The sequence below is a fragment of the Colius striatus genome, chromosome 16, assembly GCF_028858725.1.
Source record: "Colius striatus isolate bColStr4 chromosome 16, bColStr4.1.hap1, whole genome shotgun sequence".
Taxonomy (NCBI): domain Eukaryota; kingdom Metazoa; phylum Chordata; class Aves; order Coliiformes; family Coliidae; genus Colius; species Colius striatus.
Genome location: NC_084774.1, coordinates 15,582,803 through 15,704,698, shown reverse-complemented (window position 1 = coordinate 15,704,698; position 121,896 = coordinate 15,582,803). Strand labels below are relative to the sequence as shown.

General features: G+C 41.1%; 5 protein-coding genes and 1 long non-coding RNA gene across 27 annotated transcripts; 3 read left to right on the top strand and 3 right to left on the bottom strand.

Moving 5' to 3' along the window:
• Nucleotides 1-1,194: 1,194 nt before the first annotated feature.
• On the top strand, nt 1,195-38,280 carry BCAS4 (breast carcinoma amplified sequence 4). The gene is made up of 6 exons (XM_062008886.1): nt 1,195-1,296; nt 1,398-1,469; nt 7,849-7,950; nt 9,927-10,061; nt 33,481-33,558; nt 38,095-38,280. Exons 1-6 carry the CDS (start codon nt 1,195-1,197, stop codon nt 38,143-38,145), a joined length of 540 nt encoding a protein of 179 aa, XP_061864870.1. The 3' UTR covers nt 38,146-38,280.
• ADNP (activity dependent neuroprotector homeobox) lies at nt 38,058-70,309 on the bottom strand. Of its 15 annotated transcripts, none has more exons than XM_062009318.1 (9): nt 69,784-70,309; nt 64,521-64,660; nt 62,260-62,358; nt 59,464-59,622; nt 58,075-59,194; nt 56,584-56,890; nt 45,577-45,689; nt 44,099-44,191; nt 38,058-42,453 (listed from the first exon to the last, which is right to left on the bottom strand). In XM_062009318.1, the coding sequence occupies exons 5-9, from the start codon at nt 58,111-58,113 to the stop codon at nt 39,322-39,324; spliced, it is 3,684 nt and encodes a 1,227-aa protein (XP_061865302.1). In that variant the 5' UTR covers nt 58,114-59,194; nt 59,464-59,622; nt 62,260-62,358; nt 64,521-64,660; nt 69,784-70,309; the 3' UTR covers nt 38,058-39,321. The 15 variants fall into 15 exon arrangements, with proteins under 15 accessions (XP_061865302.1, XP_061865299.1, XP_061865300.1 ...); XM_062009315.1 differs by lacking the exons at nt 62,260-62,358; nt 64,521-64,660; nt 69,784-70,309 and adding exons at nt 66,167-66,278; nt 66,813-66,862; nt 67,860-68,408; XM_062009316.1 differs by lacking the exons at nt 62,260-62,358; nt 64,521-64,660; nt 69,784-70,309 and adding exons at nt 66,167-66,278; nt 66,813-66,862; nt 67,860-68,408 and having other exon boundaries at nt 59,464-59,619.
• Nucleotides 70,310-70,768: 459 nt separating this feature from the next.
• MOCS3 (molybdenum cofactor synthesis 3) lies at nt 70,769-90,722 on the top strand. 6 transcript variants are annotated; one of them, XM_062009347.1, is made up of 4 exons: nt 70,769-70,983; nt 71,071-71,295; nt 72,743-72,863; nt 87,702-90,722. In XM_062009347.1, the coding sequence occupies exon 4, from the start codon at nt 88,187-88,189 to the stop codon at nt 89,591-89,593; it is 1,407 nt and encodes a 468-aa protein (XP_061865331.1). In that variant the 5' UTR covers nt 70,769-70,983; nt 71,071-71,295; nt 72,743-72,863; nt 87,702-88,186; the 3' UTR covers nt 89,594-90,722. The 6 variants fall into 6 exon arrangements, with proteins under 6 accessions (XP_061865331.1, XP_061865330.1, XP_061865326.1 ...); XM_062009346.1 differs by having other exon boundaries at nt 71,066-71,295; XM_062009342.1 differs by adding an exon at nt 74,526-74,636 and having other exon boundaries at nt 70,769-71,295.
• On the bottom strand, nt 77,485-88,130 carry DPM1 (dolichyl-phosphate mannosyltransferase subunit 1, catalytic). 2 transcript variants are annotated; one of them, XM_062009349.1, is made up of 9 exons: nt 87,981-88,128; nt 87,115-87,214; nt 85,160-85,193; nt 84,474-84,550; nt 84,337-84,362; nt 83,367-83,462; nt 81,835-81,903; nt 81,445-81,559; nt 77,485-78,434 (listed from the first exon to the last, which is right to left on the bottom strand). In XM_062009349.1, the coding sequence occupies exons 1-9, from the start codon at nt 88,085-88,087 to the stop codon at nt 78,330-78,332; spliced, it is 729 nt and encodes a 242-aa protein (XP_061865333.1). In that variant the 5' UTR covers nt 88,088-88,128; the 3' UTR covers nt 77,485-78,329. The 2 variants fall into 2 exon arrangements, with proteins under 2 accessions (XP_061865333.1, XP_061865334.1); XM_062009350.1 differs by lacking the exon at nt 77,485-78,434 and adding an exon at nt 78,442-79,308 and having other exon boundaries at nt 87,981-88,130.
• A 4,941-nt stretch (nt 90,723-95,663) lies between the features above and the next one.
• Nucleotides 95,664-101,296, top strand: LOC133626958 (uncharacterized). Its single transcript, XR_009819857.1, has 3 exons — nt 95,664-96,053; nt 99,661-99,775; nt 100,368-101,296. It is a non-coding gene; the product is annotated as an uncharacterized LOC133626958 (long non-coding RNA).
• A 4,280-nt stretch (nt 101,297-105,576) lies between these two features.
• Nucleotides 105,577-114,863, bottom strand: KCNG1 (potassium voltage-gated channel modifier subfamily G member 1). 2 transcript variants are annotated; one of them, XM_062009341.1, is made up of 3 exons: nt 114,694-114,863; nt 108,587-109,391; nt 105,577-108,087 (listed from the first exon to the last, which is right to left on the bottom strand). In XM_062009341.1, exons 2-3 carry the CDS (start codon nt 109,343-109,345, stop codon nt 107,317-107,319), a joined length of 1,530 nt encoding a protein of 509 aa, XP_061865325.1. In that variant the 5' UTR covers nt 109,346-109,391; nt 114,694-114,863; the 3' UTR covers nt 105,577-107,316. The 2 variants fall into 2 exon arrangements, with proteins under 2 accessions (XP_061865325.1, XP_010198562.1); XM_010200260.2 differs by lacking the exon at nt 114,694-114,863 and having other exon boundaries at nt 108,587-109,525.
• Between the last annotated feature and the right edge of the window lie 7,033 nt (nt 114,864-121,896).

Genomic DNA, 121,896 nt, shown 5'->3' with positions numbered 1-121,896 from the left:
ATTAATTCTGTTTCAAACAGGAGGATTAACAGTGGATATATGGGAACATTAAAATGCCATATGCAAGTGGTGCTGTTGTGCCTTTGGCTAAGTTTTTACGATGTTAATACTGCTACTGAAGGATCCAACCTGTCTCTCCCCCTTGCTGTCTGTTCTCTTTGTCAGTCCTAGCCTTAATATGGCAGTGTAATGAATTGAGTTGAAGAACTGGTTTGAGATAAAAATGATATGGCAAAGAAATTCATGGTTAGTTTTCAACTCTGAACAATTTCCTGATTCATTCCCCTTTGAATGAATCCCTCACATGCAAAGGGTTGGCTTTAGGGGCATAAGTGAGTGATGGAAAAGGGTAGACTACTTCTATTGCCAATGCCAGCCTATGTGATTTTTAAATGATTTTAAATTACAGTCTTAACTAAGAAACACTTGTCACCCCATGTTTTTATCATAACTTTGGAACGTGTTCAGTGAGTTTTATTTCAGATCTTAGAGATGAATATACACTGAGTTCTGTAATCACCTGGAAGGAGGCTATGTGGTCTGTTTAGAATGTAAATGTAAATGTTGATACTGCAATTTGCAACATTAACCATTCCTGAAGGTTTTGTAAATCCATTGAGCCCTGAGAATATTGTTTTTCTCTTTTGTAATTCTTTGGAACTGCTAAGTATTTACTATTTGTGGTTGAGTCCGTTTGAAAAGTAGTATTTTGAGGGGTTTTTTATGCCTAGTGTGCTTGTATAGTAGCATGCCTTGAAGAAATAGTGTTAAGTGGTTTGTTTGCAGCCTTTTTCTAGCATTTCTTACTATTTTCCATTACCTTTTGGGCTATGTATCATGCTTTAAAATTTAACTGTGAATTTGTTTTGAATGAACTCTCAGTTAATTCAGCTTCTGTCCTCTGACACATGATACTCCAATGTTTGAATCTTTCAGCACTGTGAATCCCAGACGCTCATGGTAGATTTCAGAAGGGCTCGTAATTTCCAAAGGCTACCTGCCTGAAGCACGTCTGCAAGTTTACTCAGAGCACCCAATGTATCTTCAAATGGACGTTTCTCTAATGCATCATCTGTCAAGTTAGTGGCGCTTACGCCTGCTTTGCAGTCACGCATTTAATGATTGCTAGCATTCAACTGCCTTTTCAAAGCCATAAGTTTGATGCCAATTTTGGACTATATCTTTAAGCCGACTATGCTTATCCTGAACATGTTGCTACCTGAGTGGCTTCAGGCCTGTGAAGATGACTGTGTGCAGACTTGCCAAGAGATGTCAGGAGATGGACAGTATTGTTCTGTAGGCAATCCGATACCAGCACCATCCGCTGAGATTGCGGGGTGCACTCTGTCCCGCCGAGGCCCCGGCCTGCCCTCTGTGACTGTTTTTCATCCCCCCAGGTGAAAGAAATGGAAGAAACGACTGAAGAGCTGTCGGCGAGGCCGGACGAGTTCCGCGGGGTAACGGACGCGGTACGTGTCCGAGGCCGCGCCTGAGGCCGGGAAGGCGGCGCGCGCGGGGCGGCCATCTTGGCGGCGCGGGCAGGGCCGGGGCTCCGCGCCCGCCAGGTGGCGCTCGGCCGCGTGCCGCCCCCCGGGCGCCGCCCCGCCGCCGGCTGCAGGTGGGAGCGCGCGGCGCGGCCCGCGCGGCTGCTGACGTGTGTGCGGGGCCCCGCGCGGGGCCGCGCCGTCCCGAGGCACGGACGCGTGGCCATCAGCTAGAAGCTAAAACAGCCCGTGCTAGGCGGTGTCCTGCTGCTAGGCGCTGCAGCCGCTAAGGTCCTGCCTCAGAATGTAGGAGTGATGCGGCTGGAGTAACTTCGAGGCAGCACTAATTGACTGATACACTATGCAACATTTCTAGCACACCGCTTTGCCCTTGTCACTAACCATATCGAGCAAGAGTTATCTCTTCAGCTTACTCCTAGCTTTCTGCATAAAGCAGTGCAGTCTGCAGGCTACATGTGTTATGGTGTTCTCATAAAAATAACAAATGTGACTTCTGCAATCAACTTTTCTTTCCTTCCATGGGCTAAATCCCATAAAATTAGGTAGAGGAGCTGGTACTGCATTTTAACTCTTTCCGAGTGTTCTGTAGAATAAAATAGCATGGACCAAGTTTATCTGTCCTCTTATAATCACTAATGTGCTGACCATCTTGACTTCTAATAGTACTTATCACAACGTTTTTCTTCCATCTTCCAGCATTGTGCATAATGCATGTGGCATTGGCAATTACGATGGCTGCTTAATTGCACTGGGTGCACTTCTAATGGCAAGAAGTGACCAGTGAACATCTCCTTGGGGACTTGTTTGTGATCTGTTTTGTTGGATGATACTGAGGAGTGACTTAGATAAATGAAGAGGGACAATATAAAGTGAAGCAGGAGAGAAATTTATGTGGCCAGTGTTCTTCAGGCAGCTGAAAAAAACCAATTTCCAGGCTTTATTCTTACCTCCTTTAGTGCAAACAAAAGATGTTGGCGGGCTGACCTTCTTTGACATTGTCTTCTGTTGACAGGAAAACTGACAGTGTTGCCTCCTAAGCATCTTTCCACTTTTCTGTTCACATATCCCAATGTTTGGAGAAATGTTGTGCTTACTTTTAAGCACAGAACTCCTGAGACATAGGTGATCCCAAAGCAATCTGGTGTGGGCTGCAAGAATCCCGTGAAAACTCAACATGCTTTGACACATTTTGTACAAAATACAATCAGTGAACTAATGATTATTATTAGTTGGTTATGAAACAGATCTTTCTTGCACCTTGGATATGAATTCTGCTCAAGAGAAGTGAGACCATAATTCTTGCTCTAGGCAAATCAACAATGTAGCTTGTTATTAATCCCTTTTCAGTTTCTGGCAGTGGTTTCTGGTTTTGTCATTGGCATGTCTTGCTTATGGAAAGGGGGCATCATTGCTTCCAGAAGGAAGCGACATAGAGTGGAAAGAAACAAAAGCGTGGCTCATGGAAGCCTCACATGGTTAGAAAATGACTTAAAAGGAGAAATAGTTGCCTTGTAAGAATGGTTCAGTATTACTGTTTAAGCAGTTTTTCCATTCAGCTCTTGACAAAAATAGCTGTAAAGGAGCATGTGAACCTCAGAGTATGCAGTCTATTTTTTGTACACCTTGGCTTACATTTATCAGCTTTAGATTCCATAGTATGGCACACTTAGTCCGTGCAAATACAGAATACAGAAGATTGGTTTCTTGGGCCAAAAGATCCTTTGAGTTCATTCCTGAAAGGTGATGATTGCTTCAGTGACCTGTGCAAAGCAAGTGGTTTGAGTCAATAGCTGCTCAATAGCTGCTCACTCTGATTGTGTTCTGTCTGATTTGCTATTAAGTTCATTCACTCAATTCTTTTGTTGAGGAGCTTATGCTAAGATTTTGTATGTACCTTATGCTTTTTCCTATCAGTCAGGCATGCACCTTACAATTTTGGCTCCATTAGAGGGAAGATGGTTAGCTTGTTCAGATGGATACAGTGAGCTTTTAAATCTCCTGTGAGACTTTGTCTCTTGCCAACCTTTTCCTGAAACAAACAGTAACCTAGTTTCAATGCACCACCTTTGCCATGCCCTTGAAAACATTTTTTTCCATAACCTGCAGGCCGTGAATAATTCCTTGGTATGCAGATTATTGACCTTATCTGGGAACATCAAAGCACTGCAGTCAGTGTGCTGATTCTGTGGCTTTCTATCCAGTACCTACAATGTAAGGTTCCTTTCAGCAGCTCATCAAGTGGTATCTGATAAGTATAATATAGTATTTGAACTGATTCCAGCTTCTGTGCCTAGCCGTAACTTGGTCTTTTGTTTATACCAACAAAAAGCAAGGAGAATCTTGGGTTTTGCAACTGGGCATTCAGTGAAGTATTCACATAGAGAGGGATTTGGCTTTTCTCCTTTGAGTGTACTGCTGCTTTTCACTTGCAAGTACTTTTGGTGCATACATTTGAATATGGTGATGAGCGAAAACCTGGACCATGAGTATTAGGAAGACAAAATGCTGTTTCCGTATCACACTGATGTACATGGCTAGGCACAGCATGGCACAGAACTTAAAATAGACCTTTGTACAGTAGGTAAGTTGCAGTGACATGCCTCCCACTTGCCATGGAAGGAGCATCTTGTAATGAAAATATTGCACTAGAAGAATTTTAGTAGCAGTTATGTAACTTTTTGTGATGCCTTCCTGACTTTGGGTAAATTCTTGTCTTTTTAATGACTTCAGAGCCTCTCAAGCGTAATTATCAGATTGTAATTTTTAACAGCTTTGATTTGAACCAGCGACACAAAAGCAAAAAAATTTCTTTGTCATAACCAGACTCTTGTACATGCTGTTCTCATTGTTTCCATAGATCATTGTTGGTTACCTTTTTAAATGTGATTCTTTTCCTTCTTGTGTATCTTAAAGTGTAGTTGAGAATTATATCTATTCAGACATACACAGCTCATTTAGTTACATGTGGAAATTCACTGCCTCCCTTTCTTTGGCTCCTAATCCTTGAAGAGGATGTGTGGGTAGACACAAAATTTCTTCTTATATTTGTATTTTTAAATACATATGTTGATCCTCCAGCATACCTGCGAGGTTATAAAACCACAAGCCAGTGGTTCTCAAGCCATTGAACCTTCTTGCTGAACTTGCTCCTGGGAAGTGAGGTGTCTGTACATCTTGCTTTATTGTGATTCCACAGACCAGCTGCTAACTGGTTATCCTTGTCTCATGGACTTACAGTTTGGGAGCTTCCTCCCTGAGGCACTAAATGAAACCTGGTTTCATCTCTAGGGACAAGAGAGGAAGAGGTGGTTTGGTTTGGTTTGCTGTGGCTAAAGTTTGCTAACTTCTCAGGAACCTACCAGCCTCAACTTTCTCTTTCCTCACCGCTGAGCTGTTCAGTTTACAGTGGTTACTTTCAGTTGAGATCCTTTTGTGTCGCTCCATGTTAACAAACGTGATCGCAGACTGAAAAAGAATATAGAGACATCCTTTCAAAAAAGTCCCTGTGACATCTAAAACTTGCACAGTATCTTTGACTCTGGCTCAAGCTACGCTTTTCCTGAAAAAGTGTTTATAAAATGCAAAAGAAGAATCTGTGCTGGCGCAGATTGCACTGCACTGCATGCAAGGGTCAGGTCTCACTGCCCTTGCTGTACCTGGTTTGTGTTCACATTCATTCTCTGGTTGTACTGTCTCTGAGCTGACTTTGCTGCTTTTGATTTCAGCCTCCATGAGCTTAGTCTTGCTGGCTGGAATTAGAAGACAAAGCTTAATCAAACATTTTCCCCTCTTCCAATTTGTTTAGCAAAAACTAGTAAGAGGAATGCAGGTTTATTCCCGTGGACTACCGTGCTCTGGTGCTTGTGCTGAGCACTCGGCTGAATCTTCAGGAGGATAAAGTAAAATACATTGCACAAAGAGAAATGAATCTTATTTTATAATGTGGGGTCTCAGACCAATGCTGCTTTCTCTGGCTCGTGAGAGGTTACTATACCAAGAGAATCATTTCCCTTTGTCATGTGCTGACTCCTCTTGAACTCCTCTGTCGCTGTGGTTCTGCAGACTGCTGCAGAATGACTCTTCTTGAATCATATTTGCATATCATTTCCTTTCATCAAAGGCAGCTTGCTGGAAGATCAGCTCTCCTGTGTCTTGTATTGGTTTTTTTTTACTTTAGCCTCAAATAAAGATGGTTTAGATTTTTTTCCATTTCTATTCTGACCTGATGATGTTGATAGTTTTTGTACTGGGCCTGTATAATGTCTCCTTCTTTCCGGCTATGTCCCAAAACTTGTTTATAATTACAGTAGTTATCTAGCATTTAGCTGTTAGAGTGGCTTTTCCTTAGTCCTTTCTGAGACCAATATTAGCAAACAAGTTTGTTCCTTTATCTTTGGAAATTCCAGGCTCAAATTTTAATCTACTGTAGTTTACCTGAGTGTGAACCTCACCTCAGGCAGATCACCAAGCTGTTTTTCACAGATGATTTATGATAGAGGAGAGAGGGGGTTTTTTTGCCTACCATTGACCCAAAATAATTCAACAGAACAAACCTGGAGTTCATCTGCTTCATCTCATTCATTATGTATTAATTCTATACTTCTATTTAACATTAGAAAATATGTCTGATGCCCTTCACAGGGATCCCAGATGAGTGTCTGTGCTCACCTTCTGTTGAATGTAAAGTGTATACTGTAAAGATAAAAGTGTGCCTGTATATACAATTATGTCACTGCTGGGGAGAGGCATCCAAATATATATATTTGGTGGATGTAGTGCTGAGACCAGCAATACAGGAGATACTATTGGTTTGTTTACAATAGAAAGCTGCTACTATTTTGATATGTCTGTTTGATCTCCTGTTACAGAACACTTACAGCACTATAAAAGCACTTGATCTGCATGTACTCATTCTGGTAATAAAAATACCATAAAATCTTGCTATGAGTCATTCTAGTTATATATCTTTGCTTATCCTCTGTTTTTTTAAAAAAACAACTTTATATAAGAAACCCCAGCAAACACACAAATGAGTCATATGGTCACCAATAGACTATCGAAATACCTGTTGGAGCTTATAAAGCGTGGTCCATGAATTAAATGACTTAGAGCTGATATTTGTGCTTTATTTGAGATTCTGGATTAAATCTAGAAGTGCCCAGAAGCTTGCCCTGCAGTATTAGCTCAGCTCCAGGTTATCACTTTTCTACCTGAAATATTCTTACTGAGGTTGAAGGAAGAACATCTTCTGTCTCAGTCTTTGAGACAAAAATCTCTTTTGAAGGGATCCTTGTTCCTCTGTATTCTTTAAATCTATTAAAATCGAAGGCAGGACAGCTTTAATCCAGAAGGGACCAAAGACCTCCTGTGCTCCATTTTGAGTAGAGATTCTCAACCCCAGTTGAGAATGCAAACTTCTATAAAAGTGGGCTTAAATGCCTCGCCAATTGTCAACGTGTTGCTGCTCTGTTGTACAAATGAGAATACCTATTTGGGTATTTTAGTGGAGATTTTCTTGGGTTTGCTTTTATCTTTCCCTTCAGAGGCTTCTTCCCAGTTCTTGTCTTAACCATGATTTTTGGCTTGTACATTCCATTAGCTCCAGTGCTCTGTTTGAGGTGTATCTTACTGCCACCTAACAAAGCACTGGCAGGTGTTTATAAAGGAAATTCTTGCCAACTCAGCAGGATTTCAGATAAGGTTTAATCTTCCATATACCTATCAAAAGTGAGCTGGATTATCGTAGGTAAAGATTAGAACCTTTCCTGTATTATGACACTTAAACTGGAAACTGACAGGGACTGGGGAGCTGCAGCTTTGTTTGAGGTGCCTACACTATTACGTTGTGTGACAAGTCTTGCTCTCCCGAGAATGCTAGTCCTGAGCCTCTGCTGAAGTCAAGATGTTAAAGTGGTGTACTCAAAGACCTGACTTTTTCTAAAAACGGATTCCTCAGTAGTATGATTAGCTTTTCTGCAATAAAATCAAAGCATGGTGGATGGTATAGAGGCAGTTTTCATTTTAAATCTATCATTACCTGTCCCATCTACGGTACGTGGAGTAGTGTGGAAATTTAGGGAGAAGAGGGAAGGATCTGGCTACAGCTTTGATGTGGAGTCCTGACATCTACTATTGGGGTGGGGTTTTTTGTTTTCTCGTGGATTACTGGAGAAACTAGTTTATTTTCCCATGTACTTTATAACACACGGCTAAAGGTCCCTTGTGATGTCTTTTCTGGATAGGTATTTTTTGAAATACTCATGTAAAAAATAGTGAAGTGAAAAAATAGTTTAGTATTTATCTTTGAGATTCATCCTCATGTGAGATACTTTTTTTCATGCAGATTAGAAGTGATACATCAGGGATTCTGGATGAGACCATTCCACTCATTAAAGACAAGGTGACGGAAATGAACCACATCTATGCGAAAGTTGATAAATTAGAGGTTTGTTCGTTGCTTTAGAAAATTCACATCCTTCTTTTTATATGTTTTATAGGTTAACTCTCCAGGTATTTATATGGAGCATTCAGATGCTTATAGCTCTCTATTGCCTTATGTTTGGTTTTAAATCAGTTTGTTTGCTAAGGGTTCAGCACACATAAGCGTGTGTGATTTTGGAACATCGTGGAGTAATTTATTGCTGTGGGTTTTACCATTCCTAATGGTAGATTAAGAGCATTAGTTGTGGTTTTGGTGTTAATGCTAATAATGTTAATTTGCTTTGTGACTTGAAGGAGTATCTGTTAAAACCATTTGTAACTTCAAAAATCCAAGTCCCACATCCAGTGCAGGACATACCCATTTTAAATTGTTGATGATCATCTTTTGTAGTAGTGAAGAGATCTCTGAGCTCCCTTCTTCTGTTGTGTTTGTGGTGGTGTTTACTGTATCCTGAGTGAGGGAAGCCAGCATGACTCACTAAGATAATGCCCTCACCATATTTAGTAAGCAGTATGTTAAAATTTGTGTCAACTGAGGGCAAGTTTGCCTCTGGGAGGAATATAATGAAAACATGAGGAGATCAATTGTATAATGTTTAAAATCGGTTTTAAATGACTCAATATGAAGGAAACCAAGTGTTTAACACACTTTTTACAGCACTGCCTATCTTTATATAATAACATCCATGTCTCACCTGTTTAGGTCTTTTTGCAAATCCCATGCTTATAGGTAGTTGGGATTTTTGGAGGAGTGTGTGGAGATGATGTTTCTGTCTTTGAACAGGAAAATAAAATTAAAACTCAAAAAGTATGGTAAGTAACAGGGCTCCTTATTACTTTTTTCCTCTATAATGCAGGGAAGGGAAAAAAGCCCCAAAACATCCTGGCCTCATTGTCTCAATACAGCTGTTAGAGATACAGTAATTTGGAATATGAAGGAAACACCAGCCTTTGCTAGACTGCATGTTGTCCTTGAATAATGCAGCAGGATTTTGTTGAGAGGGTTTTTTTGGTTATCAAGGGATGATAATACCTTTCTTTGGCTGGGAATCAGTTTTTCTCCCTGACATTACCAGCTCTAATGACAGTACTACGAGAGCATAAGATGAAATTGGTAATTTGAGCAGTAGTTAATGTTTTAATTAGAACTTTTAAATTTAAAGCTTAGCATCTGTGAGGACTTTCAAGGGAGAAATTAACTTGCACTCCCAAAAGTAGAAAAGGGAAGGACTGTTGTGTAATGGTTATATAGGATGAGAATCTACTGGGTTTTAATTTTCATGTTGCCACTGGTACATTTTGGGCAATTGATTTACCTGCTCAGCCTCACCTTCCCTATCCCTAGAAGGAGCAGTGCTCAACTTCTCAAAAAAACCCCAAAACTCCTAAACAAAAAGGCACTTAATTGTCACTAGTGAGTATCAAAACTCTTTACAAACTGTTCTGTATTTTAATAAATAAATACAGTGTTCTTCCTGGTGGGCTTTTCCTTATGGCTCATATTTCAACTGAAACTGAACATACATATGTTTTAGGTCAATAATTCCTGACCTTTTTTTAGCTAAGATCACTTGTCATAGTCTTTTTCTCTCCTACCTACTCCCTCCTACCTTTTGGCCACTTTCTCACTCCCAGCAGCAGTCTCTTTGTGGGTGCTGAAGAGTTTTTCACCTCTCTACTGAAAGGTTGCCAGACTTTTAGACACTGTGCAAGTGCTTCCACAGCCTGCATGCTGAGAAAGGAGCAAAAGTCTGCCCTTAGGAGAGAAGAAAAATTAGCCTTAGGTCATGACCAATGGTTCTTCTCCTGGCTGTAAACATCTGTAGTCTGTTTCTGGGTATGTGCCCTTTGGCTATTTATATTAGCACTCTGAAATCTTATTAAAGCTTTTTCTCTGACTTCTGCTCTCTAGCTGGGATAATGTTGAAACACAGCACTGGTGCTCTTAATTTTCATTTGGTGTTTGTCCTCTCTCCATAGGCATTTGTTAAAATGGTTGCACAATACGTTTCCTTCCTAGAAGAGCAAGTGCTTGAAGCAGAGAAGAGCCATGGCACCTTTCTTAATACTGTTTGCAAATTGTTTCAGTGTGCAACTATCTCATCATTTAAAAACGTGAGTATTTTTAAAGTTGCTTCCAGCAGATGGGGAAGTGATGTTAAATACCTTTTCTGTATCAAATGTGGCCTTAAAGCATATTTAATTATTCATTTTAAGTGATGTAAAGGAACTAGCTACAGTTTGCTTTTGTAAAGAGGGGGTTTTTACACTTCTAGAAGTTTTCAATAATGTAAGGTGTTTTTTAGGAGATGCTGCTTAGGCATTGAATGGTTCTAGCAGTAATTTTGAAGATCCCTACATTTTGCTCCTGAATGAAAGGATTTTCTCTATATGTATATTCAAATAAGAAGCTTGTTATACTTCATCTTGCAGTAGAGACATACATATAGATTGCTCTTTCTATTTAGCCTTTGGTTTTATGTTGATGATGTTGAAATTATAGGGTCATCCATGAGCACTAGAGGAGGGTGAGAACTCTTTCAGTGACTTTTAGTGATAGTTGCTGATAGAGGAATGTTGAGTCAGGGATAATGAGATCTGATGTGGACTTGAGCAAGCTTTACATACTCTTCATCTTTTCTGTCCCTGTTCTTTTCTAAGGATGTCTTCGTACCACTTACTTTCACACTCTGTTTTCCTTCTTTAAGCTCCCAGATTCTCTAAATCTGTTATTTCCCTGGCAATTTGTCACCATCTGCAGTTAGCCTTTTCTGAACTCACCCCTTCCATTCCTCACTCTCCATCTTGATGTGGCATCTACCATGTTTTCAGTCTTAGCATATCTCTATTGGGATCCTTGTTCTAGTTTCAACTACTTCCTTGCTGTCTCTTGTCCCTTCTGTATTTTGGCTGTTATGTTGCTCTCCTAATTTTCTTCCAAGGAATTTCTGTACCAGCATGCCTAATACTGGGTAGGCAATAACACACAGTTAGGGGTGATCATATAGGTACAACAGAACCACTTCATATTTTTGTCAAATGTCATAGCAAGCTCTGGAAGCTTCAGTCACAGGAAAAGTCCAGTTCAGATTTTGCAGATCCAAGAAAAACCTTGACTGCTTGAAAAGAATGATACATACTCAGTCTGGTTAACAGAGCCTTGGACAGGAGGTGGTGCACACTGATTTCATCTTTATCAGTCACACTCTAGTGAATCTTTCAAAAACCACAGTTTATATAGACTCAGTAAAGAATTGTGACTTGGCCAAATTTGGTAATATTTTCATAGGAATGGGAAAATATGTTCCTGATACAAGGGTAGTTTACTGCCAATTTTAAATTTCTGCTGTAGCTTATGAAGGCATTGGAGCCTTTCAAAAGAGCTAAACAACACATACTTTTCCTTAATCTCATTATCTGAGTTGGCTTGGGTTGGTTCCCAAAAACTTTCCAAACATGTTAAACCTGCAGCAGATACCCAGTCAGGAAAATAGATCACATCTGGAAGTCCTGCAAGGTTGGTCTGCCTATACAAATAATGTTGGATAACTGGGATGTCAATAAGAATGTAGAGAAGGCCAGACCTTTTGCTCAGCAGCTGGTTTGAGTTGGGCTTGAAGACAATAGTGTTTTCAAATATTTTTCTTCTCCTTGTAATTACAAAGCAAGATTTTGAAGTACTGCATTATTGTGTATTCATGCTTGCAGGCATGATGATATTGGTGAACAAATAAGGAAAATAAATAGGGAATGGAGTAGCTTCCTACTGTACTGACCTTATTCCTCCCATCCAAGCTTTCCCCCACAACAGTACAGGTGGAAAGCATGGTGAGAAAGTTAACAAGGATGAGCACAGATAAGGAAGAGTTCTTTCACAAAAGTTTCTAAGCAGATGAAGACTCAGCCTGAAGGAGGATAGGATGGAGATTTGTGAAGTCATTCTATATGTGGTGCAGGTGAATAGAGAATGATTATTCACTGTTCTCTCATAATGCAAGAACTGGGGTCATCCAATGAAAGTATTGGCCGGCAGGTTCAGAATACAGAAAGGGAGATTCTTTCTTACTTTACATGGTGTATTAATAGGTTATAGAACTTATGTCCACAGGACATTATGTGTTATCAAAGCAATTAGACAAATTCTTGGGAGGGGGGAATCAACAATAGATATTAAACACAACACCTGTTCTTCAGCCATGAAATCTTGAATACTGGGAAATAAGCTTTTGTATTTACCCTGTAAACCTTTCCCTAGACAATCCTTTCAACTCTTCACCAGTTCAGTTATTACTTGTCTGGGTGGACCTTTGAGTGATGCAGTGCAGCTGCTTGTTAGTAACTTTGACACTGTGGTTCTCACTCTAAATTCTCTCTCTGATTGACAATGTGGGTAAGGAATTACTTCTACTAGAAGTATGCAGGAAAGGATTGAGTTGTTTAAGGATGTCAATGGAGTTTCTCCAGCAACTTTCCTTTTAGTGTGACTGTTGCCTGAAACCTGAGACCCCACAAGTGTCGAAGTTTCTGTACTCTTTATAAATCTATTTGTTTCTAGTTGTCCATCTATTCTCCCCTGTTATATAGGATATCATTGCAGAGATGCCTTTTTGATATCTTTTGCCAAATTAGCACTGTTCTGACAATTTTTGTAGATGAATTTAAACCTGTTTTGAAATGGTAGTATCCAACTCGTGTATCTTTTCTCCACAGCCTTGATCAGACTGGGTAAGAGTAGACTCTTGACTGCAGTGTGTGTATCTATTTCAGCTAAGGTTTTTTCCTCTTCCAGTTAAACATAGATGCTATTTTAAATGCAAGAGAAACCTCATTCTCAGTGTTTTGCAATTATATTTCAAGATGCAGTAAAACCTTGTAATGTTTGTCGTCTTTTTTCTTTGTGGTTTTGGGGTATTCAGAAAGCTGTTTCACAGTCCAGTTTCACTTGCAGTGCACAGTAACACTGGGAAAGATGTCTCATCTGTGGGAGAAAAGTGAGTAATCAGAATTCACTCTTTGTGTTAGAAATATCCAGAGGTGATCTGAAAAGAAACAACCTTATACTAAATATAAACTACAAATATGACTGGGTAGGTCTGACAGATTATAAGAATGTAACACCTCCTGAGGGAACAGAACAGAGGAAATAACCCTTGTGAAGTTTGCGTCTCTGTGGAAGGAAAGCTTTTCTTCTGTAAAGCTTGAACTTTGTATGGGAGAAACTGTGATTTCAAATCTTTTATCCAAAGATGTTATCTGTGCCCTGACTGAATGGGGTTCAGCGTTAGAGAAAGGACAGGAAATCTGTTTTAGAAAACTTGGCCATGTGGTGTTTAAGAAAACCACTGGTATCTTTTCCAATGGAAGAAAACAATGTCAACAGCTCTTGCTCATGATATCTAGCTTTTTCTTAAAGCCAGACATTTTCTTTCAGAGTCATTGGCCGAGAATCTTGTGAAATATATATATTTTTAGTAACCCTTGTGTAAGTGCAGGGAAAGCCTTATAAAATCAAAACCTCCAAAAACGTGCTGATGGTATGAAGAAAGTACACATTTGATAATTCTTTTCCTGAGGCTTTTCATTTTATTTCTACTAATGTTGTAATCTCTAGAACAGCAACTGCTTATCTGAGGTGGGGTTTGCTGTCTTCTCTTGACTAAGGTGCTGGCTAATGGTTTTCCAGACACTTGGGGTAGATTCTGTCAAATTGAACTAGGAAATCGTTACTTTATTAGTTCATCTGAGCTCAGTAATGAACAAAAGTTATTGATGAGTTATACTGATTATCTAGGAGTACTTCACACTTCTTTCTGGTGGTTACAAGCCTAAAGTGTGGACATAGACCTAGGCTTCTGGCTGCAGTCTCTGTATATCCATAGTATGTTCCTTCTCCGAGAGAAGAAAGCTCAGGACAAAGGAGCTATGTAAAGGGAAGGTTTAGCTCAATTCATAGGATAGCTAGCTGAGTTTGAATTTTCATAAATAAATCATAGGAAGAAGAAATCTTTCCTGTATTGAGACTTTGCATTTTTTCACTTTTGCAGGTCATCCTTTAGCAGGTTTCAGCTTCACCATTTGTTATATTACCAATTTAATTTCTTGAAGACTCCAAACCAGCACATATTGGGATTTCTGTTACTGTCTTTTCCATTGACAACGTGTGATCACATATATGTCATGCTACTTCTTTGTGTCCTAATTTACCTCACAGGATAATGTTTAGTGTTTCCAAAATGCTATGAGATTTTTCTGACAGCCTTGAAGAAAAATATTTGTGAAGTTATTACTAAAACATACCAGATGGGAAAGAGAGAGAAGAGAGAAAATAGAGCAGGGTGTTTAAAAACTGGAGGTGTACTATGTTCGTATTTAAAACTCATTAATTTTCAAGTGCTGGATACTACCAGCCATTTTTTAAGTGAAATTAAGAAAAAATAAATCTGACCTGTCCTTAAATATTTATTAAGAACTCTGGAGCTATGTTCAGCTTGTTTTACTTGCAGCTGTGCTTGAAGTTCATCCAGTTCCATTTTGATTTGGGCTGATTTGCTAACTGATTTGGGAGCCCCAGAGAGGTCACAGTGGTTCTATATTGAGAAAAATAACATTTTAAAGTGGGAAGATTCAAGTGAGAGGATGCAGTAGGCCCAGAAGTGAAGATTTTGAGCTACTTGTGCCTTTAGCTCTCATTCACCTGCTTCTTTGAGGGAGCCTACACAATTCTTGAAGTGAAGCCAGAGTTTCTTGCCAGTTTGCTGAGCTTGATGTATATCAGAAGAGCTTGAGAGAGGCCACAACACTGAGCTTGGACATCAAGCAGTGCCACCAGTTTGAAGGAGCAGATGAGAGTGCTTTGGGCTTGAATACTGCACACAGGAGTAGAACATACACACACAGAGCCCTGTGTGGTGAGAACATTAGGAAGGTTGGTGGAGAAGTGGAAGTTGGGGCTGGTGATATCCAGTAGGCACATATACAACACTGGCAGTAATTGTATGCAGTTCTCAAGTGTGCATGAAGAGACGTCAAAATACTGGCTGTTCCCACTTGAATCAATTTTGTTTGTATGCACTTACAGCAGATGTAAGGAGTTTTTGCACTAGAAGTGTTATTATTAGACTGTCCAAAGCAGGACAGCACAAATGCGCATAAATAAGGAGCTACATAACACAGTGATGGTGAGAAGCTGTAGTATAATTGCTGTTGGTGCAAAGTACCAAACAAGTGCCCCTTAGGGAGAGCAGCTTTTAATCAAGCCATCATGCTGAAATGGTAGTGGAAAAAAATGTCTGTAGCTCATGTGCAACAAAGAAGTTAAAATAACAACCCAGATTCTTTATTTTCCCCCTTTTTTTAATCAGTGCTAAGATTGGCTTCTGACTTCCTGCTCTCTAATGGGAAGGGATTAGGCTCTTTATGTTTTTAGACAGACTGAGCCAATTCCATTCCAGTACTGGTACGAAATGTATGAATAAAAACAGGAGAAATTTGACTTGTCAGAAAGCCACCTTCATTAGTGCTCTCATCTCTTTTCTGTCACAGAAATTGTTTTTAATAATTGCATCTCACTAACAAAAGCGTCTGGCTATATATGTAAAAAGATTTGTAAAATGATGCCTTTCTGTAAGCTGGTATAATCTATGCCAGAAAATAGAAACCCAGCCTTTGCATGCAGAGAGCCCCTCCTCTAGAGTTCAGTTTCAGTGACTCTGTTGGTTAATATCGTTGAGCTTTAAACATATTCTGCAGTCCATGGTTTACTAGGCTTTAATGCTTGCTTTTGAGAGGCAGGAAAAAAATCTTCCTTCAGAAATGTTTTACATAACATTGCCTGGTGCAGAGGGAAAGTGAATTAGTTACAGAAAAGATACTTGCCAGTGAAATAAGCAGTAAATGTCTCTTCACCCTCCTCTTTTTTCCTGTGAGGAATGCAGCAAGCAGCAGCTACTGCTCGTACTATTGATTTAACCATTTGCATGTTACACATTGCAGCTCTGCAATAGAAGATGTCTTCAGGTGTATCAGATTTTCGGTTTGCACTTGCCTTTCTGCCTGCCGTACAAGGCTCGGTGCCATCAAATACATCCTTAAACAGGATTGTGTGCACTCATTGTTATAAAACAATGCATGTAAAACACAGTTCACAGTCCTAGTGGTTCAGGGTTCCTGTTCATAAACCTGTGCTGTGCTGCTGTCGATTCTTAAACAAAAGCAATCAAATAATAAAAGCTACAACTTGGCTGCTGTGCCACTGGCAGGAATGCCCTGGGGCCAGCAGAGCAGCGTGGTGAGAGGCTGGGTCCCTTTCTTAGCAGAATTACCTATGGATTTTTCTGATGACATCTCAGTTTCTTTGTTACAGATGTGCCATTTTTACATCTCACATTAAGAGAAATTAACCATATTTTCATTTTTACATCTCACATTAAGAGAAATTAACCATATTTTCCAAAATACTGGAATTCTCTCACTAAAAAAAGATGTTTCAGGGTTTCTTTGGTTATACTGTTTTTCTCAGTTGAGGCTCTAACCAGCTACATTTTAAATTCTAGCCGAGATGCAGAAACATACTGCAGATTACCTAATGCTGGGGTTAAACATTTCAAATGGATTGTAATAAATTGAGAAATGATGTTCTTGCCAGCCATAGCTGTGGTGAGCTTGTTGGGAACTTTGTTTTACCATATTTCTGTGGATTATTGTCCCCCCGGCACGGTATGCACGATGTGCTCCTCCACTTACTCTGTAACCATTTGATGTATACTCTGTAATGGTGTCTCATCAGAGGAATGTCTGTAGAAATTGTGGTGTCAGTGTGACAAAGGCAAACATTTCTTTGTTTATTTTATTCCTATTTTTAATTCTTACAAAAAAACCCTTGACCTTTTCTGTTTACAAACATTTTACTTTATTTATACTGAGGTGAGATGGCTTCACCAAGATTGGGGTGCTAAATCTTGAACCACATGATTAAGAGTAGTTCCAGGTCCAAACTGCTTTCTGGGTAAACACACCAGACAAATAGGCAAAATGAAACACATGTAGTATCTTGCTGATGGGAATTGGAGTCATACAGTAATAACATTACTTTGTTATGATTCTACCATAAACCTACATTATGGCCTGGCACTGCGTTGAAGATTCACAGAATCCTGAGCAGAAGAATTTCTCTGCATGAAACTTGTTTGCTGAACTATTGTAATGCTTCAGATTTCCACTTAAAGTCCTTTCTTGAAGGGTTAAAAAGGGATAGGTGAACAAAAAATCCATTGTATAACTGGATAAACTGGTACAAGACCCAAGAAGACACTATGAGCTAGAAAAATCCTCATTCCAGATATTCTACACAAAGTAAATTCTATGTTAAAACTTGGGTGAATTTGAAGGAACTTTTGAAAGAAACTTTTTTGTAGCTTGGCTTTTATAATATGGAACGTGTCATAGACTGTGGATTTTCACCATATCCTCGAGTGATACACAAACAGGAGCAATGCTCATGTAAATCACTCAAACTGTTAACCAGGTTGGCTTTTTCTGGAATTACATGTATAGATTAAGATGAATTAAATATGAAGGCTGGGAAAGAAAGGTCTTGATCCTGTATAAATACTTTATTTTCAAGTGAACTATAAGTGCCTGTATAGCTATCAGCTCCTACACAAAGTGATCCACAAAAGAGTGGTGTTTGTGAAATCAGTCTGATTTCATTAAGGTACTTGAGCTATTTGTGTACCAGGGGAAAGGTAAAGTGAAGCTTCAGGTACTGGTGATGTTTTTTTCTTCTCTCCCTTATAACAAATGACCACAGTGCTGCTAAAGGCCATACAATGCTGTTACTAAATGGCGTGTTCTCTTCCAAAATGCCCTGGGTAAGCAATGTTTGTTAGAAGGTATTCCAATTTTTACCCAAGCATACTCTGACAAATGTGGATTTGATGTAAAGCTGGAGTCTTATTCTAGCCCTGTGGCACTGTCTGCTTATGGAGTTTATTATTGCCTTCCAATCTGCCCTCCCCCAGCTTCACACAGATGTCTAATTAACTTCCCTCTTCCCGTACTGTTTCCTCCATCTCCTTTTGCTGCCACATATAGATACTCCTACTTGGACACCCACTACCTTTTAAAAGTATTTTAGCAACTAATTTTCAGAGCCTCTGCCTTTTTTTGTGTGAGGCTGATGCACATGAAAGTCCTTTGGGGGATGATGGCCTTCCCTGTTGCTCATTTTTGTGATGACTCCACATGTCTTGGTGGTTCTTTATACTTCCTCTACTTGGATTTTGTTTGGGATCCTTTTTTTGAAGAGTTGCATGTCATCCAGGAACATGTTAAATGCATTGAGAATAAATACCTGTATTACAGGGCAATGAGAAGGAATAACTAGAAGTCAAATAGGTGAAGTGGCCAAGCCCTTGTGAGGAAGATAACAGTGACTGGATCTTTGATTTCCCTTTACTTCAACATAGCAGCAGATGTTTCATTTTCTTTAGTATGCTGGGCAGCTAATGGGCAGTTTAGGCGTTGCAGCGGGGAGGGATGTAAGAGGCAGAGAATCCAACGAGGGATGAAAATCACAGCAGTTGTCTTAATGCAAGTTGTTATCTCTGAGCTTTCAGTTTAATATATGCAGTCTGCCACGTTCATTCTTGAAGTGGCTTTTAAATGGGCAGCTGTGAAATGGATGCTCTTGGTCCAATATGCTTTTGAAAATAGGGACTTGAATGTTCTAACAGCAGAGATGCACATCTTTGTTTCCTAGCATCAAAACCGACCCTAGTAAATTAGCAAATTTACAGTAGGCTTAAAAATTATGAATGATGTTAATAAAAATCTGGGCAACTTTTTAGTACAGGGAAAGCTACTCACAAAATAGATTCAAACTCAGTAAAAAGGCAGTAGGGAAGGAACTGAGGACAGTAATACTTAAACCATATGAGTTTCATTAATGTGAGAATGAGTGAAATGTTGGAAATACTAAGTGGATTCAAGACACACCTGGGCTGCTTCATGGAGAGGAAAGATCTGGTGAAATATCTGGGGTGGAGGTAAAAAGGCATGAGTTTTAAGTGTGAAAGACCTGGGACCAGATGAGGGGTTTTTTCCCTATAAAGATTGCTTTGTGTTCAAATAATTGTGACATATCCTGCTAGTGTCCTTTTTTTCAGTTGTGTGACGTAGGCTGACATTTGTTTACTTATGACTATAGGTGTTGTGGTTTGGGTTGGGGTTTTTTTCACTGTCATCAGGAACCAGGACCCCAGCAGCTAACAGAGTTTTACCAAAGTCAAATAATGGTAGGTAATGTTGGGAATACATCCAAAGAAGGGCAACATCCAGAGAAATTACACTATGTTGTAGTTTTATGAAGGTAAAATAATTCCATGGACTAGCAATAGGAAATAGACAAGAGAGATCTTTAGCCAGAAATCACACGTTCAAGTTTCATGCGCTGACTTTGCCAGTACAACAGGGCATCTATTAGAGCCAGTGTCTGTGCAGTAAGCTTTGTGAAAAGGTTTTCTCCAACTTCCAGTGGATAGATTCCCAACTCATGCACCATCATCACGTGGCCTTCTCTCCCCAATAGCATCTGTAAAGAAGCTTACTTTTGAATTTGCCCGTCTAGACATGGACAGTGTGTCTGGCACACTGATGGTATATGTCAGGCAGCAAAGGAGTCCATCAGATGTTTTCTTTGCAAATGTCCATTTAAAATGAGAAAAATGTGAGGGGTTGGTTGGTTGATTATTTTTTTTATTGGCAACAGGTAAGCAGAACTTCATGGCACCTAATTTCAGAAATATTGATCCCTTGTTAAACTGGTGCCATAGCAAATTCCTTTTCACTTGCATTACTGAAATTCTTAACTGCTCTTTAGAATTACTACTAGAAGCATCTTGAATGTCAGATGAAATACCATTTTGGTCAAAATTAAAGCAAAGCTTATACTATCATGTCTTGGTCTCGGGTCCAACTTTTGGGGCAAAATGTTGATCTCCTTTAGTTTTCAAAGGGGTAAGAAGTTAGGGCTAGATTTGGGGTTTTTTAAAGATATTTTGGGAAAGAATTAGTTTAAAAATCGAATGTTTCACAAAACAAAGAACCATTGTCTGTGCTGGTATCCATCCCTTTCTGACAGGGCCATTTTCTGTGGCCAGCAGGCAGGTTTGTGGGTGATGTAATGGTTGTGTAGCAGGAAAGGTGCTTTGCTGTGAAGGAGCCGTAGGGACTGGCATATTTTTTTCAGAGCCTCCAACACAAATATGCACACGCTCCTGCTCTGGTTCCTTTACACACTGTGTCTGCTGGCATATTACCCTTCCCCCACCTCTTTCACAAAGTGTTTCTCCCCGAGGCAAATTTCTTGCTGTCTGGAGTACCAAACATGCACAGGCACTTTCTTTTCTCTTTAAGATTTCCAAGTGTAGCTGTAACAACACAGCAATAGCTAAAAAGACTATTTTACACAAGTTCTACTGTTTTCAGTAGAGACAGAATATGTCTATTAAAAAAGAAAGGGAAAAAACCAACCCCCAACCCTAAACCTCCCCCCCATAGTTCATGGCTAAGTGAGGCCAGGTTTCTCCTATTTCTTTTTTTGAAGTGTCTTTACTCAGCAGTCACTTTTTTTTTTCATGTGGTAAAAAATGCAACATGAGCAGATGGCAAGTATTAACACATGAAATGCAGTGTCTGCCTGAAGTTGATTTAACAGTGCTCTGGGTTTCTGTCACTGGCTTTCAGTTAGTGAAGTAGTGTTTACAAGGTAATGAATTTGTTCCACTTGAAATATTTGATGGTATGGGCTGAGTTTCAGCAGTAAAGGGATCCTTTAGGAGTAATCGAGGAAAGCATGAGGTTTCTAGACACTGAGCTTGTGAGGTTTTTTTCCTTTGACTGATTTTACCATTTTTGCCATTAATATGAAACTGAAAAGACAAGCAGAGGAAAAATAGTAGACAGCAATACCCAGCCTTTTCAGTGCTGCTCTGATCACTGCAGTGATACCCAACTGTATAGCAGCTTTGTATTTGAACCCTGCAGTTTGCCATTTAATTTCTATTGACTCTCCCTAAACCTTAAACAAGCATTTAAACCCAAAAGTTTTCTGTAGCAAATCAGGCAAGGTTTTCATATTTTTATGTGGTCTGTTTCCATGCTTGCTTTGGAAGTATGAGTGCAAACTATTAAATAGGCTGTTCTATGTAAATTAGCTCACATTTGGCAGCAAAACTACCTAGAATAGGGTGATCGGTGTATTTTCAGTTCATGCATAAGACTCCCTAGTAACACCACCACATGCTATCTACCTAGTAACATTTGAAACTAAGCCAGCTCCAATAATTGTATTGATAGTAAGAAACAAGTATTGATTTCTGGCAACTGAGCATCATAGGCTTCATATTTTGCACAGCAAATTTATTTCTGCATAGAAGGTTCCATTTGTCAAAGCTGCCTCAAGCTGCAAACCTTGTCAGGCAGCCTGTAAGCACGAGTGCACAGAAAGAGTTAACATATCTTACTGGTTGGTGCCAAGATAGTATGTTTTAAAAGCTTAGTTGGTATTTCTGGCAGGAGTTGTTGAGTTTTGTAAAACCATAGGTTTCAGTTTTGTAGGGCTTTTGTAAAACATTGCTCACTGCAGTAAGTTTATTCAAACAGGACTGAAGGTCAAGTTCCTGTTTGGAAAGGTTACCATGCCTTGTTCACCTTTGACTTAAAGTGTAATCAACACCGATAGATAAGACCAAACTAATTCCTCTGAATATGCATAAGTGTGTCTTAAATATCTAAAATCTGTGAGTGATTTCCTGAATCCTTTGGGAAGGCTTCTCTCCCAAGGAAACAGTCAGGACTTCACCTGGGAAAGGGTGTGCTTTAACCCCTGCCTGTCCTGGAGCAGTCTGTGCTCTCTATGCCTGGAGTTCCTACCAGAGATGAGACTGGTTAGCCAGGGTGTTTATTGGGCTGTCAGAGTATGACATCACTGGCAGCCAATCAGTGCTTTAGGGCAGAGTTTAAAAGCTATTTCATAATATATTTTTATTGGGTGCAGATATTTTTGGGCTTTGGTGGCATTCATTTTGTCGCAGATCCCATTGTCAATATGGCTTGGGGAGAAAAAAGATATGAAAATAGCATGTTTGCCACCTTTTTGTGTGTGTGTGTAATTCAGCTGGGTGGTGAAATGCTACAGAAAGTGTAGCTGGCACACTGCAAAACAGTTATTATGGAAATGATTTTCTTTCTCCAGCAGCAGTAATGCTGTGAGCCAGTCTTGGGCGATTGGTGTGTGCTCCCTGCTAGGCTGCTCCTGCTTAAACAGCCAGACCTGCAAATATTTCCCAAGCTGCTCTGGTTTGCCAAGAACAAAAATGCAAGACAGTCTGCAGAAAGTGTGTGTGTGTGTGTGTGTGTGTGTGTGTGTGTCTGTGTGTGTGTGTCAGCCTCAGTTACCCAGACAGCAGCTCTGCTGAGCTGCAGTCACCCCACAGTTGTGCTCACAGTCCCAGCCAGGCTGATTCCCTTGGGTTCCATTGCATTTGGCTGCTTTGGGCTCCCCTGGCCACTTTGCCAGCTTAGTCTCTGTTAGTTGACACAAACTTACCATATTGAAGAACAGTTCACTGATAGAGTCTCTTCCAGAAAAGTCTGGTTAATCCATAGAAATCTCCCAGCATTCCTGCTTAACTCCTTCATTTCCAGTAGCATGACCATATGGGATTGTAAAACCAGACTAGTACGATTATTTCCAAATCATAACAACAATTTTGGGTATCAGCTGTTACTAAAGCAAAACTATCTTTCTTTTTTATAAAAAAATAGAAGTGAAAACTTGCATCAGTAATGGGACTGTTGTGACTTTCATTCTGGTCTGTTTCTCCTCTCACTTAAGCACCATGGCTGTGCTCATGTCAGGTTGCTAGAAGTTGCTATTCACATGTGTTCTGTGATAGGCCAGCAAAGCATACAAGTGTAGTCTGACTCCATCACCTTGGGATCCCCAAAATTTTATCTGCTCCTGACTAAAAGGCTTGGAAAGAAATCTTTCAGATGCTAGCTGTATCTCTAGCATCAGTGTTGACAAATGATTTAGAAAATGAGACATACAATGTGATGAGAAAGCTTGTTGATGTGGTTATTTTGAGATCACAGAAGTGAATGCTGACAGCAGAGCACTGTAGACAGACCTTGCAGCATTGAGAAACCGAGTGGAAAAACTTGTAGCCAACGTGAAATGTCAGTAAATATAAGGTGATGCAAATGGCAGTGATACAAGTGAGCCTTATGTGTGTGGTATTGGTCTCTGAACTAGCATTTTTCACTAAAGAAAGAGAACATAAAGTAATGAAGATGGTCTCACAGGTTGGAAGCGGGCAAGAAAGAAAATTGAATGCTAGAAAAATTACTAGAAAAAGTACAAAGAAAGAAAATAACCCCCTTCTTGTGCCACTGTAAATCTGTGGCTTCATCTTTAATACTGGCTGAAGTTCTGATTCTATTGCAGCAGAATTAAAAAAGGCAACTGGAACAGGAGTTTGGAATCACATCCCTTTGGAAAATAGCTAAGCAGGCTATGATTTTAGTCTTTTCCACACTGAAGAAGGCGGCACTGGAGTTCTTAGAAGTCTAAAATTGTGTGAGACAGTAACTAGAAATTATTAACAAGAAAAAGTCTCAAAATGAACTGAAGGAGGGGTTTTTTTCATGCAATATAACACAAAAGTTTGGGACTCACTGTTGCAGTGAGTAAATGAAAGAGGATTTATGTGTGTTAAATTCAGTCAGACAAAGTAATTTAGCAAAGTTGCCTTTCTATTTCTAGGAACCTCCATGTTGCAAATTCCTGTAGGTTAAGAGAGTATTCAAGGCAGGAATGCTGCATACTTGGCCTGTTTTAATACTCTAGACATCAGCTGTTGGTCTCAGCTGGAGACAAGTTACTCAGCTTTGATTTGACAGTGCAGGCACGCTGGCTATTCTTGTGTTTGTGGGCAGATTTCTTGTACCTACTGTAGAACAGCATCACAGCCACTGACTAGAGGCTGACATACAAGCCAAACCTCATTGATCTTTGTTTCCTGCTGTATTGTGTAATTTTCCAGCTCCTGTGACTTGTGAGTAGGTCAGTCTGTTTGCCTGAATGCCTTCCCAAGGAGCATTAGAATATTGTATATTTTGCCAAGCTGAAGCTAACGCTTCTGATATTGCAACATTTCTGGTATCTGTTGGATTGCCCAAGGTGCTGTTTGCTTTCAGTTCCCATTGTCTTACGTGGAATTATAGTAAGACTGGGATCCATCTGTTTTAATATTTTTCCTTTATGAATACTTTCTCTAGCAGTGTTTTTCTATAAGGAACATTGAGTTTATTCTGTGAAGTCATCAGGAATTATAAGACTGATGTAACTGTGGATAAAGGGAGAGCAGTTAATATCCTGTACCTTCTATTTAGGAAGTCTTTTGGTAAAGACACCCACAGCATCCTTGTATCCAAATTATGATGATATTGAAACAGTAAACCAGCTGGGAAGCAGGCTCTTTCCCTGACATGGCTACTACTCTTGACAGAGTCAATAGTTTACTAAGTTAAGGACTGTGAACTCCTTGTGCTTTGTTGTGTCTGTTTGGCCAATCTGTTTTTTAATTAGCCTTGTCTGATTCCCATTATAATTACAGACTCCTGTATATAATACTGCCTCGTGCTTTAGATGGATGCTACTTACTGCTGTCTGTGGTATTATTCCAGAAAGGGAAAGCAGTTGGAGTCATTCCTTGGGGACCTCAGCTGCTGTTCCCTGTGCAAGAGGCTCTAAATGTTTAAATGTCTTAGATGAGAAAATGTGTTGGTATGAATTGATTTGCAAAGGGACCTATCATTTGAAGCTATTACTATTCTAGTATTGTATGTGCCTGCCTCAGACACTGCATTAATAAAGAAAAAGACTGCTCACCAAAGTCTAGGACTAACAGCACTGGAGTCTGCTGTTTGTGCCTTAACTTGTTTCTGAAAGCCAGGATAAGATGTGAGACTTCCTAGCCATTCACTTCAGCACCTTTGTGGGAAAAGCTATCTAAGGGCTGCTTTGAAAGTCTGTGGATCTAACTCTTGGTCCCCTAGGAACTGGACTGAGGCTGTCAGCAAGCAATACATCAGTGAGTAATGAATAAATTCATTTTAAGTATTGGACATGAGTAACAAACATAGCAGCAGACTTGGACTTTGCACATTTTGCTTGGAGTGCCATCACTGCATAATGTGAGTGCAGCACTGCATTTTTTTAATCTATAATTTAACTTGTGCAAGAATGCAGAAAACCTACTTAACCAAAACCTACCTAACCTTAACAGCACGTGGGGATTCCCCAGCAGTTAGGGAATGAAATAAATAGCCCAGAAATGCTGAGTTTAAAGCTCAGAGTTAACATGATTAAGACCACAGGCAGAGTTTAAGTAATTTATTGCCTCTATGCCTCAGTTACAATCATGGAATAATATTCTTGGAACTTTTGGAGGTCATCAGGTCCAACACACTACTGAAAGCAGACTAACTGAATTTAAACCAGGCTACCCAGGGTCATGTCCAGTCAAGTTCTGAACATCTCTGAGAAGGGAAATTTTACAGCTTTTCTGGGCACCTATGCCCATCTATGACCATGGTTTTTTTTCCTTATGACTGCTTGCTGTTCCTCTTTCCACAGCTTATATCCATTGCCTGGAAGTTTTCTTTTTGCTATGCAGTTCTGAGATGAGTCCAGTTCTGTTTTCTGTATAAGCAGCTCTGTCTGCGCTTACTAGATTGTTGAAAATTGCACTTATCTTCAGGCTGAAGAAACTGTCTGTCTCAACCTCTCCTCATAATGTATGTGCTCCAACCCCTGATTGTTCTCTGCTGGACATTCTCCAATATATCAGTCCAGTAAATCTATCATGAACCGGGGAGCCCAAAACCAGACATGGCACTCCAGATTGAGTCTCCTGCCAAGACAGAGGGAAGTGATCACATCCCTGAGTCTGTTGGTTGTGCTTATACTGATACCAGTATGCTGTTAGCTTTCATCACTGCCAGAGCACTCTGCTGATTCTGATTCAGCTTCTTGTCTCCGAAGACCACCAGTACTTTCTCTGCAAAGCTCCCTTCCAGCCAGCTGTTCATATGGTTAACAAACCATTGTTTGCCCTTGTTAAATCTCTGCTGACTTCTCTCAATCACCTCCTTTTCTCCGAAGTGCTGGAAGTAGATTCCAAAAGCATTTGCTCCATATTTTCTTTGGGACTGAGATTAGGTTGAACGTCCTGTAGGTCCTGTATCACCTTCCTTGGCTTTCTTGAAGGTAAGAACAACAGTTGGCTTTTTGCAGTCAAGAACCTCCTTTGATTGCCCTGACGTTTAAGATGACTGACAGCAGCCTCACAATGATGGGAACCCATAGGTTTAGCATCCTCAAATGCATCTCTCTGGTCCCTTTGGTTTTGTTGGGTTTTTTCTGCCTTTTTTCCCCCCCAGTTTGGTGGAATAGTCCTTTGGATCAGCCCCTGGCTTCTGTACTTCCTGAGATTGTGCCACTAGACAGGGACCTGGGAATTTTGGGAGCAGACCTCACAGTAAAAATCATGGCAAAGAATGCACAGAGTTATCCTCCTAGTAAAATGAGAACACAATGTTAGGATATTGTGAAGGTCAAATAGCCAATTTCTGCCCTTTGTGCTCCTGCAGATGGTAGGTGGCATTGGTATTATTTATCTTAGTTTGTCTTATTGTTTTTCTCACACCCACTCCATTTTGGCTTTCCTGAAGATTAGCACATGAGAAGCAGCCCTAGATATATTGCTGCTGAGAGTGCTCAAGCCAGGGCAGTCTGCCTTGGGAAAGCTCACACAGACTGTCAGACCAATCACAAATGTCAATGACAAGACCAATCCAGACTTTCCTCCTTAAAGGGCATGCTCCTTCTGGCAACAGTGAGAAACTAGATCCATCACTGAAAAGAAGAAAGCCTGGTGCATAGCATGCCTAAGCACAAAGTCTTAGATTATACACTTAGAACACATTTTGCAGTGAGAATCTTCAAAGCTCTCACATGGCTTCTGCATCCCACACTCTTTTGGCAGGAGAAGAGCTGCTGCACTTTGTGCTACAGTCTCCTTACTGAACAGCTAATAAACTGTACTTTCCTGTGTCTCCAGCAAGGTTATTGATTTTGTGCACTGATCATTATTGCAGCTCTTGAGTAGATCTTTGCTGAAGAGCTTGAGGGGAGAAAAAATAGGGGATCATAGTGGGGTTTTTTTTCTTCTGTGGCTTTTTCTAAACTGTTTGACCATTTTGACATGTGACCACGGTGCTGTACTTCACGAGGGAAGCCTGATTTCTCCCTCTCTTGAAGAGATTCTCGTCATAAATGGGAGGCTGTCATTAATAACTAATTTCAGCCAAAAGGAGATATATATGCACATAGATATATATATATAGATATATATGCTGCTTTCTTTGCATGGGATTGGTCTTGCTCTGAAGTACTTACACAATGTTTAGAACAACAGGAAGAAAAAGGCTGTGATTCATGTTGGAGATGACAATATGTTCATCCTAAGAAGGACAAAATGTGTGTCTTTAGAGTTAGAAAGCAAACAGGTGAGGGAATGAACACTCTAGTTGAAGAATTTTCTATCTGTTGAGTATTATTTACTTCATAAGCTGTTTTGAGAATGAAACCTGGACAGTCAATGAATGATTTACTGTGCTTTTGAGATCCATAAATAATACTAGAAAGTGATACAATTGCCTTATGGTTGGAAACAGCGTGCCTCAAAGTTTTTTTTATCCTCTAAATTAAGAGACTAGTAACAGACCCTGATAGGAAGAACTCTCCCTCCTCCCCTGGTCAATCAGAGATAGGTAAATTTATGGAAGATTCAATAATTATGTGAAAAGTCTTCCCAGCAATGCCACGGACCTGGAGGAAAAGGGGAGGGACATTGGTCTTCAGAAAGAGGTCTATGAATAGTGACTTTACAGAGGTTGTTATTGGAAACTTTTGTGAGTGCTGTGGGTGAGGTCAGATGTCCAGCTCAGCTGACTCCAGTTCATGATGGGCACAGGTGCCAGAGCCTGAAAAGAATTTTCTCAGGAAGAAAATCCTGCAGCTTTTGCTCCTCACCCAGTCACATTCTGAGCTTACAGAATGATAGTTTTCTTTGCCTTGCTGAGATAGTAAAGATGCTGTGCATGTGAAGTCAAGAGGGAATCCAAATCTTTTAAGTCATGCTGTGTAAAATAGGTGTACTGTGGGAGATAAGCAAAAATTGAGCTCTGAAGCTTGTGTTCAGAAAATTGGAGTGGTTTGACATTACTGTTTGCCTTAGGACAGAAACTGCTGCTGTCCTGGAGAGAACTTACTCCCATCCTCTGGCTTTTCCAATTAATATTTTGGGCACCTTGGTAGAAACTTACGATCCTCAGTGATTTACGGTAGTGTGTCAGACTGAACTAGGATGGCTCTGATGTGGCAACACACTTCCTTCTGCTGACTGAGAGAAAAAGAACCTCTGGGGAAGGAATGGGGAGTGTGGCTGTAGGCAGTAAAGTTTTAAACCAGTGCTGCAGGCTCTGCTAGAATTCCCATCAGTCCTGATTTAAATCTGGGCTCTGCCATGACTTACTCTCCGTTGGGATACATCACACAACCTTTCTGCCTTGGTTTCCCAAGGTGCAGTGGTGTTGGACTAGTTTGTAAGGCTATTGTTAGGATTAATCTTCAATCTGTGATTGATAAAGCAGTTCCTTGATGCCAGTTAAACACTTTTGAGAAGCTTTAAGAAACATCTGAGAAGTTGTATTAGTTAGCCAGGGGGAAGCCTTATCACTGCTCTTGCAATGCTTATTTCTTCCCATATTTGTAGATGACATACTGTGTACATCTTCAGTGGCATGTTTACTCAGCACATGCTTATAGAAGCGCTGGGTTTCATTTGTTTTGGTAGAGCAGGATTGGCAGCCCCACAAATGGGAGATAAGAATTGCCATGGAAGCCAGTCTAAGCAAAAGAGATCTCTGACATCATACCCCTTGCTCTCTTTTAAAAACATCCTTATTAAATTACTTTATTGATACACAGCATGTGTTTAACAGAGAAGAACATGTGGGTGAGGATTTGTTGTGCTCAGCATCAGAGCTGATATGTGAAGAATATTTTGGTTCTTTAATTCATACTTTTCCCAAAGATGTCTCCCGAGAGCCTGCTGGCTCAGGGCTGGGCGGCGGCAGCAGTCAAAAGAGGACTGGTTGGAAAACTCAAAGTTGATGGGTTTTTCAGAAGTGAGCTTTTAATGTTGAGCTTTAAATCTATTTTAGTAGAAATGAAAATGATTTTGTCATTGTTACGTAAAATCATATGAAAAACGCAGCTGGAGAGGAATCCAGATCACCAGTTTGGAAACTTTACTGCGAAAAAAATAAGCATATCTACTTGGTTTGCTTGGAATTTTTGCCCTGTTTTGATTTCTCCAGTCCAGGTATTGATTTTAATACCTGCAAGAATGACCAAATCAGAAAAAGAATGATTGCCAAATAGCCCAGAATCCCTTTTTATCTTTCAGAGCACAGTTAAAATTACAGGTGCAGGTTTCTGTAGAAAAGTGCTTCTCGAGCTGCGTTGTTTTCTTTGGATATCTGCAGCAGTGCTGAGCCACTCCAGAAAGCCTGGCAGTCTTTCACAGTAAACTAACAGGAGTAAATATGTTTATTGGTGTCAGGGGAAAGGTATATTAGTGATGCTTCAGGTACTAGGCAGCAGATGTGAAAGAAATGGATCTGGGAGCTGTGGAAACATGAATAGTACTTCTGGCAAAGTTCTTACAACAGTCCAGCAGTGTGAGCAGAGTGTTTTATTATTGCTCCTTTCTCTGCTGTGAAGCAGCAGAATTTGATCAGGAGCTCAGTTCAGAGGGATAACTATTCCAGCACAGCTACTGTTAATATATCAAAGTTGAACTACCAAGGCTTTGCATCTGGTAGCCTTACAGGAGACTTTTTTAGGGGATAGTTTCTACTCTGGAATGATTGCTGTCAGAGTGGAGGTTCAAGGTAGCAGCTAAGTTTCCAGAGACACAACATATGGAATGCAAACTTTTTTTTTTTTTTCCTGTGGGAAATGACAACCCTCTTCCTTTTCTCAGGTAATCTTCAGTTTTCTCTGTGAAAACAGCTCAGTGTTTTAGCTGTAACAGTCAGGCACGCCGCAAATAGCCTGGATAAACATTCTGTGTGGAAAAGCGTCAGAAATCCTTATAATGATGCCAAAGCTTTCTGCTGGGGCCCTTGGTGGCTGTACCAGCACCCTGCCCCACAGAGACCATACTACTGCACTTGCCTAGCCGCTTCCCAGACTGTTTTGATTATACTGTAAGCAGGTGATGTGCTGCCTATTCCTCATCTATTTGGGAGACTATTGGGAAAGAGAATAGCCAGGGATGGAGGATGAATTGCCTTGCTGGACTGGGCTTATGTTGTGGTCTCTGAGGGGTAGATGCCCTACATCTGTGTGTTAAAAGGAGTACCAAAGTGGATTTCTGGACAGTCTTGGGTAGATGGGAAACAGTTTTCCACGTTCATGTGAGGAATTCCTCTAGCACTCACTTTAAATGTAATGTTGCTGTGCAGGCTAATTAAGCCTGGCTATGAAAATGCAACTGAGCAAGCAGACACATTCAGCCCAGCTTTTCTTTATCTTCAATTGAAAGTAGAACTTAAATATCTGTGAACCATTTCCTGGATGTGGTAGGACCTGTAAGGGATCACCTCTTGACCCAACTTTGCTGTCCTGATGCTGGGTTGCAGTTGTCAGAGTAACCACTGTGCTCTTAAATGGGTCATTTTGTTACTGTTCTGCTTTATTTAGCTTCCTCAGATGGGGGCCTGGCTTTTAGGGGCTTCAAACTCAAGGGGTGCTTTTAGTGCTTTAGATATTATGGCACACAACTTGTCTCCCTGGATAACCTGGCTGCCTGTTAACATGCAACTGACTGAAGTCTCTAAAGCTGCATTCAGAAGTTTTAATCTTTCAGGCATGATTCTACATGCCATTTATTTGCCTGCAAGTGCAGAATTGTAAGTACTTTATTTTTCAAAAGCTCTCTCAAGCATTTTAATCCTTTCACTTCTTCTGTTGGATCTAGCTTCATCTAAACCTGTTACACTGCCTTCCAAAAGCTCAATTCCTCTGTAATTCCTTTAATCTTTATTTCCTCAGTTTATTCACTCATGGTTGGACCTTTAAATTAATAGTTTCCAAGTTTGGGACAAAGAATACAGGAGTATGGGGCATCTCAACAGAGATCTGTTTCCAGTGCATGTGTTTTAGGTACAACGTAACTTTGCTACACTATGCTCCACTATCTCAACCCTGACTAAGAGATGAGTTAAGAAATAAGGATTTATGTATCTGCACTGAATTAAGTGCCATAGGTGTATACAGACACTAGTAGAAGGACAGAGCCTTGCCCCAGGCCTTTACAGACTGGATTAGACATAAGCACAGTTTAGTTTTACAGCACTTGCCCTTCAGCACTTGGTTGCAAGTTATGGTATGGATGCCATCCCAATGAGAGCACCTACTTTCTAACAGCCATAATCTGGACTTTATTAGATTGTGACACATGAATCAAGTAATCGAGAGGTGAAAAGCTATCTGCCACTACTTAAACCTTTCTCTTTTGATGACTTCAATAGGCTTTGGAATTTCAAGACATTTTCTCCCTCTTCTCCCCCTGCTCCAAGGAGGCCACTGTATCACTTTTCCTTTAAGTTACGCAGCAGCCCAACCACAAAGGGATTATTTCATCTTCAGTCTGTGTGATGTGCACAGCACAGAGATTCCTCATGCTCTTGCCTTTTAACCCTGTGTGGCATTAGCACCACTGTGAAAGAAAGCTTTTCTTGAACCCCTTCCCCGTAAAATACTGTCAAGGACAACAGATTGGTGTCTTTGCCTCCTGCTATTGATGCAGCAGCTGTACCTGGAGATAATGAAGACTCAAGTTGTTCTTTTAACATAAGCTGGTAACAAGGCTGTTCCTTGGTGCAAGTTTGTGGGTTAATGTAAAACAGGAGGAGTCACTTTTCTAAGTACTTATGGCACAGTTACAGAAAATCACCCAGAACAATCACCTGTGTCAATAGGGTATACAGAAAACACGTGTATCTGCAGGTCAGAAGGGACCATGTGTATCTATGAATACCTGTAGGACTCTACAAGTAATAAGGTTTTACTCATCAAGGCATCAGAGTACTATTGCAGGGATCTATTAAATAACAGGAAAAAAAAAGAGTAACTTACTGCAATCGTGGCATCGTCTGTTTGGAGCAATTCTGGGTGGGAAGCAGTTCTAAAACAACCAGTTACAAATGTGAGTAGGACTGGTTTCATGAGCTATGGCAAATCCCGAGTCTACTTTTAAAGTTAGAGAGGCTCATGCCCTCGGTTAAGTTTGGTTGCTCTGATCAGGGCTCTCTGCAAACAGATTGTCACCCAGCTTGTTAAGTTTAATTACTGTTAATTCATAACACATTTCCTAGGCAGGAATAGTTTTCTCCTGGTACAACTGCTGGCAATAGTGCCCCAGAAATGAAGGGCAGATTATTTTACTTTGAAAACTGAGCAGCTTTAACTTCTCCTCAAAATAAAAGTAGAAGGAAAATACAGAAAACGTTTGTATCCTGCTGTGAATTGTGTCAGCTGGGTATTTTCACAGCTCCTTTGGTTGGGATTTTTTCTCCTTCCCTTCCTGTCTGGCAGCAGTGAACGTGGTCACTTGTAGTTCCTACATGGTCACTTCAGGTTCTTCATGTTGTCTAACTCAGTATTTAAGTACTTACTACTTAAGTTGTGCTTAGATGCATGTGGAGAGCCAGTGTCTATTCCAAAGAATTAGCAGTGGATGCTCACAAGAAATGTTTGTAATCAGATGCACAGCTCGAAACACTTCAATGAGAATGAAATACAAATAAATGTGAGGATTACATCTAAATAGCAAACTATTCTCTGGAAGCATGTTAAGTTTAGAGCCTGAAGACTGTTGGCTTTATGGGAAAGACAGGCTCTTCATTTTCCATTGATTTTAGCTAGAGCTCTGAATTGTTGCACTAAACATTTTTATCTCCTCAATTCAGGATCCATCAATTACTCGAGTTCTTAAAACCATGAGAAACAAAACCAAATCCCTTTCCATATTTTTTCTGTAGATGATATTTTCCAGTGTTACTAATTCATTGGCTTTTTTTTGTGTTTTAAAACAAATCTCATTTATATTCTACTCTATTTTTATCTGTTCAGTATTAGTCCAGCTGAGATGATTGCAAAGTCTCTAGAATCAGAAGCGAAAGTAAACAACATTATGTTTTCAGCATTGTTTACACAGTCAGACAGTACAGTTCCAAGATGCTGATTTGCCCCATGTCTCTTTTACGTGGTCAGCTCCTTAAAGTATTATTTCCCGGTCTTTAACAATTCCTTTCTGTCTTGTTCTTGTTTCAGAGACAACCTCTATCAGCAGCACGTCCCTACAACCTGCCAAAACTCTACCGGACAGAAGACTTTTTTCCCATGAGCTATGTAGGTACCAAGTATCAAAATAATTGATTTTTGACTACCAAAAGGTTTTTAGGAAAGGCTGCCTGAGCTCATTCTTATGGTTTATACTTCATGACAGTAGGAAGAAGCAACTTTCACATTTCAGATCTTTGGCTCTCATCTCCAAGGGAAGCCAAAAAATGTCTGATCATACTGTAGTTATATGAAGGTTGGAAAGCTTATTCCAAGATCTGATCCCAGTTGCTTGCACTGACTTGATAAACTTCCTAAATCGATGAAGAAAATGTACAAAGCCCCACTTTGTTCACATTCATGTTTTTATACTGACAATGATGAGAAGGTTGAAGAGTGCTCTAGTGTACCATGTTAAATCTGTCAAGTGATGTGCTAATACTGCTGCCCTCCCCAATGCACAAATGTTCAGATTTTACAAGAGGATGTCAAGTCAATGCCAACATGTTTGAAAATTCAGTAAACTGTGCGTGGCTGAAGCTTCCAGCACTCTACTTCAGACTAGGAACAGGGTTTTACAGGCTGTTGTGTAATAGAACTTGAATGGTCTAAATAAAGCTTTCTGCAAAGCTGTTATGGACCTTTGGCTGTGCGGTTTTGTAATGCAGATGCTATTTAGCCAGGACCAGGAGTAGCACACTTCATCTCTGCACCTGTAGCTTCTTCTTGTTGTTGCTTCTAATAGGTCTAAGGAAACAAAACCCACATAGTTCTCTGAATAAACAACATTAGGAAAAGGAGATGATACACTTCTCAGATAACTGGATTTGCATACAGTACAATGTGGACAAACAGAAATACATGCTCTTGTTTAAAATATCCGTGGAAAAAATCAAGATGGAGGAGCCAAGGCAAATGCTGTAAAGGGGGAAAAAAGGCTTATGGTGAAAGTAAAGCTACTTGGCTTTGGGTAACCATGGAAACCAATGCTTTTCTGATGCAGAAATAAATGAACTCAACCTTTTCATATTTATTAGTGTGACTGATGATGAACGATAAAGTCGAATTAAAATCTAAAGCAATAGAAGACAGACCCAGTCGTGGCTCTGCCCCTGCAATGCAGTTCCTGTACAGGGATGTTACAAAGGAGCCAGCATTACAGGGATGCAAAGTGGTTGTGAAAGGAACAAAATACTCTTAGTTTATATGAACCTGTTTATTCAAATTTCAGCTTCTTTATTAATAGAAATGAAGAGCCAGTACACACAACATATTCCTGAAATCTCCTGGTTCTGATACCAATGGCAATAAACTTGTTTTAGTACCATGGCAGTGTATGAAATGTATGTACTACACAATGGGAAGCTGTTCAATTACATTACTGGGTATTTGAAACCTACTAACTTCTTGGTGGTAAGAATGATAGAATTTTCCTATAAAAGTACTGGATGAATAATCAGGTTTCTGTCTGGAGAATGCATATCAAAGGGTTAAACATTAATTGGCCAGTTCTTGCTACAGAATCGTTACTGCTGAACAGAGGATGGCAGCATTAAATGTTACTTGAATGTGCAGTAAGATTAAGAGCTTGTGAAATAAAACTTCAATGCAGATACATCTGCAACATCATGTACAAGGTTTTGATTGCGTAGAAATTGCTGTGCAGATAAAGGGTTCAGTCACAGTACAGAAAGGAAAATGCTGAGATCAAACATGACTTTAGTGTCTGAGGCACTGGATACAAAACAGGGAGTGCATCAAAAGCTCTGTCCATCTGTTGGTCCCTCCTGGAAAAGAACTGATTAGTTTGCAGGAAAACTTGCTGGCAGTAACTGTGCTTGAGGAGGGAGCAGGAGGGGATGGGAGAAGAGGGTATACTAAAGGGGGAGGAAAAGTGTCGTCGAACCCCTACAGCTCAGCTGCAGGTCAGTGAAATGAGCAGTGCTTCAGAATAACTTATGGCAAGCCTGTATGAACACCCACAGAATTAAAGGTCATATATAAATGCAGGTACAATCTCAGATCCTCTTGCCACTCTCAGGTATTCAAAAGTCCAATTACAGGTCACACCTGACCTGAAAGTTTTTGTTATACAAAGCTGTCCTGTGTCTAGAAACAAGAGTCTCTGCTAGTAACCACCTCTTTCATTCTCAACTAAATTAACCATTCTTAACCTAAAGCTTGTGAGAAGGAAAACACACTTGGCTTTGCCTCCATTCAGGTAAACTGGCTGAAACAAATTCTTCAGAGGAGTCTGAGATTCTTTCTGGTCTGTTGTGCCAGGCCTACACTGCTGTCAAGATTCCCACTTGAATTTACATGTCAGCTTGAGCTGCAAGCACAGCTGTCATGTTTCTAGAGTTCTACTATAGAACTCTAATCATCTATGGGAAAGTTGGTTCACTTCCATCTCATATAGTGCTGCAACGTGTTAAGGTTACACAAACTGGGCTTAAGGCTCCTCCCGTTTTATTGGACCATTTACCTCTTCTGCTTTTTGACTTCCTCAAAAATGTGTGGTTAGCCTCAAATCTAGAAAGAAATTCTTGCCTAGGCCAAGATCCAGATTTGAAGAGTAACTTGTCTGAAAGAGTAGAAAGTTTACGCCAAAACTTGAACCAACCCCCCAGTCCTTTTTAATATTCCTGGTAAGACCCACTATTTCTGTGCAAGACCTTTCATTTAATCACTATATAAAATGGTATTTCCTGTCATGGAATTTTCTGGCAAATGAAGCACTTCTAGAAGGTTCATATTTCATAGTCCTACTCACTAACTACAGCCAGAAGCTCAGAATTTGGAAGCTTGACTTTTAACTTCAGACTTCACTAATATTGAATTAACCTTGCCAGACAGGAACCTGCATTATATTGGTCTCTGTAAGATGATACCTACTTTTTAACTTAATTGCTTAACAGAGAAATGTGGTTGCACTACCACTAATCTGTTGGGAGCTCTTTGGTCGGTCTGGGCTTTTGTTTGGGTTTTTTAGAAGTTTTTAAAAATGTAGTTGTCAAATCTCTTGAAGCCTGGAGGAAAGGACACAGAACAAATTCTGACATGTACGTTTTCAGTGTCCTCCTGTGAAACAGCAGCCTACAGAGGGAGAAAGGAACATAAAGCAAGTTTTCTTAGAAAGGAATCACCTTTTCTAGGACTTCAAGTGCCTGGTTTGGTTGGGCAAAGATTACCAGCCCACTGACCTCTGCAAGTCATGGTTAACACAACTCTCACCTCTTTACTGAAAAGGAGTTGAGGCTCAAGTTCTCTTTTAAAGCAAAGACACAGAAAGGGCTCTTCTGCTGATGTAAATGTCCTAAGTATTTTTTCTGTATTCTTCTTAGGATGTATTTTCTACCACTTGAGTGTGTAAGTGGGAGCCAGGCCAAGCTGCACACTCTCAGTTAAAAACGCAGGATTAAAGTATGTGTTGCTTCTGTGAAGGGAGAAAGGAAACCTCATAGCAACCTTCCAGTACCCAAAGGGGCCTACAAGAGAGCTGGGGAGGGACTTTTTTTACAAGGACTTGGAGTGACAGGACAAGGAGTAATGGCTTAAACCTAAAGGGGGGAGGTTGAGACCAGGTATTAAAAAGAAGTTCTTCCCTGTGCTGAGGGTGAGGAAATGGCACAAGCTGCCCAAAGAGGCTGTGGATGCCCCACCCCTGGAAGTGCTCAAGGGCAGGTTTGATGGGACTGTGAGCACCTTGTTCTAGTGGAAGGTGTCCCTGCCCATGGAAAGGGATTGGAACTCTAGATAAGGTCACTTCCAACCCAAACCATTCTGATTCAAATCTAAATGAACTTCCCTTAAAAGTAACTGGTTTCAGTCATCACTTCACACACAGTTCAACAAACCCCAGAAATGCTCATTCCAAGAGTCTGCTGCAGAACACCAAACCATGCTCTTGTCTTTGGCTTGTTCGTTTCTCTCCCAGAAAGTACAGTTCATACCTTCCAAAGCCTGCTGGAGCTGAATGTTTTCTCAAGACCTCTGTGAAAGGTTTTTCTATTTAAAATGCTGAAGAACACAGAACTATTTCCTCTTTTACAATATGAATGAGAATTTCTTCAGTCAACTCAGTTATTGTAAGGTAGTTACTCTGGTATTTATGAGACATTTGCCTAAGTTGGACTCATTGCTCTAATTAAGAATAGTTTTGTTCTCATTACAATTCAATTCCCTTCAGTAAATTATCATCTTGATGAGGTTTTGGTTACGCAGCTGTCTGGCACAGTGCACACCTGCCCAAACGCAGGCCTGGTCTGACCAAACCCATCACAAATTGTAGCAAACACATTGTTTTGGTTTACTATTCAAATTACTTTTTAACTCTCACCCACATCTGAAGGTTGCGGGGCACGCTCCTTTATGTGGAAATGCTATCACTCACTTACCCGCGGCAGGCAGCGCTCGACAGAGACGTGGTTCTACGTAACGTGTGACAGGATCTTCACTCACACAAGTAAAACACTGCAAGCAATTCACACACGCTGTTTTTCTCCCCAGGACACAGAACAAGCAGATCACTGCAATCCTATCTGTAAATTAGTGTTCTAAAGCACTAAATAGTAAAGAAAAACTCAACCCAAGTTTGTTTTGCAGGATTTTCAATATCCTCCAAAGAGATCAGTCTATCCAGTGAGAAAGCAGTGAACACAGATGGCCTGGCAGAGCTCTGGAGGACTTGGTAATAAAAGAAAAGAAAGGTATGAAGGTAGCAAGCTGGGATTTACCAAACAGGAATGTGGCATTTGCATGTAATAAAGCAAATATTTACATTAAGCACAATACAGCAATTTATTTAGATGCTTAAATGAAGAATACAAAGGGAAATAAAGATCACAAAATTATACATACTACAACAGTGTGTCATATATTAGATGGTATAAATGAATACAACACCTTGTTGGTGTTAACTAAAGAGAAAACTAAATATTCAAAACACAGCACTTCTGTTTGTGTGCTGCTTTAACACAATACACTTTTGTACAGATCTAAAAGGTGTCAAAATTAGTAGCTGCAAACTTGTTTCTTGCATGTGACCTTTTTTTTTTAGCTTAAAAGATTTCAGAAAATGGCTCTGAAATACATTTGTCATCAGTTGTAATGTCAAGGATATTCGGAACAAGAAAATTCTATAATACAATAGAGTCCAGATATATTTTTTATGTCGCTGGCCTCCGTTTTGAGATTGTACAAGGTTATGTGCAAAAACTAAGTCTGTCAAAATCCATACTATAGCAGTTTCAAGCTTTTGCTAGGTAAACTAGATACAGCATTTATTACACAGCAGGGCAACACTAAAAAAGAGAAACAAATCTATGATGGGTACACAAGAACAGTTTCATAAGCTTCACTTGAATAGGTCTAAAAGACTGTACAAATATACATTTCAACTATTCAGAATGATACATGAAAAAATCAATTTCCCCGTAGTCTACTATACACGTTGAACTGGTAGCTTGTATGGTTGGCCCTACACTACCATGTGAAAAAGGGTAATGTTTAAAAAGACATACAACTGAACATGTACAAGAGTGAAACAGATGTTGAAAATGCAGATCAAATGAACCTCTGCTTTTCTCTGTGTGCATTCTGGAGCCACCAGCTTTCTGTGTTCACATTAAGTCCCTGCGCTCGGCCCAGTGGGTGTTCTTACGCACGACCTGCCAGGAGCACGGGAAGAACCGTGGCCACGACCACCCCACGCCATCACTTAGCACTCCAAGGGCAGTACCAGTTAGAATTGAAGTGTAGCAGTCACACCGAAATGAAAGTGTGGAGACAGTTGTAGGTTGGGTCACGCCACTGACACGTGAGCCACGCAGCTTACGCTTGCTGGCTGCTCAGCTCCACGCCAGGCAGGCTGCTGTGCATCGGTTCTGCCACACCATCAGTCACACTGTCAAACTGATCTCCGTCCTCGCTGTCAATTGTGCTATTCTGCCACTCCATCTGCTGATTGGACAAGCTCTCCTCCATCTCTGAGGTGTTCTTCCATTGTGACTGGTCCTTAGACCAAAACTCTTCTACTTTTCCATAGGAACCATTCTTCCACTTTGACTGTTCTTCATCACTTTCAGATCCAGCCCCTTTTGTCTCAACAGTCGGTTTACTGCTACCAGCGTCTTCACTTTGGGAGGATTCATCTGTCCACACTTCTGGTTTTACTTCAGATGTATTGTCTTCAAAGTCAGACACCTGCTGAGAGCCAGGCCCACTTTCAGACTGCGAAGCTCCATCTTTCCATTCAACAGCATCATCTTGATCACCTTCACTATCTGAAACATCACCTCCCAGCTTTGTTGGTTCTTCAGCAGAAACAATCTCTTCATATTTAGAGCTTTCCTCTTGTTTTTGATCAGACTTCTCCGGAGACTGTAACGTGTTTTCTTCAATGATCTCCTTGGCTATGCTGTCCTCGGGCTTCTCTGCTACGCTCTCAGAAGAGGTTTTCGCACCGGTGTCAGAAACACGCTGACCAAAGGGACTACCACTTTCATTGTATTCCTCTTCTACGTTTTCATAGCTGTCTGAAGAACTTTCATTGTCTTTTTCCAAGTTTATTTTTTTATCAACAGTCTTACTAACATTGATTCTGGAGTTCTTTTCATCGTGGTTTTCAAACAACCACTCAGCATCAAAATCCATTTCATGTTTGACTTTGTTTAGCTCTTTCATGTTGAAACCGAGCAGCACGCCAGGCTTGTATTTTTCACAATCTCGGACGCATTTCTTCCTTTTGTTGCTAAAATGAGACGCGATGTCAGATTTCCACAGCCACAGGCTGGCAGCCAGCTTTTCAATCTCTCTCCTAGTGGGATAGGGTTGCTTATTGAAATATTTTGTAAGAAAGGTTTTCCTAGCTTCATAGGAATCATCTTCATGACCCTTGGGGTCCAATGCTAGAACTACAGGTTCTTCAGGCTTCTCCTCAAAGGCAGAGGGCGAGTCATCCTCATCCATTTTCCTTTTCTTCATCAGAGAGAATTCCATGTGTTCGTAAGTACGTTTTACAGGTGCTACAGATGGGGACTGACTCAGCCGAGACGATGAAGTGCCTTTGTCCTGACCATTCTGAGTCTTGCCGACGCCTCTGCAGTGAACAAGGTGCAGCGTTATGGTGGAGGCAGTCATGTTACTCGTATAGACACCAAGGCAATGGATGCATTTGTAGGTTAGCTTCTTCTCAACTGGATGAACTGTCTGAATTACTTGATGCCTCTCCCGTAGGTGATGTGCAAGTGCATCAGAGATAGGTCCTTTCAGGATTGAAAAGCACAGAGGACAGAGAGTTTTCCCCACGTCTTTTTTGTAGGGAACCGCCGCTTGCGGGGAGCTTTTTACAGGTACGTCGGACTTCTCCTGGATTTTGGGCTGTGGCTTCGCAGGAACTGGGGGAGCGTTCTGAGCATGGTAGGCTACAGATTCAGCAGGAGCATCTCTAAGGTTGTAGGTGGTTACAAGAAGATGTATATTTGTGTGACTACCCTGCTGCAAGGTCAAATCAAAGGTTAGAGTGGAGTCAGTTTTCGGTCCCATTTCTTCATCGACATGAACCATCCTCATGTGAGCAGCCATCTTCTCCACGTCGTTGAAGGTCGAGCGGCAGTATGGACACGACAGACCATGGATTAACATGTGGTTGAGCAACGTGTCGGTGGGTAAATAGCGGTTACAGTATAGACATTTGCTAGTGAAATTGTGTATTTTCATGATGTAGTTAGCTACTGCAGGCACCTTTTCGGCCTTGTGCTCCTTTTCAAAGTGGACACTATACACATTTTCAGGAAACAGCTCGTTACAGATTGTACAGATTTTCCACTTCTGTGTGGACGATGTATTGACAGAGGAAGGGCCTGTGGCAGCCACGGGAGATTTCGAGCCAGACTGACCCAATGCTCTTGAGGCTGCCTGGGACTGAGATAATGATGTCTGTTTCAACTGGGCTGATGAAAGAGAAGACGAATTGGCGGACTGAAGGGAGTATCTTGCCGAGGCCTGTGATCTCTGTTCCCCTCCAAGAGTATAAGGCCTTCCATTTCCACTTGCCGAGAACTGTTTCATGGTTTGCGATTGCTGTGCGATAGAAACTGCTGAATTGCCACTTAAGTTTAGCCTTCCCCCTGGCTGACCAACGTAACTGGGTGGTACTGATTTGACTCCGTAATTGTTTTGTTGTAGGTGGACGTTGGACATCATATTCACTCCCGCAGAATTTAGCGTAGGCTTTGGTATAGTGAGTCTGTTCATCATCTGTTGTGACGAAAGAGATCGAACACTTCCAGAGGAAAGGGGCCCCATCCTCTGAGGGAGTCCCATAGGCTTTTTATCCTGTGGTTTGGGAGCTATAAGCATCAGAGGTTTAGATCTCGGAACCACTACGTTAGTGTGACCTATCATTGCTGTCACCTGGTAGCCTATGCGCTCGTGGTCTTCGATGACGTGCTGTACTAAAGCTTCGTAGGATTTGGGCATGAAAAGGCATCGTTTGCAGTGAATACTGCCCTCCTCACGGGAGCTGGAGCTTAACGGAACCGCACCGTTGAGGGACTTCTCACCTCCCTTCGCTACGTAAGGAGCAGCAACGTGCTGAAAATGTTCCCTGTAAATGTGCTTCCTAACTATTTCATACAGAGGATCTCGGTAAGTGCACTTCTTACAGTAATAAACAGCTTGTTCTACACTGTCAGCCTGCTTAGGTTTAAGGCTATCATGTTTGTTTTTATCTTTAAAAGTGCTGATGCCTCCACTCGGTGTATTGGCATTTGGAGCATGAAATATTTTAATGTGCGTTTCCAAAGTCTTTTTGTCCGCGTTGAAAGTACAGTAAGGACAGTTCAGGAGGATCCTATTTTCAAAGTCTTCACTATGAACATTCCGGAAGTGGCTTTTGTATGCTGAAAAGAACTTCGAGGAAAATGGACACGCGCTGCAGCAAAAGGGCTTTGTCCGATAGTCCTTAAAACAAAGAACAAAGCAGAAACGAAATATGGAAAAGCAGTTTGAAGAAAAACCACATCCCTGATCTTCTCTACACAACGTCTCTACGTAAGCTGGCTTCTGGGGTGAAAGGGAAGCACGACTGGTTGAGCAGTGTGAGACTGGCCAGAAGACACGACTGACTTCCCATCAAAATCTGCCAACCATTTATAGACATAAGGTGGATTTGGAACTTGAGCTACTTCAGTGTCTTAATCCATTACAAACTGCTATATAAAAGATAATCTTCAACACTTATTTTAGGTGAACAAATGGATTTCAGCTTACCAAGTCATATCGTAAGGGCACACAAGCCCTTAAAGCCACCAAGTCTCTTCCTTCTGATCAAAGCACAAACCTGATTTTTAAAACAATCTTGGATCAGAAAAAAAAAAAAAGAGTATTTGAAAATTGCAGACTTGCAGTTGCCCTGCACCCTCTGGTACAGTTAATGTGTTGCCAATGTAGTTCTTGTCAACTGTTGCAACAGAAACTAAAGTTACATTGGCCTTTGAGATAGCCAGAAACAAGCTGGCATTTCAGATGAGATAAGGCAGGAAATTCAAATGGTTAGAAACATTCATCACAATTGTCAAAACACGTGTTGCACATCGAACTACACAGAGGTCATGTGAAGTAGCTGGAGAGTTGTGCTCTCCCTCTGTCTGAAGTAGGAATATATACTTCTGTCCACCTTCTGAAGCCTCAGATATCTGGTAGGCTTGACATAAGATGTAAGAAAACAAGCTAAGCAAAAGCTGTCTCCTTTTATATTACAATGACATCAGGGTATTTTATGGGACACAGTAATGGAGTTGTTTTGATTAACACTACACTAGGAATCCATCATAACTCAGGTTCCTATTTCCTGTAAGAACAGTACCTGATCTTTCAGATGCTCAAAGAGAGTTTATCTTGCAGAGAAATTTCTCCCTACTGTGGTGTTACTCCATCAGTAGAGGTACTGTCAGTAGAGGCTACTGCAGCATATGTGACTTGCCTTAGATGTGTTTAATCAGAATCAAGTAGTATTTCCTCTCTCCACTTCTAGCTCAATTAAAATTTCCTTTATTAGTGTCTGAGAAACGTCTAAAAAGGTAAGAATTCCCATGTCCCTTAATTCTGCTGTATGGAACTACAGATGCCTAAACTAACCCTAGGACAGGGTCAGGCTGTGAGAGCCTTCCCACGGGGCAGGCAGACAGCTCACAGGGCCACATCTGAACTCCTTCTGAAATGATGAAAACAGATGATGAAACATTTAAGTAAAAGTGAAAAGCTTGTCACAGGCTGTATACAACTGTTGATCTTTTTGACTGGAAGGATGGTGAAACTGTGCTAAGCTTGAACACAGATGGGCTCCTAATATGCAGTTGCCAAAGGGGGAGGAAGATCTCTTGACCAACGAGTTCTCCAGTGTTTGGCTATCCATGTTACTCAGATGAAGACCAGGATTATTACTTCTTTTTTTTTTTGAAGTCCAGTTTTTGCTGTCCCTTCAGCTGATGACAAATGAAGATCAATGGATGAAAGTGCAGGAATAGCTCTTGGCATGTTTGTGAAACGCCCTGTACTGTGAATCACCTTCAGAGAATCAGATGTGTCAACATAAACCATTACCAACCTGATTTTTTGTAAGCGATGGGTCCCACAATCCTACATCTTCCCATGTAGTGTTTTTCAAATAAAAGTCATTAGGTTCAAACTGCTTAAAATCCTGGAGAAGGGGAAGACGGGAAGAGAGTACAGAGAATCAAAACCAAAGCCCAACTGCTCCCTTGAGCATCTTGTAAGCATCCATGCAGTCCTCCCAAGTGCTGCTGGCAAACAGTAGATGTCATTAATTCAAGGAAGTGTGGCTATTTAAGATGCACCTCTCTGAATAGTCTCAGTACCATAAAATACTAAAGATCTGTTTTCAATACTCATCCTCCTGATTAACCCACGACTGTAATTACACACCTCTTGCATTTTCAAAAGCATAGAGAAAAGCATTCCCAGGCTAGTGCTAAACACTGAACACAGATGCTTTACCATGACTCTGATGGGTTTCTTATTTTTACGTTGGGGTATTTTTGGGGGCTGGGGTGGGTGAGTGTTGTTTGATCGGGTGTTTTTTTAATTTGACACAGGAACTCAGGTATCAGTTTGAGAAGTTTGACTACACTGTGTTGAAAAAGCCCAATTCCTATTCAAAAAAAATCACCTTACGAGGTACTTTGGCAATTTATCTTTGATGTGTAAGTCAGCAGCACGTAAGGACTCAAAAATAGTATTTCCACTGAAATGAATACTGAAAGGAACATTGAGCCAGGTCAGAATTTTACCTTTAAAAATTGTACTTGCTCAATAAATTTTCCAAGCTGTAAGGACTGGCATTTCTTTCTCTCTTACATCTCGCTGAAGTGCTCTTTACAGAGACACCAACAGAAAAGCCAAAGCATATGGGCCATAATTTGCGGAGTACCGTAAAGAGTTAAAGCATGTGAACTGACAGTACGGAAGGTAGAGTTCAGCAGAGAAGGTTGCAGGTTTGAGATGACAGTTACGGAGGTTGTCCAGGACAGTAACACAAACACCCTTCTCCTCTAGGAACTAACATAGGTACAGAAGTGATTCTTTTAACTTGGTGAGCTACTGTCAGCACTGACCTCAGAACCGTCTTCTGTTCCCCAGGAACATCCTGTACCACACCACGTTCTGCCTGGTTGCTGAACGTTCAGTGAATCCAACATAAATGAGAGACAACTGGCCTTCAATAAGTCAGTCCCCTACAGCCTCAAGTGTATCTTGTCTCCACTAAACTTTCCAAAAAGTGACCACAGGTGTATTGTGTCTCAGGTTATTAATGAAGTCCCACTTGATGCAGTGGTAGCAATGCCTGAACAACGAGACTCAAATGGAATCCCAGAAGATGATGAGAACAGAGGAGGATGGTGTGGGAACAGGATATGGGGAATTCCTTCAGAATTCACAGCAAAAATGGAACATTTTGTGAAACAGGTCTAAAATCTGCAATGTCATACACCAAAGACCTCACAGTCCCACTAACACTGAGGCATTTGAACTCTAACTACAACACCTGGGAGGGATCATACTTACTTCTATATGTTCTTTACAGTATTCCAAACCAATGTCACTAAGTATTTTTTTCACAGTTTTCCGGGCCTTTCTTAAACTGCCAAGGTTGTTGACAGGAAGTTGGAACATAGTTTCTATTGAAAAAGAAAGTAAGAGAAAAGGTTTAAGTCAAATGTGTTTTGTCTGATGAGTGGTGCACTTTTCATTATTAGCAATTTTCTGTCTCATTTTACCCTTATAACTCAGTATCCCAGCTGTACCATTAACTAAGAAACTACCACATTTTCTGCTTCGTTCTTTAATGAGGCTGGCCATAAAACGTAGACACTGACAAACTTAAGAGAGCACTTAAAAACCCAACAAACTGATGGAACAACTATTGCAGGAGTTACCAGTTGCATCTGGAAATTACAGGTTTTTTTAAGTGTTTGTTTGACATGAAATTTACCCCCTATGCTCAAGTAGTTAAAAACTCAATTTCTATTTTGGGCATCTGTGTCCTGACTCATTTGAAAATGGGTTAAGTTCAGCTTAAAGGTTTGTGTCAGTCTTGTAATAGATTTAATAGTATCTATTTAGTGAGAAAGGTGTTTCTTGCACTCAACAGTAGGTGGGAGAAGAAATTAATACAGTCTCCTCCATTTACTGTCTTTATGGCTCTAAATGGCTGACAAGCTGGTTAGCATACATTCTTCTATTAAGATGGGGCCTGAAAGCTTGGTGAGAGCCCTTCATTGACATGCATCACTGGAAAAAAAAAGAGATGGCTTAACACCTTCAAGTGTGGCTGGATATTTGCAGCCTGCATGACAACCCTTCCTGTCAGTTCCCCATCCAGAGATAGCTATTCCAGTTCAACTGTTAACGACTGGGGCTGTCCAGCTAAAGGAATGTCTAAAATGTGAAGACATGTGAATTCCCAGATTTGACTGTTACCACGAAGGCTTCTCCAAAACACTAATCCCAAGTCTCACTTTGTGTACACTGGAGTTCTCAGTCAGCTGCACTTTAAGAAGGTGCAAAATGGCAGAAAGGTGAAAGCTCCTGACAAGATGCAGTTATTGTGGAAGAGAGAGGGGGTGCAGCCAGCAATGAAAAGGTAGGCTTTCCTCAAAGAAAAGGGGAGGAAGCTTCTTACATAGCAAGTGTCAGTTATCTTGTTCCCTAAGCTTTAATGGTTCCATGCCTGTTGGATAAAGAACATCACCCCAGAAGATAAAAGCTGCATTTCTGATCATTAATATTTCTGTGAGGCAATTGAGAAAACATCATTTTGTTTGAACAATAAAAGGTTTGACTTGTATCAACAAATTAATCCACTGTAAGGCCAAAAACGTCCTACACCAACTAAAAATTGACTTCTTTTTCTGTTAGAAGCTTGAAAGTATTTAACACTCTCATGCAGAAGCCTAGTGTGCAGTTAACACAAGTTTGCAGCCATTAAATATTTGAGTTAGACAAAAAGTCTCCCCTTTTATCATGAGATTAAGGGCAATTGCTAAGTTACAAAGAGCTTACTAAGAAATCATCTCCAAGCACAAAGGATCTGGGTTGTGACTGCAGTAAGAGTGTCTCTGATCAAACCCAGCCCTTCTATCTGCACGATCATGCATACTCCTTAAAGTATTCCTTGTCTGTTTACACACTAGCCTTTTTTTTTCATACTCCTACCAACTTTTAGTAGGTAATGCTTTAAGACAGTCACCAACAACTTCCTATTCTATGATTCCCGACAATAACAGAAATCAACAAAACTGGAAAGTCCTGCACGTAACAGTGCCAACACAAGCCATTTCCACCACTTTCACACTCTATCAGTAGTGCTGCCAGCACGTGTTGCAGGGCTCTAGTCTCCTCAAATGCAGTGAATTCAGAAATAGCTCCTGGCTAAGCACAGAAAGCAATCGTGATGTTACATCGTTCCTGTAAATTAGAAACTAAGTGGAAACAGGCCTGAGTTTATGTGAAGATCTACAGGGACATTCTTCCAAGTACCAAAGCAACTCTGATCATTAAGGATGCTGGCACTTGTATCAGGCTGGCCACTGTCACAGATTACCAGAAGCAAATGAAGTGTCATCTGAACACCCTGACACGAAAAGCAGGAAACCAAAGGGGAAACAAAAAAGTGTAGACCTTGTCTGTAAGTCTCAGAGATTCCAAATTACCCCAATAATGAGGTCACTTCAGACTTCACCATCCAAGTGTCTAATGACAGTAATTTTCAAATATAGGCCAGAAAAAAAAAGTATCTCAATGTTCTGTATTAATTTCTTCCAAGTAACCCTTCAGGGAATTCGGTATCATCAAAGCCATCTTGATTTCCTCCCATACAAAATTCTAAATGCAAGTACAGTGGTCTGTGACTGAAGGCTTTCAGCCAAGCCCAGACTCAGTGAAACAAAATTACAATTCAGTTCATACAAACAGCAGCTAAATACTACTGTCTTATCTCGTACCTTTTCTTCTGGGGAATCTCAAACTCCCTTTAGAAATATGAAGAATTAGCACTGAAATACTTGCAAGGAGGCTCACTAACAGGTCTCCTACCTGATCCCTACTCAAGTAAGGAACATTCACTTCTACAGCCCTCCTTTGCCACGTCTGCCAGGCGTGGATTTAATGGCTGATGACTGCGAGCCACTTTCTCTTCCCAGTTATTTCCTCTAAAGCCTCTTAACAACTTTGTATGGGACATCAGGAACTGCTCTTTTTTCCCTGCTGTATCCATTCACATCTGAACTCGTCAGATGAGAATACTTCATCTCCAATTATAAACAATCTCTAGGCCTCAGATGTTCTCCTTCTCTATGCACGAGTGAATGTGTTCACGTATCGAGTGATTCGTGTCGTCCTGTCAGAATGTCTCTCACTCCTGCCCAGTGAATTATTCTTAATCCTCATAAAGGACTAGAAAATAAGGTCTGAATCTGTGTTTCTGACTTCTTGTTACTTTGAAAATTGGACTCAGGCTAATCAATTACATCAACACCCACATTCCAGCTATGGTTCCTTCATCAGATTTTTCCAATCACATTCTGAATTTATCAACATGTCTCTCTTTCTTATATTAAGAGCTATTTCTAAAGGCACACATTGAAGTTTAACAAAACCACTTTCAACATCCATAAGACTTTAACTCTGTGCTGTCTATCAGGCTTTGATGAATTAACTATGGAATGTGCCAAGTTCCACTGTGCTTTTCTACCTGTCCTTGCCCATCGTGTCAGTTTTACTGTGTGAGCCCTGAGCATAGGTTATATATATCCTGTCATTTGTACTATAACTTAATATGCTTTTGGATAAAGTAAAATAAAAATAGTATCATTTCTGACAAAGTATAAGCACATAACTGGTGAAAAAGCTTTTAAAAATAGTAATGGATCTTTACCTTGCAAACAGGAATTGGTACTGAGAAATTGTGTTAGCACAGAAAGACCACCAAGGGTACATTTCCGTATTTCAGGGCATCATTCCAATTAGTTACTTCAACACATAAAACTAAAATCTCCTTAACTAAAAATATTATTTGAAGGTTACAGTTTTGCTTCAATTGTAAAAGCAATGTGTAACAGGTTCAAGTTGGGCCAGGTCCATTTAAAAAAACATGAACAGTAACTGAAAATATGTAACAACCTCCTACCTAGCCTATCAATTAATGGAAATGGTTTGAGTAAGCTTGTGTCCTATTTGCAGTTTCCAAGAAGTACTACTTTCTCTATTTTTGATCTGTAGTTCGAATAGTAAGTGAACCTTAAAATTTCCAGATGGAAAAAGCAGCTCCAATTTTCTTCTCCTAGACCAGTCACTATGAAATAGCTTTCAATGCTGAGCCCACTGCCACTTTTTTCATGACTCAAGCCCAAGTGTCACTACACCTGCATTAATAGGAACAAGAAATACCACACAGTGAATTTATATCTTTAAATCTGGATCACAAATTGGACAGAAAATATGCTGCTTTAATGTTCCAGTTCCTGCTTTCCCTAAACAGTTGTGAGAAGTATGGCTCTGAACACTGAACTAACACAAGTTTGCTCTCAAAGCACAGCATCATCTTTTGCTTTTAACTCAAGAACACCTGTGTATTAAAAGTTCTTGCTACCGCTGTTCATAGAGCCAGGGGGAAAAATATTAATGTAGCCAAGAAATTAATCATGGCTCCACTAATTCCTTTTCTCTAAAGGCAATGGAATAAGCATTGCTCTCCCTGGAATGCATCAGTTCAGTAATGCTTTCAGTAGCTTCTTTGGAGCTACCTGTATGCTCAATTTTTAAATCAAAACTTGTATGAAACAGCACAGCTGAGAAGTTCAGGATTTGAACAAATACTTTCAAGTGAACTTCAAATCCAAGGAGAAAAATGTCCTAGTAATTTTATGCCAGAATAACCCAAGTTATTAATATCAACTGTAGAAACATCAGTGCATGTAAACACTGCATTTTAAAGCTTCTAGCAAGCTGTGCTGTTTTCTTCAAAACCAAAGTCTCCACTTGGAGAATAAACTGGCTTTGCTTTTACAGAAACCGTTGTTTTTCCTTATGCCAAAGCAAGAGCCTGCACAGAGTTTGTCCTTAGGCAATAATCACTTGTAAACTTGAAAGTCAGCCACAAGTCTCAAAGTAATGCTTATTATATTACAAAATGCCACTAACGACTTCTTCACCACAGGAATCAAACACTTTCTCTTAATTACTGTGTCTAATATACCTAGACATGCCAAATTTACCATGATATATAAAAATTCAAATGATAAAGAAAGCCAACTATTTAGGACTGCCTGAAAACAAGATCTCTGTTCTATCTGCACCATCTTCTTGCTTCTGCCCTTTTGCCTGCCTCAGTCAAGTCTTGAAGACAATAAATTACCAAGATCTTCCTATCACAATACATCATAACAGAGGATATCATTAGATCTCCACACCTGAAAAGTGAAGATCAACCTTATTTACCATTTCTGCTTAATAGCTGAATGCAACTCACCTAATCTAAACAAAGGACTCATCCTTAGGCAAATACAGTTCCTTTTATTTAGGAAGTTTCTTGACCATTAATAATAATTAGTGGAGAGACAGACAGTCTGATACTACTATGGTTTATAACTACAAAAAGAGCTTTTAGCATCTCCATTTGTTTCTATTTACAACCAGTAACTCCAATTCTAATTGCAATATACACAACACACTGCTGGCACATCCTTGACTGGGGACAGTAAAACAGGTGGGATCAAGAAGCACCTCACATCATCACTTAGACATTAATGCCACTCTGGAAATGAGGTATCCTTTACCTGTGCAAAAGTTGATGTTTAAGAGAGGACATCTGTGACATTTCTTCACTGTCAGGGCTTCTTCCTGCTCTGAAGCTCAGATCCAAGTAATTACTAAGGAATGCAGCATCCAGTGCTGACAAAACTCACTAGTGCTTTCATCTGGCACTGAAGTTATCGCTAGATCCAGCATCCTCATGGTGCAGGATGCCCAAAATACAGGGTCAGAGATCACCTGATCCTGCTGTAAAATAGTTTCATGCCATTTCTCCTTGTTTTCTACTGAGATGCCAGAAGTGAATAGTCTTAAGTACATTGCACTTCCGTGATGACAAATAAAAGGCACAGGCCTTTTCACTGCACACAGGCAGCTCAAGTTTTACACATCTCTGAGTTACCAAGTCCTGACAGCTAAAGCAGTGCTATTTACCTAATACTACAGGCTCAATTCAGAACTCCTCTCTGAGATCTCAAAGCACCTTTCAAAACAAGCACAGCAGCATTTTGTATTTTTTAAATAAAAGACGAATTCATTTCTCCTGAGGTGACACCACTCACTCAATGGCAATTCCAGCCCAGGATTCTAGTTAGCAAAACAGCCTGTATTTCCATGCATTCTGTTGACAGGAGTCAGGGCATAACTGATTCTTGTTTTCGTAAGGGGATGTGCATCTGCACACACATTCACAGAATAAAGAAGTCAAGATGATTACGTGTATGTTCAGCAAAAACAATTCTACAGAGAAACCTCAGCATCTTATCCTAATTAAGTTACAAGAATAATCAGATCTGCCTCTAAATAATTTTCAAGTTCATGACTTAACAAAGACTGTCAGAATTAAGTTCCCATCTGCACTTCTGTTTCCTACTTCTAGATTTGAGTCCCACCTAAAAATACAACTAGGAAGCCCTTGTTCATAGGTGGAATTACACATCAATAGACACTAAAGTGCTGGGTGCAGAGGATAAATGATTACTTCCAAACAACATCAATTATGTCCTTACTAGACGTATCCAGGTAGTATGTTCAAGTACCTAACAGCATGAATCACTAACCTAGTTATAACAAATTCTGAAAAAATAGACTGGTTTACTAGGGTGATCTCACTCATCTTTAGTGTGCCTGTACACAAAATGTCTGACTGCACCAGTCACAAAATATCAGTAAAGTAAGCAGACTAACTGTGCAGTGATATTTGGAACCTTGTTTTGCTCTGTATTTATGCAGCACCTTGCATAAAGCTCTTAGTCCACAGCCAGGTACCGGTTCCTGGAATAGTTCAGCAGCAGAAAAGACAAGCTATACAGAGTGAGATGACTAAATCACAAAGCTTGTACTTCAGCTTTCATTTCATAGTTGTATTTTGTAGGTGCAGACACCTAATTTAGACAAACTCCACACAGTACTATTTCCCTTCCGTGAGTAACAGCCACTGTGAAAGCATCAACTTTAAAAAGCCAAAACAAGTTTCCTACGTAGTCCACACGTTACTAACTAAGTACCCTCAGATCTTCATCCAAAAATCTGAAGGGGAGGCATGGGAGGTTTTGTGAAAGGCAAGGAATATTTGCAAGGCAGCAGAGCAACAACAGTTAGAGGCTTCACAAAACTAAATGCCACATCCACAGTCTGTACATGGTATGATACTCGGGAGCACTGAAGCACTGCCTTTGGCTTTTGACAAGCTGTAAGTGTCTCAGGAAGGAAGAATTTAATCTCAAGTGCAGTCTTGATATGTGCATTTTAGAACCTCAAAATCAGGTCAGAAAATTGCCTACAAAGACTTCTTAAGTTTGAGAATTCTTTAGGAAGCAGCAGTTAAGCTCATTCGATACAATCACATCCTGAAATGGGAATGGGCCAGGACACAACACAGGCTGGTCGGTTTAAATTAATAATTATGTCCAAATTTCAGGAAGCAACTCAAAGTGCAAGGCTAAAAGAGGCAACAACATTGTGCCTTATTTCTTTCAGATCAAAGGCTTCTTCAGTGTTTTCAGAGAAGTCAGGTTCACTGCTGCAATGAGAAAGGGACTTGAAGGTTAGTGTGGCTTCACAGCAAAAGGCTTTTTCTCTCTAACTTTCTATCACCTTGAAATGCTCACAGAAGCACCAGTGTGCACAAGAAAAATTCTCTGCCTAGTTTCAGGAACTGAACAGTGCAAATACCCTATGACAAGAAAATAGAGACTTCTAATTTTTATGGCATGACAAAAAAAAACAGAAACAAAACAAAAGTCTAGCCCAAAAATTAGCCACCACAGGTCAGAGAAGTTTCAACAAACCCAAAATTCTGCACATATCACTTCTTTTTAAAACAGATTTTAGCATTAGGATAGACTTGCAGTGACTTTCAGCTGCACATTACCTCTTCACCAACTTGCTACTCTTACTGGCACTTCAAACTCCAGATGGAAACAATTGCAGGCCCTATTTGAAAACCATACAGAATGTGAAGTCTGACACATCCTCCTGTTACACTACTCCAAGTGATTTTTAAACCACTTTTAGCATTTAATAAAAATAAACTCTCCTCACTGTACCAGCTTCAAGCACTTGAAGTTAACATGACCATACAGTTCAGCCCTTTAACACACCAGTTACCAAGGGACTGGAACCACCTAAAAAACTGAGTCAAAAGACGAGTTAAAGATTGCTGTGCAATTATTTGGGAAAATAATTAATGAAAAACACAGTAGTGCATGCCTCTGGCAACAGTTAACATCTCCTCATACTACATGTTTTTCTCAGTGCAAACAGTCCTTGCTTATGAGGGATGTGCTGATCTCATACAAAATAAACTGTTCACAACTTGAGAACTTTGACATTACAGGAAGGTATGCACCCAGGAGAGAGAAGGAACACAAGAGGGGAAAACAGCAAAAAACCCACATCAGTCAAACTATCAGAGGTGATTAAAAAAGATTTCATCTGTCTTTGGACTCCAAAAGATGCTTCTATTTTAGAGTAACTAAAGTCTTAGTTCTCCAGTGAGTCTTCTGCATTCTGGACTTCATCAGAAGAGCTGCCTGGCAGCCTGCTACCTCTGATACCATCAGGTTACAGATGTTGGACTGTTTCAGCTCTGCCAACTTTATCTAGAACAATGCAATAGAGGATCTACTCGTGTACAGTTTCAGATCATCCACAAGGTAACAATGCTATTCTGATTCTGGGAAAGCTGCACCAGTTTCAGAACTAAACAGCCTTTTTATATCAACTAAAATCTTCAGCATATATTCCAAATCTTCCTCATCATGTTATTTTCATTTTTGTACATTACTCAAAGTGAGTATTATGCTTGGTTCATGTTTAAGCTTTGTTACAGTTCTAACAAGCAGCCAGTACAATATATTCCCAATGTCACAGTCTTGTTAGCAAAATGGTTTTCATCCAGAAAAAAAGTTTAAAGACCCAAAGAAATAATCTGGAAGAAAATCATGCTGTGTAAAGGAACCAAGACAGCATCAGTCTGGGATTTTCTAGAAAACCTACTCTGGGTTCTCTTGTCTTCACACTAAAGTGAAAATTACACCATTTCCTGACTATGACACTGCCTGTGTGTACCATCAGGAAAGCCTTCCATGGCCAGCAAGCACAGAACTGCAGGCCACTCGAAACACTTCACTGAGGACGTCTTCCCTCCACAAGATTTTTAAAAAGGCAAGTAAATACCAGTTATCATTCTTCAGGCATCTCAAACCTGTATGAGTAAGGTCAGCATCCTAACGCTCTTTCTGATGGCCACTGATTGTTCTGAAGTGTCTGTCCACTGCTGGAACCAGACAGAGGAACAGATGGTTTTTAAAACTCTTTTTTTTTTGGTCAACATAGATGAAGAGTATAATGTCAGCATTGCTGAGGAATCACTGGAAAGTTACTATCTGGCTACTCTGTTTATTTCCTCTGGAAATTGTATGAACATAGCTCTAAATTTAAATTCACAGAGCTGAGAACAGTTAAAAGCAGCAGTCAATCAAGAAAAGGAAAACTATAAACCGTCCTGGTGAACACTGAGTGAAAGTCAGGCATGAAGGAGAGAGAATTAAGTTTGAAAAATAAAAAACAAGGCTCCTGGAAGCAATTTGGTTGGGGGTTTTGCATGCATTTATCCATTTTCTTGACATACAATTTATTTTACCAACTGATGATTCCCAGACCTACAATGAAAACCTCAAAGGAGCACAGAGGTGGAAACCTTGTAGCTCATTTTGAGGGCGCTTTCCCAGGACAATGAAATACACAAAGTTACTCAGAGGAAGTGACATTTACCCCTCATTGTGCCCCTTGGATCTTTATTTTTTTGGCCCAATTGAAAGCATCAGCACTAAAAAGAAAAGTATTATGCACGTTCAGCACATTGGCCATTTTGGCTTTGTTGAGTAATAATCCAGCCACATAGGAGTTAGCAGTTTTATTAATGACACAACTCTGTGTTATCGTGGCTATGTCCTTCCAGGCTGCCTCATCATAACTGATCCAACAAAACAGGGGTGCCAAAACACTTTTGTAGTTAAGAAACAAAAGTGTGAGACCTTTAATCCTAAATGAAACATATGTTAAACACAGAAAAGCCAAAAGATGCAGACAACTGAATCAGTTTCATTTCCAGACAGCTAGTTCCTTAATACTGGTTAGAAGAGACACCATTTCATCAAAGATGACGTGTGACAGCCCCTTCCCCACATTGTTTACTGTGAACACCCTGCAGGCTGAGAATGTCCATCTCCAAGAAGAGGTGCAACATTCTCAGCTGTAAAGATGGGAGCAAACAACCATCCTATGTGCCAAGGCACCACCCCTTTACTCCAAGGGCTCACATTTCTAAATCTGACCAGAAGGATTCCCAAAGGACTAGTCTCATCCAGTATAAATCCATTGCCAGCTCATAAACCTACAACTAATGTCTTAGAGCTACTGCAGAAAAGCATTTTACAACTCCAGATAAAAGATGTAATATAACACTGAGTAAAAATACAATTTTAGAAGGAGTCTCCCTACCCCAACGTTAAGCATCTAATGCTTGTCAGTTTTTCAGATTTGATGCCAAAGTGTTTATCAAATCAAATGTGATGCCAACTGATTTCATGCCAACACCTCAGAACTGATGACACAGAAGTGTGCATCTCCAACTGACCACTTCTCAAAAGCATTCTGTGAAATTTACACTTCCATACAATTTCTGTTAAATAGTTTACCTCAAAATAAAACTGGAGAGTCAATTACAAATATCTCTTGGGCACATTATTAAAGAGAATTGAAAAACCCATCAGTTTTACCTTCTCTCATGAGCACGTTTGGTTGACCCTTCCTTTCCTAACGCTCTCATTTACTCATATTAGGAAGACTGAGAAACCTTGAAACATTTTTGTGATCTGAAACAGTATTATCCACTGTACTGCTGAAGAAAGTATGAGCTGTGAGCATGTGTACAAAACAGACAATTTTATAAGCAATGTGTAAATCCAGCCATTTCTATCCCACTGTGATGTGAAGTTTGTATACATCTATACTCAGATTGATCTCTTATTATTTAGCTCTGTTAAGACTTTAGTTCTTCAAAGTAAATTCCTATAAATGTGAAAGTAAAAGATACTATTTTGTTATTTCTGCACATGCTTATAAAACAGAACCCTTGTTACTCTTTTTTTCCCCTCTCCCCCTCATTATCCCTCTGCTGCTTCAAAAGGTTCATCCTTTCGTCGCTCTTTCCCCCTCTCATCCTCTTTGCTGGTTCTTGGCCTTCTTGGTCCTTACCTCGCTCATTTTCCCTCTTCTCATCTTCCCTGTGCCAATTCATAGCGTCCACATTCTTTCGTCGTTCTCTCTCATCCTGTCTCCACCGCTTCTTGATATCTTTGTCCTTAACTTGCTCATTTTCTCTCCTCTTCTCATCATCCCTGTGCCATTTTATTGTTTCTGCATTTTTCTGCGGCTCCACGCTTCTTTTCAGATAGTCTTGTCGCCTCCTCCTCTTTTTTAACATATCCCTTTCCCTGGCACGAGCCTGCTTTTCTTTCTGGGAAAGAAAAGCTTTACGGGGCATCATGAGCTGCTGCTGTACCTGTAATAATATCGTATCCATGGAATAACATACTATACACACACTCAGTCAGGCACCAACAACTCTCATTTGGAGTTGAATACTTCAAATACTAAGTCAAGATAATTTATTGCTTCTCCTTCTTTTATACCCTGTGCTAGCTCCAGATTAGATAATGACAGGCAAGTTGCTGTGTTCAGCTCCAGGCACAACACCTCACTGGCACCTCTGCAGCTGGCGCATGCCCAACATTGAAAAGTCAACTCCCTAAAACCCTGGCCCTAAGCAGTTCCAGCGCTTTCCCCTCCCCCTTACAACTCCTCCCACAGCATTTTTAGCAGCCACTTGGCTTTGCTGTGTGCAGCTGAAGGAAGGGACAGGCTGAAAGGAGGGTTGTGGGGGAAACCTGGGAATGCTCAAACCTTGGTTTCTTCTCTTACCAGAGGTCTACTTTAATGAAACTCAAAGGTGCTCTGTATCTTTCCAGACCTCCATCTCTACCAAATTTGGGTGAAAATGGCCAACTTTTTTCTTGGCTGGAAAGAGAGATTAGGAGACAAGCCACAATGTGAAAAATTGTATAACTTTTGTTTCCTTGGGAAACCTGGCCAAAACATGTAACTGCAGTTAGTGAAAGAAGTCCTGACTCATCTACTCAAACTTCCGCAAGTACCTTACGTCTTGCTAGTCACAAGAACAAAGGAATAAAGAAACTGACTATTTATTTGGAGTCCCTGCCCACAGATTCCTGATGAGCGGAGCCTTTTGCTTTTATAGTTTTGGGGTTTTTTTGCTGGAGTTGGTTTTAAAGAGGTGTCAGTGAAGATCACCTCCTAACAAATCCGATGGTTTACTGCAGTCATCTTTTGTGTAGTCATTACTTTTGGAGGGTTCTCACACATTCTCACCTTTAAACTTACTGGTGTTAATATCTGCAATTTTGAAATAATGGAAAACAAAAGAGACCACAGAAATTATACTCTTACTAATATCCTTTAAATACTCTTCCGTATACATTGAGCAACACTTCAGAAATGGCAAACTGCAGTGGTGGCTCAGGTTTGGGGTTGTTTGTTTTTGAATTTCTGTTTGGGAGAGAGTTTTGCATGAAATGAAAACTGCAGAAAGGACAAAATTACTAGATTAGAATGCTTAAGCAAAGCCTAAAATAAAATAAAACAGATGTACTTTTAAAATTTAGCTACCTTATGGAAAGCACTTGTTCCCAGCATGCAATACTCCATCTTTTTCCTACAGAAAGAGCAATGTTTCAAACCCTTATTCTACAAGCTGTTTCTTTTCCCTCCGTAATAAACTGCCCCACACAGTTAAACCCACTGCTCTAGTCCACTGCCTTTGTCAGGTATGTATCATGAGCCCATGGCTTTCATTCCAATAATTCAAATCCAGATGTCTTAATATCCATAATGCCACTAAAAGGGAAGGGCTGCAGCAGAGTAAAACAGCATAATCAAGAACATGCACACAGTTTGGTAACAAGTTAGTGCATAAATTTCAGATTATGCTAAAAATTACTTCATTAAAAAGTGTAGGAGATCCCCACTAGACAGTCTGTTGTGTTAAATAGTTCTCTGTAATGTTTATCATTAAAATCAGAAAGCAATGAGAATCCAGGATCAGCATCATCAGTGCAACCCAGATAGTCTACATCTCTAAACCAGTTTCGATTTCTCTATGGGCTGTGTGCCAATACTTCATTACTCCTGTTTACTAGAGCAAACTTTACTTTTGAAATGTACGTTATCTTTATATTTTATCAATAACTTGACCTTATTGCAATAACAATAGCATGAATAAAATGTAAAGCAAAGAACATTTCATGCACATGATTCCTCCCCCCGTCCCCTCCACCCAAGGCAAGTACTGACATTTAAATCCTGGTGTTTGTTAAAAACTCTTTTGAGACTTAATTGTAATATTTTCTTTCATTTGCTTGGTTTGTTGTTGAGTGGGTTTTTACCCCTCTGGCTTCATCTTTTCATTGTTGTTAACCACAGCGTTCTTCCCTTCCCTCCTTTAATACATATCCCAGCCCTCTTTGACAGATCAATTTATAGACAAATGAGAGAAAATATCTTAATAAAAAACATTTCACTTGAACTTCCAAAATTAAACATTTCAATTGAGATTCAAATAAGAAATGTCACATTCCAAGGAATAACTTAAAGGGACATCCAACTTAAATTACGTATCCTTGAACTTCTGTATCACAAGGCACAGGTTTTTCCTCAGCTCGTTTCAGTGTGAGAGTGTACTTCAGGCAGTCACTTCTCTTCCAGTCAGAATCATCATTCATTCTTGCCTCTGTTGGTTTTAATAAACCAAAAGAGGGGGAAAAGTTGTAAAACAGAAAACTAATTGATATACAGTGAAACTGCCAGACTGACTGAGCTCAAAGCCACCCACACCCCCAATTTTTCTCAGTTCAAGTTGGTGTTCCTTTAAGTTCAAAATGTCCAAACGTCAGAAGTAAACAGTCAAAACTATCCTTTCAACTATTTTTTGCCCATACTTTGCCAAATGAAAATCTTAACTCTTCCCAATCTATTCAGTACATATTATGAGGCATTTACCTCCAAAATTAATGGTGCTTGGGCGTCTCAGACTCATTGGACAAGTTTCATGCAAAAGCCTCCAAAAATAATTCTCCTTCCAGAACGCCCACCTCAGGGATTATATTACACCTACTGTGTGAGGCCAAAGCCCGGACATAGAAGAAGGATCATATCCTGCTGTACAAAACAAAGTGTTAAAGACAAGAGATAAGAAAAGTAAGAAGGGCAATCTCACATTTATAATGTACGTTTCATTGCGAAGGACTCCAAAGCTAAATATAAACCACATTTACAGTACCTTTACTGACAGGCAGCTACTGGGGAGTGCACTCCAGCAAGGGCTGCAGTGCTGCAGGAAGTTTTAGCAGGTTTGTGACTTTAACAACAGATTCCCCTGGGTGATGCCACCCAAGGGATGTTTGAGTGCTCAGATTTCAATCAAATTACCCAATTCAGAGATCCAGCTGGACAGAGAGGCAAATGCTCCTATTCACACTTCATTTGACCTTCAGACTGAAGTGTTTAGCACCTCAGTTTACCCCTCAGCTGAGCTACTGGTACAGGCAGCATCACTGCACCCTTTATAGATGAGATGCACTCTGTAAACACCAACAGGGCTTCCTTGTCCAGGTAACCTTTCCTAGAAGGTTCCCATACAAATAGAGTCCCACCTGAAATGGCAATACTACGGCAGATCAAACGGGTGACATGGCTGTCAGCCACAGCCCTAAGGACATACATTCATTTGGGAAATATTCAGATTAGAATTTTCAGTGACAATGCTGCTAGTAGGAGGATGCAGAGTAAAACACTTTGGGTACTGGTATGTAAATGATTGTGCTTCTGTAACAAGATGGATACCTCCTGAACTCACATCACACATGGACTGAAACTCAGTCTTGAACAGACTGGAAACACAAGACATAACATTAGTATCATGAGGTCTGGAACAACCAAATCTAAAGTTTATAAAAACATTTGGTGAGACATTTATTATTACCTTTCCAAGTATCAAGGGTTTTTACTGATTAAAAATGTCGTATTTTAATCTCTGTTGATTATTCAGACAGAACATCCACAGCTTAAAGTACATATTGTCTTTCTTCAGTGAGTATGGTTTCAACAGAAGATACCAAAATGTTCTAAGATATTTAAAAAGACAAAATTCTTAAAATATTTCACACTGAACACGTGAACATTGCACGTGCTTTACCAAGACCACTAACTGTACCTTTAAGTAGGTAAGGATGATGGGTCATTTTTTTTTCACACTGGATTATTTTCTAATGAGAAAGTAGAATTTGTGCCCCTGTATCTCTATCAAGTCCAAATTACAGCTCTCCCACTGAACCCTCACTGCAGAAAGCACACTTCTGGATAAGGACCGATCAGCCTCGAGAGCAGATCAGTGACAATTAGTGGATCAGTCTGAAGATGCAACTACTGAGCTCAGGGAAGTGCTTCATCCCATGCTGGGCCTCCCGACAAAGGCTGAGTATCATTTCCCTGCATTGTGTTGCTGATGAGAATCACCAAGCGTTTGCCATTTTTCTGACTTTATATAATCAAAATTTCTTTTATTGTGGCCCTTATTGTGTTAGTCCTTTAAGCTGAGAAAGGTCTTGGGTTACATGCAACAGCACGACATGGCAGCACATATCAGAGCTGACAGCAGCTCTGTGTTCCTGGATGAAATGAAACAAGACTGTTAGTTTCTTGATACTGTGCTTTTTATCTCCTTATTCCAACTACATTTAAAATAAGGTGGAAATGCAGCCATTACTATGCACTAAAAAGCCAGCCATGAAACAGATTGCAAAGAATGCTGAAATCTCTTCAAATACAAGAAAAATATGAGAGGAAATGAATCTGCTTCCCACAGCAATAGAAAAGCAGCCTCCTCACTATGCAGGTGAAATGATGCTGTATAGTATGATGGTGTATAACATCTCATATTCACATCAGGACAATGGTGGCCTGTCCCTGCAGCAAGGCAGAGACTGGGACTCTGGGACCTGACGATCCCAGGACAGCTGAGCAAGGAGGAGTGACAGGAAGCAGAAAGGTCAGGGAAGAGACAGCAAATAAAAAAGATACCAGAAGCAGAAACAAGAGGAAGACAAGAACAGAAGACTACCAGAAATTTCCTTGAAAAGGTTTGCAATTAAGTATCTCCCCTCCCCGCACTGAGTGAACGAAATGTCTATTCCCAACACATCTATCACTGACTGACATTAGACATTTTCACTTTCTTCTGTTGGACTCTTTCCTCCTTATTTAAGCATTTCTAGCCTAGTTTTCAGAGGGCTGTGCATCCACGTTGCCAGTGAAGGTAAGAAGATTTGCAGTTTAACAGCACATCTGAAAGGCCAAACAACTAAGGGCTCATTTTTCAAGTCCACTATAATCCCAGGATGGAAGCTGTTTGGTAACAGCATGCTTCTATTCTCATGGCAACATTTTAAACAGAGAGTACCTCCTCAGCCTTATCAGCTCAACCATCTGCAACACCAAGCTTCTGCCCATGTAACATGACAGTCTTCAGCTAACTTCTAACAAATGCGTCTCCAAGTAGATTATTCTGTGTGCACAGCTGCCATATTAGACCCAGCAATGAAATTACACCTGAAGCTAGCACATCAGCAAGCCCTTTCTTTTGTTTCTATATACAAGGTGCTTTAACTTGTGTCTATACCCAAAACAGGACTAGGCACGTTAAAAAGACACCAGGTGAACAGAAAACTCAAGTCTAAGCCTCTGGAAAAAAACGACAGTTGTTTTAGAACTAAGACTACTGGAACGGAAGGCAATTACCAAATGTATTTTGCTGTCTGGTCAAAGCATCTTACACTTTTTCGGCACTGTGCAGAGTCCAACTCCCTCTCAGTCAAACAGTCTATTTCTTAAAAGTCCCTTTGTAAAAAAAAAAAAAAAAAAGATTAAAAGAAGATTACAAATCACCTCAGAGATTAAATTAGCTGCCTTTTTAAAAACTGCAAGTTGTGTGTCAAACAAAAAGCCATTTCACACCACTTCTCTGGACATCATGTGTAAATAAGGCTTCAGGGGTGGAGATAAGTCCATCTAAAATACAGTACTACAAGACACACCCCATTTCAAATCCTTTGTGGAGGAAATTCCTAAGCTAAAATCTGTAACATGCTGTTTCAGTGGTTATATGCAATTTTCAGCAAGGGCTTATAAAACTCTGCTTTATCTCCTTTTTTTTGGAGCTTACTGTCTAGCTTCAGCTTGGTGACTCCCTTGCACTGAAAACTCCAACTTCCCATCAAATGAAAAGCACCCATGGAAGATAGTTCTAGTGAAAGGAAAGCATAAGGCTAAGATGTCTTAGTCTCCATTTTTTATTTAAAGGTTAAAAAAATAACTTCTGCAGTCCAACAAAGAGAGATCTTTTAAGTCATTCGCACACTTCCCATTCTTGCTCGATTTCTGGAATTTTCCACTGGTGCCAGAAGCTCCATCTGGTGGGTGTGTGCACTAACTACAAAACTGATTAACCGTTTCTTTATCAACTTTCACTTAGTAGCAAAAGTTCTGTGCACTGTGTAATTCCTATGCCCCAGTATAAAATACAAAATGGACAGATTTTCATTGCTCTGGGAACTGCAACTCCTTTCCTGATGGATAATCTGCTACCTTACACTCTGCTGGGAGTTTGGTAGGTTTTCTTGTTTTGATGACATAGGCTGAAGGACATTAAAGAGCGCTGTTAGCTAAATTTGAATGCTTTCTGAAGAAAGATCTTTTGAACACATGTGATAAAACACACATCAATTCCGGCAGCAAATCTTTGCTGCACTCAGAAAAGCTGTTTCAAATCGCACCCATTCTCTAGGGCATCCCGTTCTTCTGTGCATAGGAAATTTTAAATTAATAGGCACTAGCAGCTCAAGTAGTAGGCTTACACACCTACTGCCATCTTAAATAATAACTTTTGTGACTGTTCAAGAACTCCAAAGATAAATGGCTGCATGCAGCCACAGAGGTGCTGTGAAATAGGCATGTAACACACATACTAAACGTGATGCCTCACTTGTTTAGGGGTATTTCTTATAGAGTTCAGTTTGAAATGTCATAAAGGCTGCACATCTTGCTGAAATTTGAAATTGAGACTGAAGATCATTGAAGCATGAAAGATATTATTTGCTTACATCATGATATCCACACTTCAGTGATCAGGAAAAAAGGCTGCATGAATATGTTCTACACTTCCAAAATAATCCTCATCTAGACTGTAGCTAAGCATAAACAAACCTAGAATAAAAGTGATTTTGGAAATGTAAGCATGTTTCCTGAGTTAGCAGTTACCAATTAAATTAAATCAAATCAAGAATCAGTTTGAAATTTTGAATCCAAAGCTGACAAAACCATTTGTATAATTAAACTAAGCGGCACAGAAGTCTTTAAAACACGCCAGAGCAAAGCACAGAATCACCCTATACAATTTATGATTGGATTACATCGATTGTGAAGCTGCACACAGATCACACTGCATGTGAAAATGGTAGTCCTGTCTTCCCTGTGTCATGTTTTCCTGACATCACCACTGTGGCAACAGCCAGAGCAGAGACCCGATGCAACTGAACGGGAGTGTTTTTCAGGTAGAGCAGCTCTTTCACTCACCCCAGTGATAGCTTGGACTGGCACAGGTAAGGTGGCAGGAAGAGGGGCTCGTATCACCCCTTCCAGTGGCAGCACAGACTATTAAACTAATGGTGGAACTACATCCCTTACTGTGCCCTAACCAGTAGAATGCATTGCTTGCATGCTGGTGTGACAGAACAAATTCACAAAACAAAAGAGAGCATAACAAATACTTTTACAAGCTCATCCAAACTCCTGCCAATACATGCTTTCTCAGATGTATTAGATATTGAAAGGATCTTGCCAACTGGCTACCATCTGAGTATTTAAAGTGCAAAAATAGTCGGTGAAGTAGGCTGATGCTAATTGTTTTTCCTTTGCCTTACCACTTCACACACGCTATGCACAAACGCTGGCATTACATGATTGGGTGAAGTCTGTAAACATGAGCTGAAAATCATTCTTACCACTTCACATTTTGTATCTTGTTCCCTTTCTGTCTAAGCACAGCTCCCAAGTGTTCCAATCCCTGACTACATCTCAGCATTAATCCGCCTCAGCTACTGCTGTCTTCGGTCTGACTCAGGAACCTTCGATATTCAAAAGGCTTCATAGCAGCAGCAGGAGTGGGGAGACAAAACAAAACAAGATCACAAACTTAAATTTGACTTTTTGTGGGGGGAAGTATCTTAAGACAATTTATTTTGCCTACTTAGATTTCAAGAGACATTTTGCCCCCTTAGTGTTAGTGCTATGAACCTTTACCACTAACGACTTCTTTAGCCCAGCGACAGCACAAGCAAAGAACTATCAGATCCAGAGTTGCAGCAGAAATCAATACATACAAGAGGTAAAAAGAGGTGAAAGAAAGAAAGAATGTCTGAAGGCTGAGGCCTGAGAGAGAGAGGAGGAGCTGGGGGTAGGGACGAAACACCAAACAGTGATGCCAGGCTTGAGAGCATGCCCTTTTCCTGCATTTGAAGGACTGATGAGCTGATAAGCATTACTTCAGTGGACGGGCTGTTGGCACAGTTGCTTGGTTTCTGATTCCTGAAAATTGTTTTAGACATTACTGGAGCAGATTTTAAATGAAACATTTTGCCATATCATCTGGGTAGCCAAGAACCTGCAGATGTGATGTGCTGGTAAAGACAACTACACGAACTACACTGGTTTAAGACCCCACAGCCAGTATCATTTTTCATCCAAATAATCTTTAGTGCCACCTTAAAAAAAAAAGTAAGGATACAAATGGTGGTAACTGAAAGTGACTCACTGCAGGAAAAAATGGTATTTATTCAATTCTTATTCAAAACCATCAACCATCACAGACTTTCAAAAGCACTCATGTGAAATAAGACACTAAATTCAAGCCTCATGTTTGCTTTCCAACTCAGCCAGTTACAGAGAATCTCTGAACAATGTAATTTTTTCCTTGAGGCATATGGCCCTCAGGTAGATAAATGAGAGTTACACCCTCTCTGAAGTGTCTTTACTCAAACCTGGAATATGTATTTGGTTTTTATACCAGATCTAAGTATCTCCTGAAAGCTCAAAATGATGAGGCCAATTTGGTCATCCTCGCTAGGAATGTAAGGGCAATATTCCCAAAATGTGTCAGGTGAGTTGGAACAAACCTTCCACATGTACAGAAGGTATGGGATTTTTTTTTTTAATATAATCAGGAGTGCTTTTTCTTCCAAAGCATATACACTCACATCACCCTTCCCAGCACCTTTCATTATACCATTCTTACAAAAAAATACACTTGTAGCAACGGCTTTATTTCTATAAGCAGACTACCTCCACATTAACAATTATACTGTTACAATTATGTTAATTAAAAACATACTCTCGCTATAGAAAAGTTTAAGCATAAAGCAGATCTTAATTTAGTATAATAAAAAATACATGGTCTGTAAAGAAGCACGTTACAGGGATCTTTAAAAAAATCCCAGCAAACATAACATCACTAAAATACAAACTTAGCTGAACTAGTCATTTTTAAAAATACCCCAGTTCTGCCCTGGCACATAAAGCAGACCAAATGACACCTGTGGAACACACTCAGCTGCTCAACTGCAGCTTCTCCTGACACCCACATCCTACAGACCTTGAACTATGGTCCTCATCATATTTGATACTGTTTTGTTCATTCCCAGCGTATATAATTTTGTCTCTCTTAAACCATCTTCAAGCAGCAGAGTAAACAAAACTTCCCCCTTCTGAAAAAAAGAGAAAAAAACCAAACACAAAACCCAACCCAAATAAATTTCCTATTGAGCCACTAAATCTTACTTGCAGCCACCTTGAAATAAATATATTAACCCATGACTGCTGTCTTTGCTCCTGCAAAAATCATTCGTTGCAAGTTCTTTCTTTATATCAAATCAGTTGTCATCTTAATAGAAAGCTACAAAATATACACTGGAGGACACGACTTGTGCCTGCAGTTAAGGTTCTGATACGGTTACGTATTCCAGGAATGCTACTTTAAAATTTACTATTTACTTTCACTATTTACTGTTATTATGGAGTGGTAAAGCTGAGTTGAGAATGATCATCTCTTATTCACTCTGCAGTCTGTCAGAAGCACAACTTACCTTCCACAGAAAATTTGTATGTGCATTCATCTGGAATTCAATAGTGAATTCAGTAACTGTAGAGATCAGCTCGGTAAGTACCTAACAAATGATACTTTATACTATTAAAGCTTAATAAAAATGCTGTTGTAATAAACCACTGTAAGTGACACATACCAATTTGGAAAATGCTAATGGGCATCTTCTGACAACTGGTAACTTCTATCCTACATACACAGAAAGAAAATTAAGTTATTCATCTCATCCTGAAGAGCAGTCTTCCTAGATGTTTGTTTGTTGTGGGGTTTTTTTGTACAGATGATGCCTAACACTGCAGGGAATCAACTTTCCAAAACAGTTGAGAAGTTCCTTTCCTGTGAAGTTTTTTCATTCCTGAGCACTCAAGAGCAGCAGACACTGTTCACCACTTGTCTGTCTCACCTACAGGCAAACGTAGCCACCCTTCACCTTCCCCATTCCTTTCATATCTAAGTATCTCCCTTCTAAAACTTAACATCAGAGACTTTACAAGCTCTTAAGGACCTTTAAGCTCTATTAGTTCCACACAATATGCTTTGCAGCATAAACAGGTTTATAGAAGAGGTCTCTTTCAGTTACTACTATCTGATGGACCATCACTTCGAGTTAAAATCAACTTTTTTTCTATGACAGGGCACAAAAAATGCATCAGTTTGCAAAGATCTCAGAGACTTGTTCCCAAACACTGGAAGCATTTAATTTCTATTACATACTAAAAAGCAATGTTTAAAAGTTAATTAAGAAACAATATTGCTTTTAGTAAAGGGCAGCTTACTATTAAAACAAATAGTACAAAACATTTATCTTAGTGTTACTTTTGGAGAAGAATAAGTTATTTGTTGTTTCTCAAAAGGGACACCTCTATTTTGACTGAAGTTTACTTAAGTATTTGCTGTAATAATCTTCAGGAAAAGTAATAGTCATGTTACAACTCATTAGCCTCATGTGCAAGTTTATTATCAAAAAGGCATTTCTCTCTCATTGCCTCTTTAATGTTTTAAGATTTCAACATATATCCTGGTAGATGTTGATCTGCTAATATGAAATTACTTCCCAACATCCACAAACACGCGTCTAAAAGGAACCAAACTTTGGTTTGTTTCATTAAAATGAAAAAAAACCCCAAGCCAAAACACAAAACCACTTCTGCTTTTGTTTTTAAACAGTATGATCCATCTTTCTCACCTAGAAGGATGGCAACTTGTAATTATTAGTCACCAGAGTCCCCAGGTGAAAGTTTTTCCAAGTAGCTGAGACCCTGCAAGAGGAAACACTGATGGTGGCCTGCAGCACATACATCATGGGCTATACAGGGGCCAGCTAAGGTCGGTCCCTGCTACTCTGACAGGTAGGAATGTGTCTCCGTTATCTCAAACATACCTTTTATCTCCAAATAGAAAACTGTAGTAAAAAATAAATAGAAACACAGCTACTAAAAATAACCTTTAAAAAAAGCAGGAGGGAATAAATTTCTCCAAGAGGAAGGAAAACCTCCTGCATACCTATTAAATGGCTTAAATACTTCCAATAAACAAATAATACCAACAGGTCAAGGTGCTGGGTTATCCGACCTCTCGCTCCTGGCCCCAGACAAAGCGCTCGATGCTCTGGCAGTGCCTCGCACCCCGAGTGCCCACGGCCGCAGCCACACGCTCCCGGGGAGTGCAGAGGGCCCTGCGAGTCTGCACCGCAAACGGCACCACCGCCGAGCGGGGATGCGACCGCTGCCACCCCGCACGCGGCCCCGCGACACCGCCCCACACCCTCCGCGTCCCCTCAGCCCCGCGGCTCGCCCACCGCCCGCCTCTCCCTTGCCAAGCCCGGCGCCAGGCCCTCACCAGGCGGGCGAGCTGGGTTCCGGGACGGCGGGCAGGGGGCCGGGAACCGGTGGGCCCGTCCCGCCCGGCGCGTACGGCGGGGCCGGGGCTGCGGCCGGCGCTTTGCGGCGCGCGCCGGGCCCTCCCTCCCCTCCCCGCCCCCCCGGCCGCCGCAGCCCTGCCCGGCGAGGGGAGGGCGCCCCCTGCTGCCTCCCTCCCGCACTCCGCCCCGCGCCGCCGGCTGGGCTGCGGTGCATTTTGGGTGGGGGCTGGTATTTTTCTTCCACGGCCATAAACTGTGAGCAACAATACCGATTTAACGGGAGGATGGGAGGGAGAGCCGGTGGAGAGAGCGCACTATCAACGTGGCGTACGCCGTGGTACTTGTTTTGGAAATCTCGTCCCCCCTCTCTCCGGCTCCTCCGCCCCCGGGCTGCAGCCGCCAAGCGAAGGGGGTGCGTGACAAGGAGGGTGCTGCTCCCGGCTGCGAAGACAGGCTTTAGGGTTTGATTTCCCCCGTCTTTGTCTTAGAAACGAGTGTCGGTAACTATAGCCCAGGGTAGGGAAAGGAGGGATGGGTGAGTCAATGTTGCTCCATCCTGCAGCTGGAGCTCGGCTTAGGATCCCAGCCGCGGATCGCGCCTTTTCCCGCGGGCAGAGGCGCCCCGGCTGCCCGGGGGGAGGCTGCTCCCCATTCATCGCCCGGCTGCCAGCGCTGCTCGCCGACCCTCCAGCGCCAGGTCCGCCGGCGGGTATCTGCGCCCGGCTGCCAGCACGCCGCAGGCAGCGCCGAATCGCCTGACCCATTCACCAGCTCATCGTCCCGCTCACTTCGGCTTACCGCCACCGCAGCCCTCGCCATCGCAGCCACTCTCGGGACATATCCATGTGTGGTCCCCTCGACCAGGAGGGGAAAGGGAGGAGGTTGAGACTGCGTCTGCCGCGCGGGCCTTGGGCAGGAAGGAGGGAAGCCGGCAGCGTAGCGGTCCCCGCAGCCGGCTGGAGCAGCACCGGCCTCCCCAAGGCGGCAAAGTGTCTTCAACATGTGTGCGGCTGGGGGAGGGGGGCTCGCCTGCCAACTCCGCAGCCCCCCGGGCTGCAGCGGGCAGGGCGACAGGCGCGGTGCGGCGCGGGGCTCCTGCCCCTCGGGGCGGGCGCGGGACTCCCGCGCCGCCGGGGTGGGGGACGGGGCTGCCGGGGGCCGCGGCACCGCCGGGCGGAGGGCGGGAGAGAGGGGGCGGGCGGGGGCTGCCCCCGCCCGGGTCGGACCGCGGACTCACGCACACACCTACCTGACTGGGGCTCTCCTCAGCAGCGAGGGCGGGCGCTCTCCCGGCACCTCTGGCTGGGGGTGGGGGTGCGCGGAGCTGCCTCCCTGGCGCCGCCCGGGTCCCTGGGCGGGCGGGCGGAGCGGAGCCGGCGGCGGCGCGGGGGAGACAAAGGGGGCTGGATGGCGGGGGAGGGGGGGGGGGGGGCGAGTGTGCAAGGGGTGGCCTATGGTGAGCGGGTCCCGGGGGGCGGGAGCGGCTTCACTGGGCTCAGTCCCCGGGGCGGGGGATGTGGGGCTCCCGGGCGGAGGAGGGGGGGGGGGGGGCTCCCTGGGCGCCCTGCAGACAATACAGCCGGGTCCCTCCTGCCCAGAACCTGCCCTGGCCAAGATGGCGGCCGAGAAAGAGCGGAAGTGACGCGAGACTCTCATTAGCATACGGGACTCATTGTCCGGCGGGAGGGGAGGGGGCCGCGCCCCGGGGGGGAGGGGGCCCGAGACCCGGTGCATTCCCGGAGGCTCGAGCTCCATCCCGCCCCGCGGGGCCGCGCCCCGGCGGCGGCGGGGGGACGGGTTACATAACCCCGCCGAGCGGGGGAGGGGGCGCTCTCGCGAGACAGATCGGGGTGGGGGGGGAGCCGCCGGTGGCGGCGGGATCTACCCCAGCCCCGCTAGGAGGCGCCGCGCCCTGCGGCACGGTCCGGACGGGGAGCTGACGCCGCCCGGTTATCCCTCCGCCGCCCCCAGCCGGGACTACATCCTGTCCTGAGGAGCCTCCGCCGCCGCCGGGGCGGGGGCACGAGCCCGGCGAGCAAACCGCGCACGTGACCGCGCCTGGCGCACGTGACCGCGCGGCCGTGAGCACACGGTCCCGTGCGGCGGCGAGCGCCGGCGCCTCCGCCGCCCCCGCGCCGCGCCGCGAGCCGCCCCCGGGCCGCAGCCCGCCCCCGGGGCGGGGCGGGGCCACCCCCGCGCGGACCGCGCCCGCCCCGCCCCGCCCCGCCCGGCCCCTCGCCCCGCGGCGGAGCCCCCGCACCCGCCCGGCGCGCACCGCACACCATGGACAGCGCCGCCGGCGGAGCGGCCTCGCCGGAGCAGCCCTCAGCGGGACGGCCGGAGCAGGCCGGGCTCAGGCGAAGGGACAGAGGCCTCGAACGGGACGACGGCTATTCCTAGTGCCTCGATGGGGTCACTCACTGCAAAATCTTTCATAAACCGTTACGAGGTTCGTCAGGAAATTCCCTGAGGTGACAGAGGGCCTGTCTGATTTACACACTGCCGGTGTCTGAGATCCAAATATGTCATAGTTCAGGTTGCTGAAGGCAGGCGCCCGCAGGTGGGTGTGCGTCGTGCCGCTGGTGAGCGCCGCGCACACGTGGTCACACACACACGCAGTGGGCGGATAATCCAGTTCAAGCCTGGCTTCAGAGCAGTAACGTGTGGATCAAGACGAGTATCTGTATGCAGCTCTTCCTTATGGATCAAGACAAAGACACTCAAGATCACTTCAAGAAATGACGCCCAATTCTATAGCATGGTAAAAAAGAACTCTACAAGTGAAAGGGTGTGATGGCTTTTGTTACTTCAAACTTACACAAACACTTGAAGGATGAAGTAAAGTGTAATTCCTTCCACTCAGCATTCAAAACCTTTCTGGTTCAGAGTGACACATTATAGTTAAGCCTTACAGTACTAGAAAGAAAAGTCTGGGTTTTCGAATCGTTCTGTGAAGTATTAAAGCATAGAAAAGTTGTCAAAAGTTACTTAGACTCAGGGATCTCCTACATTTTCAAGTGGCTGATACCCTGAAACTGTGTGCTTATCGCAATTCACATAAACAGCTTTTATGAAGAATTTAGTGACGTTTCATTGTGTTTATTAACTTGCTTTAAGACGTTCCAGTTCGGCAGAATTTACAAGGAAGTTCTTTGTCACTGTCTGCAAATCACACCTTTATTGCACCAGGTACTTTAGTGATGTCTTGACATTGGTGGTTATAAGAATCAGTAAGTCATGGAAATAGCCTTTCTTTTATAAGAGAATGGAAATATACAAAAGTTACCTGCAAAAGCAAAGGCTGTGCTTTAGCAGTAAATGGGTTTCTAGAACTGAAGTACTTACAAGTTCCTCTGTGGTATACATGCGTGAATATTTCTCAGCTAAGGAAAGCTGGTTTGTGTTTTCTATAGTAACTGCAGCTTGCCTTCCAAGAGTAGCATTTTTTTCTTTGGATGTTGCAATTAGAGTATGTTGGAAAACATTTCTGAAACGCTGTGGAGTCAGTACCATATGCAGAAACTGTCGGCTGACTTCATGGCCACTTAAGCCAATTTGATTGCTGGCAACAAAAATACACAACCACAAACAAACTTTGGGACTTTCCTATTTCAAGTAAGTTAATTCATAGCAACATTAAAGTCTCACAATGATATTTAAGACCCATTAAGCCATCCAGCTCCTCTGCTGTTGAGAGACACTTCCTCACCTATCAGCATTCTCTAACCTTCTTCTGTGTTGATGACTTTGGGAAACATCACCAGAAGTACTCTCAGAATACTCTCTTTTTCCCCTTGTTTTTTAAGAAGATACTCATGATGAGCAGGTCTGTGATCAGAGATGCTTAAGATAGTTTTGCTTAGTTGGTTTGGATAACTTCAAAGGAAAAGTTGATCCCTTAGTCAGACCAGTAAAACATTTATCTGTCCTAAGCAAGGCTTAAATTTCACTTGGAAACTGGTCAGTCCCAGTATCACATCCTTGGGAAGTGATGCTGTACTGCTGTGAGAAACCACATTCTTCTTGTGGATATGGGATTGACATCTCACATGTTGTCACTGTGTTCAGAAACATTGCGTTCTGGTAGGATTTACTTAATGAAAGATGTTGATTAAAACGTCAGTATTTCAATAACTTATCACTTTTAAGCAGCTTGTGTTTTTTACCTCCCCTGCATTGTACAATAAGTAATGTAATTATTTTGACAGGATCCACCCATCAAAAGTACTGCCATATGTCTTCTTTGTGAGAGCCAGCAGAATGGAAAACTGGACTACAAAGGAGAGCTCTCCAAACACACTGCAGTCATGACATGAAATTCACCATGCAGTAAGTAAATCTCGTTATTTGCTTCCTGGGTATCCCCCCAGTAGTTGCAGAGAAGTAATAGCCAACAGACCCCAAAGCATTCGCTCTTTCCTGTTCTGGAACAAAAGTAGAAGTGTCCCTTAGTGCTCAGGTCTTCCTGTTCCTGAGAACACAGCATTTTAGAAGCTAGAATACCATCCTCAACTTCCCAGGAGATATCAAGGTCTCAAGTGTGGTTTTGTCTGGATTCACCTCCTAAGGGTGTGACATATTTGCAAAAAGTCAAAACAGGAAAGAAGTTTGTGAGCCAAACACAAAGTGGGTAATAGTTGTGGCTTTTTTTATTATAATGCACCATTGATACCAATTTCTGTTGAACAGTTAGTGCAACGAACCTTGCGGGTCTATTTTATGATCTTTGCCCACTGCTGCTTTGTTGCCCTCTCTCAAGGGCTGATTTTTTAGATCAAATTTTGGATCAAAAGTTGCGATTCAGTTTCCTTTCCTCCAGTCCCAGTTTGTTACTTCCTGAACAGTAAAAATCACAATCTATAACAAGTTCTAAGTAGCCACCATGCCTGAAGAAAGAAGGCAATATGTGGCAGAAACAGAAGGAAAAACAATGCTTAACAAGTTCCTGTGCTTTACACAGTTCTGTGATTACCTTCTTTATTCACATCTTCTACAGCATGGCATCTTGGAGGTAATATGTCATAAAGCAATGATAAAGTTTGCTAAGCAATCCTTTTGTCTGCATATACCCTGTTGATCTTAATGTTAAAATTTGCCTACAACAGTGGAATGCTAACTGTTGAAAAGCTGTTGAAGTCATCAATGTATTGAACTCAGCAGGCAATCTGTCATTTAATTTGTTTGTGCCAAGATTTCAATCCATGCTCATACTTGGAATCTTGATAGACCCTTGAATAAATATTATTGATTAGTCATCATTATTTTTACTGTTGATATGCAGAAGGTTGTGCAACCTTTCAGCTGGTTTTCTCCACAGTCCACTGGAAAATATGTTTTATTACAGTGTTTATGTTGGCACTGGGTACATCTTTATTGCAGGCTCAGACTAAAGCCTCAGATTTAAAATAACCAGCAAACCAAAATCTAAGCCAAGCCCCTCCCACCTTAGATCAGACAATTCCCCCCCCCACAGGATCCGAACCAGATAAGCTAGGGATCTCATTTTGATATTGATTTCACATTCTGTTGGATAAGTTAACCAGCCCTTGGTTGTCTGAAGTGGTTGTCTCAGGTTGTCTTTGGAATCATAATGATCTCAGTCAGAGGGATCGAACTGCTCAACCTGGTGAACTGTGTACCTAAATCTGCCCTGCTGATCAGATGCTAAGTCCTTGGACAAGAGGCAGTATCAATTTTAGTAGCCTTCAACCATGTGTTTCATCTCACAGCTGGGACTTCAGATTGACTGATAAAAAAACTTCCCATGAATACAGGGCTGTTTAAGTCACTCAGCAGAGCTCTGAGCTGGGCTGTGCATTCAGAAGTGCAATCGTGAAACTCAGGTTGAGGCTAATCTTAATGATATATCACACAAAACTCCACAACCTCCTGTTCTTCCTTAACTTGAAGTCTGTTGGGACTGTATGCTTGAAGTTTAGCACGTGCTTTGGCTGTTCTAATGGGTCTGAACAACTGAGTCTCCTGTGTCAGATGTTTTCTTACGTCACATTGAATGTCTAACCCACAATAACAGAACATGAGATCTTCCCAGAGCTTTGCCTATCTTCCAGTGAAGGTCATCAGTTTGCCATTCAGAGGAAAGTGAGTATTACTGGTGCAATTTTGGAGTTGCTTTCTTCCCCCTCTTCATTAAACATGCCCAACCAACTATACTCATGATATATACTGATTTAAGCCAGGAAGGAATTAAAGCTCCTGTTCTTGCCAAATGATTGAGTGCTTGCAGACACAGATTCCTAAGAAAGTATAATAGAGAAAGTACATTAGCAGAGTGTCTGTGCTTTCATAGGAAATGAATATGGATGTAATTAAGAAAAGCTGATGTGGAACTGTAAAACCAGGGACATAAAATGAAAAATTCTCTGTAAATGTCAAGACAGTGTTTTGTGGTGGCCAAAACAAGACATGTAGAGCGTTGCAACAGTATTAAGAAACGAAGTGGAAATTAAAATGCTGCTGTATAAGTCCCTCGTACATGAATATTTAAGACATTCTATGAAGTTCTAGGAACCTATTTCTAAGGAGTATAATACAACTGTTGTTCTATTATAGTCTCCTACTGACATTTTGAGACTAGCAGAGTGTGTTGTGGCTTCTGCCTGAGGAAATGATAAAGATAAGACTAAGATGTGGGAATAAGCAGGATCTGTAAAATGATAGAAGACAAATGGGAAATAAGGAGCACAGAATATTAGAATCATAGAATGGTTTGGGTTGGAAAGGATCTTAAAGATACCTAGTTCAACAATTTTAATACATGTATTTTGTGAGGTACTTTATTTGGTTATTTTTGTGAGAGGAGGGGTTGGACTTGAACTCAAGTCAAACCCAGTTCAAGTGATGGCTACTTCAGCCTATTACTTGCAAAAAAAAGACACAAGCTTCATTAAAGGACTTCTAGTAGAGCCCTTAAGACTTGTTACCCTATTACAGTATTTTTCATGAACTCTCACAACATTGCATGCAAGAGAAAAGGCCAGCAACAGCACACAGCCTCAGAGCTTGTTTTTGCAATGTTTTGCTGTGGACATAACAGTGTTTGAGTACTGGTAAGGTTCTACAGCACCACATCTAAATGTTCAAAGACAGGGAATACTTTAGAACCACTCACTTTAGTGGAGAAATTCATTGGAAAGAAAGAACCTAAAAGCAGCAGTGTGGAGAAGCATTAAGGGAGAGGTGATTTAGACCAGTTCTGGGCAAAGACTGTTTTTTTTTTTCTTACTCAACATTAACAGCAAAGTACTTTACAATTCTCCCTTCTAGAAGTGCATTGAGAGTCAAATGCACAAACAAAAGCTATCTCTTCTGAAGTTCAGGCTTTACAAAGTTACTGTAAGACAACTTTTGAAAGTGCATTCAACATTCACTGAGTTATCTGCAGCACAGTACCCTTCTTTTGAAGAAATGTATGCCATTTCTGCAAGGGAAAAAAACCCCAGGTTTTCATGGTATATATTGTAAAATATATGTGTGGTATGTGCTTATATATATCTACACACCACTAACTTGGAGAAAGCCTGTGTGTTCTCAATTCTTCTTTCCCCTGGATCCATGGATTAGCCCCTTCCCTGTGTTCTACGAGTAGTTTGGCGCATGCTACTGAAAGCCGTTTCACTCTCGGGACCTTTCCTTGTTTCAAGAAGTCTCATAGTATCTTCTTGTGCCCTGATGCCAGGAAGCACTTTGTTTTCATCTCATTATGTCACTTCTTTCTCAGTAACTTAAATACCATTACCTTTAAGCATAAAAAGAAATATCACCTCTATTATCTAAACATTTCAAACTTTCATGCACGGGAGCCATATATTACGATCCCAGTTGGTAATTAAAAGCACCTTCCTCCAAACACAATCTCATAGACACATGAAGGAAATATACCATGTAATTTCATAACTTAAAAATACTCATGCACATTCTAAAAGCTAAACCCTAATTCACAGCAATTAGTTTCATTCATTATCTAACATGATGGACTTTAGTTATATATCGTTACATATCTGAGAAAAATATGAGCCTGCTGAGCCTCAATTCGTGGCTTAGCAGATGGCTTTCAGCAGTGTGTGAATTTGAATGAACATCTAAAAACCTCAGTATTTGGTTGTGAAAAGCTTTGTACCTATTTTCAACTTAAAATGTTGACTTTAGTCAGGAAATCTCCAAATAAGACATAAACAGATGAATCTTCTTCACTGGAGATTTCAGTGACCCTTCAGATTCAGAGATTTACTTCTGTATATATTATGAAATCTGATTAGCCTGCACCAAATTAAATTATATAGAATCTGCTGGAAAAGTAGAGGCAAACATCGCAAAATGTACGGCTAGGTCACCATAATCCAGTTTACATGTAGACTCAAACCCTATAGCTCCAAATTTAATAATTTTAAAGGAAATTAAATATGAAACATTTGCTCTGAGTAGCAGAAAAATAATACAGAATCAGTGCAACTTCACCAAAGAACAAAGGAATATCTCTAAAGCAGTCCACTAGAAAATACGCTTTTGTTTTTATGTAATTATTTTTCTCACTGTGATCAATAACCATCTGAAATGGGAATTTATTATTTATTTACAGGCTTTGTACATTTTTTTTCTGATATTAACAAGTGCATGCAGTGTACTAAAGGAATGCAGACAAACACAAGCCAAATAGGCATCCTTTTTAAAACATCTGTTTCTTCTCCTCTCCTACCATTAATTTTCTAATATGAGTATCCACAGAACTACCCTTCCCTCAAAAAAGCCCACAAGGATGGATTTTTCATATATATTAAGTCATTATCCAACCCTACCATTCCACGATTCTATGATTATCAAGAATAATTTCATCTTCCTGCTTACTTCTTCCCCCCTTCCCCTAAGTGCATATTTGCAAGGCCTTCATAATTTCTGAGTTCTACCTACATCAAACCATGAAACAAAAAAATAGTATTACTCTGTTTTATTCACAAAGGCCTGGAACAAATACATATTTTACATTGCAAATTATTGTTTGGCATAAGAAAAACTTCTCAAATATCTTCAGTGAGGTGAATTTGGTCTTCACTTACCCTAAAGCTGGGTGAGGTGTCACACTCCTCTTTTATAGATTCTAAAAATGATTAGTTTTTATAGCAAATAGGAAAAAGCAAACATCTGCTTCTGGACAAACACAGGCAATACAAAACTATTTCACATTTATGACTCACTTATCCAAAGAATATTCCTTATTTCCAGTCTAGGAAGAGTTTTACAAAGAAAAAAATCACTGTACTCATCTGTATTTCCTCTTAAAGTACATAAGCCAATATCAGTTCTGTGGAAACTGCTCTATATATCTGCTTTAAGATACATTTATATATGTGCTGAGGAAAGAAAGGAACTAATTGGTATATATTTAAAATACTATCTGCAAACCACAGAACAAAGATAAGAAGCTCTATCATTTTTCATGTCCTTGCTTGTCTTTATTACAAAACCATCTTTAGGTTCTGCTGAACAATTCATTTCTAAATAGCTTTGTGTTCTTTATTAAGACTTCATTATTTTTACAAAAATAGAATGGAGCATTAGTCTTTATTAGTTTTTAGTTTAACATACAATTCCTTTATTTTGGAAAGTAGCATTCTGGCATACAATATATTTAGTTTATTATTGGTGGTTCATTCCGTTGTTAGTTTATAGCAGGTCTTCTGGTCACCACACAAATTATCAAGCTTCTGCTGTTATATATTAAAAGCCACACAGATGTCAGAAAATGTTTTTCTAAAAAAGTTAATTTAGGATAAACTATCACGTTGTAGCAAACAAGGTCAAGAGCCCCTTTAAGAAGGAGACTATTTCATTGCCTCCAAGTTTAGATTCTCCATAGACACGGTCCACAAATGAAATAGGAACCTGTTAAAACAAGCAAAACTATCTTTAAGGTTCAAAACCTAAATAATCAGAAGTTCTGTTAGCAAAAGAATGGCCTTTGCACTACAGCATGTTTAGACATGGCAAAAAAGCAAGCATCAGAGTGGTGTCCTTTGTGTTGGTTCCTACCAGTGATGTTAATGATGCCCCATAGCTGAGGAGTGTGAAATTATTTCCTTTATCACCTTTCAAGATCATCCAAAGGCATTACTCAGTGGCTGGATGATACACCAGTCAGAACAAACTTAATAGCTCAAGCATAATAAAAAGCCTGGGGGGTTAAAATGAACCTTCACCACTCTCCTTGTTAGCTCAATTCAATGTCTCTGGAGGGCAGAGATCTCCCAGCACCAAACATCTGCTCAACCTCACTGGAAGATGACATCTGAGTATGGCAGTTAGGGCATATTTTACAAGCAATACCCATCTTTATTGGTCTTTGACAATTTTATAGATTATTTATAGGATTAAAGGACATTTAAAGCACTAATGTTGGTTTCCTTACTGAAGTGATCACACTGTCCAGATTAACTCACTCCTCATAAAATGTTAGGAATGTCCTGCTTTTCAGTAATTTGACCACATACAAACAACTTATGACAGGACATTCTGCCAACACTGTGTTAGAGTATTCAGGAATTTCCATATATGTTAGTATGCAAAACTGAAACACTTCAGGGGCTAAAATACGGAATTACATTTGCAAAAGTCATTAAAAAAATTGGCTTGATGTTCTGCTGGCAGTTTCAACCAGAAATCATCTGGCAAGAGGAACACAAAATTCACCACATCCTTGCATCTGTGCCAGGACTGAGGATTTCTCAACTCCAGCAGATCAGTCCAAGGTAGAGAGAACCTAGGGGAAGAAGGCAGTCTGAAGACACCTGAATAGGCATGCAGATAGACTCAGCAATGGCTCTGGCTTTCTCAGCAGGATCCTTCTACAGAGGATGGACAGAAACCACTCAGTATGTCATCAGTGCAGAATGTCAGAAGTGCCATTTTCTGACCCGTGATGAAAGAATGGCTAATATCTCATCTAATAAAAGTACCTAGTCTTGCCTTTCAGTATAAGGATTAACCACCTGAGTTGTTTCTGGACTTAGTCTTTCTTGCATAAGAAGTTCTATCATTAGTCTTGAAGCAGTTTCAGAAGAGTGTCTTCCACATACTGTGGTACATTTCACAAATGAAGAAGTACAGCAAATGAGACAGAGGTGTGTCAGGTATAGCTTACATCAGGTCATCTCATCATCCATTTCTTCCCTTTAGATTGGCAGGTCTCAATCTTCATTTTCAACTTTGATTAAGAAATATTTTTCCCCTCACAACTGTATCTACATTTTACAACTGTATAACAACTCCTGTTCTGCCTGTAAAGTTGCAACACCCACAAACCAGGAATTAGATGTGCAACTGTCATCTCTTCTGGAATTGTATACTTACCCAAATAGTAAAGATTCTAAATATTGATCAGGAAATACCCTACCAGTGTACTTGTAATAGAAAATTGTCCTGCCCCAGGAAGTTATAATATAGAGGTGATACATAGAAGAGTAAAAATACAAGACTCTTGTTTATAGGTATGTGTCAGCAGTCTGAACACAGTCAAGTTTGCTACAGATATCATAAAGGAAATCTTAAAGACAAGACTGAAGCAGAATAAGGCAACTTTTCAGGTGTTACAAAGAACCTTTCCCACATGTGAGAAACCAAAGGAGGAGGGAAGAAGATGCTTTCTTGAGAATGTAACAGATTAACTGTGAAGGATGGCATAACTGACTGTCACACAACAGAGCCCATGTCTCAGCACTGACCAGGACACAGTATGTCTAGTGAAGACTGTCTGTCAGGCTTTAAACTGGAAGACAAATATCTTACATTTGGTGCTGTACAACCAGTAGAGGCATGTCAATAAATGAGTAGTGGGATCAAATAACAGGCAGAAAAAAGGTATTTGCAGCCTGAAGAAGTATAAGCAACTCAAGGTTGCATTTTTTTTTTAAAGCCAAAGAAGTGTATTTTACTGTTTTTAAAATGTGTAGTAGATGAAACCTCACCCTAGGTTTCAGCATCTGGATGTACAGACAGGTGAGTATTTAATTCAGCAATATTAGAAAACAATACGTGAATGTAGCTGGACATGAAGATCAAAGAAGTTAGGGTCAAACCCCAGCTACAGACAGGATCCATAAGGCAGGAAAGTGGAAGAAAAGAGCTTGCTTTTTGTGTGGAAATACTCTACCCAATGTTGACAGAGAAATGCAATACATAAGGTTTAGAGAGAGAAGTATCAGCAACAGAATCCGCTGGTAATTCACAGTCATGAAAATGATGAAGAACTGGTTCTGAGATTTGGCTGCAGAAAGAATTCCAGTAAATCATCTTTAAAGACACCAGCAAGAGCAATTCAATGAAATACAAAAGACAGTAATCAGACTGCTGGAAATATAGTATATAACAATTGTTTGGAGGCTTTTTTCCAATGATTGTAGAGAGCACATTCAGAGAGTTTTGAAGGGGAAAGTTGTGATAGCTGGCAAGTTGGAAAATAACAAGGCAGTTCATGATAGAGAGCAGAATAAATCTGAAATAGAATTGAGTTGCTGGAGAAAACAGAATAATTTGAAAAGACCTAACTAGAGATGTCTGTACAATGTGGAGGAGGAAAGAAAATGCTCAGAGCAGCTTCATGGTATATTTTGACTTCGTTCTCTCATTTACAAAACCTTGTAAAACTGTGTGCAGCAAAAGAAATGGTAAGAAGAAGAGGGAAGGACCTGAGAAGTGTATCAGCCAGAGGAATAAGGAACTGGAATTTCAGGTCTGGTATTCACCTGGAAAAGTTTGAAAAATAGAGTTCTAGACATGTCATTTCTTTGTATTAATTTGAAATTCTTGCTGCCTCTTAGAAGGGCACAAAATTTCCTGTTGTCCCAGTGATCTGTATCTGCATTTAAATGAAAGCCCAATATCAAAACTTATACCATACCTCTCCAATAGTATATCCTAACTGTCTAGCCCGAACAATCATCTCCATCTGGAAGACATATCCCTTAGAAACGCATTTCTCCATTAGTTTCTGTAAGACTTCTTTCCTGTATAACCTGTAAACAATTACAAAAAGAAAATGAAACCCAAAGCACAATTTCTGAACTTCAGAAGCAAAGGTGGTGTGTAGGGATCTCAACTGGGAGCACTCACTCACAGCATTACTATTGAAAAAGATCCATCTAAGTCATTTGGGTGACAGTTCTGGCAATCTAGTCTATTCCTTCCACCCTTTCCATACACATTTCATAGTCCTGTTCTTACTCCAGTTCCCTGTTCAGACATTTCTTAATTTCAAATACACTTTAGGAATTGCAAACCAGACCCATACCTGAAGCTCCCTGTTAAGTCTGATGCACCTGGTCTCAGCAAAACCTGAGTTATAAAATTGGCACCGCGACTGTGAAAGAAAACACGAGTGTCAAAACTGCTCAGTACACAGTTCCCAAAGAACATGCAACATTTCTAGTAAATAAGTCAACATCATCCTCCTAGCAAAAAAAACCCAGAGAAAACTCTTATTGCTTAATATGAAACATATTTCTAGTATGTTTTCACTGCTCCATTTGACTAATAAATCCCAAAATCTTGAAATCAAACCCCAACATTCTCATTCTGTAATGCAGATGATTATGAAGGAGAGGGCAATGACTTTGAGAAATCAGGTTTACAACCTGGTTCTTTATGGTAGAACTGTCAGTACCACTACACAGTAATACAATACAAAATAAATAAATTCAACAACTGTCAAAACATTTTTCTTCTGACTAACATTCACTGTAAGCAGAGAATAAAAATGCTTCTTGGACAAATGTGAGACTTGGATCTGGAAAATCAAGGTTCAGCTGCATTCATAGTATGGACTGGGTGATGTCTAGAGGTCCCTTCCAAGCCCTACCATTCTATGATTCTATGATAAGGGTAAGTTCCACTCATAAAAAAAACATTGTGAAACTGCAAAGCCAGTCACGAATTTCTGGCTGAGAGCTGTATTACACACTGGTAAGAGATGCAAGTCCTTTGTCTTGTCCAGTATCAGGTACAGGGACTCCTCTGTAATATCCACTTAGCTCTCTTCCTTATTTTGGGTGTATATTTTATTTAGATTCACAAAAAGATGAGCCCTTACTCCAGACATTAAAAACCAGAGGAAAACCAAATCCAGTCCTTGTGATACCACCTCAGATCAGATTGGTAACACCACCTCTGCTCCTAATACTTTACAGTGACATATCAACAGTACACAGCATTAACTTACACCTATTCTCTTATATCAGGTATGAGAGAAAGACTATGCCAGAACTCGTCAGTTACCTCACAAAAATCTGTAACTGGCAGTAAACTTGCATTGCCAGCCTCCAGAAGCTTGTTCAACCCTGCAAGTTTTCCTTTGGGAAAACCTTTGGGTGAAACCTCACCTTAGTGTCCACTATTTTCCAGTAAGGTCTCAGTAATGATTTATTGACGTTGATCGTGACATATAATTTTTGAACTTATGACAAATGAGAGTGTCAGCAAGTGACTTCCTGGTTAGGGAAAGGACTGTTACAGCTGTTAAAGCTAACTGAATGTGTCTTTCCAGCTTGACAAGTGTCCTAGTCTCATTCTTTGGATGATGAAGCTGAAGGACTGTCCCATCCTGATGCCATGTAGATCAATCCCCTATTCCAACCCCCTTCCCAAGCTCAATCATATCATTACATTCTTTCACCAAATCAAGCATACTTCTATTATCTAATACAATTTTGCAGTAGCCAGTAGTATCGACTAAAGACTCAGTTCAGCTCACACAGACTGAATTGAGTATTGGAATTATTTTTCTAAATAACCAATTTATGTGTAAATATCTAGAAAAATACCAACCTGATCAATTTTCTTTTCAAATCCCAGCCATACACTCCTCCATTTCCTTTATATCTTGTTCCAGACACAATATCAAAATTGCCTTCTTTTTGCTTTCTAGAAGCAATTGGTTTTATCAGAAAAATAGGAGCAATATTAGTACAAAAAATAGGAGCAAAGGTAGTACAAATTTCAAAATAAGAGCAATCACTTTTAGTACAAAATCTCTATTTACAAACCTTTGAACAAATAAGCAGAGAGGAACACAACAGTGAAGGTAGTTATACATATTATGTATTTCAAAACCTGTTAATTGTTTTCATATCTGTTTCAGGGAATCTTATTATTATGTTTAACAACGATGTCATAGAATTTCATAGACCACTTCCATAGACCATAACTAACTTGTAAAGACTAACTTAAGCATTGTAAAAGCCTCTCTAGTATAAAAGATAGAATTATTTAAAATACTGATTTAAAGATTTAAATTATACTAAGCAAGAAAGTTGAGAATTACACAGACTGCTACCCTTGGCCTCCCATATAATGTCTGTTGGCCATTTCTCACAAATTGAAATGCTAAACGGGAGTAAGAAGTAGGCAAAAGGGAGAGAAGTATTTCACCAATAACTAGGGACATGGTCCTCTACTCAATATCCCTGCAGGCACACATGATGAAACTCTTAAATTAGGAGATGACATTGATACAAATGCTTTTCAAAGCTGAACAACCATTACAAGGAAGGGAAGTACTTAACCACACACGCTCAGTTACTGTAAACTTGGGGATTTTTGCTCCAGTTAGGAATAGTTACTTTTCTGTATCATTTGGGGACAAATCTAATGAGGTCAAATCATGTCTATTTGAATTCTTGCCTTGCCAATTTTCTTACTACAGCTGGACAGCTATACAAGAATATAAAGCTTTCAAATATTACTACCCAACATTACATGTTCAGCAGCCATCTCTCATGTTGTAATCGGCACCTACCTGATAAACTCTGGAATAAATTTTGGCTGAAATGGAAAGAAAACAGGTCATCAAAGAGAAAAGGGTGGGGGTAAAACAAAAGAATGGAAATATAATTGTAACAGATTAAAAACACAGTACATAAAATACAGACTTACGTGGTGAGAGAGGTCAGCATCCATAATAACAATAAAATTCCCAGTGGCATGCTTCATTCCATGAATATAAGCAGTGCCTGATGAAAATAGGACAGAAATTATTTCCCTCACTACTTTAACATGTGCAATCTTCTAGCTACATTTTTCACTTGTGTTCCAAAATGAATTGTACTAGTAAAGGATCAAATAAAAACTCCTAAAATTTATTTTAAAATAATGTATCAAGAGTTCAACCATCCAGCCCTCGCTGGACGTTGCACAAACTATGGTCCAATTTTTGAAGCATCCTACACACAGGCAGATAGCATGGAAAGTACCACTGTCCCCTCTTCCACACAAGTATAACAGCCCCTCTCAATTACAGCTTTCTAAATCTGTAACCAGTGAGTGCCGTACAGGCGAGAGAGAAGTGGCAGCTTCACAGGAAAACAGTTGTACAGAATTGCAGTGGCCACAATTTTCAGGTTTGAGCTTCTGGGGAACCTGTTACAAACACTGTGATTTTTCTATGTGGGGTTTTAAGCTTGTTCACTTACAAAAAAAAAACTTTGATGAAAACATATATTTCTACTTTTGGACTTTACTGTCATCTTCTCTGGAATTTTATACACTAGAATCAAACAACATAGCAGATTTTTTGGTAAAGTTGTGGTTTTTAGCACTAAGCAGAGTTAATGAGCACTTACCGAGGCCCAACTTCCTTGCTCTGGGTCTTAGAAGCTGTGGGATATATTAAAATATATTACTTGAAGTACAGTTTCTAATTCATTCTGTTGACACCTTAACACTTAATAGTTTCAAGGTATAAAAATATTTTTAAATGTACTTTTCATTCTTAGAAAACTAGATAATGCCTAAAAACAAATGTATCTGCCAAAATACAACAGAAACAAATCATGACATCAATTGAGTATTTGATCGGGTCATATTTAAAAACAAATCCCTTTTAAGCTTTACTTAGTAGTTCTGTAGTAAAAGAGAAAATTAAAAGCACCATCTTAGTTACTGAAGGACTTCTTCAAATTCCCCTACCTGAAATAGAATGACAGTCTCCTCAGCACCATTAAGGAATGACAAATTCTAACAGCAAAGATTTTAGCAAGCTTCCCAAAGTGATTTAGAATGCTTTTAGTACTAAATATCAATGTCAAGATTTTTGTGTACATACAAATATATCCCATGATTAATGGCCCTATAACAATAATATTAATCTTTTAGAGTATGAGTGACCAAGCTTTAAACCTGTGCCAAGCACTCTCAGCTCCTGCAGAACCGTTTGAAGTGCAGGGGGAGAAAAGGGCAACCCCACTAACAAAAGAGGAACCCAACTTTTATGTCATCGTGACACATTTAACTTCTAACTCTTCCTGAAGTGCCTTCTATAGAAGCCAATATTTGAGGAGGAGAGGGTAGATACATAATCAGTCATCTAAATATATGTCAGAAACATGAAATCTCACTTTAAAACCTTGGCTAACTTTGACACATTATCTGAGGTCATAAGTAATGTAATTCAGAGAAGGACATGGATGAGATAGTTAGCAATCATCACTGCTTCTGCTGATTTGGTGGTTTGGTTCCTGGGTCTTTTTCCCTTTCTTTTTTTTGATTCCTTATCTGCATCCTTGAACATGTTGGCCTCTTTTTATGTCAACCACAGACCATGTTCAGTGAGCATAACTTAGGAAGTGAGAAGCCCAATGGTGTGATTTGGATTGTAACTCCTGACCACAAAGGATTTCAGGTTAACAAAGACAAAGAAAAGGATTTCAGGTTAACCCCCCCCTAACAATAAGTAAACCAATCAATTAAAAAAACCCACAAACCAGGAAACAAAGAAAATGGACCTAATGAGAAAACACAGCTGCTTTACTCTTCTGGCAGTGAGCTGACAGCAGTGCCTCTGTGTAACGGCACCTGAGGGCATTTGGCTCAATACTTACTGCTGCAGGGGCTGGTCCCCAGAACAAACACTGCAATTAAGGTCTTAAGCAAGTGGAAACTAAAACTTCTCTGTTACTAATTACACAGCATTAGGTTAAAAATGACCCTGACACTGCTTAAAGCACAAAACTCCAGACAAGCTGAACCCTGGGGTTTTCCACTCTTGTGTGATAAGGCCTTTATTGAAAAAAAAAAAGTGGTTTTAATGGCATATAATGACTAAATGATGGTATCTTGTTGTATGTAACTGACAGTTACACAGTAGTGTATTAAAAAGAAAAGCCCTGTTACTGAGGAAAGCAACTAGGCAAGCCTCAAAGTAAATCACAAGACCAGACTAGCTTTCATCTCCCCAATTTCCCTACTGCAGTCTCTTAAAATGAAATTAAAGTTTACCCAACCCTCATCTCTCCCTCAGGCAAGCTCAAACACCCACTAGTCATTCCTCAGGAGCCCACAGCGACACACTCAGTATGGAAAACATTTTGCAAATATCAATTCATCACTCTGCACATGAGTTCCTCATGCTGCTGAGCAGCATTATATTACATCTGTCTGAAATAGTGTACAAACTGAAGTGACTTGTTTATGGATGTATAGAAAGGGCTAAATCCAGGGACTCCATTCTGGTTCTCTAAGGACTTCAAGTACTTTCCAATATGATAAAAACTAAAGCCATACAGAACATATAACTCACTATTTTATCTGATCCATATATCTTTTCCAACTGTTCAGCAACTTCCTGTGTCCCATCTGGGCTTCCATCATCTATGATGATAATTTCAAAGTTGTTTCCACTGAAATGAGAATTATTTTTAGATGAGCAAACAGAAACCCCAGTTTCATTACCTAGCCCATTGTGAAACACATAAACAAAGAACAGACCACAAAATGATGTTCTGGCAGTTTGAGATACACGCTACAGTTATTCTTACGCCCACAGGACTGTGCTTATCAGGATCAAACATTTCTCAATGGCCCTGTTTTGTGTCCTGAGCTGCAGTGGTGTTGATAAACCTCATCCTTACCCCAGCACGACCACAGCACTCGGCTCGAGCCTCACGGCTGTGAGGGATGCAGAGCTGCCATTGCCTGGGCGCTTTCAGCTGGCAGCACTTTCTCGAGGCGCTGCTGCAGAGGAGAGCAGAGCACAGCAAGGCCTCAGATGAGAGGGACTGTTTCCCCGGTTAACCTCGACACAGCTGCGCTTTCCACTACAGCTTCGGTACCCTTGCCTGCATGCCCTCCTTCCCTAGCTAACAGGGAACATATTCCACCCCACAGGTGACACCTTCCTAAGGTGGGATGTCCTTTTGCGACTCTAACAGACGTGCATTTCCCAGCGCTGCGGACAGCCCTTCGGAGCTCCGCCGCTCCACCAGAGCTTCGCACCGAGTGTTCAACCCGCCCCGTACCAGCGTTGGGCCGGGCCGAGCGGGCCCGTGTTCCCCGGGGCGCTGAAAGCCGCCGCTTCCTCCCTCCCGCAGAGCCCCCGCCTGCCTGGGCAGAGGGACGGAGCTCGGGGACGCCGGAGCCCTCACCCCCACCTGCCGTGGCCGGTACCTCTCCTGGAAGGTGCGCACCAGAAGCCAGACGACGAGGGGCAGGTTCTCCCGCTCGTTGTAGGTGGGCAGCAGCACCGACAGCTTGTCGTGGCCGGCGGCCGCCATGTCGGCGCTGACGCGGCCGGAACCGGCGCGCACGCGCCTCAGTCCCTCAGCGGCGGAAGCGGAACGGCCGGGCCCTTCCGCGCTCGCGCTCCCTCAGCCATGGCGGGCGGCGCGGAGGCGGCGCGGCTGAGTGCGGAGATCGGCCGGCGGGAGCAGGAGCTGCGCGGCTTACGCGAGCAGTTGGCCGCCGTCCTGGCCGAGGGTGCCGCGGGCGATGGGGAGGCTCTTACGGAGGACTGCGCTGCCGCCTTTCCTAGCGAGCTGCCCCCTCTGCCCGTCCAGGCCTCCCTGAGCCCCGCCGCCATCCTGCGGTACAGCCGGCAGCTGGTGCTACCCGAGCTGGGCGTGCGGGGTCAGCTGCTCCTGGCTCGCTCCTCCGTGCTCGTGGTGGGCTGCGGCGGCCTGGGCTGCCCCCTGGCCCAGTACCTGGCCGCCGCCGGTGTTGGTCGCCTGGGTCTGGTGGATCACGACGTGGTGGAGACGAGCAACCTGCACCGGCAGGTGCTGCACGGGGAGGCCCGCCGAGGGGTCCCCAAGGCCGTGTCTGCCGCGGCAGCTCTGCGGCTGCTGAACTCCACCGTACAGTATGTGCCCTACTGCGGGGCGCTGAGCCCTCGCACCGCCCTGGAACTGGTGCGGCAGTACGACCTCGTCGCCGACTGTTCCGACAACGTTCCCACCAGGTACTTGGTGAACGATGCCTGTGTCCTGGCCGGGAAGCCCTTGGTGTCCGGCAGCGCCCTCCGGTTGGAGGGACAGCTTGTCGTGTACAACTACCAGGGAGGGCCCTGCTACAGGTGTCTCTTCCCCAAGCCTCCTCCACCAGAGACAGTGACTAACTGTGCAGATGGGGGAGTGCTGGGTGTCGTGCCAGGCATCATGGGGTGCATCCAGGCCTTGGAAGTGTTGAAGATTGCCTCGGGAATGGGTTCTTCCTTCAGTCAATTCATGCTGATGTTTGATGCACATGAAGGGAGGTTTCGCAACATCAAGTTAAGACCAAAGAAACCAGACTGTGCTGTTTGTGGTGACAATCCATCTATCACCTGCCTGCAGGATTATGAGGCGTTTTGTGGTTCATCTGCAACAGACAAGTGTAGGACTTTACATCTGCTCTCCAGTGAAGACAGAATATCTGTAGAGCAATACAAAAAACTGTTGGATGAGCAAGTTCCTCATGTATTGTTAGACGTTCGTCCACAGGTAGAAGTGGATATCTGTCGCCTGGTACACGCTATCCACATTCCTTTGAGTAAATTAGAAGAAAAAGATGAAGAGTGTCTGGGATATTTAGAAAAAAGAATTTCTGAAGAGAAGCAGAGAACTAATGGCCAAACATCTGTTCCTGTATATGTTGTTTGCAAGTTAGGAAATGATTCCCAGAAGGCTGTAAGAATTCTGCAGGAGTTACCTATTAAAGAGTTTGATTCTGTGTTAGCTAAGGATATTAAAGGGGGGCTCATGGCTTGGGCCAGTAAAATTGACCCAACATTTCCTGAGTATTAGAAATATAAATGGTAAAAACAAATAGAAATCTTCATAGTAGATTCCATAAGGTTTCATCTTCTCTATGTAATAAATCAGGAGATAGAAATATTGTCTTGCTTCATTAATGGCATCTTTTTTTAAAAAGAATATTTTTATAGCTGTCATTATTTTTATGAAAATGTGAAACTCCATGGAAATGGGAAGAAACATGTTTCTTGGCTATTATTTAATAGTGAAAATGTGTAATAGCTAGTTGTGCATGTGATGATGGAGAGTGACTCCTAACTAGTAACTATAACCTGGACAATGACAAATGCAGGAGTCAAGCCTTGAAAGTTTTTACTCCTAACTGCCTGACAAATTGAAACACTGCATGCAGTGATTAGGAAAATAGCTGTTAATTTCTAGCTGGTCAATAGCACAATTAAGCCTATCAGAGGGAATTGCCAAGACAATGCTGGCAACTCTCTTTTGGTCAACAACATTTAGCTCTCTGCAGACGCAATTTGTATCTATGAAAGTGAAGTGCTCACTGCATATAAAAGCACCTGCAGCAAGGGTGTTCTGGTAAGAACTGGGGCCAACCATCATTTGTTCGCTGGCAAAAAAATGTGCTGCATTATTTTGTTAGGTGGCATGAAGAGCTACCCATATCTGGAAGGTTCTCATAGATGAATGAAAAGAAAGAAATAGCTTCTCAACAGAGAGCTGGCTGAGTTCTCATCACTTAAGTATAGTACTTAATTAAGGTATGGATTTCCTTCTTTAGGAGGTAAAAAACACCTGTCATGACTAATCTTCCCATTATACATGGGCAAAAAAAAATAGTACCGTTATAATTAGTAGTTGAAAAGGCATACTTGAGTAAAATAAACTTGAGAACATTCACACTACCTACTTTGCTAGAACCCATGGCATGTTATTATAATAATAATAATCTTAACCTCTTGTGACAGGAACAGTTCCATGAATTTATAAGTAGAGAGTCCAGTCTAGAAGGCCATGACTTAAAATAAGTGCTTTTTGGCATGTAGCAAGAGAGTTATCTGTCTTAGAGAAGGTTGTGGAGGCTTGGTTCAGTCAGAACTTCTGGCTTCTGGTGTGTGTCAGCTTTTGGGAATTAGAAAGCAGAGAGACTTGTTTGAAATGCCTGATTTGTGTTTTGTTTTTCCTTTCTTTACTGAACTGTTAAGAAATTGAAACATGAAAGAAACAGAATTAATTCCCTAATACCCAACTGTCCAATGCTAAACAACAGATGTTATGTCACATATGCACCTGACCTGAAAAAGTGATTCCTTTTCAGTCATTCAAAGCCAGGTGAACCCCTGGGCTTGGGGAAAAGGGAAAGACTCTTATTCTAAATCTGAGTGCTACTTCCAGTGGGTACAAATTATGTGTAAAGTCGTCTCGCATGTTATAACTTTTTAGCAGCAGATGTACACAAATCCTATGAAAGAAAAAGGAGGTGACATTAAAGCCTGTGGTGTTTGGTGGAGGAGTTTTTGTATGCATTTTTAACTGCATTTCTTGTACCACATTTTCAAGCAGGAAACCAGACCGTGAGTCTTTGTCCTATATAGAAAACAATGAACACCTCAAGGAATTGGAGAACTCTGGAAAAACAATGATAAAGATGAATGAAAATGGAAACATAGAATTACCAGAACTGGCAAAAAAAGGTAAATGTTTCAAGTCAGGCTGACAAGACACCTTGAAAGTTCTATCTTTTCTATTGAAATGCCTTTTTGCAAAGACCACTTTTGCCATTCTGCAGGGACTGAGGTCCAAAGTTCTTGAAGGAGTACAACATCTGAAATGCATCTGTCATTTTTTCATAGAGTTCTATGAAAAACTAATTGGGCCATGCGATACAGAGATGATTATTCTGGAAAGAACTAGTGGCTTAGTTCTGATCTCAAGGGAGTTATGCAAAATGTAGGTTTCTTTGGAAAAAAAAGAAAAAGTTCTCTTCCTTGCCTTAGGACACCAATTAAATTCTCAGCAAATATGAGAACATCTGTCATACATCTTAGACAAAGATAAGGCTCATAGTGTTCATTAAAAATTCATTCTTTACTTGCTGGGGCTCTTATTTTAAGTTTAGTTTTTTTCCCCTTGGCTTGCTGAAGCAATACACAAATCTTCCTGTAAATACAGTCTTCATCCACTTCTGAGCTCTTTGGAGATAGGCTGAAAAATCACAGAACAAAGCCAAAATCATTCTTATTGGAAACTTATATTTTGTTTTGACTTATTTTTCTTTCTTGAATGCTATAAAACATATAGTCGTACCTCTGTTCACCAGAAAGTAGAATGGCATATCTCTACTTGGAAATTCCAAGGGAAGCAATAAAACTGTATCATTATGGTTCTATGATTTTGTATTGCTGCCAGAGTGCTGCCTAAATATTGGTATGTGTTGACATTGTGAATGAAGACAAGCTGCTTTATACAAAGAGCTTATAGCATAATTGGTCTAAGATGTGTTATCAGAAAGGGTAAGGTCAGTCAGCAGAGTATTTTTCTCTTTGTCCTTTGCTCTTGATGTCATGAAGTTGTTTTTTGCTTACATTCTATTTTAAATGGCTTACTAGAATTTCACATTGGAATTAAACAGGAAACACCTTCTGTAGAGGAGGTTTAGGGTAATAGAAAGAGGCTATGGCATGTATTCTGAATTGCTGCATTTTAAAGTTACAGGATGGGCTAGTGGTTCAGGCACAACATTAAATATCTAAACTTGTTTTGTCCTGGGGCATAATTATTATTTAATGGAAAGCCAATCAAGCCAGTCTAGCTGTCACACAAGTCTAAACGGTGTCTGCATACAAGGTACAGTGGGCCTTAGTAAGCTAAAATCCTTATTTCTCCTCTTACCTCAAAACTCCAATAAATTCAGCATTGACCTACTATCAAAGCGTATAATTAAAAATTAATCCCAACAATTAATGCAACTATTTGTAGACAAAGGTATAAAGGATGTGTCCAAAACTAGTTCTCAGTGTCCATATACCAGAAATTTAGGTATGGGAGCATCTTTGTTCTTATCCTATTTGTAAGCATAGCTTCTCATAAAAATGTAGCTGTTCAAAACAAAACTACACATTAGATGTTTAAAATACTGCAAGCACAAGCTTGTCATCTTAAAATAGGAAATTTCTAAGCTGTCCTTTGTGAAATTAAATTACAAAAAAAATCTTAAGGATGTTTGCTAGGTGGCACTGCAAGTTAATAAACCAAATCATTCTCTAGGTTATAAATGCAGTTCAACCTTAGCAAGAGCGGAGATTCACTTGTTAAAATGGCTTGCTGTACAGGTCTTTTGAAAAAAGATAGAGAAAATAGAATAAAATGGAGCAGGCCAATTACACAGTACATATAATATTCTAATAAAAAAATGGAATTGAAGTTATCTTTCTAGGGTAAGTTGTCAAAGTGTTGTTTGTTTCAGAGATTTAACCTAAAGGCTTGTTTTTCATGTGCTATTTTGAAACTCTTTTGCAGCCAAAAATGGATAATTGTACAGAAAAGTGTTATTAGAAACAGCAGCAGAAAATTAAACATGGATCTTAAATCTACAAAGAGTCACTGCTGGCACTTTCCTAAAATTACTGAAAAGCATTGCAGATTCTCTCACCTAGTTAGGGCAAGGGGTTTATTTGAAAAGTAAGGATATTTCCTTTTTGTCCTCCTTGTATTGTAAAACAGAATGTAAGGTGTAAAATCTAACAAAACAGGAAAAAAAAAAAGAAGTCCTCTAACTCTGGGAATCCCTATGCCACAAATTTGACTTCTTTGGAAAACAAGAACTGAACTTGTAGACCTGATGTATCAAAACAAACATCTAGAAGTATCTATGCCCTGAGTTTAGGTACATTCCTCTGCTAATGAAACTAGGTTTTGAACCTCAGCAGCTGTCATACTGTGGAAATCTTTGAAAAAAATCCTGCAAGTGTGCTTAGTGCAAAAGTCATGAATTAACCTTCCAACAGCACGCTGAAGTTTTGCAGAAGTTTCAGATAACTGGCTATCTAAAAAGTAACAAAAAGGGTAATAAAAGTTATGAAAAAAAGGCATGAAAATAAGCATAGTCATTTGTTTAAAGCTGCTGTAGTTATGAGCATCTTTTAACTCAGGATTTATTACAATGGATTTGAAAGTTTTTCTCTTTAGAATCTTTAGCTTTATGTATGAGATTAAGCTTGTGTTCCCTTAATACTGCAATAGAGAGTCTGGCAGACCTTTTGATTCGTGGCTATTAATCAAAAGGAGAAGTCTCGTGAAGCTGTGGCACTTGGATCGCTGTGAATACTTGTGATTTTTATTGCAATCCAGATGCTGGTCAGAATATAGAAATGAAAAGGTATTGTACTTTTTTTTTCCCCTACATCAGACTATCACAATATTACATGTGAAATTACTTAAATCATGTCTTGATTAATCAGATGAATTGTTCCTGGGACTGAGTCATTCTATCGCTGAAGATTGAAGGCTTGCTTATCACCGTATATGTTAGAAAAGGTTGAGTCATTATGGTGTGAGCATGAACTTTATTGCTGTCACTCGATTTATGTGTGCCTGTGACTTACTAGCTCAGTGTTTGAAGCAGAATGAAAAAAACAGAGAGGAGCAGTTTTGATAAAATCTCCATCTGGATTCAGCTGATGTGTGTGCAGGCCAGGACAACGTTTCTCAGCTGGTGATCTGTAAAATTGTAGTGGCCTCTAAGACATCAGAAGATGATAATGACTGGGGAAAATCATGCACATGTTCCAGTGCATTTGAACAAAATGCAGCAAGATAGTTTCACAATAAAAGCCAAAAAAACTCCCCAGCCCTGCTGTTGAGATCCCCTTCACCTCAAAGCAAATGATTTCTCCAAAAAATACTGGGCTTCTCTTTTTGCCTGGATATAATTGTGTCTGTGACTTGGTAGTGACATGAAGACAAATGTAGAACTCTTTAGAAGGAAAGATTGATTTTTCAAGCAGACAAGAATTTATAAAGGGATTTTTAAACAGTGCCAGATGCTGAAAAGAAAAAAAAATAATTTTTTTCAAATTAAAGATAGTAATATTTTTTATGTCAAGTATTGCTTTTAATAGAATCATAGAATGGTAGGGCTTGGAAGGGACCTTTAGAGATCATCTAGTCCAACCCCCCTGCAGAAGCAGGTTCACCTAGATCAGGTCACATAGGAACATGTCCAGGTGGGTCTTGAAGACCTCCAAGGAAGAAGACTCCACAACCTCCCTGGGCAGCCTGTGCAAGGGCTCCCTCACCCTTGCAGTCAAATATTTTTTTCTTATTTTTAAATGGAACTTTTTGTGTTCCAGCTTCATCCAGAATAGAACCTATAGAAAGTCCTTTTACAATCTAGGAACATACAGCTGTCCGTAATTTACATCCTTATTAATTGCTACTACATTTACTCTTAGTTCACTGGTTGGATTCATTTTGGCCACTTTCATTGTGTTGAAAGCTTAGTCCTAATAACATTCCTACAGAATCTGTGTTGTAAGACTGCCAAAGTCATTGATTGCTGTTTTGTTCTTTTTACAAGACTTTACTCTGAAGCTCTGGGGCCTGCTGCTGTCAGTACGAAGTTCATGATATGCTTGGAAGAGCTGCATATTGGAATGTAACATGGATTGGCTTTTTCTTATGGAATGCCCCTGCATTCCTTCCTCTATGACACTGAAAGCTTTTGCCTTTTGTTTGTGTGTAATCACCTAATATCAATAAAAGGTGGCAGCTGTTTCTTGTGGGAGAAGGCAAGTGACCTACAGAAGGTCACATTTATTCTTCATCTGAGTTTGACAAGCACTCTTAGCTGAGAGGAAGCTAAAGAGGAATAGTATAATGCCATCTTTTAATTTCCAAACCAATTTTGCATATTTCAGAAAGCAATTACCTTGTAAAATATGATGCCTTAGGGCTTGTGACTGTCTTGTAAATAATAAAGATCTTAAATTGCATCACTGGTTGATAAAACAAACAGGAAAACACAAAGCTTCCTTTAGAAGGAAACTTTCCCACTTGTTTATTTTTGCTCTCGGCAGTTAATTGGTTTCTTCAAAATGCTGATAATGAAAAGTTGCTTTGGATTACTGGGCAAGTTTTCAGTTTCCTTGCAGTTTACTGAAATCTGGTGAAGAACAAGAGAGTAAACAGTAACAGCTTATTCTATGGTTAAGATGTGTGCCTATGAACACGCTACATTTCAGAAGATGGTTTGCAGTTGCCTGTTTAGCTATGTGAAAATATGTTGCCTCTTGGCAAGTGATTTTGCAATGAATATGCTGAATGTTACCAGTTTTACAGGCATCAGAAACATGAATCTCTTTCAGTGAATGCAAAACTACATGCAGCTTCACACTCCAGGTTGTGGTGGCGACAGGCCCTTGTAGCCCTGGAACTTTATTGCTGAGCACAGAACGTGTCTTACACATCCAGGCTGGCAGTGGCTGCTCAGGTAAGTTAATTATGTGAGGGGAATCCTTACTGATGCTGTGAAGTGATGCATCAAGAATGAGAGCAAGATCATCTTTTCTTGTGTTGGTCCAAGTTCTTCCTACACAGAACTTGGAAGAACGAGTTCTTCCTGCTGGAAGGAAGTATCAGTCACTACATGTACAGTGCAGGTTGCTTCCACGCGTGGACCCACACTGAATGAGAAAGGTGGAGATGAGTAATCTTGTAATGGCACAAGAATGAATAAATACAAACTATGCTGCTTTGTTTGCTTAGAGGACTTCAGTCAGATATGTATGAGTAGTTTTGAAAGGGCAGAGTTGAATAAAAAGCAGTTTCATTCTAAGGAGAGCATCTGAAAGAAGAAAAGGCTTCCAAACCTTTGTGGGGAAAATAAATACAGCACAGGCAAAGAACCAGTACATGATTAGAGCCCATGATTAGGAAGGTGACAAAGATTTCATCGAGCTTTCTCCTTGAATCACTTGGAGTTGTCCAAAAGAGCATTGATTTCATGAATAAGGCAAAAGACTGAGAAGAAATCTTAAGTTTCTGCTGAGCTTTGACTGTACTCCTTCTGGGCAGGTTACTTTTTCCTCAGTGTTTATTGTGTGTGCATTGTGGTTAAATCTTACTCTAGTGACCAGATCTCAAGGAAAAAATTTCATGAGCATGTTAGTCTAGAACAGCTCTAAGAAACAAAATTTGTGGATTATGTGAATTGGACAATACAGTGGGGTGCTGCAGCATCTGCAGGAAGCAATGAGAAATGCTTGGTCACTTACCATGCAAATACATTATAATCTTTATTGTGCAGTCAGAGGTTTGAGACATTCAGCTGCATGCTCTTCATCTTTTCCATATAGCAGCAGAAAAGCAACCAACTGGTATGTTTTGGTCTTGACAGCAAGAAAGGAAAATGGCTTTTGTTTGCCTGTTTTCTAGTCTTTTATCATTAAATGGGTTAATTTAATCTTGTCTTTACAATATATTTTATATGATTTATTTAGCTGATTGTCAAAGCCAACTGAAATATGTCTGTGGGATGGTGCTACTCTGACGTCTTGTTCTTTTTATTGTGAAGTATTGGCAATTCTAGTATTATCAGAAGACCAAATAGGTATCAATTTAGTCTGGTCCTATTATAGTGCAATTTTTCTAGCCAGGAAAGCAGCTATTCCTATTCTGCATCAGGGATACTTCAAATTATAGTATCTACTGAAAGCTGGAATCAAGCTACAGCTGTAGCCAGAACCAAGATCAGGGAAGGAGTGCTTAGGTGAAGGAATGCAGGTAGAAGAATCCACACAATGTGCATGGATTCAGCCATAGTCCATCATTTGCTGGTGCCCTGATGTGTGTGTTAACTGTAGGCTTTGCTGATCTGACCCTTCACCACTGGTCACCACAGGAAGAAACGGGCAGCTGGATGTTCTTATGGCTTCTCTGTGCCCATGGCATGAGGCCCTGCTGTGCAAATAAGCTGTAGTTTTGTTCACAAGGTGTTCATGCTGTTGCTAGGAGACCAAATCTCTGCTTGCAAAGAAAGATTATTTCCAAATTTAAAATGGCTCCTTAGATATTTGACTGGGAAATGAAGTCTCTTAAACAAATGGACATTCACCTGCTTATGAATAGTGAAAGGAATTTCTTTGTGCCATAGATTTCTAACTTCACAATGCAAGGGTTTGAAGCTTTAAAAAAAACCGCCAAAGTGTTTCAACCTGTTTTACATCTATATATTTATATATACATATATGCATGTGCACATCCAGAGCACAGGCATACTCCAGATGCTGTGTGACAGAGCCATGTGTTAGGCAGAATTTATAGAAATCATTTCCAGGACATGCATCTGGTCCATTTCAAATACCTTTTTGAAACCCTACTCTTGGTTTCTATTTTATTACAGTAGTAGTGGGAGGTAACAGGTGTAGCAATGGTTGGAACTCATTAAAGCACCCTATAGGTTCTTTTTCACCTTTATTTGATTAAAACTGAATTTGTGGTTGTGTTTCTTTCCATTTTCCTGCCTTTCAGATGAGAACACCAACATGTTCTTCAACACTCAGAACTCTAGTGCTCATCTTCCAATCACTCTTGCACCTCTGATCCAAGGAATATCTGAATATTGATGATTTTAAAACAGTGATTTAATTCCTTGCTTGTGCTTTCTGCCCAAAATTCTTCTGGGGCCTCCTCATCTACTGTCCTGATTACTGTTAACCTCCTTCTCAATTAAAGCATCTTTAGTGCTGTATTACAGTCCATTCAAAGCACCATCTCTGAGATGAATTTTCTCGTAATTGCCATTATCTCAGTCATTTCTTCTCAGTTTTCACCGTGACAAGCTGAAACTTAATGTTCTCATCTTGTTAGCCTTTTTCAACACTAGTAATTTTGTAGGTTCTTATCATGTTTCTTGATTTGCTTTCCCGTTGTATTGTGATTAAAAACAAGGACAGCATTGATGTACAGTTCTAAGGAAAAAAACCTGACACTGTTATTCTACTAGAAAAATGTGGCAATTGCTAAGGATAACAAAGGTTTAAACTTTTTGCACAGGTACTCAAAATGTAGGCATTGATGGAGACTGATTTATACACCCTGGTGCTCTTGAATGTCCTGTATTCCAGGACATTCGGGATTCACAAGGTCTAACTTGTGTGGTGGATTGACCCTGGTTGGATGCCAGATGCCCACCACGCCACTCTATCACACCCCCCCCCCCCCTCAGCAAGCCAGGGAGGGGAGAAAAATAAGATGAAAGCCTCATGGGTTGAACAGAGAAAAAACAGTTGAACGAAGAAACAGCAAAGCCACACACATGAGAAGCAAAGCAAATAAAGCTGTTACTCTCTACTTCCCATCAACAGCGATGTCCTCCACTTCCCGAGAAGCAGGGCTTCAGTATGTGTAATGGGTACTTTGGAAGGCAGAGATGAATCACAAAAATGTCTCTCCCTGCTCCTCTTCCCGAGTTTCTATTGCTGAGCTGATGTCATATGGTATGGAATATCTCCTTGGTCAGCTGTCCTGGCCGTGGCCCCTCCCAGGATCCTGCCCACCCACAGCCTACTGGCGAAGGTGGGGAAAGAGATGTTGGAGGAACAGCCTTGATGCTGTGTGAGCAGTAGGCAAAACATTGATGTGCTGTCAATACAGGTTTTAGCTACCAACAGAAGGCACAGCACCACAAGGACTGCTGTGGAAAATCACCACTTCAGACCCAATACAACTTGCCCTGTGGTCTGCTGCTCTGAACAGTCCCTACTGATATCTGCAGCTGCTTTACCAACACAGAAAGACTTGATTGCTCTTTCTATGGAGGCTGACCTGTCCATTGTGTTAAATTTTGTGCCTGCCTGCAGATCAGTGCATAGTGACAGTTCTTTTCTCTTTTGAGCATAACAGTGATGGCTTCTCTTTTTTCCCAAATATGTTGTAGGTGTGAGATAAGAGATTGATCCAAAGAAAAAAGCAGCAGTTTCATAGTTTCTGTTAGAAAAGATGGTTGTATAGTGTTACCTTCTGACTTTTAACCATTAAGGGTTAAGATTAGATTCAAGTTCTTTCTGTAGTTAGAGAAATAGATCTCTCTTTTGCAGAGTGATTAATCTCAATTTACTAGAGGTGTCTGGGATGGCTGGGAAAGCCCTGCTGAGCCCTGCTGGAGCCCAGTCAGCTGGGTGCTGGGAGATGCCTCACTGTGGAATTTTACAAGTAAGTTTTTTGCAGTGCTGACAGTCTTTTCCCTGGCACCTCACTGCCATTTGCCTTGGACATGTATTTGTGTCGCTGCAGCATGAGCTGGCTCAGGGAATCTGCTATTCTTACTTATTTTAAGCAAGATAAATGTCCCAGTCCCACAGCTGCCAGTAGTAGTGGGATGGGGGCGAGAGGTTTGGGTGAGGCACCTCTGAACTCCTTGAACGCTGAGCAATTGCACAAATACAGTGAACTGAAGGATTCCCTTTTCCCTTTGAAGCAGTTTTGTGATTTCTTTTGCAAATAAAATCAGAACTGCTTATTTACCAGACTGCTCTTGTACATGTGCTGGAGATGTTTACATTTTCCCCATGTGCCCTTGCAGCTTATTAATTTTAGCCAGAGAAAGTTGAAAAATGTCACTTACCGTATTGCAGCCAAATTAATGCTGCATGGACATTTTAATGGGTATTTATGCAGTGTCAATACGTGTTTAATGCTTCCAGAAACTACTTCATCCTAATATCCTGGCAGATCTAACAGCCTGCTCTGGCAAATGAGAGGCCAAGAAGCGCAAAAAGTTGAATAATTTCCTCTCTGTTTTAAGGAGAACGTCTCAAAATCCTGGATTCATCCTTTTAAAGCCATTAGGCGCGCGGCGATGCTTTAGGACAGGCTGCTGGACTCGGGCGGTAGCTGCCGGCAGCGGCCTGCAGGTGGCAATATAGGATCCTCGGACCGGGCACATCTCGGCTCCGCGTTGATGAAAGCCTCTTACCCTCCCCAAATATTGGCGTACAGCTTGGATTTACAGTGTTTCCCAGTTAATTCTTGACTCTCAGCAGCGCTGACCAAGACATCCTCTGTGGCTAGTCATGCATTTCGACTACTATCACTTGCAGAGATATAAATACAGTCATATCCAAAATGAGCAAACTGACACATTTTGATTTACAGGGAAAACCTTCCCTTTGGCTTTGCATATCAGTAGTATACAAAAAATTGAGTAAGCATCATGGTCCTGTGTACGCGCCTGGAGAACTTCAGCTGTGGACTAGAGTTCCTGCTCTCAGTGGAAAAGCAAGGGGTCATCAGGACAAAACGCACATGCAAGCCTCCACAAGTGCCACCAAGAGAAATGTGTTATTACCACAACTTTAGGCCTTATGGAAGCCTCTGTGGTAGGATGAGGACGCTGGCCTTGCCTTATGCTCTTGTTACTGGTGCATCTTTCCTCGTCACATCAAATTATGTTCATTTTCATCTTGTGATGCTCAAGTTGGGTTTGTGCACTCTGCTTTCACCTACTTACAGAGACAACTTTACCTCTTCTGTGACACACGTTTTTCAGTCTTAAACTACTCAGACTGTCCTTAGAAACAATCCTTTCCAAAATTAAAGATACCTGCAGTTCCACAGTGTTGGATCTCATTTGCTTGAGGACAGCATTACTTGATTTCCCCAAATGTGCCTTTATTCATCAGTGAATCTGAGTGATCTTTTCCTTGGTTGTCCTGGGAACTACTACCACTAAGTTATGGATTAGATCACTCAGTTTCTGTGTGACATGAGATGCATCACTAATAAAAATGAGAGCATTATTGCAATCTATCATTCCACAATTCTGTGTCAAGACTTTATTTCTATACGTGTTTATATATGTTTTTATATATACTTAACTATAGAAACTTATGCTAGTCCTCAGAACTTTCTTCCTGTGGTAGACACAATTTAAATGATATTATCTTTAACAGAAAGATAAACATTTTTTTACTCGCTGACCACTTTACTTGCATGACTGAGAGCTGTAAAATTAGCTGTCTGATGTTTGAAACAAATGGCCTTTTTTTTTTAAAACCTCTAATCTCCAGATGATGTACTTGCATTCCATGTCAGTCACTTGAGCTGCCTAATTATTGTAGTTTACAGCCCTGTTTTTCTGGATGCACAATGAATGTAGGAATAAAGTTATGACTGTAATTAAGAATGGCTACAAAACTGCAGTCATTAAAAAGGGTACTTGATAAAGGAGAAACTGAAACCTGAGCTTGACAACGTTACATAAGTTTACATGCCCTAACTGACTCTGGTGTTGCACAAGGCTGTTCAACTCATGTCAGAAGGGCTACGAGGATAACAGATTAATATTTATAAAGTGTAGCAAACGTGCTCTAATTACCCTAATTGACCTGCTGTGTTTCCAGTTGTGGCAGGACTTTATTTCTGTTCCAGTGACATTTGCTTTTGGATTAGTTCCTGCAGGCAAAGAGGAAGTAAAATCCCTGTTGAACAGGGCAGAAATATCCCCTAGCATTACGATCCTGCCGTTTTTTCACCATGCTTTTGGCTGGGCTAATAGAATTCTTCACAACTTTAGTGATTTCTAGGGAGTATTTCAGAAGATATGGGATGCTGAAAAATGACAAACAATGTGCACAAAGGGAGAAAGGTCTTGTTTTATTGCTAATAATGAATAGGCTGAACTCTGAACATTTTCAGTTTGGCAGCACAGGTAAAATAAACCCCGAGTTTGTTTGTGGTGTAGAAATTTACCTTTTTTTGTGGTGTATGATTTTACATAGTAATTGACAGCTACCAAACAAGGAATCCTGGCCTAAGGACTTACACTCTAAATGTTACAAGACAGCACAGTCACAGAGCTGAATTGATTCAGTGAAGTACAAGTTTTGCATCTAAACCTGCCTTCGCTTTCCTGGTTTTTATGTGATCGTTAGGAACACTGAGATCGTTAGTAATGCTGAAATGGAATTGTTAAAATGTCACAGAGGAAGTGGCAAATGAGTGAGTGGGTAAATCTAGTGTTAAGCATTTTCTGTTTTAGCAATAGAACTTTTAAAGTGCTTTTTTGTTGACAGGGGTAACCTTTACTTGCTGTCATGAACTCTGCTGTCATGCCTTCAGTTCTGCCTGCTCTCTGTCAGTAGTGCTATTTGTACCTATGGGGTACCACAGTTCCACCATCTCAGAAGGCATTGTATTTAGCCTTTTTTTTCTCTTCTTTGTATTTTTGGTACCCACATCATGTTTTGGATAAACAGATACTGAATTCACTGTTAAATCTTGCGTAAGGTAGCCAACAGAACTGTTAACACAGAAAAAAATAAGCCATATACTATTGTGGCTGCCAAGAACTACTTTTGCTGCTGTCTTATTATTCCAACCTGACCCTGACCAAGAACAAGATGACCTCTCTAGATCTGGATTATTTGTCCTGCTTCATATTCCTTGGTCCCCACATACAGCAGATGCAATATGGACAAGACAAATAACTTGGACTTAGTGTTGGTAGATATTGGTGGTTCTGTGCAACTGAAGAAAAATATTCCAATTAATCTATCCTAACATTGGCCTTTAATATGATGCCTGAATTAGGGATCTAGTTCATTCTAGGCTCCCTCTATTAAAAATTAAAAAAATAGAGAAGATTACATGTCTCCCAGTGGTGAGTCAGATCTTTTGACACAGCTGCCACTTCAGGCACATTTGTAAATGCCTAAAGTGAATTTTTACTCTGTGTCTCAGGCCATAGCCTAAAGAACTGTTTGAGTGGAAAGTTTTTGATCACAGAAATTCCTGTGAAGCTTTGGGTTTAGTTAGAGGAGAGCTACAGCAGTAGGAATAAGAACCTTCTACAGCAAAAAAATTTGCTTTTGCATCAGCCTGAATACCCAGTTAAACTCTACCCACACAAGTCATGAATGTGTAGAGCATGCCAGTTTTCCTTCCCAGACATGCATCCCATGATGTGTAAATCCATGATTCAGTTCTGCATGACTTTTTTATATTGTTTAATTGGATATTGCTAAAGACTGACTATTCAGTGCCACAAAGCCCCTGACTGTGACAATCCAGAGTACTGAATTACAATAGCAAAATGTGTAACGGGAAAGAAATGTTCCTGAGACTTGACCTGTAAGGAATGTCAGTACAATACAAATTATTCCAACTCACCTTGCAAATTATGTTCTTTGATGTACAGTTAGAGAAGCATCATGGCTGTTTCTTCATTTCATCAGTGTTGCACCCACAAAGTGACTTTTGTTGCTTTTGTTATCGTTTTTGAAGAAGGAGGAAGGAGAAAGTAATTTAATATACCGCCTTACCTGGAAATTCTGGGTTTATCAGGGATTTTTCTTTCCCAATTTCCACAGCTCTTTCCTGTTTTCTGAATGTTAGATTATTTGGTTAAATGGTTAAAATATTTTAAACTTCTGTCTCAATTAACTGTGACTGTGATTCTTGACACAATATGCAAGAAAGGTTTCCCTATACAAGTTGTTGAATTGGTACCTAGATTTTTCTATACTTAAGATACTTTTCTTTCCTAGTAAATGCCTTCTATCACAGGCAGCCTGCTTCTGTTAGCAATGCTCATAACTCAAATTCTTAGCTGTTGCTCACTTCTCATACTGACCCCAGGTTGTCCAGCATGCCTATAGCACCTGTGACAGTCTTTCTGTACCATAAGAAGCACATGAAAATGAAAGGAGAGCCTAAGACTTTATTAATCAAAATTAATACAGCTACTGCTGTTTGAGTTCATACTGTACATATTACTGCAGTATACAGAGGATAATATAAATAGCAATGCAAGCCCATCTTGACTGGAGACATGCACCACTTTGTCAGTGGCAATTCCAACAATTCTTTTGACTTCATAAAAGCACAAAGTGTTTTTATTGGAACTTTCTTGTTGACTGCACATGCTGTTAAAATGCAAAACAGCAGTGATAGCTGACTTGGTAGCTGTCAGCTGTGTCACTGGAAACAATCAGCTTTTGAATCAATCCGTAATTTTCATGAATTTGACTAAGAATTCAAGTAATATACTGTAAAGACGCATAATCACTTTAGACCCTCAGCCTTCACAGTAAAAGCTGGAACACAGCATGTGGGTTTCATGCTAATGTTGTGCTCTTAAGACTTATAGCTGGATTTATTTAGCATAAGGACTACAGTATGTATTACCTCCTGTGGAACACAAGCAAGTTTGTTACAGTGATTCATAGTAAAACATGTCGATAGGCTTACAAGTAATGTGTTGCCAAGTACAAAATTACATAGGGGTACATCCTGGATGGCTTCCTTGTTCCTGGCTTAGGCAGGACTTACAACAGGCAAGATGCTTTCACAGGTTTGCTCAACCAACACCCAGCTTCAGGGGGATATTTTTATTATTTTATTCTGGACAAGGACTTCAGAATCAAGCTATGATTTTGGGATAAAAAACCCAAAATCATACATGAAATAAATGGGCATTAATGTAATGTAAAGACACTGAGAAAATGGTGGACCTTCAGCAATTATTAGCTAGCAAAAGATGAAAATAAGCTTAGGTTTTATTTGGTAAGTCTCAATTTCTCCTTATATTGACTTACAGCTTCTTATTTATGGCTCAGCTTGTCAAACACATTCTTAGATAAGCAACTGTTGCTCATAGGACTAATGTAATTACCAGTTCTTTTTATAACGAATGCTGACACAAAGGTAGAAGGATGTATGGCACTTGTGTTGAAGCCAAAACTACAGATGATCAAACAGTTTTGAAATGGAGAGTATTTTGGATGGCAAATGTGTCCCTTTTTTGTCACGATGTTCCTGTTTTTTATCCAACTCTAATTAAAGCTGAAGAACAGGAGTGAAAAGCTGGTTACATTCGTAGCCCTGGCACATAACTAATTGCCAAGAGTTTAGACTGTAGGCATATTTACCTACAACAGGCTGAAGAATGCTGCAGCCATAATTATTTGTAAAGTGCATTTTAAAAAGTTTTGGAATTATTCTTTAAGTATATCAGAACACTTTCAAATTGTATTTTAAAGGCATTTGAAAAGAAAGCCAGTGTAACACGGGCCTGGCCAAACAGCATAGGCTGAGGAACTAATTCAAACTTTTTTGAAAGGACAATGGTTGTGTCCTTGCCCTTAATTTAATTCAAGAACCCATCATGCATTCTGGCATTTCTAGCCAGCTGCTCCAGAAATGCCAATCAGCAACAGTAATTTTGAACATTAGGATAGAGAAGCATTGCATAGTGAATGGAATGGGAACTTCTACAATTCCCTAGTTCTTAACTGTTAGTAAGTAAATTTAATAAAAAAGGGGGAAAAAATGATGAAACTCTTCAGATTAAGTTTTATTTTTCTCTGAGCACACATCAAATCAAACAGGTGGATTTAATTCATTTAATTCATTTTTTAATGTTCTGGAGTTTGTCTCCTGAGCTGTTACACAAGCCAGTCTCATTCCCTCTCAAATAAATGGGAGGTCTGTCATTAATCTCCACAGAAACCTGTGCCAAACCCGAGCATCTCATTGACCCATGTGCTCCCACTGACTTCAGCAGGGAAACCAAGACCAGGACACGCATGTGGATGAAGAGCACATGGTTGTGGTTTGAGACCTTAATTGCTTTTTCATATCCTATTTGAAATTTTCCCCATTACTATGATGTCTGTAATGATAGCAAAGGTATAGATAATTAAGTCTTAAGTCCCTGATGATTGAGGACAGTAAAGCATAAAGCTGTCAGTAACCCTCCATGACTCAAATGATATTTCTTTTTTTCATCATTGGCAACTTCCCACGACCATGTATTATGCGCTCCTTTTAAAGAGCCAAATGCTGAATGTGAATGGGTAGCCGCAGCAGCGATTTGCCAAGTAATGGTAGGGTGTCCCCTGGAAACAGACCTCTTTTAATTCTATTTCATATCTGAGGTAAAGTAAAATCATGGAAACAGATGGTAGGGAATGACTGGCATCTCATCATGCATATTTCATTTGATTTGAAGCTAGTAACCTCTTGATAATAATATTAAATGCTACAAAACTGAAAGACTTTGTTCCTGGGAATACTGCATTCAGTGGCATCGGATCAGCACTGTAACGTCAATTAAATTTTGAAGCTGGCGAGCTATAAGTATTTACATCTTTAGTGAGGTTATGATACAAACAGCTCGATTCTTCTTTGCTGGTATGTTTAGGGCTGACTTACAAAGAAATATACACTTGCTGTTGTGTATGACAAATCTTACGTAATGTTTTTTTAAGAGCACAATGGGACAAACGTCTGTGGTTATTTCCATTACGCTCTAAGGTGTTTTACTGGGAGAGAATTTAGCCATTAATTTTGTTGTATTTACATTATTTATATACAGGAAGAACAAGAAAAATGGCAGCCTGTTCAATGGTTATATATATTGTGATTCAGTTGGAAAAACGTGTATTACAAATGGCAAAACAGCCTGTTGAGTATATAATTATTTGTGGCTCTTTTTTTTGTCAGAAAACTTTTAATTCCTAAAATCTCACTGCATGATGTCAGTGAAAGATCTGTCCTATACAATATACCGAGGGGGAGAAAACACAGCATAAGGTTAGACTTCTTAAACCCCATCACTTCCTGGTTAACAGATCCTTTTCTTCATTTTAATATAAGGGTTACCTCTGTAAAATGCTTCCAAAGCAAATGAAAAGATGGAATCTGATGAAACAATTCATTGCTTGACAGCAGGAGAAAAAGTAACTTAAATCTTATTCATTGTCCCTCGTCTCAGAAGAGATACTGGGGAATAAAATATCACTCCCTTGTGATGCATTGCTTATCTGAGACTTTGTTTTTAATAAGAACTGTGCTCTCCTGTACATTATTCTTTCCTGTTCTTGCTTTAGCTCAATGTAGGAGCGTGAAAATGTGTGGAAGATGGAGGTGACTGGAAATGCCATGAGGAGGATGCCACTCAGTATGCTGCTCAGTGCCACCACTTGGCCGGGAATGCTTCTGGGAACCATATCTCCATAGCCTACCGTGGTCATGGTGATGACAGCCCACCAGTAGCAGGCGGGGATGCTGGTGAACTCCTGCGAGTCTGCCATCTCGTTCTCGATGACATACAGGAGCGGTGCAAACAGTGCGATGGCCACGCAGAGGAAGAGCAGCAGGAGACCGAACTCCCGGGTGCACCTGCGAGCAGTCAGCCCCAGCGTCTGCAGCCCCAGCGAGTGCCTGGCCAGCCGCATGACGTACAGAATCCTCAAGGCACGGAGAATACGGAGGACCAGACCTACTTTGTCCAGGTAGATGCTCCCAGAGCTGGGCTTTTTATAGCCCACTGAAGTGGTATCTACTAGCAAAGTGATGTAGTATGGCAGAATGGCTATTATGTCTATCAGGGTTAACGGTCTCCGCAAAAATGCAAACTTGCTCTTTGCCTGGATGAATCTTAGCAGGAACTCCAGGGAAAACCATGCCACACAGACAGACTCCACAATGAAAATATTGTAGCACATCTGGGAACACTCACCCTGCAGGAAAGAGGAGGAGTTTGTAATCGGCACTGGATAATGACTATTTTAGTTGGTACAGTGACAGGAAGAGAGGTTTCTGTTTTGTTTTTTTTTAAACCCAAAATATTAAAGGAATTGAAGCTGTTGCTATGGGGAAACACACTGACAAATTGGAACAAGATAAATGCAAAACTTAGAAAGGAACTACTTATTCCATAGAAGATACTGCTTGGTAATTTCAGGCTTTCTAAGTAGCAAATACAAAACTTAACAAGGTAATATATGGTTGTACAGAAGAATGCACACTAACAACATTTTCTTTGGACATAAAACTTGATGTGATTAATTCTCTTACAAGAAATTGGACACAGTCATGTAGGATATTCTTTGTGCTATTTCCACCCCCGCCCCCGTAAAGACAGCTGCAAAATCTCTATTGAAATCAATACCATCAGACCTTGCACTTGTTCTGCTCTTCCCAGCACAAACCATTTTCCATCCTGAAAATCTAACTTACCTTTTCCTCCTCCTCCCTCAGGTCAGGCATGGTGCTGATGGACAAGTTCACCGCTGTAATAGTTACAAATAAAACAGACAAACAAGCAAACACCTTTCCAGGGAGGCCAGACTGAGGCCTTTCCACCATGTCTTGCAACTTTTTCATGCACAAGCCAATTTTTGTCTCCTCTACCGTTTCACCTGTTGCTTCATTTTCTATGAAGTCATCCTCCCGTTCATTTATTTCTGTAAACTCTTCCATTTTTTGCAGATACCTCCTTTTACAACACCAGTCCAAGTTGTCTTCCTCAATTCCCCAGTAGAGAAGCTCCTCTTGGAAAGACAGTGCACACATCTCACGCAAGAGACGAAGTTTCCCAACCCGCAAGAAGGTCAGGATTGTCCTGAATGCCCCTGGGTTGCGGTCGAAAAAGAATTCATTACATGTCACATCGTAATCATCACAGATGTTTAGAATGTCATCAAAGTTGTTACAGAATTTCAGCTGCCCCAAACGTGTCAATGGGAATTCATCAAGTGTGGTCCAAGGAAGCAAATACTTAATGCCTCCTACGTTTATAATAATATGATGCTTCCGATCATCAGGGTGAAAGCCTTTCAGGAGATCCTCTTGAGGGTGAATTAGCTTGGCTCTTTGGTAAAAGACTCCCTTAAGGGTTTCTGTTTCTGGAAAGAATGTGTGGTTGAAAGAAGCATCTGAAGCACAGCTCAGGGCACTATAGTCATAGTCGGAATTTTCTCCAGGTAGAAGAGTCATCTTGGAAGATAACTTCACATCACTTTGCTACTTCTGCAAGTGTCTTCTGGAACAAAAACCAGATATACAAGGTGAGTGAATGAGAGGTTGTTTTCAAGTTTGGAACAAACGTAGTGATTGGAGATCAAAAGCATTTATGGCTGATAAAAACAATCAGAAAGAAAACAGCAGTGGTTGAGTATGGTCAGCCACTTTCTGGGGAGGATGGATTTGTACACCTGAGTAGAAATGACTCTATGAAGGCTGCTCCCTTGTTCAGGAGCTCTGCTTGGAGTATTTGTCACACTGAGTGGTTTCTCATGACTTGGACACAGAGGTCTAGATTCCAAGTGGTTATAGAGGGAAACCAGGAATAATTCCTGTATGTGGATATTCCTTGTTCAGAACAGAAGAACACAAATTATGACAGCATCACATATGAACACAGAATTCAAGTGTGTTTTGTAGAAAAAGAAAATTTAACTATTACACATAGAAATCTTAAGTATTTTAGTACCCATGAAGTATATAGAAAGAATCAGTAGTCAATTATGTTGCAATTAAGTAAACAGACACTTCTAAAAGCAGAGACTAAATTAAAAGAAAACCAAAACAGAGACTAAATTTAAAAAGGCTGTATGGAAACAATTTTGGGAAAAAAACCCTCAGTTCTATTGGTGATCACATAAAATGTTTGCACAGAATTGATATACATTTAATGACATGGCAACTCCCTTCTCACAGCCTCCTTTACAGAAGATTGCAAAGAATTACATGATTTCCACACAAACGTTGGAATAATATTTCAATTAGAACTGACACTCTATATGCAGTAATAGGTTTTTGTCCTCAGAATGGATTGAACAGTAGCTGAAAGCCAATGGGATGGGACTGTATTCACCTCTGATCACAGGAAACCAAAAGATTCCTATGACAACTTTGAAAATCAAATTCAAATTCTGCTCACACAGCACTAGTGTAAAGTCTGTGGAATGAAGTGACCCTAGAGCTCAAATAGCTCAAAAAGCAGGCACTGGAAATGTTAAACTTTTTGCCTCCCTAACTCACTGCATTTTACAAGTCAGCTTGAAAGTCTGCTCATACAGAATTGAACAGTACTGCTTTGAGGTATAGTCAGCTACAGCTTAATGTGTGGAGCTGACAAGTTTCACTTAATAAGAGCACTTATTAAATAGATTGTACAATAGTAAGAGATTAATTATGCGCAAGTATTCTGACTTTTGAGTCTTGAATTAACAGCAAAGTAATAAATACTACGCTTGATAAGCTTCAGTAGCAGTACATGGCTTTGTTCTCTTCCTGGCTGTACTCACCTCCCCTTTGGTAGGCACCCTGGGGTTATATACCCCTGCTAGGGTGACTTCCTGAAACACAGTACCAGAAGCTGGGGTTTATAAACCACATCAAGAGTTTTACATACCTATTATAGAAGAAAAACCTATGAATGCACAACAGCTCAAAACACAAGTCCTCAAAACACAGCTGCACATTAGTTTAGGAGCAACAGGCTTTCCTTGCTGCAAGGGGAGTTACAATACTGCTTTCAATAGAATATTATCTTAGTGCTTAGTTTACTTCCCAGAGGGATTACTCTAAGCACAGCAGTTCCTTACATACTCTTACAAACAGGTGGCCTTAGGTGAGCTTTGGTGGTATTTCCTGATTCCTGTAATCCTCTTTAGTACAAGAGTCTCCTTCCTCGGAGGTCTTTAAGACCCGCCTGGACGTGTTCCTGTGCGACCTTATCTAGTTGGACCTGCTTCGGCAGGGGGGTCAGACTAGATGATCTCTAAAGGTCCCTTCCAACCCTACCATTCCATGATTCTGTGAAAAGGAAATAATTGATTTACTTACCTTTAGGGCATGTAGATAAAGCAAGCCTATGGGAATTTTCAAGAATGGACAAGATATGACTCAGATCTTCCAAGAACTGTGATACTATTTTCTGGCCTCAGGTAAGTGAAGAGGTAAGCTTTATCTTGTTACTATCACAAGTGGGATCTTTATTACTATTGCTTGAGAACAGCTATTTGGCAAGTAACCTGTTCACCACGCCAAAATCTTAACTGTGTTTAGCTTTCAGTGCTAAATCCCGTGGCAGAGGATGGGCAATTCTGAAATACTTCCTCTGGAAGGAACAGTGGGTGCAAACAATGACAAAATCCCACAGGCCTGCACTCAGATAAACTTCCATTCGATTTTGGTTTGTCTTTTGCCTGAAGAAAGATTAAGGGAAGGCCTGATGATCTGAAAGTCTGGGTTTAAACATAATTGTACTAAAAAGTCACATTCTAGGAAATTCTAGCTAATACCAGGATTGTCAGTGGAGCTTTGTGACAGACAATGGCACTCTGCCATTGCCCACTGGAAAGGCTGCAGGACTCAGATAAATGTAGGGATCTGGGGAGAGTGATAGCTGGTGCAGATAATGCCAGCTAGAGCGTGATGAAAAGAGGGAGCATAGAACAATTGAACTTGCAATTACCCTGACATACAGTCCCATCACATGAAGCACTCCTAAAGACCTCATGATCTTCTGTTAAAGCATTCCCAAGATAACATCAGTGGAAATGTTCAAGCTGTAGGCTTGAAGTGGGAACACAGTGCTACCTGATGTATGTTTATGTAGGGCTCCTTTTCTTAGAAAAATTGTTGTTTAATTTAGAAAGAAGCATTTTCCCCTTTGTCTCAACCATTTCCAAAGGAGGGCTGCCCTGAAGAAAAGAAAGATTATGACTGATATAAGGCTATGGAAAAATGGGAACTGTTAACTGCTTTCCCTTCTGTAATACCAGATGATGTTGGTTAGCAACAACTTATCTTCTGAATCTCAGCCAGAAAAAATGAGGAGGCAGCTCATCTCTGTCACTGGTTTGATCTCCTACCACATCCATTGTTGACACAAGGGGAAGAAATGGGGAGAGGGAAATGCAAATTTTCTGCGTGTGTCAGACACATGCTGTAACCCTGAGGCATCAACTGTGAAGCAACAGAGCAAAGAAAAGAGAATTTCTTTCCTCACTTCCAGCTTCTCGACCTGTGCAAGACAATAAATTGGACAAATTAATCCCCTGTGTAACCCACTGAGTGACAGCAGTTATAAAAGGTGGCCCCTTCTTGCCACAACTGGTAAGCTCACAGATCCCACGTAGGCAGCTGTAGTATTTGATGCCGTACGTGTGTTACTGCCGTGCTCTTTGCCTCAGACACACATCACATCATATCTAAGGGGGAAGAACAGGAGGAAACAGAGGACAAGAGAAAAGATGGTCTGACTTGGAGGAAGGAGAAAAATAAAGTCATACATTTCTCTGTACGTTTCTTGTTTCCCTTTGGAAGGTGCTTCTACAGAATGATGCTTTAAGATGATAGGTTTTTTTGCTATTGAGCTTAAAAACTGAGCAAATTCTTTTCTTCATGCATTGCAGACTGATTACATTGGGGATGGCATTAAGAATTAAACACAACACATAGGAATATAAAGTCAGACAAACACATTAGTGTACAGCAACAATTTTCTCAACATGTAAACAGGATGAACTTTAAGGATAGGCTGTAACAGCGAAATCCCCCGATAAGACTGCTCTGTTTAAGTAAGACCCAATGGTAAAATCCTTTCTTGTGTGAGATGGTCCTCTGCCCTTTGAATGCTTGGGAGTTAGTGAAGCCTAGTTCATCTTTCCAGCACCCCTGCTGATAACGTGTTCTCATCTTGGGCAAATCAGTTCTCTCTAAGCATCGTTTCCTGTTTTGTTTGTAAGCTTACTGGGGCAAGAACTGTCTCTTACTACATTATACAAACCTGACCATTGTTCTCACTTTTAGAAACTGATAATAGAGAATAACTGGCCCGTAGTGAGGGCTCTTGGTGACTCTGAATAGTGTGGTGTGCATGTGAAGCAAAAATCCGTCTTGCACGAGATGATATTTTTATCCATTATGTCTGGGGAAGAAATTGAATTAGAAATCTGTACTGCCCTTACTTTTAGCTGAAATTCAGGAAGGGTGCCAGACTCCTAGACAGTGGGGAAAGAATTATTAAAGATGCCCTTCTGAGGGAAAGAAATAGAAATCATGAATAACATGCTAAAATTCCACTGCAAGTGTTGTTTCCCCCCTCTGTGTCCTCTGCAGTATTTTGAATTCTGCAGTGCATCTCTGATGTAATCAGAGCTCCTGCAAGGAGTCCTGATACTGCTCTGTGATGCAGACAATTCAAAGTTGTGCCTGGATGATAACAAGCATGCAAGGAAGATGCCAAACTTCCCCCTAGACTCTTCCAGTGCCCGGCACTTGTCTCTGTTGCTTTTTACCCTTTGAAAATTAAGTTTTAAGGGAAAAGTTTTTGATTTGAGTGCAGGTTGAATATGAATACAGTGATCTTTTGGAAAGAATTCTCTTAGAAACTGCTTAGTGATCCTTCCTCCTGTATTTTTTCCTTAGTTAAAACAAGCAGTATGTTCAAGCAGTGTTAAATTCCACCACCTTCTGACATACCATTTCCGTACTGTGTCAACACTGTCAGGGTACTCTCCTGAAATACTTGAAGCTATGCTCATGCAGCTCTTCACAGAGTAAGAACTGATCTCAAACTTCAACTCTGCTTGCAAAGTGAACTTCCAGCCAAATCAAACCAAAACTTACAAAGGTCAACGTACAATATGAAACAAAACCAAAACTGTCTTGAAAATGAACAGAATCTGACCAAATGTGCTCATATCTGTGTATTGCTGTCCTTGACCTGGACAGTGTTCTGCTGTTTGGCATCTTATGACAACCTGCAAACTGAATTATGACGAATACATTACTTGGTGTTTGGTTTTACAAAGCTGAGCCTTATTCTGCCGACAATTATCAGAAGTGAAATAGCTTTGCAGATAACTTATATCCACAGGAGAATGTTCTGAACTACATTAGAACTAACAACTATAGTTACTATCCTGCTGTGAAATACATTTATGCCAACACATTTTGATAAGTCACGTTCAAAACAATCTTTTCAACATCTTTTAAAAAAGTTATTTATATAGATACAGATTTTGCCACTGAAATGAAGAGATATGCAGCCATGGAAGAGTTATTTTTATGTGTATTGTCCTGTCCTCCTCCCCCCCCCCGCCACCCCAGTCTTTTCCAATGAAAAAGAATCTGTCAGAAATACATTGCCCATCAAGAATAGTTAACTAATGGTTAAGACATGTCAATTTTCTTAAAAATTAGAGCTATAAAGGACCTCCGGATTAGGCAAAGCAGAAGACATTTGAAACACAAGCCTCCATACTGCACCGTGCAGACACGGGACCCGGGGAGAGGGAGAGCCGGGAAGGGGAAGACCAAGCATCACAAACCGAGCCCGATGGATCAGCCTCGACAGCCGTCAGCCACCTCCGCGACAGGACAGGAGAAAGCCAGGAATCAGCCGAGCGGTCCCCTTCGCCAGCCGACCCCCTCCCGCTGCCGGCAGCCAAGGCAGCCCAGTGCCGGGCAGAAATGACGGCGCGGGGGGACAGTCCCTCTCTTCCATCCCTGCTGCGGGAGAAAACCTGTTGCTGCAAACCCTGCACGAACTCGCACGACCCCTCTCCCCGCCACGCACACTCCGCCGAGAGGGGAGTACGGCGGGATCCCGGGGGAAGCCCCCTCCCGGGCGGTCGCGCTCCGCTCCCGCAGCCCCGCGCTCCGCCGCAGCCCCGCGCTCCGCCGCAGCCCCGGCTCCCCCGGGCACCCGCCGCGCCGCGGTGCCGAGCCGCTCCCGGCACAAAACTTCCCTGGAAACTTGCCTGCAAGTTGCCCGCGGCTCCGGGCAGCGAGCGCAGCCGCCGGCAGCCCCGCGGCGTGGGGTCGGCGCGCCGTGCTCGGCGCGCTGCGCTGCCGCTGCGCGGGGCGGCGGCGGGGCCCGACCCTCCGCTGCTGCGGCCGGCGGCGGGGGACGCTCCGCGCCCGCCTCGCTCCGCTCCCCGCGCAAAGCCCGAGGCCCGCCCCGCGCCTCCCGCGGCCGGCAGCGCAGGCGGCCAGCGCCGCGTTGCGCGGAGCGCCGCTCGCGAAATCCCCGCTCGCCCCCGGCCCCGGGCTGACCTGCCGGAGGGACGAGAGGGAGGAGCTCCCGGCGCTCCCCTCCGCGGCAGCGGCGTCTCCCGAGGCGGACCAGCCGGTCGGTGGCGGGCCGGGCCATGCCGTGCCCGCCCCGGCGAGCCTCGGTCGGCGGCCGCTGCGCGCCCGCGGTGCTGCGGGCCGGGGGAGGGGGCGGGAGGCGGGGGGAGGCTGCCCGTCGGCTCTGCCCCGCCGCCACCCTCAGCCGCCGCTCCCCGGGAGGGGCTGGGAGCAGCGGGGCTGCCCACAGGTGGCATCCCGGGCCGCTGCCATCGTCACTGAAACTTGAGGTGCTTTTCCCGTTCCGTAATAATTGCGTTTATTTATTGCTTGGTTAGCGAAGGGGCATGAGAAGTGCCCGTTAAAGCAGAAATGATAACATACTCCCCCCTTCTCCCCGCCTTCCCCTTCCCCATCGCGGTGAGCCAAACGTGTGCACCCTGGCAAAGTGCAGTGGTAATTAACACCGATACTATCGATTTTCAGAGACCTGGAGAGCATTCCATATCTCCACTTTTTAATGAAATTTGTTTGATATCTGAGTGGAAGTTACTCTATGTGGATTTAATCTCCTTCTCAAAACAGTAAATTAAATCTTGGTGTCAAGGTTGAGGAGACAGCAGCACCTTAAGCGCTGCCGCAGACTCTTGCTGCAAAGCGCTCCCATCCCGGCTGCTGTGATCCCTCACTGGGCATGGAGGTTCTGATACTTTTGGCCTCTGATTTTTCTTACCTGCTTAGGTACTGCTCGTGGAGGCAATTTCCAAGAGCCGAACTCCTGTACCTGGATGCAGGATGGGGACAGTTACCTCTAAACTCAGTAGGAGGGAGGGGCTGTCTCTTGTTATCAGCACTGAGCACTTCACCTGGACCTGTGGGGGGTCTCGTTTCAAGTCAGGTCCTTTGTTGCTATGGAAATACAAATGAAAAATCTATACTGTGGTAATTTTAGCAAAATACCTCCTTTTTTTTTCTAAACTAAATTGGACCGTGGTTCAGAATTGTGTGGGCATACAGAAATAGTCATTCTTTAACCATGGCTCTTAAACAGCAGTTGTGTAGAGGGCTGTCAGCTGCTGGGGCTGTGGGCAACTTGGATTGCTTTTTCCCTGATACTGCACACGATTTTTTTCTTGGACTTTGTAAAGGTTTCTTGCACAGCTCTCAGCCTTTATCTGCAGAAAGGAGGTGACCGGTTTTCCTGAGCAATGTATCAAATGCCATGTATACAAATGGCTTTTGTATAATAGTCTAATCATCCTATTCATGAAAGCCTGTATTTTAAAAGCCTTTGTTGATAATTGTTGTCAGAGAGGAGGCACATCAAGTAGGGTCTCCGTGGGAATCGCCTGGGCATAGTTTTGGCCGGTGTTTTCTGTAGTAACTCAGGTGATGGAATGGAGGATGCTTTTGGAACATTGGCAGTGATTCCAACCACAGAGCGCAAGGCTGAGATTTAAAATGACCTTGATATACTGCAGACCCAGTTTGAACTCAACATGATAAAATTCTAGAAGAAAAATTAAGTAGTGTGCCACAGAGGAAGGAATATTACATGTCAAATGAGGACTATTAGTTAGGTAAAAATACTGCAAAGGAGAATCTTGGGACTATAGTGGATTGTAGAGTGCAGTGCTGCAAAATAGTCATGTTGCTCTGAGCTCTAGTAGCAGGAGGATCATATGTAAGGCATCAGAGGGTGTTATTTCTGTTCTGTTTAGCACTAGTCAGAGTTGGCTGAAGAACTCTATCCAGTTTCAAGCATTACACTTACTCTTAAAGGAAGATGTAGGCAAAAAAGATAGGAAAATAGCAACCAAAACTCTAAGAGGCTTAGGAAACATAAGCTACGAGGAAAGATGGAATTTGATTGTTTGATCTGGAAAACACAATGTAAGGACATAAGGACATGGCAACTGTCTTCAAATTTATAAACACATTTACAAAGATGATGGTAAACGGTCATTCTGTGACCATCAATGGTAGGATGAAAAACAATTTACTCAAGTACAATTAAGGAGATTACTTTAGATATCAGGAAAGAAACAGTCCATCCAGACAAACTGTTATGGTGTGAGTAGATGGAATCTATGGCTGTAGCAGCATGGCCATGCCTCAGGGCAAGCCATGGTTTCAGTGACCTTCTGAGACGTTTACCAGCTCATATTTCTGTGATTTTCTGATGGTCCAACAAGATAGACCTTTCAGGATTCTTTCAGGAAGAGGCACAGCAGCATGGCACAAAAGGAGAACTCATTACCATCCCATGCGATCAATGCAGTGACTTTACTGTGTCATAAATCACACCAGACTGATATTTGCATCAGTATCTCATTAATTAATGGAGATGAGCAGCTCATGGAGACAGAGTGCAGAACTATCCATTGCAAGTAAGCAGTTTTCAAATCCAGTTTTGAGCAATAATGACTGCAAGTCATTACTACTGAAATATCAGTGTAAGTATAAATGTGCTGCAACTTGCTTGGTACACCCTGCAGAAATCACCATCTCATTTGGACTCTTGGTTGTTAGGATCAGGTGAGGCTGAAGACTTCATTGACATTGGTATGAGAAATAAAAGTCAGGTGTGAGATCACTGACTGCAGACAATATTAATTCTGTCCTGGCAAAAAGAGATCTTTACTTTTCATGCATGTCTTGCCCATGTCCTTCACGGGCATAGAATTCATGAGAAAAACAAAAGTGATACATGTCCTTGAAGATAACAAGTAGTGTACTACCAGTTTTCGGTTGTGATAAGCTGACTGCACAGCAAACTGGTTGAGGTTTCCCAGAGTAAATCTACAACTTTGTGTTCCTTGAGGAATTAGCATTGCTGCAGAGAAAAATTTTAATCCCACTTTCATTACTTTTGCAGCTTCTGGCTGCTTTTCCTTCTGTTCCTTTGATTGTTGACATTGAAATCCTGTTCTATCGTTTCTCTGGCTTTTGCAGATAATTCCAGCATCATTCTGCAGTCAGGAGCAGTGCTGCCAGCAAAACAAGCACAACTTCAAAAACCTTTCACCTCTCACTTTCCGAACAAAGCAAGAGGCTAAATTCATTTCTTATAAAACAGAACTTAAATATCTACGTAGTTGAAGATGGAGAATTTTCAAAACCAAGCTACAAACCAAAGACTATTCACAGAACTTATTCATCAGAAAATTTCGACTAATGAATACATTACAAAAGTGCCATCTGTTTGAGAAAAACTCTGTAAACAGAGAGAGAAGCAAAACTCTGAATAAATCATGGATGGCAAATTACTCACCTGATCTTACAAAACTTATTGCTTTTGTCTTTTAAGGATGTCATATAATATATTTGCAAAATGTGAGGCTAGGCTAAAAGTGGACAACAGAGGCTACTGTCAGACAGAGGTTCATAAAGATGTCAAAAAGGGAATATGTCAACTCCACTGATACTGTGCCATGTGTCAGTGGCTTTCTAACACTGAACAAGGGAATTCTTTTAAGAGGGAAATCTGTCCCTTTGTTTCTGTTTATACCCAGATCCATTTGTACCTTGTTTTCTGCTATTATATGAAGAAAATTGTATCTATACTTAGGATTTTAATCTTAGGTACAGACTGTTAAGGGCAGTGAGAGCAAGTACAATCACTTAGTCATTAGTACTATGTGCTGGAAAGGAAGCAGCAAGCATTTGCCAGTCATCAGCTCTGTCAGCCCTTTCAATGTGACAGTCCTACTGGGAAAGAAAGGTTTTAAGTGGCTAAAGATTAAGGTAATGATCATGCCTTGCTCTGAAATTCTCAAGCTGTGGGCACTAGTGGGTCTTCTTGATTCATTCTATGCCACAGTTCATCTGTTTTCAGGCAATAGCTGTTGTTTGATGGGACATTGGGCATGATAGTATTCAGCATCTCTCCTGAAAAGGTGGATATGAACCAGTAATGTGCCTTGGTAACAAAGAAGGCCAACAGTGTGCTGGGGAACTTACCCAGCAAATCAAGAGATGTGATTGTTCCCCTTTCCTTGGCACTTCTGAGATGACTTCTGGAATATTCCATCCAGTTTTTGGCACTCGAGACAGGAAAAAAACCATGTATAAACTGGTGCGTGTTCAACAGAGAGCCACCAAGATGGTCAGTGAATGGAGAACATGCTCTGCTGAGGGAACTGAGCTTGCCCAGCATGCAGAAGAGCAAGTTTCCAAGATCAACAAGAAGGTTATCCAAGAAATAGAATCAGGCTCTTCATAGTGGTGCATGGCAGGAGGACAGGAGATAACAGACATAAACTGAAACAAGAGAGTAAGAAGAAACTTCTTTCCCATGAGGGCAGTCAAGCAATGGAACAGGTGCCCAGATTACATGTGCTGTCTCCATGCCTGAGGGGTTTTAAAGACAATTGGATTAAACCCTGAGTAACCAAGTCTGATTTCATAGCTAACCATGCCTTGTGCAGGAAGCTGGACTAGAGACCTCTTGAAGCCTCTTCCAGCCTGAACAATTCTGTTTTGATGGTTATTGATGTTTGAAATGCTACTGCTGTTGTCAGTGTCCCCTGAGGAGTTTGAGGTGAGTGCTGTGAGGGGAGACCTGTCTCTCAAGGCAAGCAGATTGCATGCTGGCCACAGTGGACCCAGTTCTCTTGTCACTCTACAGTGATAGATCTCTTTCCTGATTTATGAGGTATGCGAGCCTTTCTATTGCTTGCTCTTTTCATGTCTTTTCTCAGGAATAGCTCCATTACTCTTAAACCAATGTTTCCATAGCTCACCTTCCTATGGATAAAGCTTCAAAACAGAAGGTCTATAGAGAGAGTATTACATTTAGACATCTTACTCTCATCTTTAATCATTAAACAAATCCTCAGACTCTTGTGTTTGGAAAAAAAGCATTGCTGTAGCTTTATTCCTTGTGCAGTTTTCTGTGAGTTTTGTGCATGGGCAGGACCATTCTTCTCTACTGTTCTTCTTTTTTGTTCTTGCTGAAAATGATTTGGGAGAACTGCACGAGCTTCTGCACGTCTCTATCGTGTTAGTCGTGGCATTGAAGGAGTGAAGAGTAACACATACCTCCTCCATCTGCAGCTCTGTAGATGTTATGTTTATGTTTGCAAGGTGGCCTATGTGACTAAAATTAATTTACAAACACTTGCAATTTTACTCCAGTACTTCGTGCTGCCAGCCTCCCCCATATCCCCACTGTGGATACACTGGTAAGTGTTCTGAGTGCTCCTTTGGCTGAATAGTGTGTGCTGATACCTGTGGTCTGCTGTGCTGAAAAAATGGTGGTCAGCACAAACTCTTCCTCCACAAAGAAATTAAGAAATGAACATGATGTAAAGCTGGCAAACAGAAAGAAAAAAAGAGTCAGGACTGTAGTTGTGCAGAAACCTCTATTTTAAACACAGCAGTCTGGATGTACTTGAACAGCCTCACAGGGCTGTTAGTTTGGCCTGTGTAGTATTTGTTCATAACCAAATGTGCTTGACTCTACAGCCCTCTACTCCAGGTTACATCCAACGTTGGAAAATCCTGTGATTGCATGAGTAGGGACAAGAACCTCTGTGTGCAGGTATTTTGTGTAACTCCTGCCTAATCTGAATGTGTGGCTAACACACTAGCAAAGGGTGAACAGGAGAATTTCTACATGCAGGTGACTCTTGTCACTTTGAATTCCCTTTCAGTTTAGTCATGCAACTGTAACTGTGTGGCATATCACAGAGAACCAGGTTTAAAGATATTTATATGCCAAAAAGCTTGGTAAAATGCAGTGCTTCAACTGTGTTTAAATAATTAATTTATATCATGTACCAACAAGACCAGCAAAAGTGTTTACAGGAGAGGAAGGCTCTTGGCTGAAATGAGTTTCAGGGAACTGCTGTATTGAAACTATCAGGGCCAGTGTATTATTTATCATGGCTCTGGCAGACTTCCAAAAATATATCACTTTTTTCAGACTGCTGCCTTGCAAGGATCTGAGAAATGCCTTTCCAAGCATGTGCTTAAGCATGTATTGTTCAGCTTTATGAGTAAGAACGGATAATGCTCCTAAATTCTCCATTACCACATCTGCCTCAGATTAGTCAAAGAAAATCATCATTCCTCTCCTGTGTTCAGGCTCTGAAAAAAAAAGTGTTTATACAGTTTACATGTGGGTCTAAGAATGTGTTCTTGAACCTGACTGATGGAAATATGAATTCTACTAGACAATTCCCAGTAAGCACTGTTGGAGCTTTGTAGACCTTGCTGGTATGAATATCAGGTTGGTAAGTCTGGGTCCCAGCCGCCCCTATCTCTGCTTTGCTTGGTCTGAGGAGGAGTGGAGAGCTCACTGTCAGAGTCTCTCTCCTTCCCCTTCACTGGAAAAGACTCGAGGCATCCAGCCCCCACAGCAGCACACAACCACAGCTTTCCTCTCATCACCCATGAACTTGGGAGAAGAGACCAATCTCCTCACTGTAGCCTCCTTTTGGGAGGTTTAATCTTCT

Coding starts and splice junctions, on each gene's coding strand:
- ADNP (XM_062009322.1), bottom strand. CDS start 58,113: ATGGAGTATTGCATGCTGGGAACAAGTGCTTTCCATAAG. Junction 56,891..58,074: donor GAACAAGTGCTTTCCATAAG/GTAGCTAAATTT, acceptor ATATTATTACAG/GTACAGCAGCAGCTCATGAT. Junction 44,192..45,576: donor ACTGTAAAGAACATATAGAA/GTAAGTATGATC, acceptor CCCCTTCTCCAG/GATTTTAAGCAGTTTGAACC.
- KCNG1 (XM_062009341.1), bottom strand. CDS start 109,345: ATGACTCTTCTACCTGGAGAAAATTCCGACTATGACTATAGTGCCCTG. Junction 108,088..108,586: donor TGAGGGAGGAGGAGGAAAAG/GTAAGTTAGATT, acceptor TCTTTCCTGCAG/GGTGAGTGTTCCCAGATGTG.
- MOCS3 (XM_062009347.1), top strand. CDS start 88,187: ATGGCGGGCGGCGCGGAGGCGGCGCGGCTGAGTGCGGAGATCGGCCGG.
- DPM1 (XM_062009349.1), bottom strand. CDS start 88,087: ATGGCGGCCGCCGGCCACGACAAGCTGTCGGTGCTGCTGCCCACCTAC. Junction 84,551..85,159: donor AGCAAGGAAGTTGGGCCTCG/GTAAGTGCTCAT, acceptor TATTTTCATCAG/GCACTGCTTATATTCATGGA. Junction 78,435..81,444: donor TAGGATATACTATTGGAGAG/GTATGGTATAAG, acceptor TTGTTTTAACAG/GTTCCTATTTCATTTGTGGA.
- BCAS4 (XM_062008886.1), top strand. CDS start 1,195: ATGCTTATCCTGAACATGTTGCTACCTGAGTGGCTTCAGGCCTGTGAA. Junction 1,297..1,397: donor GAGATGGACAGTATTGTTCT/GTAGGCAATCCG, acceptor TCATCCCCCCAG/GTGAAAGAAATGGAAGAAAC. Junction 1,470..7,848: donor TCCGCGGGGTAACGGACGCG/GTACGTGTCCGA, acceptor TTTTTCATGCAG/ATTAGAAGTGATACATCAGG.